Source organism: Scyliorhinus canicula, chromosome 7 (assembly GCF_902713615.1).
Source record: "Scyliorhinus canicula chromosome 7, sScyCan1.1, whole genome shotgun sequence".
NCBI classification, from domain to species: domain Eukaryota; kingdom Metazoa; phylum Chordata; class Chondrichthyes; order Carcharhiniformes; family Scyliorhinidae; genus Scyliorhinus; species Scyliorhinus canicula.
The window spans coordinates 10,403,190-10,521,976 of record NC_052152.1 but is presented as its reverse complement, the minus strand read 5'-3'; the positions used below and the strand labels follow the sequence as shown (position 1 = coordinate 10,521,976).

At 46.4% G+C, this 118,787-nt stretch overlaps 1 protein-coding gene across 2 annotated transcripts; it reads right to left on the bottom strand.

The window, feature by feature from the left end:
• Nucleotides 1-4,771: 4,771 nt before the first annotated feature.
• On the bottom strand, nt 4,772-107,431 carry cxadr (CXADR Ig-like cell adhesion molecule). 2 transcript variants are annotated; one of them, XM_038801381.1, is made up of 8 exons: nt 107,278-107,431; nt 40,901-41,067; nt 37,501-37,705; nt 35,840-35,986; nt 32,749-32,871; nt 30,830-30,968; nt 29,671-29,860; nt 4,772-6,137 (listed from the first exon to the last, which is right to left on the bottom strand). In XM_038801381.1, the coding sequence occupies exons 1-8, from the start codon at nt 107,330-107,332 to the stop codon at nt 6,078-6,080; spliced, it is 1,086 nt and encodes a 361-aa protein (XP_038657309.1). In that variant the 5' UTR covers nt 107,333-107,431; the 3' UTR covers nt 4,772-6,077. The 2 variants fall into 2 exon arrangements, with proteins under 2 accessions (XP_038657309.1, XP_038657307.1); XM_038801379.1 differs by lacking the exon at nt 4,772-6,137 and having other exon boundaries at nt 29,258-29,860.
• Between the last annotated feature and the right edge of the window lie 11,356 nt (nt 107,432-118,787).

Genomic DNA, 118,787 nt, shown 5'->3' with positions numbered 1-118,787 from the left:
TGATAGCATCGATGTGAGTGGACCAGGACATATTTTTGGTGATGTGCATCCCTAGGAATTTGAAACTGCTAACCAGCTCCACCTCGGCCCCGTTGATGCTGACAGGGGTGTGTACAGTACTTTGCTTCCTGAAGTCAATGACTAGCTCTTTAGTTTTGCTGGCATTGAGGGAGAGATTGTTGTCATTACACCACTCCACCAGGTTCTCTATCTCCCTCCTGTATTCTGACTCGTCGTTATTCGAGATCCGGCCCATTATGGTCATATCGTCAGCAAACCTGTAGATGGAGTTGGAACCACGTTTTGCCACGCAGTCGTGTGCGTACAGGGAGTAGAGTAGGGGGCTAAGTACGCAGCCTTGTGGGGCCCCGGTATTGAGGACTATTGTGGAGGAGGTGTTGGTGTTCATTCTTACTGATTGTGGTCTGTTGGTCAGAAAATCGAGGATCCAGGTGCAGAGTGGAGAGCCAAGTCCTAGATTTTGGAGCTTTGATATGAGTTTGGCTGGGATTATGGTGTTGAAGGCGGAGCTGTAGTCAATAAATAGGAGTCTAATGTAGGAGTCCTTGTTTTCGAAATGCTCTAGGGATGAGTGTAGGGCCATGGAAATGGCGTCTGATGTGGACCGGTTGCGACGGTATGCGAATTGAAGTGGTCAAGGTGTTCCAGGAGTGTGGAGGTGATGCGCTTCATGATCAGCCTCTTGAAGCACTTCATTACAACTGACGTCAGGGCCACTGGGCGGTAGTCATTGAGGCACGTTGCCTGGTTCTTCTTTGGTACCGGTATGATGGTGGTCTTCTTGAAGCAGGTGGGGACCTCGGAGTGGAGTAGGGACAGGTGATTGGGGCTTGGGGGCTCTATAATTAGCCTGGATGAAAATATCCTTTAGCTGCCTTGGGGAAAGTGGGGCAGCATAATCAAAGACCCCTACCACCCAGTTTACTCTCTCTTCTAACCTCTTCCATCGGGCAGGAGAAAAATAAGTCTGAGAACAGATTCAAAAACAGCTTCTTCCACGTTAGCAGACTCCTGAATGACCCCCTTATGGACTGATCTGATCTGTCCATCTCTGCTAAGTAGTACGACACTCCATATGCTTCACCCGATGTCTATGTTTATGTATTTACATTGTGTATTTATGCATGTCCTATGTTTTTCCATGCATGGAACAATCTGGACTGTACATAGAACAATACATTTCACTGTACCTCGGTATGTGACAATAAATCAAATTCAATTCAATAGCAGATCTTAGGAGAGCTTAATCAATGAGATAGAGTCATAGATGTTTACAGCATGAAAACCGCCCTCTCGGCCCAACATGTCCATGCCGCCCAGTTTTAACCACTAAGCTAGTCCCAATTGCCTGCATTTGGCCCATATCCCTCAATACCCAGCTTTCCCATATAACTGTCTAAATGCTTTTCAAAAGATAAAATTGTACCCGCCTCTACTACTGCCTCTGGCAGCTCGTTCGAGACACTCGCCACCCTCTGTGTGAAAAAATTGTTCCTCTGGACCCTTTTGTATCTCTCACTTTAAAACCTATGCCCTCTAATTTTAGACTCCCCTACCTTTGAGAAAAGATGTTGATTATTGACCTTATCTGTGCCCCTTATTATTTTATAGACCTCCATAAGATCACCCCTAAGCCTCCCACGCTCCAGGGAAAAAGTCCCAGTCTACCCAGCGTCTCCTTATAGCTCAGACAATCAAGTCCTGGTAGCATCCTCGTAAATCTCTTTTGCACTCTTTCTAGTTTCACAATATCCTTCCTATAATAGGGTGACCAGAACTGTACACAGTATTCCAAGTGTGGCCTTACTAATGTTTTGTATAACTTCAGCAAGATGTCCAATGTTCTGACCAATGAAACCAAGCACGTCGAATCCTTCTTCACCACCCTGTCCACCTGTGACGCCACCTTCAAGGAGCTGTGTACCTGTACCCCTTGTTCTGTAACTCTCCTGCCCCGATTCGATCAACCAAAATGCATCACCTCACATTTATCTAAATCAAACTCCAGATGTTGCGGATTGACTTAAAGGAAGAGAGAACGAGAGGTGGAGAGGTTTAGTGAGGGATTTTCAGAGTCTGGGTCCCAGGCAGCGTTGAGGACTGAAATCCGGGGGGGGGGGGGGGGGGGGGGGATGCAAGGGGCCAAAATTGGAGCCATGCGGAGACCTTGGCATACGTTGTGCGGCTGGAGGTTACAGAGGTAGGCAATGTAGGTGGGGGAGGCAAGGAAAGACTGGAAAACACGGCTTGAGAATTCTGACAGAATGAGATCAAATTTGCCACATTTCCTGTTCCTGGGTGCTCTCCAATACTCCCGGGTGTAAAACACTCAGGGCACTGGGCGAGAACAGAATCCGGATTGTCTAATCTGTTCTTCATGATCAAGCAAACAGCTGAATATACACAAACCTAGAGGGTGATAAAGAATGGTTATTCATGCTCAAACAGTGGAGGGTAACCCGCCCCACAACTTCAAAAACAAAACTTTTATCCTACTCTGCTGCTGCCCTCTGGTGGAACATCTGTAATCAGTTGTCGGTGTACAAACCTTTTCATAAAAATGCATTTTTATCAACTGATTTTTAAAAGTATATTTTACCTCTTATGATCCCAAATATAGAACCAGAAAATTTTCTACTGGATTTGCATAGACACCCTACCGTGCAGAAGGAGGTCATACACCCAATCGGGTCTACACCAACCCTTGGAAAGAGCATGCTATCTGGGCCCATTTCCCCACCCTATCCCAGGAACTCCACCTAACCTTTGGACACTAAAGGATAGTTTAGAATGGCCAATCCACCTAATCTGCATATCTTTGGACTGTGGGAAGAAAGCGGAGCAAACCCACGCAAACAGGGGGAGAAAGTGCAAACTTCACACAGTCACCCGGGGTGGGATTGAACCCGGATCCCTGGTGCTGTGAGGCAGCAGTGCTAACCCTAATTGTTCCCATTCTCTCTATTTGTTTTAATTCTCTCGCTGTTTTTCATGGGAAATGTTCTCTTACCTGCGTTCAATATCTTTAGATTTCCTTTTTAATCTTGGTTCTGCGGTGGTTCTAGGGCCGAGGGTCAGAAAATCACATTAGGGGCTGGTTTTGCACAGGGCTCAAGAGCTGGCTTTTAAAGCAGACCAAGGCAGGCCAGCAGCACGGTTCAATTCCCGTACCAGCCTCCCCGAACATGCGCCGGAATGTGGCAACTAGGGGCTTTTCACAGTAACTTCATTTGAAGCCTACTCGTGACACTAAGCGATTTTCATTTCATTTCATTTTTCATTTCCATTGCCTGGTGCATCCAGAAAGTGTGCCATCCTGTGGTAACGTTCAGTAATACACATTGATGTTGTATAAGAGTGCAATAACAGTGAATGAATGATGTGACTTTGTATATTGCCAGTAATATAAACATGTCCCAAGGTGCTTCACAGGAGTGTTATGAGACAAATATTGACACTCCAATGGGGGGAGATCGTAGTATGGTTGACTCAAATATTGGTCAAAGTAGATTTTTACGGAACATCTTTGAAGGGATGGAGATAATGCCAGCACTATGGCCCGAGACAGTTGTAAACCCTGCTTCTGATGATACGGTGAAGGAAATGGAACATGCATAAGGGCCTGTGCCTGAGAAATTCTGGAGTTCAAAGGGTTGAAGAGGTTGCAGTCATACCCAGCAGAGAGGAAGGTGGTTGTGTTTGCTGGAGGTCAATCATCTCAATTCCAGGTCATCACTGCAGGAGTTCCTTAGGGTAATGTTTTCAGCTGCTTCATCAATAACCTTCCTTCCATCATAATACCAGAATCGGATATGTTCGCTAATAATTGACACTGGGCTAGTACCGGCAGGGGTGGCGCAGTGGTTAGCACAGCTGCCTTACAGCACCGGGGACCAGGGTTCAATCCCGATCCCCGGTCACTGTCCGTGTGGAGTTTGCACATTCTCCCCTTGTCTGCGTGAGTGCAGAGTAGGTGGATGTGCAGGGTAGGTGGATTGGCCACGATAAATTGCCCCTTAATTGGAAAAGAAATAATTGGGTACTCTAAATTTATTTTTTAAATGATTGACACTGGGCCAACTGGGCAATGAGAGACGATAAAGATGGGGAGAGGTGAGGCGAGGGAGGTTTTGAAGACAAAGAGCAGAATTTCAGCCTTTAGGTGTTGCTGGACAAGGCGTTGACATCAGCGAACAAATGGGAGGTTGGTAAACAGGACTGGCTATAAAATAGTTTATCCATGGAGAAAGATATCAAGGCCACCCCATTGTCCTGGCATCCAATTATACACTCAAATATTTATTAAATGATGCACGTGTGTTTTGCCTTCAAGCTTTGGGCAGATTCTTCCAAACTAGCGAGAAGATTTGGACGATTGGTGGCTGGTTAATGTCGGTGTGAGGCTTGGCCAGATTTAAACAGAGTTTGTCAGCTACACTCTGGGTCTAGTTGATAGTTTCAGGCTACATAATATCTGGGCCAGAATAGCTACTGGGGTCAGAAGTTGGCGAGTGAAAGAAAGAGAGCCACTCCTTTTAGCCGGGAGAACCACCCTGATCTTCTCCCCTATTGTCTTGGGATCTGCTATGGCCAAGGGCAGCACTTCTAACAATGCAGCACTCCCTCAGGAACTGGACTGGGTATGTCGGCCTAGATCAAGTCTCCGCAACAAATTAAAAACTGGCCACTAATCTCACAGGGTGTACACTAGTTTTAAGTGTTTGTTTAACTCCATCACCAGCAGCCATTGTTCAATTTTAAAAAAACATTTATTTCAATAGAAATAATACAACTGAGCCAGAATTGGAACAGAAAACCTCACACCCTGCTGAAACTGTAAAATAAGACACACGAACTGTGACCAGCTGGTTTAGGGAAGGTTTCCTTCATTTGTTGTGGCAATCAGGAGTCTTGGCCTGGAACGTGTATCCCTCTCTCTTGGCTCTGTGCACGTCTAGGATGTTGTGCTTTCATCATCCAAGTCAGACAGTCCACGTTAAATTTCATTCCCTTTGCTCCTCTTTTGTCCACATTGCTTTGCACAATGGGGAAAAGCTGTTCACTTGATTGCACTCCCTCCTCAACTAGTGCACAGCGACCGGTGTGAACCATCTACAAGATGCACTGCAGTAACTCGCCAGGGCTCCTTCGACAGCACCTTCCAAACCCGTGACCTTGACCACCCTGGGAGGACAAGGGCAGAAGATGGGTGGAAACGGGACCATGATGCAGTCTGGATGGGCAGACGCTGTATGTCCCTGAGTTTAAGAAACTGATGGATGATCCACAATTCATTCGGGTACTTGATTGGTTAAGGTTACAAGAACTGTCACCCCTTCTGAGGGGAATCGAATGCAAAGGGGAGCACGATCTTAAAGTTCGAACCAAGCCATTCAAGAGCTCATTCAGGAAGCCCTTCTTCAGAGTGAGGTCGGGGAAATGTGGAACTCTCTCCTCCAAGTAACTGCGGATGCTGAAAGTTCATTGGAAGCAGCTGAGATGAAGAGATTTCTGTTGGGTGAAGGGATCAGGAAGCAAAGGTGGCTAATTGAGAGTTGGAAGAGTAGGTTGGCCGTGATTGAACTGAATGGTGGAGCAAGCTTGTGGGCTGGAGGGCCTCCTTTTCCCTCATGTTCCAGGGAGATGATGGGTCTGGCTACGGGGAGAGGCAGAGGACTCTGTTTGGTCTCAATGTCAGACTGCCTAGACGGTGAACGGTGAGGAGCAGGGCATTGGTTAATCTCCACAAGGATGACATCCCACAAGCTGTTAGTGGCACGCCCTGGCATGATCACCATGGTTGGTGAGTATATCACAGCAGCTGCTGGCACACACATTACATTCTTCTGAGTCACAGTTTTACAGGAAAATCAACATTTACAGATGAGTTACCATTCTACATTACAATTGTACAGTACTGATTGGCTAGTTCTTATCATCAAAAGACAAATATTTCCATTTCTCATGCATCCTCTGCACGATATATAAATCATGGGCCGAAGTGTTTGAACCATTCCTCCATAATGTGAGTGATCTTCCAGTCAGGGGCGACTTCCTCACACGATGGACATTGAGTTATAGCCCTGGGACTTCTCTTCTGACCATTTCCCCTTTTCCTAAAAAGAGAGGGAGACAGACACAGAGAGAGAGTGTTGTCACAGACAAGGCACACGACACAGAGAGACACACCAACAGGTCTGAAACTAAAATTCACCTGTGTGGGAACGTGTAACTTGTTAAAACATCGATAGAAGAGCTGTCAAGGTTGATAATCGAGCAAATTACTCCAACCATTCTACCAGTCACCAATGAGGTTTTGCTTCTTCCTCCATGTCTCTGTCCCATCAACAATTTAATGGCATCAGAAATTCCTTGGAATTGGTGAAACCTTAAAGGCAGCAATTGCTCAGATTTAGAATTCTCATCTTTGTTTTCAAATCCCTTCCAGGGCCTCACTCCTTCCCATCTAGGTAATCTCCTCCAGTCCCATAACCCTCTGGGATCTCTACGCCCACCTAATTCTCACCTCCACCATTGTTGGCCGTCCCTCAAGTTTCCTGGGCCTGAAACTCTGGCATTCCTTCCCTAAACTTCCCCATCTGCTTACATAAGAACTAGGAGCAGGAGTAGGCCATCTGGCCCCTCGAGCCTGCTCCGCCATTCAATGAGATCATGTCTGATCTTTTGTGGACTCAGCTCCACTTTCCGGCCCAAACACCATAACCCTTAATCCCTTTATTCTTCAAAAAACTATCTATCTTTAACTTAAAAACATTTAATGAAGGAGCCTCAACTGCTTCACTGGGCAAGGAATTCCATAGATTCACAACCCTTTAGGTGAAGAAGTTCCTCCTAAACTCAGTCCTAAATCTACTTCCCCTTATTTTGAGGCCATGTCCCCTAATTCTGCTTTCACCCGCCAGTGGAAACAACCTGCCCGTATCTATCCTATCTGTTCCCTTCATAATTTTAAATGTTTCTATAAGATCCCCCCTCATCCTTCTAAATTCCAACGAGTACAATCCCAGTCTTCTCAACCTCTCCTCGTAATCCAACCCCTTCAGCTCTGGGATTAACCTAGTGAATCTCCTCTGCACACCCTCCAGTGCCAGTATGTCCTTTCTCAAGTAAGGAGACCAAAACTGAACACAATTCTCCAGGTGTGGCCTCACTAACACCTTATACAATTGCAACATAACCTCCCTAGTCTTAAACTCCATCCCTCTAGCAATGAAGGACAAAATTCCATTTGCCTTCTTAATCACCTGTTGCACCTGTAAATCAACTTTCTGTGACTCATGCACTAGCACACCCAGGTCTCTCTGCACAGCGGCATGCTTTAATATTTTATCGTTTAAATAATAATCCCGTTTGCTGTTATTCCTACCAAAATGGATAACCTCACATTTGTCCTCTCTTCTCTATCTCCTCCTCGGAACACCTCCTTAAAACCTACCGATAGGGCCTCATATTCAGCCACCTAATCTGATATTTGCCCAAGTGGCTGGGTGTCAAATTTAGTTTGATATTTGGCTCCTGTGACGTGCCTCAGGATGTTTAATTTAACGTTAAAGATGATACATAAATGCAAAACTAATGTAAGCCAATATGATTGGCAGAACAGCTTCCGCCTCAGATTAATATTGGGCAGCTGCTGTCAAGATAGAGTGCGGAATATGGAAATATACCAGCGTCCAGGGATCCCATCCCTATTTGCCCCCTTGAGTCAATGACTCCATGGCTGGGTCATGTGAGGTGAACGGACGACGGTCATATCCCTAAAGACAGGATTTACGGCAAGTTTGCTATCGACACTCGACGGACAAGTTGGCCCACATCTATGACACAAGAATGTCTGCATGTGAGAGTTCAAGCAGACAGGGATCGGATGCATAGAGGGTGCTTGCGGCTGAGCGGAGTGCCAGGCCACAAGCAGCTCGGAAGGGGGTAGAAAAAGCAGGGGGTGGACAAGGCGGCCGACCCGACGGGAACTACGTCAGTTCACCGTTGGCTGCAGAAGGGACGTTTTTTATAATAATTTTTATTGTCATGAACACTGCAATGAAGTTACTGTGAAAAGCCCCTAGTCGCCACAATCTGGCGCCTGTTCGGGTACACTGAGGGAGAATTCAGAATGTCCAATTCACCTAACAGCACGTCTTCCGGGACTTGTGGGAGGAAACCAGAGCACCCAGAGGAAACCCACGCAGATACAGGGAGAACGTGCAGACTCCGCACAAACTGTGACCCAAGCCGGGAATCAAACCCAGGTCCCTGGCGCTGTGAAGCAACAGTGCTAACCACTGTGCCTCCATGCCGCCCACCAATATCAAAGTCAGCCACTCAATATCAGCCTTCACAGGCACAACAAACAATGTTTTTATTAATTCAGGATATGTGAACGTCACAGGTAAGGCCAGTATTTATTGTCCTTGATAAGGTGGTGGTAAGCTGCCTTCTTGAGCCACCACAGTTCAGGTGATGTAAGTACACCCACAGTGCCATTAGGGAGTGCGTTCCAGGATTTTGACCCAGCTACAGTGAAGGAACGACGATATAGTTATGTGACAATGGTGAGTGACTTGGACGAGAATCTCCAGGCGCTCATGTTCCCACGTACCAGCTTCCTTTGTCCTTCTAGGTGGCAGAGATCGTAGGTTTGGAAGGATTTGCCGATGGATCCTTGGTGAATTCCTGCAGTGCCTCTTGTAGATAGTACACACTGCCACCACTGTGCGCCAATGGTGGAGAGAATGACTGTTTGTGGATGGAGTGCCGATCGAATGGCTGCTTTGTCCTGGATGGTGTCAAGCTTCATGAGCATTAGAAACATAGAAAATAGGCGGAGATCTTTCAAGCCTGTTCCACCATTCATTATGATCATCCAACTCAATCGCCTAATCTCGCTTTCCACCCCCATCTCCTTTGATCCCCTTAACTCTAAGTGCTATATCCATCTACTGTGTTGTTGGAACTGCACACATTCTGGCAAGCAGGGAGTATTCCATCTCACTCCTGACTTTGTACTTTGTGGACAGGCTTGGGGGAGTCAGTCAATGGTAACCCCCAGGACATTGATAAGAGAGGGATTAGGTGTTGATAATGCCATTGAATATCATAGGGCGATGGTTATTGTCTGTCACTTGTGTGGCATGAATGTTATTGGATGTGAACAAGGACTGCTCAGTAACTGAGGAGTCACAAATGGTGCTGAATGTTACACAATCATCAGCAAACATGCCTACTTCTGACCTTACGATGGAGAAAAGATCATTGATAATGCAGTTGAAGATTTTTGGGCCTAGCACACTAACTTGAAGATCTTCTGCAGCGATACGCAGGCCTAAGGTGACTGACCTCCAACAACCATCTTCCTTTGTGCTCGGTATGTCTCCAACCAGCAAAGGTTTCCCCCAATTCCCCATGACTCGCTTGGCTACATGTGATGACACATTCAGTCAAATGCTGCCTTGATGTAAAGGGCAGTCACTCTCAGCTTACCTCCAGAGTTCAACTACTTGGTCCATGTTAGGACCAAGGCTGTAATCAGGTCAGGAGCTGAATAGCTCTGGCAGAACCCAAACTGAGCGCCAGTGAGCAGGATACTGCTGAGTAAGTGTCACTTGCCCTTCCATCCCTTTGGTGATGATCGAGTGTAGACAGATTGGCCGCGTTGGATTTATGCTGCATTTTTCGGATAGCGCACTTTTACAATGTTGTGGCTATGCTGGAAAAGCTTGGCACGGGGTGCAGCTAGTCATGGAGCACATGTCTTCAATGTGCTGGAATATTGTCAGGGCCCATAGCTTTGGCAGTAACTAGTGCCTTCAGCTGCTTTTTGATAGCGTGCCCCATTACTTCCCTCAATATTTCATCCATCCCACCTTGTGATTCAGGCCTGATGAAATCCACTCAAGTGAAGTGTGGCTCCTGGGCCCAGCATCCAAGTCCAGGACAGTTGATGTGAAGGTGGACATGCCCCTTTTTTACAACATTAAGCTGCTGGAATCCAGGGGGCGTGAAGGCTGGTATCTGTGAAGCTATGGATGGGTCATCCGCTCGAGAAGTGCAGCCGAAGATGGCTGCAATTTCTTTAGCCTCGTCTTTTGCACTGATATGTTGGGCTCCTCCCCCCCCCCCCCCCCCCCCCCCCATTACTGAGGATTAGGATAATCATGCATCTCCCCCCATTATTGAGGATGGGGTCGGTTTAGCTCAGTAGGCCGGACAGCTGGTTTGAGATGCAGAGCGAGGCCAGCAGCTTGGGTTCAATCCTGTACCGGCTGGAAGTTATCCAACCTTGCCGCCAGTCAGCTCTCCCCGCTTGTTGGACACACCAAGAAACTCAGCAATTTGATACCCAAGTCAGATATCAAAAGGAAAACTATCTGGCAGGTATTGTGCTATATGCACAGAATAAAATTTCAATTTGAGCCTGAACTTCCTCTGATCGCCCCTCAATATTTCTTCGATCCTATCTCGTCCAACCTCCTGGTTCAGGCCGAATGAAATCCAGTCAGATGTAGTGGGGCCGCAGGACCCAGCATCGAACTCCAGGAGAGTCCCTTTTATTACAGCGCTGGCTGCCATTATCCGAGTTAAGTTTCAAGGTCCAGTGAAATTTAAAAGCCCTCGACGAACTAAATCAGTGCCTGTAGTAAATAGATAGAATTTGGGGTTTCGGGGAATCGAAGGGGGGGTGGGTTAGGGGGGTCACAAACAGGTCATGCCCGGCCTGCAAAGGGGATGGTGGGTAAGGTGCCAGGCCAGAGGGAGAATGGAATGTTGGTTCTGGCCTCCAGTGTGGTGTGGGGGGAGGGGTGTAGGATGTGTTTCAGGCCTCTGGATGAGTGCATTGTGCCTGAGGGATGGGGGGGGGCGGGTTATGGTGTCGGACATCCTCGGAAGGGGGTGGATGAGAGCCAGGCATGCCGGGGATGGTTGGGGGAGAGTCCCATGTGAGTGGGGAGGGGGTCGTAGCAATGGTAGACCCGCGTGGTGTACTAAGAGTGGGGGGGGATGAGTCGTGGGGTGAGGGATACACCTGGGTAGTCAGAAGAAGGGTGGGGCGGGAAAGAATCTTCTGGTGTGTTGGTGGGTGAGGGAGTCCCACTGGTGGGATAGTCTGGGTCTGTAAAATAACTGCCCAGATCTTAGAAGCGGTTTTTATCTTTCTAACGTTCTCCGAGTAGAGCAGCATAGTGGCGCAGTGGTTAGCACCGCTGCCTCACGGCGCCGAGGACCCGGGTTCGATCCCAGCCCCAGGTCACTGTCCATGCGGAGTTTGAACATTCTCCCCGTGTTTGCGTGGGTTTCGCCCCCACTAGCCAAAGATGTGCAGGGTAGGTGGATTGGCCACGCTAAATTGCCCCTTTATTGGAAAAAAAAATTGGGTACTCCAATGTTTGTCAAACTTTTCGAAGGATCCAAGTGGGTTGCAGATGGGCATACACAGACATTTAAAATTCAATGCGCATTTCCACAAGGGCAAACTGAAACTCACTGACAATGGCTTCCCTGGAATTATAGAATTTACAGTGCAGAAAGAGGCCATTCAGTCCATCGAGTCTACACCAGCCCTTGGAAATAGCACCCCATTTAAGCCCACACTTCCACCCTATCCCCTAACCCAGTAACCCCACCTAATCTTTCGGACACTAAGGGACAATTTATCATGCCCACTCCACCTAACTTGCACATCTTTGGACTGTGGGAGGAAACCCACGCAGACATGGGGAGAAAGTGCAAACTCCACACAGACAGTGACCTGAGGCCGGAATTGAACCCCGGTCCCTGGAGCTGTGAGGCAGCAGTGCTTATCTGCTCTTTCCTATCTCACCAAACCTGGCACAATGGGAGCTATTCAAGTTAATGACTGAGACTTTTTAAAAGTTAATTACCTCGGCTCGACAGTGGATGGGACAATGCCCAGATGGGGGCTAACCCAATAATTGCTTTAATTACTTAGAAGGTGAAGACACCACCAAATTAGAAGTTATACTCAAAAAGTTTGATGAACACTATAAGAGTCAGTCTGGTGAGATGCTGGAAAGATGCAACTCTTGTCATAAATGCCAGAGAAACGGACGCATCACTGATTTTATTACAAATCTCAAGTTACTACCACAAGGCTGTGATTATGCTGATTTCAGAGACACTATGATAATGGATCAATTAATTTATGGACTATCTGACAAAAATTTGAAGGAAGAGTTTTCACAAGATAGGTACCTAACTCTAGAAACTGCTACACAAAAATGCCTTGCTTATGAACAAAAACAAATCAAATACTGTTGAGTCTTTACAAACACAGAATCAGTATCTAGAAAACAAAATCGGTAAAAATGGCACGAACACGCACGATGAGGCAGAGGCAGGATCTCACTCGATGCAACAGCACTTTTTGTTTGGCAGCCATCTTTAGCGAGACGTTCCGGCCAGTACGCACATGCGCACGACCCTAAAAAACGCAAGTGTTCTGCGCATGCGCAAGAAGCCACGCATGCGCAGTTGCGAAGAGAGCGCAACAGTAAAGGAAACTTGAATTGCACATGCGCAATCAATTCCTATGCATGATGTCATGAGCGTCATGATGTCAGAGGACCTGGACCACGCCCACTTAAAAGGGAAATGCATGGAAATGAACAAAAAGAAATGTAAAGCTGAAAAACCCAATTTTCTGACCTCAAAAGACAGAACAATACCTGAACCATGCAGATCGTCGATACATTAGATGACAGCAACCTGTCAGATACCCAAGAAGACGACGCCACAGAGAGCACAGATCGACTCCGTTGAGAGCACAGACTGACTCTACAGCGAGAACACTGCACGACTCCACAGAGAGAGCGATCACAGACTCCACTCAGAGAGAGCGATGAAAGACGCCACAGAGAGAGCGATGAAAGACTCCACAAAGAGCGACGCAAGCCTCCACAAAGAGAGCGACGCAAGCCTCCACAGACAGCTCGGTGACAGACTCAAAAATGAAAGCAAGCAAACACTCCATAGCGAATGCCATGCATGAACGAGACTATGAAAGTCTAAGCAATCAGCAGCAGACTATGAAAGTCTACCAAGCTCACGTGAACAACAAAAAGACTATGACAGTCTACCCAGCTTATTTGATCCACCAGAAGAAAACTATGAAAGTCCACCCAGCTCATTTAACCAACAAGACACTGAATGTCTACCCACTGTATGTGAGACAAGTGACAAAGAAATCACAATTTCCATAGAGGATATGCAGGATCACAGCGAGACGGACAGATCTCAGCTCGTCTGCTCAGAAGCACTCAACAATCAGAGTAGGGCTACTCATGAGTCCAGAGAGATCACGTCAATAGAAATCTTGAAGATTTTGACTCCAGAAGAGGAGCACCGCGACCCACAACAAAATGAAATCGTGAAGATTTTGACTCCAGAAGAAGAGCACCAAGAAACCAAAGGTGATTCAAATGAACCAGAAATAACTCCAGAAGAGGAGCACAAAGAAATCAATGATTATTCAAGTGAATCAGAAATGATTCTAGAAGAGGAGTACCAAGGAAGCAAAGAAATCCACCTCAAATGACTGATGTCTGGGTTCGAATCCTGGCTCTGGGTTACTGTCCATGTGGAGTTTGCACATTCTCCCCGTGTCTGCCTTGGTTTCACCCCCACAACCCAAAGATGTGCAGGTTAGGCGGATTGGCCACGCTAAATTGCCCCTTAATTGGAAAAAAATAATTGGGTACTCTAAATTTAAAAAAAAAATGACTGATGTCACCAACATCAATGCAACATCAGATCATTCTCACAATTCTGACGAAGAAACGTTCAATGTAACAGATACCATAACGGACACTGACACCAATAACTGTGACAACGACTCAAATCATCCACACGGAACACTCATTGAGCACAAGACGCACAGCAGAAACAAGAACAACAGCAACAACAAAAACAACATGCAGCGCAACAAGAACAACAAAGACAACGAGAAGCATAACAGAAACAGACGCCGCAAGACGCACAGCAGAAAGAAGAACAACAGCAACAACAAAAACAACATGCAGCACAACAAGAACAACAAAGACAACAAGAAGCATAACAGAAACAATGAGCACAACAAGAAAAACAACAAGCACAACAGCAAAAACAAAAACAGAAACAACAAGACCGACAAAAACAAAACAACAAGAACAACAACGAAAACAACAAACACAGAAACAACAATAATGAAACAATGACCTGTACAACATGATACAACTCTGCACATGAAGGACAATGCCACAGCACACTGAAAAACAATAACAAGGCTACAAATATGCCAAGGCATGACAAAGAATCTCACAAATTCACATCTTCTCCAGAACAAGCAAGCACGCTAGCTTTCAAGGCAGATGACACACTAGATCAATACCGCAAGCACAGGAAAAAGTCCAGGTCAGACAATGGTGGAACACAGAATCACTACCACATGTACAGAAAAAAAAGAAAGTCTAAATCAGGCAACAGAGATTCGACCATTTGAACACCTCATGATGACTTGATGGTCACTTAAACACAAGAACACTGACGACGTTCAAAGAAATAATGACACCAACATCACCACTTCAACAACAGAAGACGAAAGCAACTCAACCGAACAAATTCATAAAGTTTGGACTCACAAATTTTTTTATTAAGATTGGGCACAAATATTAATTGGCTTTGTATAATCATCAAGATCATCACAACTTGTACAGAACATCATTTGTCTACCTATTTCACGCAAGTGAAAAAAACCGTGAGAGACTAAATGTATTCACATTTGACGGACTCATTGATTTTATGTGATGAATTTGCAAACTGCATCCATTGTTTGTTCAATTTTCTTTACAGCATACGGAAAATATGTAACACGATAAAAAGGTGATGTAGTGATCTCTATATGTGCATGTACACAAGGGGTTAATGTGGCACCACATGATCACTAGAGGGCCGGACCAACAGGGGTATAAAAGGCAACCACATTGGGTCTCTGGCTGTCTCTTGGGGGCACTGTGACCAGGGCAATAGCAGACAAGTTCAGATGGCTAGTGAAGTTACGTACAGTTACCGTAGTTAGATCTTGTTTAACTTTGATACTAGTGATAAGGTTAAGTAAAGAACTCATGCAATTATTGTTATAGTTACTTAATAAACCTTTTGTTACTACTGGACGAGTTCGAGTTCTCTTCATCGAGATTCAGAAGACCTCACCACTAACCAAGGTTTGAGTAGCACATGTATGTTGCCTGGTATGGAGGGAAGATGTTACGAGGAAAGGCTGAGGAACTTGAGGCTGTTTTCGTTAGAGAGAAGAAGGTTAAGAGGTGACTTAATTGAGGCATACAAGATGATCAGAGGATTAGATAGGGTGGACATTGAGAGCCTTTTTCCTCGGATGGTGATGGCTAGCACGAGGGGAAATAGCTTTAAATTGAGAGGAGATAGATATAGGACAGATGGTCAGAGGTAGGTTCTTTACTCAGAGAGTAGCAAGGGCGTGGAATGCCCTGCCTGCAACAGTAGTGGACTCGCCAACACTAAGGGCATTCAAATGGTCATTGGATAGGCATATGGACGATAAGGGAATAGTGTAGATGGGCTTTAGAGGGGTTTCACAGGTCGGCGCAACATCGAGGGCCGAAGGGCCTGTACTGCGCTGTGATGTTCTATGTTCTATGTTCCCTACCAGACAGGTAACAAAACAGCCCAGATGGGGGCTTTATGGAAACACGATTCAACACTTTGGGACAGCAGCCATTTTGGGTTCTGAACCATTCTTGCTAAGAACAGCCATTTTGTTCAGAAGCCTAGGAAGAACTTGTACAGATATCATCAAGGGAGGGTTCTTGGCCAAGGGATGGTGAAGAGGAAGGTTTTCAGCAATGAACTGCTGTTTGTTTGCAAGAGTCCAGGCAATTCACAAGTTCCATAACCGCAGAACCAGCGAGGAACAAGACACCTTCCGTATCTCCCAAACATCTGCTGACCTGGTGAGTCCACATGCAAAAGCAACCTCCGACTATTGGACTACAGAACCCATCGCAGCTGCTGAACACTTCAACTTCTACCCTTAGCCACACGCAACCAATGCTTCAAATCCAAACTACAGACTAAAGGACTGAACAGAATTTCATCTTTGTAGGTATCTTTTATCCTTATTTGCATTTAATCTATGTATGTATCTAGAACATAGAACATACAGTGCAGAAGGAGTCCATTCAGCCCATCGTGTCTGCACCGACCCACTTAAGCCCTCACTTCCACCCTATTCCCGTAACCCAATAACCCCTCCAAACCTTTTTGGACACGGAGGGCAATTTATCATGGCCAATCCACCTAACCTGCACGTCTTTGGACTGTGGGAGGAAACCGGAGCAGCCGGAAGAAACCAACGCAGACCCGGGGAGAACGTGTTGACTCCATACAGGCAGTGACCCAGCGGGGAATCGAACCTGGGACCCTGGCGCTGTGAAGCCACAGTGCTAGCCACTTTGCTGCCCATTTAATTGGTAACTCTGATCATTTTACTTGTCAGCCGTGTTTTGTAATAAACTTTCGCTTGCTGTTAGATTAGTTGTAGTTGTTAATATCACCACCAGAGGGCAGCAAATTACAAAACTCAGACTGGGAGTTCAATATTCTCACAATGCCACTGGCGTGGCAGGGAGTTTTGAACCCAAGCAGAGTGATGAGGGAATGAGAAACGATAGGCGGGATAATCAAGGGCGAGAGGCAAATAGGGCCACAGCACAAAGAAAAGTTGGATGATTAAAAATAGCAAAAAAAAGGCAAGCCTAAAGGCTTTGCATCTTGTTGCACGAAGCATTCGGAATAAGATGAATCCTGAAGGTCGGTCGGTGAGAGTCCAAAAGGTCCACCAGTTGGAAAAAGTGGGTCCCCGGTAAAAAAGTTTGAAAAACACTGTCTTGTAACTTTTTTGTTCTTGTTATTTACAGCACAGAAGGAGGCCATTCAGCCTATCCTGTCCACACCGGCTCCCAAAAGAGCTACCCAGTTAGTCCCATTTCCCAGCCCCCATCTCCGTAGCCCTCTCAATTCATCACTTTCAAATATATACCCAGCTCTTTTTTTTTTTAACCTCCTATGGAATCCACCTCCACCACTCCCAGGCAGCGCATTCCAAACCCCAACAACTCTCTGAGTAAAACTGTTTCTCCGCACCTCACTCCCAGCTCTCTTGCTGACCATCTTGAATTTGCGACACCCTAGTTACTGAATTACCAACTAGTACAAGCACAATATCCTTCTGTACCCTGTCAAAATTGGTCAGAATTTTGAACACCTCAGTAACGTTGCCTCTTAATCTTCTCTGCTCCAAGGAGAAGTCCAGTTTCTCCAATCTTTTCTTGCATCTAAAATTCCTCATTCCTGGTATGATCCTGGTATCATTCCAGTAAATCTTCTCTGCGCTCTTTCCAGAGTTTTAACATCCATCCTTAAATAAGGTGCCCAAAACTGAGCACAATATTTCAAATGTGATCTGACCAATGATTTGTAGAGATGTAGCATCACCGTCTTGCTTTTATATGCTACATCTCTATTTATAAACCCAAGGATCTTTCTTCAAAACTGTTTCAACTTGCTTGGCCACCTCAGAGAATTATGCACTTGAACCCCGAGGTCCCTCTGCTCCTGTACTCCCCTCAAAGTTTACCATTGAGCCTATTTTGTCTTCCCATGTTTCTCCTACCAAAATGCATTACCTCACATTTTGCAGCATTGAAGTTCATCTGCCAGGTGTCCGCCCATTTGGCCAAATTGTCAATGTCCCCCTGAAGTCGCTCAGTCATCCTCACAATTCTCTATTCTCCCTTGTTTAGTATCATCTGCAAATTTAGAGATTTTGCCCTCGACACCCATTTCTAAATCATTTATATAAATCAGAAAAAGCAAGGGTCCCAACACTGCGCCCTCGGCAACATCATGTTAAACTCGTCTCCATTCTGAGAAATGCCCATCTATACCTACCCTCTGTGTCCTATCTCTGAACCAACTTCTAATCCATGCTGCCAAGGGCCCATCAATCCCAAACATTTCTAATTTGCTAACCAACCTGCCCTGTGACAGCGTATCAAATCTTTCTGAAAGTCCAAATATACAACATCAACAGCATTACCCTCATCTACTGCCTGTGTCACCTCATCAAAGAACTCAATTGAATTTGTCAGACGTGACCTACCCTTGACAAAACCATATTGACTGTCTGGTATTAACTTATTTTTCTCTCAGTGTATAATTATCTCATCCCGTCTTAAAGGAGAGAGAGAGACAGACAAAGAATTGGAGAGATTTGGGAGGTAGTTCCAGAGCCAAGGGCCTCTTAGCAGCTAACGCATGACCACCAATTGTGGAGCGATTAAAATCGGAGGGTGCACAGGATTGGATGAACGCAGAGATCTCCAAGTGTTGTCAGTTACAGGTATAGGGAAGGGTAAGGCCAACATTGTAATGTTAATAGAAGCAACACGGGGCTTTAAAGTTCAGAAAGGGTTTTGGATCAGTCAGACTATCCCAGGAAGTGGGTGCTACAATTGGCCTCAACATTGCTAAGGGGGGCAAGAAGGACAGAAAGAAAGCACGAGAGCTCCTGTGCTTGAGTGGCCCCTGGTGGAAAGTGAGCTGCACTGCAGTGGGATGGGGGCAGGGAACGAACTCTGCTGGGGACCATTCCAGGGTCCAATATCTTGCAAGCACTCACTGTGCAAGTGCACATATGAAGAACGGCTATTCGGATGGAGCGGAATTGCAAACTGATCATCTCTTTATTGTGTCCAACTCGCTGAAAATAAGATACCTTCACTTTTGCCTTGAGTGAAAATGTGTTTCCTTCTCGGGTATTGTCGGCAAAGCTGACCTTTATTACCCATTCCTGTTACCCTGTGAAGGTGGTGGACGGCTGCCTCCTTTGAACTGCTGGTAGCGGTTTGATGTGAAGCCCACTTGGAAATCAGCTACATTGATGAGAGAACTGATGTCCACCCATTGGATTGATGTAGATAAGGATTGCCTCCCTGTAGGGCCATGAGGGAACCAACTGGGGAGTGCTCAGGCATGGGGGTGGTGGGAGAAAAGAGTGTGTCCCCTCTGCAAGCAACTGTGCACTGGCCGCTAACACGAGCCACAAGAAAATAAATGAGGAAAAAAATCCCACAAATGACAATCCTCAAAAGCAAATTCACAATTTTTCCTTGTGGAAATACTGGGATTCCTCAAAACCGGAAAGAGAGCTGTGAAAATTAAAGAAAAGCCAATTGTTTTTTCCCAACAGCAGAGTTTCAGCGACATGAACTTGTCGTAGACACCACCCGGGAATGGCATTATCTTATAATCCCATTGCCTCCCACCCCCTTCCTGCCACATTACAATACCTTGGCCAACATTCTTTTCACTGCTTCCATGCGGCATCATTGACAAGGTCACTGCTAGTTACCCCCATCCCTAATTGCCCGTGAATGAAAGGGCTCTCTAGGTCAATACAGGGTGCACTGAAAAGGCCGCATTACTGTAGGTTTGGAGTCACGTGTAGGCCAGGTGGATTCTCTTCCCTAAAGGGCATTAGTGAACCAGATGGGTTTTCAACAACGATTGACGATAGTTGCCATGGTTACCATTACTGAGGCTAGCTTTAATTCCAGGTTTGTTAACTGAGTTTAAATTCCACCAGCTGGGATTTAAACCCACATCTCCAGAGAATTAGGCTGGAACATGGAAATAATCAAATGGAATTAAAGTTCCGGTTCAAACTGAACAGGTTGTTCCAGGTCATTTGCTGGCATCCTGCACCCGTGTGTCTTTGGCAGAATGCTTTGCAACCACGAGATTACCTCTCGAGGCGTCATCGCCGTTATAATTCAGATAATGGTCAGTCAGCTGGTGTGGTGATGCGGAGCGACACCAACAATCCCTGTGCCGGCTGAGGTTATCCACAAAGGACCCACCTTCTCAAACTTGCCCCTGGCCGAGGTGTGGCGACCCTCAGGTTAAATGGCCACCCAGTCAGCTCCCTCTCAAAAAGGGAAAGCAGCCTATGGTGCTCGGGGAATACGGCGGCATTTAATTTCATTCAATGTAGATGACGCAGCAGCCAAGTTGGGCACCGTAAGGGAAGAACAAGGCCATTGAGGGATTGGAAAACAATGATGAGAATTTTAAAATCAAGATATTGCTTGACCAGGGGCCAGTGTAGGTCAGCGAGCACAGGGGTGAGTTAAGACATGAGCGGCAGAGTTTTGGATGACCTGAAGCTTACGGAAGGTAAGATGTGGGAGGGCAGCCGGGAGAGGCGCCTGGAATAGGCAAATTATTCGAGGCAATGAAGACACGAATAAGGGTTTCCGGAAGCAAAAAGGAACTTGCATCTCCAGGGTGCCTTTCCAAATGTCACACAGTTGGATTTGGATTGGGTTTGGGTTTATTGTTAGGTGACAAGTTTGAATACACTGAGCAGAGACAGACAGTCAGGACAAGTTTGGGCCTGCCCTGTAAACAAGGGCATCAGGAGATAATCGGTCCCATTCAAATGGGTCACTTTTTGTGCAGTGCCCAGATGAAGCTAGATTTACCGGCGCCCAGATTTCCCACCACTGCTATATATGGAGTACGGTTAGGTGCAGATAATACACCTGGAGATGGACCACTGGGAGGGGGGCTGGAGACGGGTTCCTAGTATCCTGCAGAGTTGCAATCATTGGAATTTGCGACTCCCACCCAGAGTCCTCACTGGCTGAACGCCAGAGAACTTTCTGAAGAGATGCGAAGAGGGGAATAAGAGTTGACCACCAGGGCTTTCTGCAGTGAAGACCCGGTGCAGAGGCAACGGAGAAGATTCGAGGACAGAAGGGAGAGGCGAGCGAGACCCACCTTTGGGGACGGAGTCTGTGAGACAACCGAAACTCAGAGGTTTGAACCTGCAGCTCGATTGAGCTCATCAGCCCAGGTAGTATTAAGAATCTTGCTTGCTAGAAATAGTTCGGGAGGAAAAACATTGCTGCCAGTTTAAGCACATTTCACCATTGATATTAGACACTTTAACACAGAAGTAGATTGTTCAGCCCCTCAGATCTGTGCAGGTTCTAGCCCCACATGTAATTATCAACTTTTGCCCCATTTCCTATGAAAGTAATGGCAACAAAAGAGGGCAATTAGAATTTGTTTGAGAAACACAATTGTGTTATGATGATCTGCGGACTGCAATGCGCCGTCTGAAAGAATGGTGGGAGGAGCTTCAATGGCAACTTTCAAAAGGCAATTGGACAAATTCCTGAAAGGAAGAAGGTTTATAGGGCAACAGGGAGACAACTGAGGGATTGGACTTGGATAGGAGGGAATTGGATCATTCTCTGGGCAGCATGGCAGCACAGTGGGTAGCATTGTTGCTTCACAGCACCAGGGTCCCAGGTTCGATTCCCGGCTTGGGTCACTGTCTGTGCGGAGTCTGCACGTTCTCCCTGTGTCTGCGTGGGTTTCCTCCGGGTGCTCCGGATTCCTCACACAGTCCAAATATGTGTAGGTTAAGTGGATTGGCCATGATAAATTGCCCTTCGTGTCCAAAAAAGATCCGGGTGCTCCGGTTTCCTCCCACAAGTCCCGAAAGACGTGCTGTTAGGTAATTTCGACATTCTGAATTCTCCGTCGGTGTACCCGAACAGGTGTCGGTGTGTGGCGACTAGGGGCTTTTGACATTCACTTCATTGCAGTGTTAACGTAAGCCTACTTGTGACATAAAAATTATTACTATTACTTTCCAAGAGCTTACCCACGCAGACACTGGCACGATGGAGCAACTGACTTCCTACTGTGCAGCAAGGAACTGTCACTTATACTTCAAATTTCAAAACTGAGATTAATTACCTTAACAAAAATATTTTGACGGTTAAAGGAAACCAAGGCAGGAAATGGAGGTGAGATATTGATGAGCCGTGATCCAACTGAATGACAGAATAAGCAAGGCCACTGACTGGTCTCCTTCTGTCCCTATGTGGTGTTGAATTCTCAGGGAATCCACACATGTACAATTTCACTTTTCTCTCACAGAGTCCCGACAGTGTAAAAGGCGGACATTCAGCCCATCGAATCTGTACCAACCCGCCTGAAGGAGCACCACGCCCATATCCTATGCCCGTAACCCCCCCCCCCCCCCCCCCCCCCCCCCCAACCTTTTGGAGACTAAGGGAAAATTTCAGCATGGCCAATCCACCTGACCCGCACATCGTTGGGACTGTGGGAGGAAACCGGAGCACCCGGAGGAAACACACGCAGACACAGGGAGAACGTGCAGGCTGCACACTGGCAGTCACCCGAGGCTGGAATTGAACACAGGTCCCTGGTGCTGTCCTGACCACTATTCCCTGGAAAAAATGTGAGAAAGAAACACTTTCCCAAATTCAGGCTGCTCCTTGCCAGAATGGATTGCTTCGACCTTTACCCCCTTACAAAACACCAAGCAGCCATGGTTTCCATAGTCTCGAACCTTTATTTAAGCTGCATGTTATTTGTCCACAGAAGTAACAGGCATAATTACAAAGTGTACCTCTCCAAAACATGAAGATATAAATCAGTGCAAAGTACAACAGAAGTTAAGCGAATCAGTGCATGCGACCTTTGTTAATAGTTCACAATCTCATTGTTTGCATGTCAGTTTAATGCAGATATTCCTTCATATGTTCAGAAACCTTTCCTTGTCCAACAATTTCCCAAGTCCCCAACATTGCTGCCCCCTCCCCCCCCCCCCCCAAAACCCTTCCTCCACTTCAATCCAATCCAAGGCTCACATTCTTTCCCTGCAATGTTTTCCATGGGTGCTCACCAATCGAGTGGCCTCTCTTCACCGGCAAAGATGACGAGCGGCAGCCTCGACTATTCCACCACAGAAAGCATCAGAGTCAAGTCCCAAATCAGCCTCTCCTCACCCGAGATCCACCAGCTCCTCCCAATAGGGGTAAATCGACTGCCAATCAGGAGTCGGGAACTCGAGCTGATTCGACCCTCCCATCCCAATCATAACACCACGCCAATGGGGACCAGCTATCTTGGCACAAACCAGAGATGGAAACAATGCTGTCATTCTGGTCGTGGAGCGATGGTTCGGACTGGTGGAGGTGATCGGCAGCAAAGGATAATGACATCTGCTTTAAGACACTGTTGCTTAAAACTGCTTACGCCACAGAATCGCAAAATTATTACAGGACGGGAGGCCGCCGTTCAGCCCATCAAGCCTGCGGCGGCTTTGCCGAATAACCAATTCACTTTGTCCCATTCCCCAGCCTTCAACCCATAACCCTGCACATTCTTCCATTTCAGATAAAACTCCAATTCTCTTTCGATTGCTTCGATCGAACCTGCCTCTACCACACTCTCAGGCAAGAGCATTCCAGACCTTAACAACTCACTGTGTGAAAAATATGTTCCCCGTGTTGCATTTTATTTCAACCAATTACTTTGAAACAGCCCCCCCCCCCCCCCCCCCCCCCCCCCCAAAGAAAACAATTCTTACGTTTCCAAGCTGTCTTCACCGCAGCATTCCTTGGCCCTGGAACCATTCCTATGAATCCTTTCTCCATTATTGTTTTTTTCTTTTTAAATTTAGCGTACCCAATTCATTTTTTCCAATTAAGGAGCAATTTAGCTTGGCCAGTCCACCCATCCTGCATATCTTTGGGTTGTGGGGGTGAAACCCACACAAACACAGTGGAGGGGGGGGGGGGGGGGGGAGGGGGGGGGGGGAATGTGCAAACTCCACACGGACAGTGACCCAGAGCCAGGATTCTAACCCATGTCCCCAGCGTCGTAGGCAGCAGTGATAACCACTGCGCTGCCCCTTTTTCTCCATTATTTCTAATGCCTTCCCATCCTTCTGCGGCACCCAGAGCTGGGTGGAATACTCCAGCCGAGTGCCTTCTAAACATAAACTGCTCACTCTTGTGATCTATGCCCCTATTTATAAATCCGAGGACACTGTGTTTTATTAACTGCGCTCTCAACCTGTCCCGTCACCTGCTGTGCATGAGAAATCAAAGTTGAGCTATTTCTACAAATGGGTGACGATGCGGACATGCAGTTGTCCGAGACGACAAAGAACGCAAGATTTAAGCTGGATGTTTACCCAAGTTCATCACAACCCAAAAATATTAAATTGGAATAAGCGCAGCTTACAACAGAGGAGGCGGCCATTTAGCCATTGTGCCAATGTCAGCTCTTCCCCCATCATGCTTTCCAGTGTTGCATCCCAAATAGTATTTGGCCTTTATTGTAAGAGGCGTTAGGCACAGGAGCAGGGGCCCGGGGGGAAGGGGGGGGGGGGGGGGGGGGGGGGGGGGGGGAAAGAGAGAGAAAGAGAGAGAGAGAGAGAATAAGGGGTCACAGTCTCAGGAAACAGGATAAGCCAGTTAGCACTGACGTGAGGACAAATCTCTTCACTAAAGTGGGTGGTGACTGTGGAATTCCCCACCACAGAAGGCTGTGGAGGCCAAGTCACTGAATATATTTAAGGAAATAGATAGGTTTCTAGATTCTAAAGGCAGTAAGGGTACGGAGAGAGATCATGAGTATGAGTATAGTGTTGAGATAGAGGATCAGCCATGATCATACGCAACGGTGGAGCAGGCTAGGAGGGCCAATTGGCTTACTGCTGTTCACATTTTCTACATTTGTCATGCAAATCCCAACAACCCTCTGAAGGTTATCGATCATTATTTCACCTCTTCACCTTGTAGTATTTATTATACCGACCACGTTGCGAGACACAAAGTGGATTTTCCCTATTTGTTCCACTGGAATGTTTTCAGAGTTTCATGAGGTTTTCAGTTTGACTCCTGGCAGCTTAGAGAGAAGGCCCACTCTCCGTTTTTCTCGAGGAAGGCTGTGTTTCTGAGCGGGCAGAGAGCCTGCGTGAATCGATGTACCGGGAAAGTCCAGGGCCGACCGACTCTCTCTCCTGAAAGGCAAAGGCGTAACCGACCGACCCTCACTACCGAAAGGTAGAGGCCGGATTGCGAACCTCGAGCTGAAGGCCCAGTTTGATGAGAAACAGGTATCTCTCCAGAAAGCCTGGTGCCTGTGTGGATTGCCTTTATTGCACCACAGAGGCCTGAAGACCAACCAGAGACTAAAAGCAAGGTTTGAGGAAACAAAACCTCTGCCCCTCCAGGAAAGGAGAGAGTACGGGCTGCCAACCAAAGACTGCCATTTACAAGCTTACTGTGAAGAAAGCATGCAAGAAACCATCATCTGAAGCAAAGACTCTTTTTCTCTTTCACTTACTTTTTTCCCCGTTTCCACCCCTCTGCGTTTGTCTGTCTTGTTTGTGTGTGTATGAAGTGAGGAGGCAAGTTAAAGTAAGATTGAAATGAAAAATGAAATGAAAATCACTTGTCACGAGTAGGCTTCAAATGAAGTTACTGTGAAAAGCCCCTAGTCACCACATTCCGGCGCCTGTTCGGGAGGCTGGTACGGGAATTGAACCATGCTGCTGGCCTGTCTGGGTCTGCTTTAAAAGCCAGCTCTTTAGCCCTGTGCTAAACAGATTTAGATACTTCTTAATATTTAGCCAACTGTATCTTATATCATTATTCTTGTAAATAAACAAAAATTATATTCCAACTTACAAACCTGGTGACTGTAATTATTTGGCCGCTGAGGGCCAAAGACTTTGGGGTATTTTTTATCAGAATTATTGGTTAATTCACTTGTGTTGTGACTGCGAGACGAGTGGAGCTGGAATTGTCCGCGCATTTTCCCAGGGTGGCGTGACACTCTTTCACGGTCATCCCTTAATATTTCTGCTCCAGGGGCAGCATGGAGGCGTAGTGGGTTAGCCCTGTGCCTCACGGCACCGAGGTCCCAGGTTCGATCCCGGCTCTGGGTCACTGTCCGTGTGGAGTTTGCATATTCTCCCCGTGTTTGCGTGGGTTTCGCCCCCACACCCAAAGATGTGCAGGGTAGGTGGATTGGCCATGTTAAATTGCCCCTTAATTGGAAAAAAAATGAATTGGATACTCTAAGTTATAAAAAAAAAAAATATTTCTGCTCCAAGTGGGAAGAATTCCAACTTCTCCGACCTCTCCGGATGACCGAACACGCTCATCTCTGGTTAAGCCTAAACTGTACTTCTGTGGGTTCTCTCTCTTGGTGGGGAGACGTCAAGCTGCATGGGTTTCTGTATCTGAGGCGAGGGTTAAATGGAAGCAATGAGTTGCCCCATCGGGTCCTCCCAACAGCTTCCACAGAAGCAGGAATTGGACTTCAACCATCAAAAATTGGTACAAATCGATAGGCCTGACAAACATCTGCCAGAACGGGTAGCTGCTGTGATAATAGGGTACAGGGGAAAAAGGACAACTGCCTCCTCCTTTCTCACTTCCACCAGCATTCCTTCAGTCTGCTTTACATTTTCATTTGTCTATTTCTTTTTTCAATGCAGCGCTCGTTTTATATTCAGGAGACATTCAAAATCATTTTGAGAGCTGGGACCTTCTAACCGCGAAGGGTCAAGGCGCTCCTTCCATTTCCCCCTCCTCGCACGAAGCCTCACTCTCCAAATCATACAAGCATGAATCGCCTCAGTTCACCCTTTCCCCAAAGCTGCCAACCCCGGTCGAGATTTGGCTGCCCTCGGGTAAGTCAGCTGGGTGTCCGTTGTTCCCTAGCTGGGCGAGGTTTCAACAGGCCGCCTGACGGCTGCAGCAGGTCGGACTGTGTCTTCACCGGGTATGCACACATATTGCTGCTCTCGAGGAGAGACAGACCCAGCTCCACTCCACACCAGCCCCAGCTCCACTCCACACCAGCCCCTGCCACTTCTGTTGGCCCATGGACGAGGGAAGACGATTCCCAAAGCACCTACACTCACCGAGATCAGCAAACAAGAGATCAGGAATCAAACCCAGGAACGTTTGACACCAAATGAAAATACACTATCGCCATTATAATATAATTTGCCGCAGAACAAAAATCAGATGGGGGGGGGGGGGGGGGGGGGGGAAGAAAGCGTTTCTACATCCAAACCCGACACCAGGCAGAGAAAAATGTGCTGATTGATCTCGTCTCGGTTCCGCTGTCCGACAGTAGAAATAGACATCCCAAAATGGGCCTCAAAGTACCACCCAGGGCTACACCCTCGCTATTATTAAAAGTAGAAATCACATAACTTAAGTTCCACATTAGCATTTGCAACATTAGACATTTTCTCAGTTACTTCCCTTCCCAACAGTCACAATATTAAGTCCTTCATACAGCTTACCCCACACTGACATATGTAAAGTAACAGCTGATTGTAATACGTTTCAATTAAGACAGAGAATAACACCCACAAAACAGTTCAACGTTAAAATAAAATTTCCAATTTATTACAAAACATTTACACAACAAATTTCTCCTTCAGATTCGTACCAAGGCTTTGGGATAACAAATGCACTTGTTTGAATTTCCTTCAAAGAAAGGTGGGTAATAAAACTACTGCTAAGTTATCGCTACCTCCAAGCACCTCCTCAAAATGAACACCACCCTATAGGAAAGCTTAGAGTTGGAGCATTAATATAAATGGAATTGATTTCTTCAATTTAAAATTTTATTTCCTTGATCAGCTGCATTAGCACAGCCTGATCCTCGTCATATGTTTGATGACTAATGGCACAGAAAGGGACACAAGTTATTCCCTCCCCCCAACCCCAGATTTCTTCTCTTCCATCAGCATGCAGCTATGGGTGGGGAGCAATCCTTCAAGTACCTAATAATAATAATCTTTATTGTCACAAGTAGGCTTACCTAGCAATAAATTACTGTGTCGCCACATTCTGGTGCCTGTTCGGGTACACAGAGGGAGAATTCAGAATGTCCAATTCACCTAACAGCACGTCTTTCGGGACTTGTGGGAGGAAACCGGAGCACCCGGAGGAAACCCACGCAGTCGCAGGGAGAACGTGCAGACTCCGCACAGACAGTGACCCAAGCCGGGAATCGAACCTGGGACCCTGGAGCTGTGAAGCAACTGTGCTAACCCCAAAAGCTCCGTGAAGCCAGAAACACCACACTTGGCCGTTCCTCTTTGCTGCTTGTCCTTCAGCCACATCTAGGCTTCCACTGTTCTCTTTCAACAGTTTGCACGCTGCACACGCTTTCCGTTCTTTGAAAGTGTGATGGGTCACCAGTTAGCAGTCCAGAAGGCAGGTGCAGGTTTAACTTCCCTCCTCCAACATATCCTCCTGCTAGCCCACAATCATTGAGGCCACTGATTCCAGCAATCCAACACTAACTCACAATGCACCCTTCTGATCGGTCATGTCTCCTTCCTGGAATCATAAAATAATACAGCAAAGCCTGAGGCCGTTGGACCCATCAGGCCTGAGACAGTTCCTCATTGCGACTATTCTATTATTCTCACTCGACAGAGCCTCTCAGCCATTTAACCACAATGGAGCTGGTCAACCCCAAGGGAAATAAACATTTTAAGATATTGAACACTCGATCTTTTTGGTCACTTTCCCTTGGCAGGGTCTCAACCACCTTTCCCTACACAAAAAATAATTCACGGTGCAAAATCACAAACTTAAATAACCTGATTAACATTCTTTAAAAAGTGAGAAACTCTCCTACCACAACGATAAGTCACACCTTAATGAATCCTAAAAGCCACTTTTATTTAACAACTTTAAAAGGGGGCAGAAGGATGCGCAGAGACCATTGGTAGGCCTAGCAACAGAGTGAGTGATAAAAGAGCGATCCATCCAGCACAACTCAGAACTGTGAAAAACTTAAAAACCAACAAGCACAGACTCACACCACCCCCCGCCCCCACCCCCAGCCCCCCCCCCCCCCCCCCCCCCCCCCACAAAAGAAAACAACAGAAATTACCAAATTAACTTGTTGCTAAAGAAAGGGGTTTCAATGACGGCTCCTGGAGGGTCGACGTTAAGAGTGTAGTAAATGGTACGGTTCAGCGGAATTAAACGTTCGCCCCTGACTGCTGGGGTATGAATGCACTGTACCTGCCATCCATCGAACGCCTTGCAAACTGGGCGACCACCCTGACAGCACCTGCAAGGTACCTGGCCACCACCTAATCAGATGCTGCTTAGCACCAAGAAAGTGCAGCAACCAATGGTATTCATTAGATACTGATCAGGAGCAAGAACTCTAGCCTGTTCCGTGTTTCATCCTCTCCACCCCACCCCAACCCAATACCCCCTACCCCCACCCACCCCTCCCCTCTCCACTGCAAGCTCTTTATTATAGCCCCAACTGAAACCAACAAGTTCACTATGTACCAGGACAACCAAAGGATTTTCTGGAAAGTTTGCTTTGAGAATTTCCTAAAACAAAAAGGATATATCAAACTAAACCACACATACAAAGCTCTCGCCAAATACAGAAAATTCTTATTAACTTTAGGTAAGATTAAAACGAGGGCACTTTCTAGGTGTGCGTACATGTACAAAAGGTAAATCTCAGTAAGATTTATATTGATGAATTTTCAATCAGAAATATCCCTCAGTTCACGTAGTGTATCAAAATGCAAGGGACAAGTTTTTGAATTGTGTGCTACACAATGGAACCATCGCGGTGCTGTGCTGGAATCATGACAGGAACAGCCCCCATCCGATTCAGACTAGGGGCAGCTACCTTGAACGAATGGTTGATGGTCGGGCTGTGATCGGGCAGGCGTCCCAGGTCATCGGTGGCCAGTCGGTCATAGTGGGTCTTGTAGGGTTCCATGTTGGAGGGAGACATGGAGCCCAGGGAGGAACGCTGGGAATCCACCGTGTAGCTTCGGGCCGTCGAAACCCGACTTTTCGGCGGAGGAACGTCCTCTCTGTCAAGGCAGGGAGCAAGAAGACTTTTCAACACTATGTAAGCAAACATCATCTAGAACATTTTCAAACATTATAAAGCGCAGATGCTGATTCATCAGCAACTTTCAAAAACTAGATAAATAATTTTTAAAATGTAAAATATTACAGGGCCGTGGAGAACACACATCAATAGATTCAGAAACAGCTTCATCCACAGTTACCAGACTCCTGAATGGCCCTCTTATGGACTGAATAGATCTTTCTACGCCGCTTCACTACAGTTGTAGCACTCTATTCTGTGTGCTGCATCAGTATCTTATGTCTATGCATTTACATTAAGTATTTATAATAATGTTCCAAAATATTCATGTGTGGCGCGATCTGTCTGGACTTCGCAGAACAGTACTTTTCACTGCACCTCGGTACACGTGACAATATCAAATATAATCAATGTAGCAATTTTTGTCTTTAAAATAGTTATCCAAAGCTTTTCTCTCAGAAATGAAAATCGCTTATTGTCACAAGTCGGCTTCAAATTAAGTTACTGTCGAAAGCCCCTAGTCGCCACGTTCCGGCGCCTGTTCGGGGAGGCTGGTACGGGAATTGAACCCGTGCTGCTGGCCTGCCTTGGTCTGCTTTAAAAGCCAGCTATTTAGCCCAGTGTGCTAAACCAGCCCCATAGTGTGCTAAACCAGCCCCATCTCTGGAGATAATGAAACACACGTTCCTCGCACCCCATCCAAGCAAATTTAGACTTTTACAGCAGAAGCCATGCAGCTCACATGTCAGCTGTTATGGAAAGCTATTCAATCAGTCCAACCTACATCCATCCCTGCAACACTACCCCATCCGGCATTTTCAGCTACAGAAACTAAAAGGATACCTCCCTGACCCGCTTTGCAAGCTGCTCCTGTGGTAAGGGCAAAGGGCTAGCGGCATTTGGCAGATACCAATGACTGTTCATGATCGAGGGGAGGGGCTATTGTTACCTTATTTCATAAGACTGCTCTTTCTCATAGGTTTTCTTCTTCTTTCTCCAGAAGAGGCACCAGATGATGATGGCCAGTATGAGTAAAAACAGCAGAACTGCTATAACGATTCCCGCTGTCCTCCCAGCATTGTTTGATGCTTAAAATAAATAAATAGTGAGGTACTTCAATTCATATTTGGAAAGATCAATAATGCTTCCACAACAAACACAAATCTTCCACTTTCCTTCTGCACTGTGACGATTCTACAACTCACCTCCTGAAGGTACAAATTGATATTAAGAATTCCAGAGACTCCAACAAACTAGGGAAATACACTCCAATGGCTATTCTTCACATGAAGAATCACACAGAATGGGAGACCATTCTGCCCATCGTACTTGTCCTTTGAAGACCTATCCAACTAACCCGCTTTCCCCTATCCTTTCCCCATTCTCCTGCTAATGTGTTCCCAAACTATCTACCCAACTTCATATTGAAATTTACTGTTAATTAAAGCTGCTTCCACCATTCTTTCAGGTACCGCATTGCAGATTGCAACAGCTTACTACATTAAAAAAACATTACGATCCCAGACCGACCCCCAACTGCGGCTAGGATAATTGACCGAAACGCCAATATTTTAGTTTATTTGTAAAACTGTGTGGAAAGAATGATTTACTCCTCCAGGAGTGATCGCGTGAAAAAAAATAATGCTTTGGTATTTCTAAAACAAACCTTTTATTGCGACTGTAATATTAACCTTTTTCAATACACACCTGAAAAGAGCAATTTACAATTACCCCTCAACATTACTACTCAATTTCTAATTAAACCACAAGAAAAGAGACATACAGCTCTCAATCGATGTTAAAATTAGTATGGTCTAGAGTAATACCTGTTATATAACACGTATTTGGCTCCTGCTAGAACTCCTTCAGACTCTGGCTGAACATTTTCACCTGACGTGTTTCAGCTTCGACATTGTCCCCAGACAAGACTGCGCTGCTCTACAGATTATTACTCTTGAATTACTATCTTGCTGTGAGAGAATTGTGGACTCAGTGACCAACAGCGGCAGATCGATATTGACCTCTTCACTCTCCAAAAGTTTCTCCAAAACTAAACTGCCTCTCTGCATTCCTGAGCTCCACCCAGCAGTGGCCTCATCTCCCCCAAGCTGAAAAACAAATCATCTCCGCAGGTTGCGAAAGCACATCAACTCCCCAGGGACCTACCCAGTCAAACCACATCCCTCTGGTCAATTTCACCTGCTGTTCCTGATAGCAAAACAAAATCAGTTTTAAAACATGACCACGGCGGTCAAACACACCATAATCCCAGACTATTAACCTTTAAATTCTTCCAATATTTAGAAACCAATATTCCTAAAATCCTCCATTTATCACACTTCTTATCTCACCTTTTCTTTCAATATTGCTTAGATAGTGAGCAAGAGTTATCAACGCCTTGGTGGGTTTGTGGACAAGCATTGAAACAAAGACAACAATAAACTGCATACCGTCTAAAAAGCCCAACTGGTTTAAGAGTGTCCTTCAAAGAAGACAAACTTGCCTTAGTGAATTTTTAAAAATAACTTACAACATTCCTCTGGGGTGCTCCTCAACCCAATTTAAAATAAAACTTCAGATTATCTGGTCATTAACACTTTGTGAGAGGTTGACTCCTGTAAATTGGCTGCCATTATCTCCAACAGTAACTGCACTTGAAAAGTTCCATCGCCATTAAGCACTTTGGGACAACCTAAGATTGTGAAAGGTGTTGCTGAGATGCAAGCCTTTTTCTTTCTACTTCTCCAGACGTCTTTCCACAGGTAAACAAATCTGGAACCAAAAGCCCCTGGGAAGACTTCCAGAAATGGACAATAACAAAATATTGAACAAGCAAAAATGAAGATGCATGGGAAATGAAGTACTTACAGGAAGTGATCGCCAACTTGGCAAAACACTGTGAACTATCAATTTCATTGCTAGCCACACATTTATAGTTGCCAGAGTAAGCCTCTGTTGCGTTTTTCACTTTCAGAGTTCCCTGCGTAATATCTGTACAGAAAAATAAAACAATGATTTAAAATAGGAGAAACCCGAGTGAAGGTTAGAAACAGAGGCAGCTAGTTGACAGGTGACAGTCGCACATGGGTTTTGAAAGTCTGCAAAAGACGAAAAGCAGCCTGCAGGTGTGACCCTGAACTGCCAGTCGATTGATACTTTCCCAATGGAACTTGATGTTGACTTGAATAACAACAATTTATCGTTTGATTAGGCAGGTTGGAGTCTTCCAGATGCAATGTTTAGACAGTTTCAGTTCACAACATCTGCCCAGAATATATATATATATTTTTATTATAACTTTAGAGTGCCCAATTCATTTTTTCCAATTAAGGGGCAATTTAGCGTGGCCAATCCACCGACCCTGCACATCTTTGGGTTGTGGGGTTGAAACCCACACAAACACAGGGAGAACATGCAAACTCCACATGGACAGTAATCCAGAGCCGGGATCGAACCTGGGACCTCAGCGCCATGAGGCAGCAATGATAGCCACTCACCATGCTGCCTTTGCCCAGAATATATTTTGATAGTGGTTATAGTTTACACCTCCAGGTCCATCTTTTGTTTCTTTTACTTATCCCATTATTTTTGATTTTTTTTTGTTTTGATTTTTGATTTGATTTATTGTCGCATGTACCGAAGTAGTGTGAAAAGTATTTTTCTGTGGCTGAGGGAACGAACACAGTACGTACATGGTAGACAAAAATAATCAACAGGGAACATTGACAAATGGTACATCTACAAACAGTGATTGGTTGCAGTGCAGAACAAGCGGCCAAACAAAGCAAATACAGGAGCAAGAGCAGCATAGGGCATCGTGAATAGTATTCTTACAGGGAACAGATCAGTCCGAGTGGAGTCGTTGAGGAGTCTGGTATCTGTGGAGAAGAAGCTGTTCCTATGTCTGGATGTGCGGGTCTTCAGACTTCTGTACCTTCTGCCTGATGGAAGGGTCTGGAAGAAGGCGATTCCTGGGTGGGAGGGGTCTCTGATAATGCTGTCTGCCTTCCTGAGGCAGCGTGAGGGGTATACAGAATCATTGTGGGGGTGGAAAACTTGTGTGATGCGTTGGGCTGAGTTCACCATACTCTGCAGTTTCTTGTGATCTTGGACCGAGCAGTTGCCATACCAAACTGTGATGCAGCCGGATAGGATGCTCTCTTGGCACATCTGTAGAAGTTTAGGAGAGTTGATGCAGACATGCCAAATTTCTTTAGATTCCGTAGGAAGTAGAGAAGTTGTTGGGCTTTCTTGACTGTTGCATCAATGTGAGTGGACCAGGAGAGACTGTTGGTGATGATGACCCCCGAGAACTTAAAGCTATCGACCATCTCCACTTCGGAGCCATTGATACAAACGGGGGGTGGGGTGATGTCGTGCTGCGCTTCCTGAAGTCGATGATCAGTTCCTTGGTCTTTCCAACATTTAGAGAGAGGTTGTTTTCGGTACACCATGCAACCAGTGATTTATCTTCCTCCTGTAGTCTGATTTATCGTTGTTTGAGATATGACCATTGATTCATCGTTGTTTGAGATACGACCTTGGATTGTAGAGCCAGGGAGATAGCATCTGTTGTGGACCGGTTGCAGTGATCGGCAAACTACAGTGGATCAAGACCGTCTGGGAGGCGGCCGTTGATCCATCTCATTAACAGCCGCTCAAAGTATTTCATGATAACAGACGTCAGGGCCACTGGTCGGTAGTCGTATTATCTGCAAACTTATAGACTGAGTTGGAGTTAAATCTTGCCACACAGTCATGTGTGTATAGGGAGTACAGTAGAGGACTGAGCACACATCCTTGCGGGGCCCTGGTATTGAGGACTATTGCGGAGGAGGTGCTGTTGCCTATCCTGGCAGATTGCGGTCTGCCAGTGAGGAAGTCAAGGACCCAGCTGCACAGGGAAGGGTCAAGTCCAAGATTGCAGAGTTTGGTTATTAAACTTGTCGGGATAATGATGTTGAAGGCAGAGCTGTAGTCTCTGAACAGCAGTCTGACGTAGATTTCCTTGTTGTCGAGGTTTTCGAGTGTTGATTGTAGAGCCAGGGAGATAGCATCTGCTGTGGACGGGTTGCGGTGATCGGCAAACTGCAGTGGATCGAGACAGTCTGGGAGGCTGGCAGTGATCCATCTCATGAGTAGCCGCTCAAAGCATTTCATGATACCAGACATCAGGGCCACTGGTCGGTAGTCGTTCAGCAGGCTACCTTGTTCTTCTTTGGCTTCATTACCACTCCCTTTCATGTTACATCATCATACAGTTTGCCATTTAATCTCCCCTACCTGTCGCCCGGCCACGGACCTTGTCCTTCTGTCCTTCCTCCCCGTCCCCCACTTTCTCTGCATCTGAAACTTTCCTGAAACCGGTTGCACCTCTAACCTCCGCTGATCCGAATAAAAAAGGCGATCTCGGGACAACTGAACTTTGTTTTTCCTTGAAACAGATGTTGCCAGGTCTGCTGAATATTTCCAGCGTTTTCTACATTTTCTATTTTCATGAAATGAAATGAAATGAAAATCGCTTGTCACGGGTAGGCTTCAGTGAAGTTACTGTGAAAAACCATCTAGTCGCCACATTCCGGCGCCTGTTCGGGGAGGCTGGTACAGGAATTGAACCGTGCTGCTGGCCTGCTTGGTCTGCTTTAAAAGCCAGCGATTTAGCCCGGTGTGCTAAACCAGCCCCTTCATTTCCAGTTCCAGCATCCGCGCTGTTCAGCCAGCGGTGTTGAACGCTTTTGTGCCAAACAGGTGCCTTTTCGTCCCAAGGAGGTAACTTTGCCAGGCAGCAGGGTGGGCAATAACCCATCAACACCCCGACCAGAAAGAGACAATCTGGTTCTCTCCCAGCAAGTTTGACAATACAATGTAAATGTAGGATAGTGCCCTACAGAAACACATCTTACCTGTCACTGCATTCATACATACACTACCTAATGAGTTAATTTTAAAACATATTCACCTGCAACTGCGGTGGAAGGCAGTGAAGATCCCTCTCTGCTCCAAAAGTATGTAATTGGGGGAGTCCCTTCACTGAAACATTTCAGTATTACATCTTTTCCAATTTCCTGGCTTCCCTCCATGGAACACATTGGCTTGGATGGTCGCACTGTGGAACAAACACAGAGCACAAAAGCATTTAAGATTCTGCATGGGAGGGATAAGCTGAACTTCTGTCATGTCTTGGGGTGACCACAATCTCAGGAAGGAGGTGAGGGGGAGGAGAAAAGATGCATGGACAATTTAGATTTGATGAATTTCACTCCGAGGATGGTAACCTTACGCTAGATCTCAGACATCCATGTGGCAATTAGAGCGTGGTGGGAGCATTTGATGGTTTGGGGATGAAGGAGGTGCCTGGGGAGTGGTGTGCATTGTCTAGTTCAACGGTCAGACAAAGAACAAAGAAAAGTACAACACAGGAACAGGCCCTTCGGCCCTCCAAGCCTGCACCGACCATGCTGCCCATCTAAACTAACATCTTTTACACTTCCGGGGTCCGTATCTCTCTATTCCCATCCTATTCATCTATTTGTCAAGATGTCCCTTAAACGTCACTATCGTCCCACCACCTCCTCCGGTAGCGAGTTCCAGGCACCCACTACCCTCTTTGTAAAAAAACTTGCCTCATACATCTGCTCTAAACCTTGCCCCTCGCACCTTAAACCTATGCCCCCTAGTAATTGACCCCTCTACCCTGGGAAAAAATCTCTGGCTATCCACTCTGTCTATGCCCCTCATAATTTTGTAGACCTCTATCAGGTCACCCCTCTGTTAGCATTGTTGCTTCACAGCTCCAGGGTCCCAGGCTTGGATCACTGTCTGTGCAGAGTCTGCACATTCTCCCCGTGTCTGCATGGGTTTCCTCCGGGCACTCCGGTTTCCTCCCACAAGTCTTGAAAGACATGCTGTTAGGTAATTTGCACATTCTGAATTCTCCCTGTGCACCCCAACAGGCGTCGGAATGTGGCGACCAGGGGCTTTTCACAGGAACTTCATTGCAATGTTAATGTAAATTGCACCCCCTAGATAGGAGGGAGAACTGATTGAAGAGCTCATTGAGGAACGTGCCACCCAGGTTACTATTTTAATAGTGGTAGATATTGGGGCACCAGTGGGAGACATAACTGAAATATGGTATTGAAAGTAAGAGCCTACTGAAGATTCTCTGTCTTCTTCGCACGGTTTCTAGAGTTTAGAAACCCAACAATGAGAGGGAGGCAGGAGCTGCAGGTTCTATGAAACAATTGCCTTTTCTATCACGATCATGTGCCACAAGGAGCAGTCCCTTCAAGGAAACATATGGCCCTCAACACGCTCACCCCAATCCTCTGCGGCCTCGCACTGCAACCATTCTTCTACTTGCCAACATCCACAGCCCACATTAATCCTCTCACCCACCCACTATCATTATATTCTTACAATCACCACAATGCTTTCACCTGCTCACAACCTTCCCCATTTAGTTCATCGCCTGATCTTTCCTATCTTGGCGGGATCTTGCACCGGACATTTTCACTTTAAGTGTCATGCTAAATGAAGAGCCAATGAACATCCTCCAATCATCAGGACAAGGTTTTGTTGCCTATGACTGGCAAAGCATTCAACAGTCAACTCCCTTACCCATAACGTTCAGCTTGATCGATATGGTCTTTGAGCCGGGAGACTTCTTCACTTTGCAATGGTACCTTCCAGAGTCCATGCTTTTCAACCTGGTGATGTTGAGTGAAGCGTCGCCTGTTTTAGGATCCGAGGAGCTGAAGTGCACGCGACCTTTCATATCGTCAAGCTGTGTTTCGTAGACCCTGTCACCCGAATAGTCAATGATCTGTTTTATTGGAAAACACAGTCATTAAGCAGCCCAGTTGAATCAATTAGACAGAGACAAATTCACCAACATAGCTGGAACAGCGCTGAAGAAATTATATCTTCCTGTTGCCTTCAGAACACAAGAACAATGCTGCATTTTCTTTCACCATTAAGAGCTTGAATCGCTCCGGATGATGGAAGATGGAGAGCATGTGGGTTCCGTGGTGTTAAGAACACAAGAAATAAGAGTAGGTGAAATGGCCCCTCAGGCCTTTTCCACCATCCGTTAAAATATGGTTGATCTTCTTTATCAACTCCACTTATCCAGATTTCCTCAATTCCCTTCGGAGTCCAAAAATCTATCACTCCATCTTTAATATACTCAACCACTGAGCATCCATAGTTTCCTGCGACAGGAAGTTCCAAAGTAATTCACAACCGCGTGATGAAATGCCTCCTTATCTCAAAGTTAACCCCTTATCCAGAGATCATGACCCCATGTTGTGTGAAGGAAATACATTAATACATAAGTATTTGGGATATTGTAAAGTGGGCACACATTCATGTACGGCCAATTTTACCCAGAAGCCTTGAAGCATACTCTTTGTTTGTTTGTTATTTTTATAAATGACCTGGAGGAGGGCGTAGAAGGATGGGTGAGTAAATTTGGGGATGACACTAAAGTCGGTGGAGTTGTGGACAGTGCGGAAGGATGTTGCAGGTTACAGAGGGACATAGATAAGCTGCAGAGCTGGGCTGAGAGGTGGCAAATGGAGTTTGATGCAGAAAAGTGTGAGGTGATTAATTTTAGAAGGAGTAACAGGAATACAAAGTACTGGGCTAATGGTAAGATTCTTGGTAGTGTGGATGAGCAGAGATCTCGGTGTCCATGTACATAGATCCCTGAAAGTTGCCACCCAGGTTGATAGGGTTATTAAGCAGGCGCACGGTGTGTTACCTTTTATTGGTAGAGGGATTGCGTTTCGGACCCATGAGGTCATGTTGCAGCTGTACAAAACTCTGGTGCGGCTGCATTTGGAGTATTGCGTGCAGTTCTGGTCGCCACATTATAGGAAGGATGTGGAAGCATTAGAAAGGGTGCAGAGGAGATTTACCAGGATGTTGCCTGGTATGGAGGGAAGATCTTATGAGGAAAGGCTGAGGGACTTGAGGCTGTTTTCGTTAGAGAGAAGGTTAAGAGGTGACTTAATTGAGACATACAAGATGATCAGATGATTAGATAGGGTGGACAGTGAGAGCTTTCCTCGGATGGTCCAGCACGAGGGGACAGCTTTAAATTGAGGGGAGATAGATATAGGACAGATGTCAGAGGTAAGTTCTTTACTCAGAGAGTAGTAAGGGCATGGAATGCCCTGCCTGCAACAGTAGTGGACTTGCCAACATTAAGGGCATTTAAATGGTCATTGGATAAACATATGGATGATTAGGGAATAGTGTTGATGGGCTTTAGAGGGGTTTCACAGGTCGACACCTAATCGAGGGCCGAAGGGCCTGTACTGCGCTGCAATGTTCTATTGTTCTATGTTCTATACACATGGGCAGCACTGGCCAACAACATTGGTTTCAACAGCTGTTAAATAGACGTCTGTACGATGCATAAAGTAACACCGAAGCCTTTCAAGTTCTCTTTCCACGAAGGAACGATAAGAAAAAACTCTGAACTCATTTTCAAAGGAACATTGAAAGGTTTTAAGACGGTATTGCCTCTCCTTATCAATGCAGAAGGCAGCCTTAGAACGTACCTCAGCAAATTAGGAAATCAGACTTTTAAAAGATCTATTACACTATTTTTCTTCTAATAAATTTAGAGTACCCAATTCATTTTTCCCAATTAAGGGGCAATTTAGCGTGGCCAATCCACCTAGCCTGCACATCTTTGGCTGTGGGGGCGAAACCCCCCACGCAAACACAGGGAGAACGTGCAAACTCCACATGGACAGTGACCCAGAGCTGGGATCGAACCTGGAACCTCAGCGCCGTATGGCAGCAGTGCTAACCACTGCACCACCATGCTGCCCCATCTATTCCACTATTAAAAGTTTAAAATCATTTCTATAAAAAATAGAAACAATTAGATGCAAACAGGACATATTTAAGAACGTGGTGCCCATGCATAATTAAAACATTTTGACAAGTAAATAATAGTGGATTAAAAGGACACATCCAAGAGGAGGAGTTAATCAAAGCGGCAACAGCAATTGCTGCTAAAGAGTGATGTCATCTCGTTTAGAAAGGTACAACTATTCCCATTCCCTGTCAGAAAATCAGAATTATTGTAGAAGGGCACTGGGAGCGCCGGCTCAACATTTCTCCTGTTGTCGAGGGCTTGGATGTCATGAAACAGGCAGCTTTTGTATTGAACTGCCCCAATAACTGATTCATTAGGGGATCCAGGTAAAAAAAAAAAATGACTGTTGAGTACTGATGAGTATTCTTAAAAAGCTGTGGCATTGTATTATTACATTTTTCATAGATTCTAAAGTGCCGAAGGAGGACATTCGGCCCATCGAATCTGCACTGGCCCTTCGAAAGAGCACCCCACTTAAGTTCTATTGAACTCTGCAGTAGAACTATGGTTTTTAAGTGGGGGTTCTAGCACTTAATGCTCAGTGTTAATTAGCTCTCTAATAGACTTGGTAAAGTATAATGTCTCTTGTAGTCTTCTGCATGCATTATAAGAACTAACCTCTCTTGTATCTTCCCGCTTTCAGAAAATACAGTGTTTGAAGAGAGACTCCTGGACCCTTATAATAGTTCAAACTCGGGCTACAATTATAATCCACTTCAGTGGACTCTTCAGCATCAGCCCCATCACTCCCCTCAGAATCCAACCTTTCAATGTAATCATCTTCTATATGCAGAGAACATTCTGCCTGACAAGAGAGAAGGGTGAACTAACCATGAGGAAGGAAGAGACAGAAAGAGCACAGGACAGACACAAAGTGCCTGCACAGAAAGAAAGCAATGGTGTGCAAAACACAAACACCAGGACAAGAGTACAGAAGCAAGCAAAGAGAAAGAAACGAGCGCGCACAGACGCAATCCTGACACTCAAGTAGTATTCTCAGAATGATCTAAACTCAGGTCTTCTGGGCGAGTTGGCAGGTTGACAACGCCGGTTTTAAAATACCAACCAATTACCCCACCTCAATTCATAACTTTTGGATGGTCAAATCTCAGGTTTGGTACCCACAATTATTGGTGAATCTACTAGATTGGAGGGAGTGCGTGACCACTCAATATCCAACGGCCCGATGTCGGCGCTGGTCACCCTGAACCGGCATGGCAACATCACGCTGTCTCCGTCGCCTGCCTTCACGGTTTCTGGCGCCGGGAGGATTTCCAAACCCTGCGACCAACCTGCAACACAAAATAAAGTGACATCAACTATCCGCTGTGAAGCTGGGATTATCACGGGGCACGTCGCTGGCTTTCGCTCTTCAACGTCTCCCCACACCGGATTGTGAGCTGGCAGCAGGAACACACTGGCACATAGCCATTCTACACAAGAGCTCAGAGTACCAGGCACACTCTTTGGCACCCTTACACACACACACACATCTGTCTTCCAAGCCCTTAGAGGAAATTCTAAGGTATCGCTGTAATCACAAGAGTCTACACTCATGTTTACAGCTCAGCTTCTAATAGCTCAGTGCTGGTCGCATGCAGACCATCTGGGTTCCGAGTGTGGCCCACATCATATTTTGCTGCCTGCTGCCCACAGACTGGGTTGCCACATTCTGCTGATTTTCATCCTCATAGTCTTTTTTCCCTCCCTCTATGATTGAAGTGATACGTGCGTAAAGCAAGGCAGTAAGTACTGAATGCACACAACATTGACCAACCGTACGTCCAAAGTTTGATTTTATTTTTGTTTTTACCATTTGGAGATGATGATTCTATTAATGTATAAACGTTTAAACATTTTCTGTAACTTATGAAGAATTTGCCATGTATTTAATCTTTTTCCTGGGATCCTGGTGAGCGAGCAATCCCCATTTCAATCTCGTGGCCCAATGAGATGAAGGAGGGCCACTCACATGGCCCACTCACTAGCCCAGGTTGCCCGACGCTGCGGCGACGTCTGCTTCCTTTTCCAGAGTCCACAACCAGGTTCAACCAATCAAGCACAGTGAGCATAGATCAGTTTTCAGACTGTAGAATACGAGAGCAGGGATGTACTGCTGAGGCCATACAAGTCTCTGGTTGGACACCATTTGGAATACTGTGAGCTGTTTTGGGCCCTATGTCTCAGGAAGGATGTGCTGGCCTTGGAAGCGGTCCAGTCTGAGGGACAGAAGGATCTGGGTCCCTGGAATGAAGGGCTTGTCGTATGAGGAGCGGTTGGGGACTCTGGGTCTGTACTCAATGGAATTTAGAAGGATGAGAGGGGATCTTATCTTGCAGAATACTGAAAGGCCTGGATAGAGTGGGCGTGGAGAGGATGTTTCCACTTGTAGGATCTTTTAAAACAGAGGTGAGGAGGAATTTCTTCAGCCAGAGGGTGGTGAATCTGTGGAACTCATTGCCACAGAAGGCTGTGGAAGCCAAGTCACTGAGTGTCTTTAAGACAGAGATAGATTGTTTCTTTATTAATAAGGGGATCAGGATCATGGGTTATGGCGGGAGGCAGGAGAATGGGGGTGAGAAGAATATCAGCCATGATCGAATGGCGGAGCAGACTCGATGGGCCGAATTCTGCTCGTGTATCTTATTGTCTTATGAACAATTTTACATTCTCCCTGCCACACTTTCTTACAACGCCATTTTGACCAAGTATGCTTTCACACCCACCTCCTCGTGACTGGCACGCTTCTGCCCTCAGCGTTTTACACAAATCCACTCTCTGTTGTGAAGGCAAGGGGATGTGACTACACAAATAATGTGTTGTGCTATGCACTGCGTCCTAATGGTGGTACATATACATCTCAATGTAAAGAAACCCCAGATTTCAAAAGTTATCACAAGGTAAAAAGGCAACAGGCTTCACTTTACAATGATACTTCCCGAGCACCACCGTAAACAACTTACATTTTTAGAAACTTGAACATAGAAAAATGTCACTTCACAGGAGTGTTTGCAAATAGAATTGATCTGTTATGCTGTTATGTTCTTGTCATCTCCAGCCCAACACAGTGGGGTACGGGCGGGAGAAACATAAGTTATAGAGGGGAGTGGAGGGAAGAAATCCACAGACTCATGAAAATATTCTCTTCATCTCCACCTTAAATGGAATACCCCTGATTTTTAAATTGCCCCCACCCCCCACAGTGCCAGCCCCTGCCACAAGGGGAAACCGGCATCCACCCATCAAGTTCTCAAAGATCCTGCATATTTCAATAAGATTACATCTCATTCTTCCAAATTCCACTGAATACAGGCCTAACCAGTCCAACATTCCTCGCGAGATAACACACCCATCCTGGGAATCAGTCGAGTGATCCTTCTCTGAACCCCTTCTAATGCAATTCTGTCCTTTCTGAAATCTGGAGACAAAATCTGCACAGATATGATCTCACCAATTTAAAATATCCCCACTTTCATATTTCATTCCTATTCATTGTCATAAATTCCATTTGCCTTCCTAATCGCGCACTGCACCAGCAAATTACTTTTTTGTGATTCATGTACCAGGAACCCAGATCCTTCTGTCCCTCAGACTTCTGCGATCCCTCTCCATTCAGATAATATGCTACAATGGCGGCTTGGTGGTGCAGTGGTTAACACAGCTGCCTCATGGCACTGAGGACCTGGGTTTGATCCTGGCCCCCTGTCCATATGGAGTTTGCACATTCTCCCCGTGTCTGCGTGGGTCTCACCCCATAACCCAAAGATGTGCAGGGTAGGTGGACTGACCACGCTAAATTGCCCCTTAAATTGGAAAAAAAAAATGTGTACTCCAAATTAATTGTTTTTTTTAAATGAGAAAGCAGACTATTATCTGCATGGCTATAAATTAGGAGAGGGGAACGTGCAGCGAGACCTGGGTGTCCTCATACACCAGTCACTGAAGGTAAGCGTGCAGGTGCAGCAGGCGGCAAATGGTATGCTTGCCTTCATAGCAAGAGTACAGGAGCAGGAATGCCTTGCTGCAATTATACAGGGCCTTGGTGAGGCCACACCTGGAGTAGCATGTCCCAGTTTGGTCTCCTTAACTGAGGAAGGATGTTCTTGCTATGGGGAGAGTGCAGCAAAGGTTTATCAGACTGATGCCTGAGATGGAGTTCAGAAGAATGAGGATCTCATAGAAATCTATTTTTAAAAATTAATTTTTTTTTAAATAGAAATTTAGAGTACCCAATTATATTTTTCCAATTAAGGAGCAATTTAGCATGGCCAATCCACCTACCATGCACATCTTTTTGGGTTGTAGGGGTGAAACCCACGCAGTCACGGGGAGTGTGCGCAAACTCCACACAGACAGTGACCTGGGGCCGGGATCGAACTTGGGTCCTCAGTGTGATGGGCAGCAGTGCTAACCACTCCGCCGCCCTGCTGCCCGAAACCCATAAAATTCTAACAGGACTAGACGAGGTAGATGCAGGAAGGATGTTCTTGATGGTGGGTGTCTTCAGAACCAGCGTTCACAGTCTGAGGACAGGCTAGACCTAGGACAGAAATGAGGAGAAATTTCTTCACCCAGAGAGAGTTCAGCCTGTGGAATAGTTGAGGCCAAAATGTTGTATGTTTTCAAGAAGCAGTTATATTTATCACTTGGGGCAAAGGGGGGTCAAAGGATATGGGGGGAAAGCGGGATTAGGCTACTGAGTTGGATGATCAGCCATGATCATAATGAATGGCTCGAAGGGCCGAAAGGCCTTCTCCTGCTCTAATTTTCTATGTTTCTAAGTTAATAATAGGTTCTACCATTCGCACATTCTCCCAGTGTCTGCGTGGAGCTCACCCTCACTACCTAAAGATGTGCAGGGCATGTGCATTGGCCACGCTAAATTGCCCCTTAATTGGGAAAAAAAAGAATTGGGCACTCTAAAAAAAAATTTCTTCGCTATTAGATATTAGACTAAGTGAGCTGTAGTTTCCTCTTTCCTGTCTCCTTCCTTTCTTTGATGGAGGAGTTACATCACTATTTTCCAATCTGATGGGTCCTCTCCGAATTGAAGAAATTTTGGAAAATTAAAACCAATCTATCTAATATTTCAGCAGCCACTTATTCTAAGACATTAGGATGAAGTCTATCAGGAGCTGTCTAGTGATCAATTGATGAACTTTTAGTTCTAATATTTTTTTCTTTTTCTGGGGATGTAACTGCTTTAAATTCCCTTTCACCGATTGATTCACAATTATTTCAGGGACGCCGTTCGCAACCTTTACAAGTGAAGACAGATGCTAAATATCTGTTCAAATCAACCAGCATTTCCTTATTTTCCATTAGTAATTCCCTTGACGGTCTCTCTGGAGGGCCAACATTCACTTGATTTACTTTTTTCCTTTTTATGTGCTTGTAGGAACTTTTAGTATTTGTTATTTTTTCTTTCCAGCTAGCATTCTATCACTCCGATTTCTCCCTAATGATTCCATTAGTTGTGCTTCGCATTTTAAAAAAATATTCGGTCCAACCTTCTAACTTGCTACTAATCTAGGGGCCTCACGGTAGCATGGTGGTTAGCATCAATGCTTCACAGCTCCAGGGTCCCAGGTTCGATTCCCGGCTGGGTCACTGTCTGTGTGGAGTCTGCACGTCCTCCCCGTGTGTGCGTGGGTTTCCTCCGGGTGCTCCGTTTTCCTCCCACAGTCCAAAGATGTGCAGGTTAGGTGGATTGGCCAGGCTAAATTGCCCTTAGTGTCCTAAAAAATAAGGTTAATGGGGGTTGTTGGGTTACTGGTATAGGGTGGATGCGTGGGCTTGAGTGGGGTGATCATTGCTCGGCACAACATCGAGGGCCGAAGGGCCTGTTCTGTGCTGTACTGTTCTAAAAAAAAAAAAAAAAAAAATTTGCAGATTGAGCGGAGGTGAAGGCAAATGATTCGACCATGTTGGGAGCTGAGGGGAAAAAAGGAAATCAGTGTGTTTTGTTTTTGTTAACGGATATGGGCCAAAGGCAGATATCTGGAGTTGGGATCCTAGAATTTACAGTGCAGAAGGAGGCCATTCGGCCCATCATGTCTACACCGGCTCTTGGAAAGAGCACACCACTTAAGCTCACTGCTCCACCCTATCCCCGTAACCCAGCAACCCCACCTAACCCAAGGGCAATTTATCATGGCCAATCCACCTACCCCTGCACATCTTTGGACTGTGGGAGGAAACCGGAGCGCCCGGAGGAAACCCACGCAGACACGGGGAGAACGTGCAGACTCTGCACAGACAGTGACCCAAGCCGGGAATCAAACCTGGGACCCTGGAGCTGTGAAGCAACTGTGCTAACCACTATGCTACCGGGCTGCCTTAGGCCACAGATCTGCCATGGTCTCATGAAATGGCAGGACAAGCTCGAAGGGCTGAATGGCCTGTCATAACCTAGGCCCTGCTGAAGCCTATGGCGTCGGGGATCTGGTCTCCCCAGGATCCCTAGGTGAGTACACACTCTCTCGTGAAAAGGACGGAGCTACCTGAGGCTTCTGGTATAAAACCGATTCACTCGGTTGCCTAGCACTCGCTTGGGCTCTGCTGTACATGGAAATAAACCTCCTGTCTAACCTTGCAACGTGGTGTGGACTCCTTCCTTTTGACAGACATAACATGGCCCACTCTTGTTCCTAGTGTGTGCGCAGCATCAGCCAAACACCAACTGCTGAACCAACACACAGGAGGGCAGAATTTAAAATGCAGCACGGAAACAATGGAAGGATTCAAATAAATCCCAATGTATTTCTGATATTATTACAGAAATATCTTCTGTTGCTTGTATAATGTGGGTGGCATAGTAGCACAGTCGTTCGCACGGTTGCTTCACCGCGCCAGGATCCCAGGTTCGATTCCCGGCTTGGGTCACTGTCTGTGCGGAGTCTGCATGCTCTCCCTGTGTCTGCGTGGGTTTCCTCCGGGTGCTCCGGTTTCCTCCCACAAGTCCCATAAGACATGCTTGTTACATGAATTAGACATTCTGACTTCTCCTTTAGTGTACCCGAACCATCGCCGGAGTGTTGCGCCTAGGGGATTTTCACAGTAACTTCATTGCAGTGTTGATGTAAGCCTACTTGTGACACTAATAAAGATTATGATTATTATGATAATGCAATTGCAATTTAGAGTAAGCATTGTCCTGTATTTTTTGCAATGCCGTTCACAACCTCAGGTCATTGCAAAGCATCTTACAGCCACTTTTGCTCTGTAGTCACTGTTGCAATGCTAAAAAAACATATTCAGTTTGCACACAGCAAACTCCTACAGACAGCACAGCAATACTGGACAGATAATCTGTTTCAGTGATGTTGGTCGAAGAATATGAGTTAGTCAAGAAATGGAGGAGAGCTCTTCTTGCACTGAGTACGCAGACCCAAGTTTGGAGGCAGGGCCTCAGCTTAACCTCTCTTCCTCAAGATGATGCATCCCATGAAATTTCACCTGGGTCAACCGATTCAGCCCCTGCAGTGGGACGTAAATCTTCTGCCTTAGAAACGTGACTGCTACCCACTGAGCAACAGCTGACGCCTTACTCAGGTCAGGTAATTGCTCAATTCTAATAATTGTGTGTATGTAGGAAGTATGATTCAGAGAACTGGGATGACAAAATTGCAGCCCCACCTCTGCCCCACACTCCCTATCAGTATAGCTCACCGTTCAGAGGAGGAATTGCAGCCCAGGAACATGGTGGACAATTTTGGGTAGCAACTTGACAGAAACTTCATAAGAAAAGCATCAGCCATGATTGGATGGCGGAGAAGACTTGATGGGCCAAGTGGCCTAATTCTGCTCCTATGTCTTATGGTCTAAGATGTAGAGGATACTGTAGAGGATGTAGAGGATTCCCGTTCCAGCCTCCCCGGACAGGCACCGGAATGTGGCGACTAGGGGCTTTTCACAGTAACTTCTTTGAAGCCTACTCGTGACAATAAGCGATTTTCATTTTCATATAAATGGTCAACAGATGGGATATGTTGATGTACGATGTGAATGATGTACTACTGATATCAGATAGTCATGTGTCAGTAATAGAAAACAAAGAACTGCAGATAGATCATTCAGATCCAAAATGTTAACTGTTCCTCTCCACAGATGCTGCCAGACCTGCGAGTTTATTCAGCATTTTCTGTTTGTATTTCAAATTTCCAACACCTGCAGAATTCTATCTCTCTCTAAAAAGATGGGGTGGTGGGAGGGGGGTTGGCGGGACCATGCCCAAGAACAACATGCCTACCCTGTAACTTGTTTAGATGCTGTTCCGATCAACAAATGTGAAGCAAACACTAGAATATTTCCACATCTAAGAACCAAGCCTCACGCCGAGAATCGGGGATGCCTAAGCTAGTATCGTTCTCCTCGGAACAGAAAAGGTTAAAATATGACCCCAACTGAAGGCTTTCACGTTGATACAAAGGCAAAGAAAGACGATTTCTCTCTGGTCAGTGGACCAATAATCTACGTCATGGATTTAAAATAATTGGTGAAAGAAGTAGAAGGGAGAGGAGGATAGTTTTCACCAAGTTGTCAGGATTGGAGATCCTCTACCTGCAAAGATGGTAGAAGAGGGTTCGATTAGCAATTTTTAAAAAAAGAGTTGGGCAGGAATGAGGAACTTGAAGGGTTACAGACATAAAATTGCGTGTGACTCCAAGTACAGGTGAGCTTTCAAAGACCAAGCACAATGGGAAGAATGGCCTCCTTCTGTTTCTATGATTCAAACACCTCGGGTAAAGTGCTACTTTTTATGTTGCTTCGAGACAGGTGCAGGCAGTGAAAAAGTCCGCAACGAGGAAGACTGAAACGGGTAAGCTCCACGTAAGGCAGTCAGAAGAACCGTTTCTACAAGATTTCCCGTGGTGCCAAGCTTGGCACTTCCTGACAACTTCACTTGCAGGTAGGGCAGCACGGTGGCACAGGGGTTAGCATTGCTGCCTAAGGCGCTGAGGACCCAGGTTCGAATCCCGGCCCTGGGTCACTGTCCGTATGGTGTTTGCACATTCTCCCCGTGTCTGCCTGGGTTTTGCCCCCACAACCCAGAGATGTGCAGGTTAGGCGGAATGGCCATGCTAAATTGCCCCTTAATTGGGGAAAAAAAATAAAAATAATTGGGTACTCTAAATTTAAAAAAAAACTTCACTTGCAGGTTCCTGGAGCTGCCAAGTGACCCACACATCAGAAGCCGACGCGAGTGCAGCTAAATAATGGTACTTCTTTTCTTCCACCTTTCAAGAACGGAAAAAGAATCTTGAGGGAGAAGCAAAGTGGAGCTGCCAACTACTTTCTCACTGGTTTTGCCCATATAAAGCATTGCAGCCCAAGGCAACATGTGCTTTACTTGCAGGCAGTTCCAGATTACTTAGTGTCAGAAACACTTCAAAGCTTGGAGGAGGATAAACGCAGAGGGGTAAAACAAAAAAAAAACACAATGTAGTCAAGCACCAAATTTCAGCAAAGGTGAGACATTTTCAGAGAAATGAAACAGCCGGGGCGACAACTGGGGAAATGGGTGAAGTTGATTCATGCCGACCCCAATAAGGCCTTTAAATGCCAAGGATGCCGAGATGTAACAGAAATAAAGAACCTGGAACAGCTCCATCTTGTACAAACACACAGAGGATAAGCTCCTGCCAAAAAAAACGAGAATAGGGCAGTAGGAGCACCATCGTCAGGTAATCAGGCAGGGGAGTTCCTGGCAAGAATCAGACGCGTGAGGAATGTTCTCCAAATTCAGCCTCAGGGTGTGGATGGGGGGGGGGAGGGGGTAGTGGTATTGTCACTGAACTAATAATCCAGAGACCCAGGTTAGGGTCTGGGGTACCCGGTTCAAATCCCCCCCATGGCAGCTGGTGAAATTTGAATTCAATTTAAAAAAAAGTTGGGATTAAAATTCTAATGATGACCATGAAAGAGCATTGCCGATTGTCACAAAAACCCATCTGGTTCATCAATGTCCTGCAAGGAAGGAAATCTGCCACCCTTACCTGGTCTGGCCTACATGTGACTCCCAACCCACACAGCGACGTGGTTGACTCTTTAACTGCCCCCCCCCCACTGAAATGGCTGAGCAATGGACATCCAGTTCAAGGGCAATTAAGGACAGACAACAAACGCTGGCACATCCCAAGAGCAGATTTTAAAAATGCTTCTGGCAGGGCCAGCATTTTTGTTCAACACGAGTTGCTCCGTGAGGTGGTGGTGCCAGGAAACTTTCTTGAATGTCCGCGTTCTGTCTGGTGAAGGTACCCCTGTGGTGCTGTCAGATCATTCCAGGATTTTGACCCAGACAATGTTAGCGTTAGGACGTCACTTTGGGCCTTTCTATCCACAGATCTTTTTTTTAAATGAAAATGAAGATTTGATGACGATCAGTCTCCAGCCAGACAGCGCACCATGACTAGCGTTATGAAATGTTATCCCAACGGAATTAGAGACCTACAAACAAAGCAGCACGGTAGCCCAGTGTTTAGCACAGTTCCAGAGTCCCAGGTTCGGTCCCGGCTTGGGTCACTGTCTGTGCGGAGTCTGCATGTTCTCCCGGTGTCTGCGTGGGTTTCCTCCGGGTACTCCGGTTTCCTCCCACAGTCCAAAGGTGTGCAGGTTAGGTGGATTGGCCATGAAAAATTGCCCTTAGTATCCAAAAAGGTGGGGGGTGGGAGTTACTGGGTTACGGGGATGGGATCGTGGCGTGGGCTTTCCAAGGGCCGGTGCAAACACGATGGGCCGAGTGGCCTCCTTCTGCACTGTAAATTCTATAAAGCGATTTTACCAACATAAGCATAGGGGAGCAAGTGAGCCAATGAACTACCCCACAATCCAAATTAAACACATGATAATGGAGCAAATTTAGAGGAGGGGACATCAGAACAAACAACCTCATGGTTTGGAATAAAACGGCAGGCTTTAAGTTTAATCTCTGCAGTAGTTTGCTTCAATTTTTATCCTCATCTTAGAATTCATCCAATATCTCACTCCTTCATTATCTTAATCAAGTTCCTTCTTCCACTACATGCAGTCAGTCAATCAGAAACATACAGCACAAAGGGAAGCTATTTGGCCATTATATCTGTGCCTGCTCTTTGCTGTCCAATTAGTGTCATTATTGCTATTGTTTGACAAAATGTTCTTCAACAGACTGTTGTTGCAATTTCTTTTAAAAGGTTATTGTTTCCAGGATCCACTCATTTTACATGCTTTCCCCAACCCACTGCATCAGTCTGGGTATTATGATAATCTTTATTATTGTCACAAGTAGGCTTACATTAACACTGCAATGAAGTTACTGTGAAAATTCCCAAGTTGCCACATTCCGGCGCCTGTTCGGGTATACCGAGGGAGAATTCAGAATGTCCAATTCACCTAACAAGCACGTCTTTCGGGACTTGTGGGAGGAAACTGGAGCACCCGGAGGAAACCCACGCAGACACAGGGAGAACGTGCAGACTCCGCACAGACAGAGATCCAAGCCGGGAATCGAACCCAGGTATCTGCCGCTGTGCAGTAACAGTGCTAACCATTGTGTTACCGTGCCATCTTTCCCTTGCAATTTGCAGTTCAGTTCATTTAGAATCGTCTGCGTGGGTTTCCTCCAGGTGCTCCGGTTTCCTTCCACAAATCCCGTAAGACGTGCTTGTTCGGTGAATTGGACATTGAATTCTCGCTCAATGTACCCGAACATGCGCCAGAATGTGGCGACTAAGGGATTTTCACAGTAATTTCATTGCAATGTTAATGTAAGCCTGATTGTGACACAAATAATGATTATTATTATTATTACTTTAGGCACTATGAAGAAATAGATGCTTTCCGAAAGTCATTGAAACTTTGGCAAGTGCGAGTACAAAGCCAAAAGTATTATACGTTCCACACACTGCTACGCCACATCAAAGAAAAGATGTTAGTACGGGAACTGTCCATAGACTGGCAAGCCTTATTCAGCCACATCTAGCTGTGCTGATCAACAATTTTTGTTGCTACTTTCCAGAGGAGACATTTCAGATTTAGTAAGAGAAGAGGTGGATGAGATGAGTTTGAGACCCCAGTGCCAATTCTTAATTTGCAGCTGACTCCCAATGAAGAGAAAGAACTTCTGCGTCCCACCTGTAACAGCACAATGAGAACACGTCACAAGTCCATAAGGTTGTCAGCATTCAGGAGTAACGTCTGCGAGCAGTAACCAGAGCTGGGTAAAACAAGCATTTTGTTGCTTTTGCCCTTCACAATGATCTACATTTACGAGGATGGATTTTCCATCCTCACGAAGATGAAGACTTCACAAAGGAACTGGCCGAACTCTGCAACTGATGTTAGCATTGCCCTCTCCTCCTGTGAACCTGATTGGAGTGGGATCATGAGGACCAAGCAAGTTCACCTGTTACATAAAGGTAAGTGAAAATGCAGTGTCGCAAAGGTCGGCTGGCGTGGGTCGCGATGATCGGCTGGTTGGTAAAAGTGAGTCCCAGGGGTAAATATTCGAAAAAACACTGCCTTAATATATAAAAGATTTTGCAACCTGAAGACCTTTACTGATTTATAGATTCTTGCTCATCAGACTGACCTACTATGCACTTCAGATTAAAAGATAGTTCCACCTGTACACTTCCAGCAGCTAATTCATGTGGGAACATGGATTCCTCTTTACATATAGGGGAGGCAGATAGAGGTGCCCATTGTCTTAAGGTTAATGTGCAGGTTCAGTCGGCAGTTAAGAAGGCAAATGCAACGTTAGCATTCATGTCAAGAGGGCTAGAATACAAGACCAGGGATGTACTTCCGAGGCTGTACAAGGCTCTGGTCAGACCCTATTTGGAGTATTGTGAGAATTTATGGGCCCCATATCTAAGGAAGGATGTGCTGGCCTTGGAAAGGGTCCAGAGGAGGTTCACAAGAACGATCCCTGGAATGAAGAACTTGTCGTATGAGGAATGTTTGAGGACACTGGGTCTGTACTCATTCGAGTTTAGAAGGATGAGAGGGGGTCTTATTGAAACGTACAAGATACTGCAAGGCCTGAATAGAGTGGACGTGGAGAGGATGTTTCCACTTGTAGGAAAAACTAGAACCAGGAGGACACCATCTCAGACTAAAGGGATAATCCTTTAAAACAGAGATGAGGAGGATTTTCTTCAGCCAAAGGGTGGTGAATCTGTGGAACTCTTTGCCGCAGAAGGCTATGGAGGCCAATTCACTGAGTGTCTTTAAGACAGAGTTAGGTAGGTTATTGATTAATAAGGGGATCAGGGGTTATGGGGAGAAGGCAGGAGAATGGGGATGAGAAAATATCAGCCATGATTGAATGGCGGAGCAGTCTCGATGGGCCAAGTGGCCTAATTCTGCTCCTATGTCTTATGGTCTTTCTGATGAGAGTTTACTTGCCTGGAAGAGTGTAGATCAACCCGGTGTATACAATGACCCAATTACTTTGGCACCCCCAAAACCTTGATTTTGCATATATTTGGAATACAAGTCAACCATAACCTCCCCCAATCCATCAACCACAACATGCTACACTTGGCATTAATAGTCGGCCACGATTTTTCACTCAACAAGTGGATATTTTACTTATAACTGGGTTCAAAGAATCAATCAGACATTGATGAGAGGAATATGTAACATTCCCTCACTGAAGCAGACCCCATGTGGTGAATGACAAAGATGGTACCCACTCACATCCATAATCAACAATGCACTTTGATACTTGGGGTCACGTCCACCACCCATTTTGGATGGGCTTTGAGGCTAGAATGGTCAACTTAAATGCTGACCTCCGCAGTAAACTAGGGTCCTGTCTGCTGCCTCGACTGGATGTAAAAGATACCATGACACTACTTGGAAGTGTGGGTGAACTTCCCTCGATTCCACTGGCCAATATTTATCCCGCAACCATCACCACTTTATTGTTTTTCAATCTGGTCACTATCAAATACCGTGGGCAGCACGGTAGCATTGTGGATAGCGCAATTGCTTCACAGCTCCAGGGTCCCAGGTTCGATTCCGGCTTGGGTCACTGTCTGCGCGGAGTCTGCACATCCTCCCCGTGTGTGTGTGGGTTTCCTCCGGGTGCTCCGGTTTCCTTCCACAGTCCAAAGATGTGCAGGTTAGGGGGATTGGCCATGATAAATTGCCCTTAGTGTCCAAAATTGCCCTTCGTGTTGGGTGGGGTTACTGGGTTAATGGGGATAGGGTGGAGGTGTTGACCTTGAGTAGGGTGCTCTTTCAAAGAGCCGGTGCAGACTCGATGGGCTGAATAGCCTCCTTCTGCACTGTAAATTCTATGAAAATTGTTGTTTGTGGGAGCTGTTAGGTCTAAAATGGCTGCCAGGATTCCCACTTTATAGCAATGACTACACTTCAAATCCATGCAATACGGCATTTCCAGCTATCATAATATGCGCCACACGAAGTTCTTTATTTTCCATGCATAGAACTCCCTTCAGCACATTAACAAAGTGATCTAACACTGGAGGGGTGAAGGCTGCGACCTCCAGATTGTGTGTGGATGTTTCATTTCCACATTTGGAGAACCAGGAATAGCTGACCTGATGAGGTGCCAAGAAAATGAGCTGAAGAGTTCTGTAACATTCATTAAATATTTTCCCCCTTCATCTTGCAACCTTGCATGTAAAAGTACTTGCAGTTCAAACTCAAGTTGTTGATCTGACTCAAGAGTCAGATCAACCATGCAACCAACCGCATGACACTTAATTACTCTGGAATGGCATTTTCACCTGTGCAGAGGAGGAACACCTCAGCGGAATACCATGAACTTCAGTCATTCACAAACATTTTCCGGGTATGACTCCATTTTAATGACTCAGACTTGGGAAAGAGAGGTGGGGGGGGGGGGGTGGCTTTAGCAGGACCAGAATCTTCCAATCAGAATTCCTATTGGGCGGCACGGTGGCACAGTGGTTAGCACTGCTGCCTCATGGAGCCGAGGACCCGGGTTCGATCCCGGCCCATTCTCTAAATTTAAAAAAAAATTCCTATTGGTTGATGTGATCCTGGCACAAGTGAGGTCACTTGAAGGTTCATTCCCCTTCCCTCCCAGGGAACTGAAGACCGGGAACAATCAGGCACACTCATGACAGACACTAAGGGTATCTGTGTGAATCGTGTTCGGTCCCCTCTCCTCTCAGCAAACCAAGGATCAGGTATATAAATTAGAATCAGGCCTTGGAGCCATTCCTGGGACTTTCCCGACGGTCCCATTGTGGCCTTGGAGCTTGTGAGCAAAATCTCACCTCATTCCCAGTGGGGTGGGAAATTTTGTGTCACATTAACGGGATAAATGGAGGAGGAAGGGAATGACATCGGAACAGGAGGGGGCTGTTTGTCCCTCAAGCCTGTTTCCCCACACAGAGAGATTGTGGCTGATCTGGATCCTAACTATATCGACCTGCTTTTTTCCCATAATTTCTTAGTAACTTTGACGAACAGAAGTCCATCAATTTCCAAATTAAATTTAACAATTGACCTATTGACTGATGCTCAAAGAGACTTCCAAATTACTTACCATGAAGAAGTGTTGTCAAACTTTACTCCCGAAAGTCTCAAGACTGGACTTACCCAACGAGCAGAAATAGTCTCTCTCTCTATTTCCCTTGATATTGTGAAACATTTAATCAAAGAGAAAGAAATAGAAAGAAAACTACTTTCACACAGGACTAAGTGAGTCAGTTCCTTCCTTTTTTTAAAATAAATTTAGAGTACCCAACTATTATATTTTGCCAATTAAGGGGCAATTTGGCACGACCAATCCACCTAACCTGCACATCTTTGGGTTTTGGGGGTGAAACCCACACCGACACGGGGAGAACGTGCAAGCTCCACACAGACCCTGGTTCGATCCCGGCCCAGGGTCACTGTCCGTGTGGAGTTTGCACATTCTCCCCGGTCTCACCCCTCAACACCAAGAGGTGCAGGTTAGGCGGATTGGCCACGCTAAATTGCCCCTTAATTGGGGGGGGGATAAAAGAATTGGGGAACTTTAAAATAATTTTTTTTAAAGTTCTCAACAGGTGTAAAAACTTAGCTCTGAAATGCTCCCAGGTTATAGCACACGCACACTGGATGTTGCTGATGTGTGAGGAGCAACTCAACTTGTCCACCAAAAGGTCTGCACACATGACGACAACTTACATACAGAGTAGCACCTTTATTGTCAAAGAACACCACAAGAAATTCACAGGAGCTTAATCAGACAAAATCTAACACTGCCACAGAGAGGTATTAAGAAAAGTGACCAAGCGTTTTGGTCAAGAGGTTAAGGAGATTTTATTAGCAGGGGCATAGCGTACATTACAATCTCCACACACACTCATCCCAGTCAACAAGGTTGCACTGTTTGTGCTGGAGCACGCCCATACAGCTGATGGGTTGACTGGGGCCAGAGGAGTGACCTACACAACCTGTGGCTATTAGCGGTGTGCGCAGCTGCATGACTGCCTTACTGGCTGTGACAGTGGTGTTTCCTGCCCGTCCACCCTGACCCCACAGTTCACCTCCCATTAGTCCCCCCCCCGGCCCTGGTGTAGCCATCTGGGATGGCCACTTTCAGTATACAAAATGGACACTGGCAGAACCTACAGGGAAAAATGGACAATACTAAGCAACAAGCAGGCATGGAGCCTGAATGTATATTTGGAAGGCAGTCTGCAGACGGAACCGAAACTCTGGGTCGATTACATATTGATGGCCCATCTCCGAGGAACAAAGAACTAGCGCTCAGGTAGCAGATACTGTCTCAGACATTCCGGTGCCACTACCCCAGCAAGAAGACACAAACAAAGCAAGGCCATCGGCCATTAGGTCACGCCCAGCCATCAAGGTACCCACCCCTTTATTGGTTTAGATCGATGACAATGATCAAGAAGCTGCCCAATTAATTGGGACCAAGTTTAAGGCCGGCCTAAAAGCGCGCGAAGCCCCTCCAAGTATAAGAAGGAACCCCCCCGACAAAGATTCAGTCTCTTGGATTCGGCTCTCAAGGGGAGAGACCCTTCCACCAACACCACCAGAAGCAGTAAGTTCAAGGTCAATGCTCGCTACCAGACGGACAACCTTAGCTGTTCTCCTGCTACTTCTTCGAACCCAACAGCCTCAGACCCGAACAACGGCCATTGTTCCTCTGACCTAAGTGGGCACCCGAAGTTAAGTATAGGTGTTAGAGATAGAGATAGTTGACCGACTTCCGGTGGCGGCGATGTCCGAGTGAGCCGCACATTCGGTGGGCTCTCACTCCGGCCGGCTGGAACAGCTGTTTCCCCGCGATAGCGGGACTACGGAGGCGGCAGAAAGGCTGCCTGGAACAGAGGAGGAGAGCGGGCTGCAGAGGATGTAAGTGTGGAGGCCAGCAGGTGAGGAAGAAGGAGAGAGAGAGAGAAGGAGGAAGCTGACCTGCAGGTTAAGATGGCGGACCCACGGACCTTCCTTCCTCCAGGACAAAGGGAAAAAGAAAAAGTTTGGAGTTGCTGAGGAGGGACAGCTTGGACCCACTTCAGATGCCCAAGAGGTCAAATTGAAGGAGCTGGGCGAAGGAAAGCGGCAGCGGAGGCGCTGAGGAGCGGGCTGCGGCATATGGAACAGCGGGATTCCAGAAAGCAGAAGAAGAAGGAGAAAAAGGGACAGAGACAAGGACCGGAAGAAAATTACCTGGGACCTAAGATGGCGGACACACGGAACCCGGACTCAGCAATCCAGCTGGCGCTGGATAACATGCTCCAGGTAATGAAGTCCAGTTTTGAAGCGCTGAAGCGGGACAGCTTGGACCCAATCCAGAAAGCGGTGGATCAGCTGAACCAGAGGATGGACGCCCAGGATGTTAAAGTTAAGGAGCTGGGAGAAGCGGTGGAGGAGCAGGCGGATGCGCAAACGGTTGCAGCGCTAGAAGTGGACGGCCTGAAAGAGCGGCAGAGAAGACTGCTGGACAGAGTAGAGGAGCTGGAGAATAGAGTCCGCAGGAACAATCTGAGGATGGTCGGCCTCCCGGAGGGGGCGGAGGGAGCTGATGCTGCAGCGTTTGTAGCAGACCTGCTGAAGCAGCTGATGGGGGCTGAAGCCTTTCCGCGACCGCTGGAGCTGGAGGGGGCACACAGGGTGCAGGCAAGGCAGGGGCGGCTGGGCGGACCCCCCCGCCCGAAGGTGATTAGGTTCCACAGGTTCGTGGACAAGGAGCGGGTGCTGCAGTGGGCAAAGAGCGCCAGGAGCAGCACGTGGAATAACAGTGTGCTCCGCATCTATCAGGACCTAAGCCAGGAGGTGGCTCGGCGGTGAGCAGCCTTTAAGAATGTCAAGGAGGTGCTGTTCAAGAAGCACGTGAAGTTTGGTCTGCTGTTCCCAGCTCGGCTATGGGTCACGCACCAGGGTCAACACCACTACTTTTCCGAGCCCGAAGAAGCGATGGATTTTGTGAGGGACCTGGGGATGGTCCCGAAAGGAGGCCCTAAGGACACGAGTTAGGGCCCGAGGATTTCTGTGGGGAGGAACGCCGAATGTGCCTGGACTGCTGCTCAACGGTTTGCTGGGCCAATGGGGCCAAACGGAACATTTGAGACTCTTTCCTTTGTTCATGGACATTTATGTGCTTTTTCTCTTTTTTCTATGTTTTTTCCCTTTTTTTTTTCCTGTTTGGGCTTTTTGTGCAGCTCGCGGAAGACACTGGAGCCGGCTTGCCCCAGTGGGTGGGGAGGAGGGCGGGGAAACAAGGGGAATGGGACAGGAAGGCGCCGGAGTGTTGAGTCACCGGGCTAGCAGATTGGCTAGTCAAGGAAGTCAGATGGGGGGGAAAGCTATAGCCAGTAGATGGCAGGGGTGGGGGTATCGGGGGATGGGGTTAGGGGAGGGGGGGGTTGTTCTGCTGACGGGAGAGGGACTTGAAATAGGCACTGGAAAGGAGGTCGAGGGTGGAGGCAGCTATAGGGCGGGCCAGGAAGGGCGCGACGCACGGGTCAGGGGCCGGCCCGAGAAAGGCTATGGCTGACCGGCGGGGTGGGGGGGGTGGGATGTGCCCCCCGACCAGGCTGATCACCTGGAACGTCAAGGGACTGAATGGGCCGGTTAAGAGGGCGCGGGTGTTCGCGCACTTGCGGGCCCTGAGGGCGGACGTAATTATGTTGCAGGAGACACATCTGAAAGTGTCAGACCAGACCAGGCTAAGGAAGGGCTGGATTAGCCAGGTCTTCCACTCGGACTTGGACTCGAAGTCCAGAGGGGTGGCAATCATGATCAACAAGCGTGTGCAATTTGAGGCAGAGGGCATATCCGCAGACAGGGGGGGCAGATACCTGATGGTACGGGGCAGGCTGGAGGGGAGAAGAGTGGTGCTGGTGAATATATATGCCCCGAACTGGGATGACGTGGACTTCATTAAAAGAGTGCTGGGGAAGATCCCGGACTTGGATTCTCGCAGGCTAATAATGGGAGGGGACTTTAACATGGTCCTTGACCCGACTTTGGATCGGTCGTGTCCCAGAACGGGTAGGCTCTCAGCAATGGCAAGGGAGCTGAAAGGGTTTATGGAGCAAATGGGGGCAGTGGACCCCTGGAGGGAGGGACAGCCAACAGGAAGGGGCTACTCGTTCTACTCGCACGTCCACAAAGTATATTCCAGGATAGATTTCTTTGTGCTAAGCAGGGACTGTAGGGGGGAGGTAAAGAACACGGAATACTCAGCAATTACCATTTCAGACCATGCCCCACATTGGGTGGACCTGCAGTTCGGGGGAGCGAGGTATCAACGCCCGCAATGGAGGCTAGATGTGGGACTGCTGTCGGAGGAGGGGATCTGCGAGAGGCTTCGGAAATGTATAAAAAATTACCTGCAGGTGAATGACACTGGGGAGGTCTCAGCGGCGACCGTGTGGGAGGCGCTAAAGGCAGTAGTGCGGGGGGAGCTGATTTCAATTGGGGCCCATAGAGCCAAGGCAGACCGGGCAGAGATGGATAGATTGGTCAGGGAAATGGGCCGGATAGATGAAGAGCACGCGGAGTCCCCGGGGGAGGTTTTACTCAGGGAAAGGCAGAGGCTACAGGCGGAACTGGGGGCACTATCCACGAGCAGGGCCGTGGAACAGCTTAGGAAGGCGAGGGGAGTGGTGTACGAGTATGGGGAAAAGGCTAGCAGACTGTTAGCGCAGCAACTTAGGAGGAGGGAGGCGGCCAGGGAAATAGGTAGAGTGAGGGACGAGGGGGGGCACAAAGTGGAGGATCCGGCAGAATTGAATAGGGTATTCCGGGACTTCTATCGTAAGCTGTATACTTCGGAGCCGCCAGAAGAACCGGAGGGGATGAAAAGGTTTCTGGATGGGTTAACATTCCCAACAGTTGGGGGGGGGCGAGTGGAAGAGCTGGGGGCCCCGATTAGAGTAGAGGAGGTATTGGGGGGCCTAAAGGCCATGCAGTCGGGGAAGTCCCCGGGGCCGGATGGATACCCAGTAGAGTTTTATAGGAAGTTCTCTGAGCTGGTGGGCCCGGTCTTGGCGAGGGTTTTCAATGAGGCAAGGGACAGAGGGACCCTGCCGCCGACGATGTCACAAGCCACCATATCTCTGATATTAAAGCGGGGTAAAGACCCGAAGGTGTGCGGGTCCTACAGGCCAATCTCCCTGATTAATGTAGATGCCAAGCTCCTGGCAAAGGTACTGGCGGGTAGAATGGAGGACTGTGTACCGGAGGTGATTGGGGAGGATCAAACGGGGTTCGTGAAAGGTAGGCAGCTGGCGGCCAATCTGAGGAGATTGCTCAATGTGATAATGATGCCCCCGGCGGGTAGAGAGGTGGAGGTAGTGGTGGCTATGGACGCCGAGAAGGCCTTTGACCGGGTGGAGTGGGAATATCTATGGGAGGTGCTCGGACGGTTTGGGTTCGGGGAGGGATTGGTGGATTGGATCAAATTATTATATCAGGCCCCGAGGGCCAGCGTCAGGACCAACAGAGAAGTGTCGGAGTACTTTAGGTTGTACCGAGGGACCAGGCAGGGCTGCCCGCTCTCCCCGCTGCTGTTTGCGCTGGCCATAGAGCCGCTGGCGATTGCGCTGAGAGCCGCAGAGGGTTGGAAGGGGATGGTGAGGGGCGGGGTTGAACATAGGGTTTCTCTTTATGCAGACGACCTGCTCCTGTACGTGTCGGACCCAGTGGCCGGGATGGGAACTATACTGGGAATGCTGAGGGAGTTCGGCCAGTTCTCAGGATACAAATTAAATACGGTCAAGAGTGAAATGTTTGTGGTACAGGCAAGGGGCCAGGAGAACAGATTGAGAGGGCTACCGTTTAGGTTAGTTGAGGAAAATTTCCGGTATTTGGGAATCCAGGTGGCGCGAGACTGGGGCAGGCTGCACAAGTTAAATTTGGCCAGGGTGGTGGAGCAAATGAAGGGAGAGTTTCGGAGATGGGATGCACTCCCGCTGTCGCTGGCAGGGAGGGTGCAGACTGTAAAGATGACAATCCTCCCTCGATTTTTGTTTATTTTTCAGTGCCTCCCGATCTTTATCCCACAGTCCTTCTTCAAAAGAGTTAACGGGCTGATCATGAGCTTTGTCTGGGCGGGAAAGTCTCCGCGGGTGAAGAAGGCGATGTTGGAGAGGAACCGCAGCGAGGGAGGGCTGGCGTTGCCGAGTCTGGTCAATTATTACTGGGCAGCCAACATCGCTATGATAAGGAAGTGGATGGTGGGTACGGGGTCTATTTGGGAGCGAGTGGAGGCGGCTTCGTGCAGGGGCTCCAGTTTGGAAGCCCTGGTCACGGCTCCTCTACCGCTGCCGCCGGCCAAGTACACCACCAGCCCGGTAGTGGTGGCGACCCTGCGGATATGGGGCCAGTGGAGGAGGCATGTGGGGGAGATGGGGGCGTCTGTCTGGGCGCCAATCTGCGACAACCATCGGTTTGCCCCCGGCAGTATGGATGGGGGGTTCCGAGTATGGCGGCGAGCAGGGGCGGGAAGGGTGGGTGATATGTTCCTGGAAGGGAGCTTCGCGAGTTTGAGGAGCTTGGAGGAGAAATTTGGGTTGGTAGGGGGAAATGATTTTAGATACCTACAGCTGCGGGACTTTGTTCGTAGACAGGTCCCATCTTTCCCGCGCCTCCCGCCAATGGGGATCCTAGACAGAATAGTCTCTGGGAGGGACGAAGGGGAGGGTAGAGTCTCAGGTATTTATAAGGTGCTCATGAGGGAGGAAGGGTCCCAGACAGAGGAACTGAAACTTAAATGGGAGGAGGAGCTAGGCGGGGAAATGGAGGATGGGCTGTGGGCAGAGGCCCTGAGTAGGGTAAACTCGACCGCGACATGTGCAAGGCTCGGGCTGATCCAATTTAAGGTCGTTCACCGGGCCCATATGACGGTGGCTCGGATGAGCAAATTTTTCGGGATAGAGGACAAATGCGCTAGGTGCGCGGGAGGACCAGCGAACCATGTGCACATGTTTTGGGCATGCCCTGAGCTGAGGGGGTACTGGGAGGGATTTGCGGGGGTCATGGCCCAGGTGCTAAAAACAAGGGTGGTGATGAGTCCAGGGGTGGCAATTTTTGGGGTTTCGGAAGACCCGGGCGTCCAGGGGGAGAAAGCGGCCGATGTGCTGGCCTTTGCTTCCCTGATAGCCCGGCGACGAATATTATTGGCGTGGAGGGACTCAAAGCCCCCGAAGACTGAGTGGTGGCTTGCGGACATGTCAAGTTTCCTGGGGATGGAAAAAATTAAGTTCGCCTTGAGGGGATCTGTGCAGGGGTTCACCCGGAGGTGGCAACCATTTATTGACTTCTTTGCGGGAGAGTGAGCGTCAGCAGGGGGGTGGGGGGAGGGGGTAGAGTAGAGTAGGAGGGAAAATATGGCGGGTAGTACGGGTGGGAGGGGAGCGGGCTTGTGCAATACGGTATGATGGAAGTATTGAAAGTACGTGGATGTTTGCACATTTTTGCCTTTTTTGCTTCCTTTCTGATGATGTCTGTAACTGTTTATAAAGCCAAAAACTACCTCAATAAAATTGTTTATTAAAAAAAAAGAGATAGAGATAGTTTAGCCTGTAGTGTTATTGTGCATGAGTAAACCAAACTGTGTGTAAATAAATTAGTATTGACTTTGAACTAACTAACTGGTGTATTGGCTCTTTGGTCGGCATTCGGTTGAACCTTGTGGCGGTATCGAGAGACACCTGGCGACTCTGAAAGCATACTCATAATTAGGATTAAGAAAGGCGACCTTATTAACCGCCATATTTATAGCAAGTAAACAGAGCAACACTGGTCAGCGGCACAACTGGCAGCAAACTGTGGTGATATTGGATACTTTCTGTCCCCACTCACTCTCCCTCAGCAGCAGCAATGCCGGTTTCATGATTTTTAAAAGCACAAGTGGACCACGCCGTCAGGAACTCAGCCCATCGGAGGTGGAGAATCGCAGAGGCTCCGGAAAATACCAGGTGGGGCCCGCTGATGATATGCAGACAGTGTCTACTGTACGTGCGTTCCAGAATGCATTGAAACTGTTGTCGAGGTGACGGAGAATTGCGATTTGGTGACAAATCGGCTCCTACCGTGATTTTGGCATTGAAACTGATTCTCCGCCCAATCGCGTTTCCCGAATTTGGCGTCGGCTAACGGAGAATCCCACCCCAGGGCTGGTGCAGCTGCCTATGGAGATGTGAATAAAATTGAGCGTGCACAATAGGCTACAATCTGAGGAGCGTAGGTAAGTCAGCAGATAGCAGGGCCTGAGGAGATTACAGAGATAGGGATTTGAACGGACAGATGGGTACTTTAAATGTGAACAAACTTATGGATGGAGCATTGAAGGCAACCAACCCAGGGATTATTTATGAAATACCCAAATGGTGAGTGAGCCGACCCTGATGGCATCGCTACACGGTTGCTGGGGAAACTCTGCTGCCGCAACGTCAGCCACACGTGAAGCTACAAATGTCAACTGGGATGTGGTGTGGCTCAGAGAATATGAACTGGGAACCCAATCTCTTCCTCCAATCAGGCTTACTTCAGCCAAGGGAGTTTTGTCTGTGGTTGCATACGTTACATTGGGGAAATGTGGAGGGATAGGCGGTGTCGCAACAACAAAGGCAGGGAGTTGCCTTGTTACACTGGGGTGGAATCATCACCACAGAAGGTGGCCGTTTGCCTCCTGACCTGCAACAGTGCTTTGAAAAAGCATCAATTAGTCCAGGTAGAATGCAATTGGAATGATAGCATGCATTAATCCACCTGCAGTCTGCACCTCACTGCAGTACGCAAATACTTTGTATGGGTGAAGATGTGTTTTTCTTTGTCCATCCATCAAATCTAGGAGTTAACAGAATTTGCTTGTCCAAGCACTCAGCCTCTTCCGAGACAGAGCACTGTGCATGTGGCCTCCCGTGTCATTGGCAGCAAGGCAATTGTTTAGCAGTCCTTTTGGATTCCCCAGAAGGATTGGAAAGTGCTCTCACTGGGATATCCAGTTGCTTGGTTACTGCCCTCAGCTCCCGCACAGAGTGCAACGCCTGCCAACAAACATCGGGGGAAACGCCTTGATCATTGATCATAAACACACACTTCAAAACGAGCACAAATTTTCCTTTTGTCTTCGATGATCCTAGGTGGGGGGGGGGGCAATGTAGGGGAGGTGGTTGAGGGGGGTTCCTCAGCATCCCGTGTCGCCCCTTCCCCATGCCATGAACCAGTACATTGTTTTTACAACCGTCTGCTAATGTTTCTGAGCAGGGTAGGACGCAGATGATGCACCTTTACTCTCATGGGTCCGGAAACAGAATCTATTCACCTTTCGTCAAATGCACAAGAACTCCTCTTTCCTTCTCAGGTATCGAGCTCCAAGTATTTTGGTTCACACACGTGTTCCTTTGTGGCAGCTGGAAAAAATTTAATCCACTAAAGCAAGTATCTTTCTTTCAGGATCAAGTACGCAAGTTCACTCTCCCCCCACCCCTCCCCCTCCCCCCACCCCACCCCTCCCTCTCACTCTGTTCCCCCCAACTTACCTTTTTTTTTTAAGACAGTAAATCAAATCCTTCCCAATATTGTCCCAAATTTTCAATGAACTCTTTTCTGGGGTGTGCATGCACTTCAACAACTTGCATGGTGTCTTTAATGTGGCTCAGCATCCCAGGGTGCTTCACAGGAGTGTTACCAGGCAAGGCCAGAGGAGGCGATATTTCTGCATGTTAATGGTAAAGTTCATGGGGGGGGGGGGAATTTGAGAGCTGAGGGTTGGACAGCAGAAATCTTTGCCACTAATGGCGGGAGGGAGGAAGACGGGATTGTGCCAAAAGCCAGAGCTGAAGGAGCGAGGAGTGGAACCAGAAACCTTGACCGGGTTCTGGAAGGAACTAGACAAGTCAAAATTTGTTCCCTTTGACTCTATTAACTCTGTAAAGGTTATGACATTAGCAAACAATGCTGACATGTTTCCACTGCTGTTCTTTATTTACACAACACTTAAATGGCCTCGATAAGTTTGGAACACTAGTTTAAAGGTACAGCATCATTTCTCTATATACCAGCCGATTATTGGCATATAGCTGCAGCCTGGATGCCAACTGGGGAGGGTCCTGAACTTTATCAATTGCCCCACTTCCGGAAACCATATGCACCCACATCCACGGGTGGAACACACAGGGGAAAAACAGTCTCTGACTCAGCTGTGAAGCCTGCTGCAGTCAAATAGGCTGCCCATAAACATAGTTTCAAGGTCACCCATGAAGGATGTGCTGCCATTCGGAGGACAGGGGGCAGATTCACCAGCTGTTCTGATCGATAATCAATTCCTGGACACAGGCCGCTGAAAGCACACTAACCTATAAATCATCTTACTGCTGTTTGCAGAATCGTGCAGTGCAGAAATCAGCTGCCATGTTTACTTGGCATGGTAGTTATACCGAGAGCAGCAATCTCTCGGCTGCAAAGCACTTTGGAGATGTCTTGGGTGTGTGAATGTGTCAATTTTAATTCAGCGGAACAGCTGAGTTGGGAGGCCACAAGCTCAAGCCTCGCTCAGAGATTAGAGTGAAGCATTTGGGCTGATTCCCACAGTGCAGTACGTAGAACATACAGTGCATTAGGAGGCCATTCGGCCCATCGAGTCTGCACCGACCCACTTAAGCCCTCACTTTCACCCTATCCCCGTAACCCAATAACCCCTCCTAACCTTTTTGATCACTAAGGACAATTTATCATGGCTAATCCACCCAACCTGCACGTCTTTGGACTGTGGGAGGAAACCGGAGCACCCGGAGGAAACCCACGCAGACACAGGGAGAACGTGCAGATTCCGCACAGACAGTGACCCAGCGGGGAATCGAACCTGGGACTCTGGCGCTATGAAGCCACAGTGCTATCCACTCGTGCTACCGTGCCGCCCATACTGCTATCCACTTGTGCTACCGTGCCACAGTACAGTGGCATCGCTGCCTCGCTGACCAGGTGTAAACCTGACGCTCAGAATATCCCACAGCAGTTACCTGATCCACGAGTGCCAGCAATTACCCCTCAACCAACATTGTCATTCAGATTATCTGACCCATTATTGCGTTGCTACCTGTGGGTGCGCGCTGGCAGTGCACGAAGCGACTGCCCCATTTCCCACATTAGAACAATGGCCATTCCTCAAGTGGGGCTGGCTTATTTTCGTCCCGGGGTTATCGGAAACTATTTCAAGGTTCTGCAGTCAGCTACACATCGAGAAAGTACTTGTTGTCGGAGGAATGCAGCCTCCATCGGGGATCTGAGGATGCAGGGACAAAAAAAAAGATTCCTTCTGCCAGAAAGAATCTATGCCAGCAATACTGCACGGTTAAACAACATTAATGAGACATTAATGAGTTAAAAAACACAGCATAACATATTACCAACACTCTGAAGCATGCCCTGTTAGCTCACAACAAACAGTGGGGGCTAGTCATGAACCAACATGCTCTCACACGGGTCAAATATCATCCTGCAAACTTTGTCCCAAAACCCGAGCGAGCAAAACTGTTTATTTGTTAGTTAATATTCATACTTAAACATAAACTATAGGCGTTATCATAAGTGCACACATTACAGGGCCCCTGCTCACTATAGCTTCTGGGAAGAGATAATGTTATCAGCCTCCAGTCATCTATCTCCCTAGAAACCTGCTACTTGATTGATCTGCTCGTCAGTTTCAGTTAGAACATGTTGAACAGTCTGGTTTGCTGCTTAAACAAGGGGAATTCTCGCTTTGTTTTCCAGTCCTGTGAATGTTAGTCTAGACCGTTTGTGTCCTTTCGCTAGCCGCCAGTCAGGTTGAACCAGAATGTTCGCACCCTACGCATCCCCTACGCAGGCTTTCGACTGAATATCCTCTCCATCGCCCACTCGCACCTCCGTAACGTCATCTGCTTCTGCCCCCCGCCGTGGCAAATCCAAGCATCCTCACCCCAACGTCTAAACCTGCTTCTTTCCCAACTCTCCTCTGGCCCGCCCCCACTGGGTTTAAACTTCGCCACATTGAAAACTCTGCTTGCTGCCCCCCCCCCCCCCCCCCTCACTCACACCCCACCCTGCCCTTGCCCATCCACACTACTGTGTGCTCTTGATGATATAAAGGCACCAAATCACTCAAAAGGGATTGGCAAATACGTGGTAGGTTCAGTAATTTAGGTTGGTGAGATTGGATCATATGATACGCTTTCATTCTTGAGCTGCGATGCAGATCTCTTAAAATGCTTGTGGCAAGTTAGCACTGCTGCCTCACAACGCCAGACACCCGGGTTCAATTCCGGCCTTGGGTGACAAGTCTGTGTGGAGTTTGTACATTCTGTCCCTCCAACACCCTCCCCTCCCGCTTCTCTTCCCCCCCCCCCCCCTCCCCACCACCGTTTCTGCGTAAACTTCCTCCGGGCGCTCCGTTTTCCTCCCACAGTCTAAAGATGTGCAGGTTAGATGGGGTTGCGGGGATAAGGTGGGGGATTGGGCCTAGGTAGGGTGCTCTTTCGGAGGGTTGGAGCAGACTCGATGGGCCGAATGGCCTCCTTCTGTACAATAGGGATTCTATGACAGAAAAGCGCGTTGCAACACACACAGGCTCTGGAAGACTTTCTTTATTTCAATCATGGCACATGTGCAGGCACTTCCCTGTGTGGTGGCCCGGGATAGATAACCATCTATCGGTGCAAGCTGTGCCGGATTTTACCCTCCCTGAACCAGGGTCACCGATTAACCACACCAGTGTTGCTTGAGGAAGGAAAAAGCAAATTGTGACCTGCGATTTTGAAGTTTGGGGGTGGCTTTGGGACCTCGACACCCAGCCCAAAACTGGAATTTTTAAAGAGACGCCAGAGAATAGCAACTCCAGTTTCGGTACCGAGAAAAATGAAAGCAAACATTTGGAGCAGACGAGGCAGAAAGTCCAAGGGGTGAAGTACAGCTTTGCTAACAATTTCATTAGTCACATATTAACAGACTTTTAAAAAATGGAATGTTCAGTCTCATTAATAGCTGCTGTTATCAGTAAGCCAAAAGAGGCCGTCAAGATTTTTAATTGATCTTAAAATAAACAGAACTCCTAATTAGATGGGGGAATAAAAAAAGCATTAAAAGCCAGCCTTTTTTTAAAATGAAGAAAATGTGAGTTTTGGGGGTTTTTTGGAATAGCAAAGAATTTTGATAACATTTGCTTGTTCAAAATATTTCTGCTCATTTAAAATGGTTACAGCCCGAGAGGACTGGGGAAAAATTCAATTAAAGAGATTTGCCTGAATGTGGAACAGTTCATTGTGCTTTTTGCCACCGGCCCCTAATGTCACCTTGGGTAGCTCTTCTAACCTGCTTGGCCCTCTAATGAATGAAATGAAAATGGCTTATTGTCACAACTGGGCTTCAAATGAAGTTACTGTGAAAAGTCCCTAGTCGCCACATTCCGGCGCCTGTTCGGGGAGGCTGGTACGGGAATTGAACTGTGCTGCTGGCCTGCGTTAAGAGCCAGTGATTTAGCCCTGTGCTGAACCAGCCCCTAATGAAAACAGATACATGTAATGCTAGGTAACCGTTGAAATTCTTTTAATTAACAAGAGGTTATTACTGCCATTCCAAGCTTAAATTGATAAGCAATAGGAAATCTGACACTATCCACTGAAATGCCCTGGAACTCCCCAGGTACGGTCCAGGAAATCGGTCCCATTAAATTAGACCAGAGGAAAGTAAAAGCAAAAAGCCCATGAATGATACTTATCGTTGCAAACAATTAAGAATCTGTTTCTGTGGCAGGATAGAGAGAAGGGAGAAAAAGGGCTGGTGGTCGAGAACTTTACGGTATTCAGCACATCGGTGCATTCTGCAGACTTAAAACATTCTTTAATTCCTCCACCACACACAGACACACACAAACCTTGGTGAGTATTTAACAGGTCGAGCATTGTGAAGTTGGGAGAACAGGGAGTGTTTGTTCTGCAATCAGCAATAGGTCGCATAGGGCTGCTATTAATTTCAGTCAATTTGTGCTCCTCGCTTACTCATGGCGTATCTAGAAAATTCGGTAGAAGGGCCGTTAAGCTCAGATGATTGATAGAGATAGGAGGGTGTTGGGATGGTGAAACTGGGACTGTCGTGTTAACAGAAGGTGAAGAGGAGATTTGAAGAAGGCTTCACTCGATGTCTATGTCTATGTATTTACATTGTGTATCATGCCCTGTTTTTCATGGGCGACAAGGGGCTTTTCACAGTAATTTAATTGCAATGTAAGCCCACTTGTGACAATAAAATACAATTATCTGCCTGGACTGTACGCCGAACAATACTTTTCACTGTATCTCAGTACATGGAACAGTGAACATAAATATAAATCTTTGGCAGAATAAACCGCAGAAACCATGATCTAGTAGCTGATGGGCCAATAGCCCAAGGGACACTGATTTAAAGTACAAAATTAATGCTCCATTTGTCTGGTGTAATTGTTAATCTCCACTTTGCTCTGACCCATCCCTAGATGTTCTATTCTGCCCCGGGATAGCTCTACCAAAGAACCAGCATAGGAACAATGGGCCAAATGGTCTCCCTGTGTGCTCTATCATTCAGTGATTCTCTGCATCAGCCGAGGCCTCTCTCTCCACCCCTCAGGATGTGCAGTCACTTATCAATCAGACCACCAGTGAGTTACAGTTCAATTGCCAACAAATTATGCCCCTGGGACAACTTGATTTTTAATTGTTAAGGGGATGTGTGTTCCGAATTGACCCGAGTGGTTTGCTGGGCCATTTCAAAGGGCATTTAAGAGCTGTGGATTTGGAGTGACATGTAGGTCAGACCAGGTACGAATGGCAGATTTCCTTTCCTAAAGTCCATTAGTGAACCAGGTGGGTTTTGAACGACAATCCACAATGATTTCATGGTCGTTTGACTTTAATTGTTGAATTCAAATATGACCGTCTGCCACGATGGGATTCAACCCCAGGTCCCCAGAACATTACTCTGGGTCTCTGGATTACTAGTTCAGCGACAATATCACAACACCACCACCTCTCCTGAATGAGGAATACTTTCAATGTGAGCAAGGTTCCTTTTTGATTAAAAAAAGGAGCTTCACTGAATTCCACAGCCACATGCACAAGGTACTGCAACCTCAAGTCCCCCCTTAAACTACTAAAACTGCTCTGATCTAAACAGCAGTGTGGCATTTCTCCTGTTTATGTTCTCTAGTCCAGTGGCAGACACTGTTGGGGGTCTCTGTTTTGCCGGATGGTCAATGGGGTTTCCCATTGTGGGGCAGTCCCTCACCCTCGGGGAAACTCCCAGGCTGCCGGCAAAATGGAGAATCCCGACAATGGAGAATCCAGCCCCTTGTGATCGACTGGATAAACTGCATAATGCCATCCGGTTGTATTTATTATCAACATGAAGGAGCATTGAGGAAATGAGACACACACAGGCTGACTGCCGTCGGCAGCACATTTGTAATGCATACCAATTTTTATTTTAATCAGTAGTCTTGAAGCATTCAGAGGACAGATAACAGCAATCCTGATAAAATAAACTGGTTTCAACATCCATACCTGACCATCATGGTCGCCGTGCATTCTGTCTCCAAGGTGGCAAGGCTCCTCCAACAGTATCTCGAAAGCCCATGACCTCAACCACCGAGAAGAAAAAGTGCAGCAGAGGCATGGGGACACCAGCACCTCCGCAATATGTGTTGCCGTTCCTTCATTGTCACTCGGTCAAACTCATATAACTCCCTCCCTACCAGTACTGTGTGTGCACCTACTCCACATGGACTGAAAGGGTTCAAGAAGGAGTCTGCACGTTCTCCCAATGTCTATGTGGGTTTCCGCCGGATGCTCTGGTTTGCCCACCCACCCACCCAGTCCAAAGATGTGCAGTCCAAAGATGTGCAGATGCGCCCTAGGTAGGTGCCCTTTCAGAGGTTCTATGCGGACTCTATCATTCTAACGTGGCTCAGCACCATCTCCTGAAAGGCAACCAGGACTAGGCAATGAAGGCCAGAAATGCCCACATCCAGAGAGTGAATTTTCAAAATTAGAACAATTAGCGAAGATTTACACAGAGTTTACGAACCCTATGATTGAGGGATAAATTTTGGCCAGGACTTTGGGGAAAGTTTCCCTGCTCTTCAAAATAGTGCCAAAGGATAATATGCATCCTTTGAAGCATGCAAACTTCAGTTAATTTCACACCCGAAAGATGAACTCATGGATAATTCTGGAGTGCCAAGCCTGGATTTGTGCTCTCAAGCACAAAACTGGGACTTGAACCCTAGATCTTGAGACTCAAGAGATGAGCATCCTACCAACTGGCCAAGACAGAAGGGAGAGATGTCCCACTCTCCCCACGATTGGCGCTATGGGGTCTTTTACATCCTCCTGAAAGGGCCGATGGGGCCTAGATTTACCGCCTCATCTGAAAGTACAGCATCAATATGGTGTTGGAAGAGTCAGCCTAGAGTTGGTGTCATTGGGAGAGATCTTCTCCAACAATTGAGAAAGCCTAATCCCAGGATATGGTTCAACAGCAATTGTTTCTGAGGCACATACATACAAAGTGCGGCACAGTAGCACAGTGGTTAGCGCTCTTGCTTCACAATGCCAGGGTCCCCAGGTTCAACTCCCAGCTTGGGTCACTGTCTGTGCGCAGTCTGCATGTTCTCCCTGTGTCTGCATGGGTTTGCTCTGGGTGCTCCGGTTTCCTCCCACAAGTCCAAAGATGTGCAGGTACGGCGGAGTCCCTTTAGTATTCAAAAAAGGTTAGGTGGCGTTACGGGGATAGGGTAGAGGTGTGGGGTTAAGTGACGCGCTCTTTCCAAGGGCCGGTGCAGACTCGATGGGCCAAATGGGCTTCTTCTGTACTGTAATTTCTATGATTCTTTGACTTCTGAATTCTGGACATGCCAAAAATATATTGAGTTGAAGGGGGGAAAAAAAATCCAAAAAAAGGAGCAAAAAGTAGATAATAGTGGAGTTGAACCCAAAATAGATCGGCCAAGAACTCAGTTGCGCCTACAGGGAGATTATTGTAAACCATATGATTGTGTTAAAACTGCGCACACAATTTGCAAATCTCTGCCGCGCAACCCATTCATAAAAATCATTCAAATTGGATCTTTCTCCCTGCACCAACCCCACCCCCTGCTCCCCACAACCCAAAACCGTGTACCGTGAAACTGTTCCCTTGCCAAAGGTGGCCCTATCCACCGGCCACATTTCAGCCAAGGTGCCAGTGATTCTGTAATGCAGCATCCTGCCAACAATTTGCATTTATTTCGCAAGGTTATCCCAAGCTGCAGCACCATGACCATCAAACACAACTCGACCGCAAGTCACGTATGAAGAGAAATGGGCAGATGGCCACACGCCTAATCAAGGAGGCAAATTTCGAGAAACATCTTAAAAAGGAGAGAGAGAAGCAGGGGAATTCCAGAGTTGGAAGGCTGCCAATGGAGGCGGCCGTTATCAAGTCGGGGGTCACTATAGGAAATTGAGAGATTTGGTTTCTTGTTTGAAGTAAAGGCAGCCGAATTGTGCACAGCAAGATCCCACAATGGCACCCTCGAGATCCTGGGGGTTTTGTTTCAATGCCGGTTGAGGGATGTTGGTCAGGCGCTTCAGCACAAACTCCCCTGTTCTTCTTTGAATAGCACCATGGGGTCCATACATCACAGAAAGGGCAGAAAAAGCCTCAGCGTCAATATCTTATCTGAAAGTCAGCCAGCGAATGGCAGAAAGGTTACTCAAGTTAACTTTTAGAACTTTCCTCTTGTGTCTGCTTGGCCATACAACTTTCTTGCTCGCCTTTCTTTCTGGGCAGATGGGAGTTGTACGAGAATCAGCCTCAAAAGAAAGTGACTACATTGTGAGGCACGCTCCATGTACACCATAGGTAACATTGGAGGGGGATATCACTAACGTTAAGCACCAGTTATGGGTTTCACTTGTGAAGAATATATTCAAGGTATTGTCTGTGCAGTAGGAGCTTCAGCTTATGTAGGTCAGATTTCCAAGGCACATTCTCATTTCCTGACACAGAGCTCTCAGATATTCTGCGGAATGGAGGGGGTAAGAAGCTATTGCAGTTTCACAGGACGGGTAAAATAGGGCAGCTGGATTGGTCAATTTAAGTTGCACAGTTAAATTAGCTGTACATTTATCAGCAGGGAGTGGACTAAATTGACAAAAGAAGTGCAAGAGAATCCAGGCAAAGAAGGATGGAGTATCGACAAGGGATTCACAGAGGCATTATAAATTGCAACATAAGAAGCGCTCATTCAGAGAGCCGGTACAGGCACGATAGGCAGAATGGCCTTCTTCTGTGCTGTACAACAGAACCACTACAGTGCAGGAGGTCATTTGGCCCGCGTCTATACTGACACTCCGAAAGAGCACCCAGCCTAGGACCACACCCCCACCCTGGCCCCGTAACCCAGTAACCCCACCTAATGGGCAATTTATCATGGCCAATCCACTAACCTGCGCATCTCTGCACCACAAGAGGAAACTGGACAACCCGGAGGAAGCCCACGCAGGCAAAGGGAGAGTCACCCAAGGTCAGAATCGAACCCGGGTCCCTGTCCCTGTGAGGCAGCGATGCTAACCACTGTGCCACCATGCCACCCAAACATTGCGTGATTCCATGATTTGACTTTTCAATTTCTTCTCTCTCACAGGGCAGTGAGTTTACGGCAACCTCTTCCTCAAAAGGCACTCGAGGCCTTCAAATTTAAAGCAGGGGTAGATGGATTCTTGATTAACAAGCAGAAGGAAAGGCTTTCGGGAGTAGGCGAGGAATGTGCAGTAGATGTTACGATCAGATCAGTCAGGATCTTACTGAATGGCAGAGCAGGCTTGATGCGCCGAATGGCCTCCTCCAGCTCCTATTTGCTATGTTTCTATGTATGGTGGATAGAGCTCGAGGATCTTACCCCTGCTCCTAATTTGAATTGTAAGAAGTCTTACAACACCAGGTTAAAGTCCAACAGGGTTGTTTTGAATCACCAGGTTCACCTGAGGAAGGAGCAGTGCTCCGAAAGCTAGTGATTCAAAACAACCCTGTTGGACTTTAACCTGGTGTTGTAAGACATCTTACTGTGCTCACCCCAGTCCAACACCTCCATCTCCACATCATGCCTAATTTGTATGTTCGCAGGGCAGCACGGTGGAGCAGTGGTAGCACTGCAATCTCACGGCGCCGAGGTCCCAGGTTCGATCCTGGCTCTGGGTCACTGTCCGTGTGGAGTTTGCACATTCTCCCCGTGTTTGCGTGGGTTTCGCCCCCACAACCCAAAGATGTGCAGGGTAGGTGGATTGAACACGCTAAATTGCCCCTTAATTGGAAAAAATGAATTGGGTACTCTAAATTTAAAAAAATAAATTTAAAAAAAAATAAAAAATAAAAATTGTATGTTCGCCCCCTCATCAAATCGTCCGAATGGAAGCCAGCCAGATTTTCTACTAATAAGACGACGACCTTGAAGAGTGAGCACGGTGTGCTGAACAGCCACTGATAATACACTCAACACCCCCCCTGGCATCTCAAGTACTGTTCCATGGAAAATATAAAAGCAATGCCAAGCAGGAATTCCTTTGAGCCGGTCTGCTAGAACCAGACACTAATTAAAATTTTCAAAAGCAATCACTGGGTATTTCCTTCAATTGGAAGATTAGCATTAAAAACTGGGCCCCCAACAGATGCAGAGTGGAGATCAAAGTTGAGACCAACATGACCCCGTGAATGAATTCATTTGCAGACGGATTACTTACAGATGGCACCTTCCAACGTGGAAAAAAAATGCATTCCTCCTTTTTTTTCTCATTTGAAGATAAAGTCTTAAAACAAAGACCAGATGCTCCAACAATGTCCTTCAGCAAGGTTACATTATTCCCTGGCAGCTTTTTGTGCTAATAGCAATGATCAAAGTACCGGATTTAAACCAGGTACCAGATGAAATCCAAACGCCACCACGCCATTCACGCTAGTTTCCACACCAAAGATGGTTTAAGCGGTGAGGTTTTCCAAATTCACTTGTATTTAATTATGCTTTGTTTTGCCCCACGGAACCTATCTCAAATTTCTACGGTAAGCAACAAAGCCCAGCAATTCTGTTCTGGGTTCAAAGGTAAGGATTTGGGGCAGCATAGTGGTTAGCACAGTTGCTTCACTGCTCCAGGGTCAAAGGTTCGATTCCCAGCTTGGGTCACTGTCTGCGCGGAGTCTGCACGTTCTCCCCGTGTCTGCGCGGGTTTCCTCCGGGTGCTCCGGTTTCCTCCCACAGTCCAAAGATGTGCGGGTTCGGTGGATTGGCCATGCTAAATTGCCCTTAGTGTCCAAAAAGGTTAAGTGGGGGTTACTGGGATGGGGTAGATACGTGGGCTTGAGTAGGTGCTCTTTGTAAGGGTCGATGCAGACTTGATGGGCCGAATGGCCTCTTTCTGCACTGTAAATTCTACAATTCTATGATTTGAATCTATCTATATGTACTTTGTGGTCGGTTGAAATGTAGGAACTACAGCAGCCATTCTGCACAAAGCAAGATTCTACAATGTGATAACGGGCAGCACGGTGGCACAGTGGTTAGCATTGTTGGGTTACGGATATAGGGTGGATACGTGGGTTTGAGTAGGGTGATCATTGCTCGGCACAACATTGAGGGCCGAAGGGCCTGTTCTGTGCTGTACTGTTCTATACTATATATAGATAATCAGTTTGTCCCTGTGTTGGTTGAACACTGGGAGAGGCTTCACAAAATAGGTACAGGGGCATTTCCCAAGCAGCCCAGAGTAGACGCCGTTGGGAGGTCTCCTCCGAAAGTGACAGCACCTCGTGGCAAAGTGACACTCCCTCAGTGCTGCACTGGGAGTTTTAGCCTAGATTTCGTGTTTGATTGCAAAAGCAAAGTGCTGGAAATCCGAAATAAAAACAGGAAATGCTGGAAAACCTCAGCAGGTGTGGCGGATGCATCTGCGTAGAGGGGAACATTCATTCAGTCAAACGTGACTCTTCCTCGGAACTGAGACTATAGTGTTCAATTCCTCGGAGTCAGACTTGAACTTACAATCGGGGCAGTTTGGGGAAAATGATCAAATTAAGTTCACAGGTGCATGTAATTGACAAATCAACTTCAATATAGATAAGTCCAAGGTGGCAATGAAAGAGGGGCTACATCTTGGAAATCAGTGTCTAAATGGCGAAGATGGGGATCTGGGGGTACCAATCAAGATAGCGGCACAGGTTAATTCCATCATAGTGATGTCAAACCACGCGCCGGGACTCAATTCCAGAGGAACAGAATTGAAAAGAAGGAACGCTATGTTAAATGTGTGGAAAATGTTAGTTTAGACCACACTTGGGAGAACAGTAAACTGTTGAAGTTTATTTATTATAATAATAATCTCTATCGGTGTCACAAGTAGGCTTACATTAACACTGCAATGAGGTTACAGTGAAAATCCCCTAGTCGCCACACTCCGGCGCCTGTTCGGGTACACTGATGGAGAATTCAGAATGTCCAATTCACCACAGACACAGGGAGAATGTGAAGACTCCGTATAGTCATGACCCAAGCCGGGAATTGAACCCGGGTCCCTGGCGTTGTGAAGATATTTAAAAAAAGGTAGAGAAGAATCTGTAAAGCCCCTATGGTGCAAAAGGAGGCCATTCGCCCCATCAAGCCTGCAGCGAGCCTCCTACAACTGGAGAATATGCTTAAAATGCTACTACGGTGATACCAGGACGGCAGACAGCAACAAAGAGGAAAGATCGAACGGACTGCGGTTCTCCTCTCCAGAAAGAAAACTAGAGGGGTGACCAAGTAGAAGTCTAAGCAAAGCAAGATGTTTTCACTTGTGGGGAGAGTGCAAGTGGTCATAAATAACTTGCATTTTTAGAACGAACTCAACGAGACAGTCAATACAGTGACATCAATAAAACCATTTCTGACAATTGAAGTGGGGGGGGGGGGGGGGATTCAGGAAAAGGTGATTAAATGTTTGATCAGAGGGAGAGATGGAAAGTGGAGAGACTGAGGGAGGGAATGCCAGAGCTTAGCACCAAGGCAGCTAAAAGCGTGACTGCTGATGGTGAAGCAAACTAAATTAGGGCTGCACATCAAAGGAGTGCGAAGGTTTCAAAGGCTTGCGGGCCAGGGGAAGACTGCGCAGGAAGGCAGGGACAAAGAATGGCAGCATTTGAAAATAAAGGACGAGGATTTGAATACCGAGATGCTGTTGGTGGGGAAGTCAGTGAAGGTCACCAAGTCCGGGGCGGACGGGTGAATGAGACTTGGGGCCAGTTACGGGAGGGGCAGCGTAGTTTCGAATGACAGTATATTTGTGGCAGCAGGAAGATGGAAGGTTGGCCAGGAGAGCATTGGAATAGTCCAGTCTACTGGTTACGGGCATGGTTAAGAACTTCAAGTTCCAGAGCAACGGAGGGAAGGGCACCACTGAAAAATATTACGGAGGTAGAAACAGTAGACTTGATGATGATGCAGTTAAGTGGTCAGAAAATCAATTTTGGGTCAAACAGAACACGGTGGTTGCAAACATCCTTGCTTAGCTTCAAACAGGGTGTAAACCTAAACTAGTGAGTTGCCCACATGAGTGGACATCCTTGATCTCAGTGGGCCACAAGATTGAGATAGGCATGTTCATTAACCATGGCCCTCGAATAAGATTAAATATATCTAATGCACACCGAATATTTCATAAAGAGTTGTAGGAAATGTTTAATCATTCATATATTAATAGAACAGTCATCAGCTTCAAGTGGTTAAAAAAAATATTTACGCTCGTCTGGACGCATAGGCTCTCACAGTCAATATTATGTACAATCAGCACGCATCTCGCTTTACGTGCATATCGCTTCATCCATACCAGTTGTCAAAAAAAGCCACGCGGATGGAAACCCACGGGACGTGGCAACGCTGCGTGTGGGCTGCACTCGGAATCCAGATGGTCCGCACGTAGCAGGTGGGCTGCTGTTGCCCACCGCTGGCGTAAACAGTGCACAGAGAATGGAGTTTGTGGTGGGGACGGCCAAATTAGTTTCCCGCCTGTGTAAACATGGTTGCCAATTTTCAGCTCCCGTCATTTCATGTTGGGTCGGTTCATGCAACGAGGGGAACCTAATTTTGATTAATTTGAATATTACAAATACACTTTAGAAAGGTAGCTCACTGGAATTTGAACCGTGGGCAGCACGGTAGCACAAGTGGACAGCACTGTGGCTTCACAGCACAGGCGTCTCACAAGACCAGGGGTGTACAGAAGATGAAATGAAAATGAAATGAAAATCGCTTATGGTCACAAGTAGGCTTCAATGAAGCTACTGTGAAAAGCCCCTCGTCGCCACATTCCGGCGCCTGTTCGGGGAGGCTGGTAGGGGAATTGAACCGTGCTGCTGGCCTGCCTTTAGCCCTGTGCTAAACCAGCCACATAACCAGATGCGTCTCAAACCTCCAGATTTCCCTCAAAGTGAGTGGGAAGCACTGCCATAGATGTCTTCGTAAGTCTGGCAATATTGTAGCTCACATCCTCCAGGAGGACTAGACACCACAGAGACTGGGAAGCCACCCATTGCCAGTGGCTCGAAGTTTCATCAGGAAGTAATTAGATTGCGGCAATCTCTACCACGAGACAAGTGGAGACATAGGTGTATTTTTTTTTAAAAGGATAGATACGTAAAGGAGGAAGAAAGGAATGGAAGAATATGTTGAAGAGGAGATTCACGTGGAGCATATACATCAGCAGGGACCAGTTGGACCGAATGGCCGATTTCTTTGCTGCAAATACTTTGTCACCAAACCCCAATATGTGAAAGGAAGTTCATGCACTTTCAGACGAGTCTGAATGAAGACAATGCTGTCACAAAATAATTGCACGATAATAGTCACGCATCTGAAAATGTGCTGGAATCAGATTGCAAAGGAACTTTCCAAAAGGTAACTAGGCATGCACTTGGAAGAGGATTTGTTTCCAGGGATGAACTGGTATGCGCACTAGCTTTTCAAAGAGCCAGTACAGACATGATAGGGCAAATGCCCTCCAACATATGTGCACATCAAAGAGCTTTGTGGCATGTGCGGCTTGCTGCCATTTCTGATGATACTTTCAAAAATTTCTCAGAAGTGACCTAGAAAAGTGAGACCGCATCCACCAAGAGGACGGGCAGGGCCTCGGTTTAACATCCCATCCAAAGTGCAGTGTTCCGTTGAGGGCCACACTGGGAGGGGCAACTTAGGGCGGCATGGTAGCACAGTGGTTAGCATTGTTGCTTCACAGCACCAGGGTCCAGGGTTCAATTCCCGGCTTGGGTCACTGCCTGTGCGGAGTCTGCACGTGTCTGCGTGGGTTTCCTCCCACAAGTCCCGAATGACGTGTTATTAGATGAATTGGACATTCTGATTTCTACCTCCGTGTACCCGAACAGGCACCGGAGTATGGCGACTGGGGGATTTTCACTGTAACCTCATTGCAGAGTTAATATAAGCCTACTTGTGACACTACTAAAGATTATTAAATGTTTTGATTACTTCTGGAATGAGTCTTCAAGCCACATCCTTCTAATCACAGGACAGTGAGCTACCGTGACAATCCTGCAAACCACCCCCTGAAAGAAGGGGAAGGTACAGTAAACAATGTAATGAGAGAAGAATGGCAACAATGCTGTCCCATTGTCATCGTTCAAACTAGAGCAACCAGTTCCACAGAAACCAAAGGAAGAATCAGAATACGGTTTCAATTCAACATTCTCCGACCAAAGTATTGAATGTACAAAAAAAAATCTCCGGAATATATATCTGCATGTATCAGAACAAATTAGTGCCCATACACTCCCTCACACCACATCATCATTTCCTCCTTCCTGTAATCCAGTTCCAATTAAATTTACAAAAGCTTGGAAATCTAAAATAAAACTCTCTCTCCTGCCCTCTCTTTTGCTCTTTGCTGCCTTTACATGCCTCCGTCCAGATTTAAAAGTGATCATATCTCCCAACTTTTTATAGTTCTGAAAAAAGGGAATTGACCCAAAACGTCACCTGTTTCTCTCTTCAAAGATGCTGTCTGACATAATAATAATCTTTGAGTGTCACAAGTAGGCTTGCATTAACATTGCAATGAAGTTACTGAGAAAATCCCCTAGTCGCCACATTCCGGCGCCTGTTCGGGTACAGAGGGAGAATTCAGAGTCCAATTCACCTAACAGCACGTCGTTCGGGACTTGTGGGAGGAAACCGGAGCACCTGGATGTTGAGCATTCCAATCAAATTTATATGCAGAATCAGCTAATTTGCCAAATATGAGATCAGAGATTCTTGTATTCCCATGTGCCTCCCCTCCAAATTTTGCTTCCGGCAGTTTTTTCCAGACTTTCCACTCCCATTTCTGCAACACACTCTCTCTTGCAATACTCCTAAATGTTGCCCCCATGATTGTACTACAAGAGTCATAGAGTTTTACAGCATGGAAAGAGGCCTTCGGCCCATCACTGACAATCAGCACCTAACTATTCTAATCCCATTTTCCAGCACTTTGGCCGTAGCCTTGCGTGCTATATTTCAAATGCTCATCCAAATACTTCATAGAATTATAGAATTTACAGTGCAGAAGGAGGCCATTCGGCCCATCAAGTCGGCACCAGCTCTTGTCCACCCCTCCACTAAGGGGAAAAGCACCTTCCTATAACCCATCTATGCTCCTCATAATTTTATACACCTCAATCAGGTCCCCCCTCAGCCTTTTAGCTCCAGAGAAAACAACCCCAGCCTACGGAGTCTCTCGCGAGACAGGTGAAACGATTCAGCCCAGGCAACATCCTGGTGAATCTCCTCTGCACCCTCTCCAGTGAAATAACTTCCTTTCTGTAGTGTGGTGACCAGAACTGCACACAATGCTCCAGCTGGGGCCCAACCAGTGTTTTATACAGCTCCAGCATAACCTCCCTGCTCTTATATTCAATGATTCGGTTGATGAAGGCAAGAATCCTATAGGCCTTCTTAACCACCTCATCGGGCGTCTTCAGAGATCTGTGGACATGCACACCAAGTCCCTTTGGTCCTCTGTATTTCCTTGGGTCTGACCATTCATTGTATATTGCCTTTGTTATGGGCCAGGGGATTAGAGAACCCCAAAGGGTATCATGGAGTTCACCTGACCTACAACTTTTAATAGATTGTGGTATGGGGAGCACACGGCCCACTCTACAGGTGTGATACAGCAGAAATCGAAAAGTATTTTTTAAAGCAAAACAATGTTTACTCTAAGAACTCAAGTTAACCTTTTTAAAACATAGTGAGCATCTTAGCAACCATCAATTCAAATGTAACCCCAATAATACAACACTAAGCAATCCTTAATAACTTCCCAAACAACATCCAGAAGACAAAAGAAACAACTTTTAATAGAAGCACATTAGGTTTACATTCACTACTGAGAACATAGGGGCTAGTTTAGCACAAGGCTAAATCACTGGCTTTGAAAGCAGATCAAGGCAGGCCAGCAGCACGGTTCAATTCCCGTACCAGCCTCCCCAAACAGTCGCCGGAATATGGCGACGAGGGGCTTTTCACAGTAACTTCATTTGAAGCCTACTTGTGACAATAAGCGATTTTCATTTCATTTCATTTATAATTCTGAATTCACCAAATGATCAAGAGATAGTCTTTTGATGGCAGAGAGATCAACAGTACACTTGCTCTGTCTGGCTTCAGCTCCAACACTGAAAACAAAACTAAAACACACCCTGCAGCAAACAGCCTAAAATGAAAGTAAAAAAGCTGGCTGACAGCCCAGCTCCACCCACACTCTGACATCACTGATAAACACCCATATCTTAAAAGGTACATTTCCTTCACATTTTTCATTGTTAAATTCTATTTGCCACCCTTCTACCCATCTACCCAGCCCGTCTAGATCATTCTGTAATCTAAGAATTTAGCCCTTACTATCCCCACCAATTTTTGTGTCATCTGCGAACTTACTTATCATACCTCCTACATTCACATCCAGATCATTAATTTACACTACAAACAACAAGGGATCCAGCTCCGGTCCCTGCAGAACATTAATCTATCTTCTTCAAGATAGTGGCAATGGATCTTTTCCGTTCATCTGAGAGAGCAGGCGTACTTTCTGTTTCATTTCTCATCGGAAGGTGGCTCCCTCAGCACTGCCATAACAACAAGCATGGGCAGTGTCTCATTCAACAGGAGAGATCACCCAATCAAACTAAAATGCAAAATCATAAGCATGTTTTCCTCACCTTTGCGCTGATCTCCAGTGGTGGCCACCGATTCATGCGTACTGATGGTCATCACATGACTTTCCCCAGGGCCATTCAGGTGTGGACAAAACATTTTGAAAGAGATACAAACATCTGTGAACAGCTGGGATCTCGTGGAACATAACCAGATAGCATAGGAGGTGGACACACAGCCCCTCATGCCCACTGCTGAATCGTTTGAAAGCTCTGCCTAGTTTAGTTCTGCATCCCAGCTTTTCCCTACAGCAGTTCAATTAATGTTCTGCAAATACCTGTCCTTTGAAAGTCCGCATGGAAGCTTATTCCGTCCAAACTTTCAGGAAGTGCATTCCAGGGGCGGGATTCTCCCCTACCCGGCGGGGCAGGGGGTCCCGGCGTAGCGGAGTGGCACCAACCACTCCGGCGTCGGGCCTCCCCAAAGGTGACGCTTGCCGCCGGGGCTGTCCGAAAGGCCTTCGTCGGTTCGCGCATGCGCCGGTGCGTCAGCTGCTGTTGACATCACCACCGACGCATGCACGCTGGGGGATTCTCTTCCGTCTCCGCCATGGTGAAGGCCGTGTCGGCGGCGGAAGAAAAAGAGTGCCCCCACGGCACTGGCCCACCTGCCGATCGGTGGGCCCCGATCGCGGGCCTGGCCACCGTGGGGACACCCCCCGGGGCCCAATCGCCCGCGCGCCCCCCCCCCCCCCCCGCCCCCAGGACCCCGGGGGCCCGCTCACGCCTCTGATCCCGCCGCCACCAGAGGTGGTTCAAACCACAGCAGCGGGAGAGGCCTCTCAGTGGCGGGACTTCGGCCCATCGCGGGTCGGAGAATCGCCGCAGGGGGCTCGCCAATCGGCGCGGCGTGATTCCCGTCCCTGCCAATTCCCGGGTGGCAGGGGCAGGATTTTCGCCGGTCCCGGGCGATTCTCCGACCCTGCGGGGGTTCGGAGAATTTCGCCCCAGATCTGAACATCTACCTGCACAAATAGATTTCCCCCTTCAGTTAGAACATAGAATACAGCACAAAACAGGCCCACAATGTTGTGCCAAACTTTTGTCCTAGATTAAGAACAAATTAATCTACACCCCATCATTCTACCGTAATCCATGTACCTATCCAATAACCGCTTGAAGGTCCCTAATGTTTCCGACTCAATTACTTCCACAGGCAGTGCATTTTCCACTACTCTCTGGGTAAAGAACCTACCTCTGACATCCCCCCCTTTATCTTCCACCATTCACCTTAAATCTATGTCCCCTTGTAATAGTTTGTTCCACCCGGGGAAAAAGTCTCTGACTGTCTACTCTATCTATACCCCTGATCATTTTAGAAACTCTATCAAGTAGCCCCACATCCTTCTCCGTTCTAATGAGAAAAGGCCCAGCACCCTCAACCTTTCCTCGTAAGAACTACTCTCCATTCCAGGCAACATCCTGGTAAATCTCCTTTGCACCTTTCCCAAAGCTTCCACATCCTTCCTAAAATGAGACGACCAGAATGGCACACAGTACTCCAAAGGTGGCCTTACCAAGGTTCTTATACCAATTACTTAATAATCTATAATCTCTGGTTACCAATCCACTTTACAGAGGAAATAGTTTGTCCCAGTTTGCTTCAGCAAAACCTCAATTTTGAACACATCTATACAATCCCCCTCCACCACCCCGGTTAGGAGAACAAGCACTACTTCTCCAATCCCTGCATACAAAACTAAACTCTTCCCCCCCCCCCCCCCGCCCCCCCCCCCCCCCCCACATTCTAGTAAACATTCTTTGCCCCCTTGACATTCCTCCTAGAGTGTAGAATTCAGAAATGCACACTGTACTTCAGGTTGAGGATTAATAAGGGTTGAACATGGCTTTAACCCAGACCAGTCCCCATCCCACCCACACTTTTAGTCACTTATTGAAACTTCCTAATAACTAGGTACATATAAAAAGCAACCTATGGGCAATACTGAAAGTGGAAACAAGAACCATGGGCCAGTGATTTACAGATATTGACTCACCCAATGGAACTCCTAGCGCTGTTCAAAGGAAAATAACAATTTTGCCAATAACCACCAGTTTTAGCTATGTGTTCCATGGGTAGATTGTGGGGATGGCCAAGGAAGTGAAGGATAATATTAAACTGAAATTTAAACAAACATATTCTTTGGAAAAGATTGGTGGTATGCCAGAGGATTGTTACAGAACAATAAAAAAACCAAAGAGGAAGAAATTAGCCAACTATGAGGGTGAATTAGCAAGTAGGGCTTCTTTCATTTTATAAATAGGAAGAGAGAGGCCAACGTGAACATAGGCCTATTGGAGAATGAAACTGGGAAAATAATAATGGGGAGCCAGGAAATGGCAGGAGCTAAACAGGTATTTTGCATCAGTCTTCACGGTGGAGACACTATTAACAATACAAAAATATTAAATAATCAAGAGACAGAAGGTTGGATAAATACAACAACAATCGCTAGAAAAAAGTACCAGGGACACTAATGGGACTAAAGGCCGATAAGTCCCCTGGACCAGATGGTTTGAATCCCAGGGTATTAAAGGAAGTAACTACAGAGATAGTGGAGGCACTGGTAGTAATCTTCCAAGAATCCTTAAATTCTGGAAAAGTCCCACCGGATTGGAAAACTGCCAACGTAACACCTTTATTCAAAATAGGAGGAAGACAAAAAACAACTAACTATAGGCCAGTTATCATAACTTCTGTCATTGGGAAAATCTCAGAATCCATTATAATGGATGTAATAGCAGAGCATTTAGAAATACATAATTTAATCAAGTTGAATCAGCATGGCTTCATGAAGGGGAAATCAGGCCTGACAAGTTTGATAGAATTCTTTGATGGAAGCAGGATAGATGATGGGGAACCAGTAGATGTAATATACTTGGATTTCCAAAAAACATTTGATAAATGTACCACACAAAAGAATACTTAATAAAATAAGAGCCCACTGTGTTGGGGGTAGTATATTAGCATGGATAAAGAATTTGGTTACTGAAAGAAGACAAGAGTTGGGATAAGAGGGGCATTTTCATGATGGTAACCTACAACTAGTGGAGAGCTGTACAGGCTGGGTCATGAAGTATGTTCAAGGCAATGGGCAATACGGTGACACAGTGGTTAACACTGCTGCCTCACAGCACCATGGATATGGGTTCGATCCCACCCCCGGGTTACTGCCCGTGTGAAGTTTGCACATTCTCCCCGTATCTGCGTGGATCTCACCCTCAAAACCCAAAGATGTGCAGGGTAGGTAGATCGGCCACTCTAAATTACCCCTTAATTGGGAATTTGTGTTTTTAATATGTTCATGGCTGAGATAGACAGATTTTTCATCAGAAAGGAAATCAAATCTATGGGGGGGTAATGTGAGAAAGGAATTCAGGATATCAGATTCGACGTGATCTCACTGAATGGCAGAGCAGACTCAATGGGCTGAATGGCCTACTTCTGCTCATACATCTTATGGCCATTCCTAGTTGGTAAGTGTTAGTTATATTGATGTCATGTTGATGACATGTTATATTCTTACATTCTTTTGTGATGTTGGTTCTCTTTGCCTCAATCATATAGCAGTATTAAATAGTGTTTGACAAATTCATTTTGATTTGATTTATTGTCAACCTACAGGTTGTGGCTCGTGGTGTGCTACAAGGGTCAGTGCTGGAGCTTCAGCCATTTATCATCCATCCAGAAGTGCTCTGGTTGAAACATACAAGATTCTAGAAACTCACCTGGACAGGATAGACAGGCACAGAGCTTGCTTCAAGTGGCTGAGGAATCTAATACAGGGCAGAGTCTCGGGGCAAATGAAGAGCGCACTCAGTGGAGCGCACACCTCAATGTTATTACAATCAAGTAATTCCTCCTAGAGGCTTTCTAACCACAAAGCGGGGGAAAATATATTTTTCAATTAAGAGCTTTCACTTCACCGAGGACACTTTAGGCCAATGCATATCTCAACCTGCTCCGAAAACTCTGCGCACGTTTTGACAGCTGTGACAAAAGAGCTCCAGAACAGCAGAAACAATCCATAGCATTCCAAAATAATCAACAACCTTCCAGATAAAATAATGCATAACATTCTAAAAATAAGTCAATTCACCCCATGCCCCATTGTTAATCCTTTAGAATCCTTTAGAAATTTCAAGGATCCGCACCTTTGCCAAATTAAATCAGTTTGTCCTTGGGTTAACATCAGTGTATCATGTTTCAATGACATCCAGCCATTAGTTTTTGAGATATATTGTTTACAGATAAATTGACTGATGGATCAACAGAGACAAAAACATTACCTCTGCCTTTCTTCGCTCAAAAGGTTAAGAATCTTTATGAAGTCCTGGACTCCATCGGGTTGGGGCTGCTCAATCATTTAAGAGTATATTTAGACAGGATTTTATGTCTCACAGAATCAAGGGACATGGGTAGCAGGCAAGAAAGTAGAGCTGAAGCTCAAGATCACCCTCACCATTCAATACCATCACGGGAGCCTCAATGGGCCATATGGCTCAATCTTTTAGAAGAAATGTAATTCTTCTGCCTTGAAGCAGCATGTAGCACAGTGGTTAGTACTGTTGTTTCACAGCTCCAGGGTCCCAGGTTCAATTCCCGGCTTGGACCACTGTCTGTACGGAGTCTGCGTTGGTCCCCCCCCCCCCCCCCCCCAGTCAAAAATGTGCTTGTTAGGTGGCTTGGCCATGCTAAATTGCTCTGAAGTGTCCAAAAAAGGTTACCTGGGGTTACTGGGCTGAGGGGATAGGGTGAAGGTGTGGGCTTGCGTAGGATGTTGTTTCTAAGGGCCAGTGCAGACTCAATGGGCCAAATGGCCTTTTTCTGCACTGTAAATTCTATGATTCTATGAAAGTCCTCTCAAAATTGTGGAGCTCGAGATTTCCCAATGAAATCTACGTCATCTATTGTGTAAATCCACAATCCAATAGGCTATTATTACACCATCGTAAATATTTCACAACTGGGACTGCTTACAGGTTAACAACGTCCTCCAAAAATGTACCAAAAACAAAAGTTGCATTGATGAAGACCTTTTACTGTGTCACCAATACCTTTAAAATTCTCTTGGCATTGCCAATCTCCCAGAACCAAATTTCCTGATCATGTCACAATCACTCCTACATTCTTCACCATGTTACTCAGCATGAAAGTCTGGACCTACTCCACTATTCCTTCATCATTGTGAAGGCGCGGGGCCTTCTATGGAGGCCAATTCTACGGAATTCCTTGCCCGGTGAGGCTCCTTCATTACATGTTTTTAAGATAAAGATAGATAGCTTTTTGAAGAATAAAGGGATTAAGGGTTATGGTGTTCGGGCCGGAAGTGGTCCACGAAAGATCAGCCATGATCTCACTGAATGGCGGAGCAGGCTCGAGGGACCAGATGGCCTACTCTAGTTCTTATGTTCTGATGAAATATCTGAGAATTTATTATCCGAAGCCAATTTTGGAAATTCACCACCACAAAGATTGCAGTGGTTTAAGGCGGAAACAAATCATTGCCTTCCCACGCCGGCTAACATTGGTGAAGTAATCACCTTGGAACACCCACTTCCAGGTAATAAATGATGTATTCTCTTGGGCAAACTACTGAGCAAGCTATGACCGAGTTTCACCGAAAGTTATTAATCAAATCTCATTATCTCATTGTTATCCAGGTTTTGCTCTGTTCAAACTCATCTGCAATTGAAATTATGCAAAGTATCAGGAGCAGTTTCTCTAGCTCAGGAAACTCAGTTGAAACTACTTGCCACATTGCCGGGGTGGAAGAGTGCCAGGTGACATGATTATGGGGGTATTGCCAGCATGAAGATGAGACTTGGGTCTCCACACAGACTGTATAGCGAACTCTCCTATCTATGCCAGTTTGGGAAAGTTTGACACTCCATTTACTTCATAGAGAATTACACATTTTTCATCTTTGTGGGTCTTCTGACTGCCTCATTGCATTTGTTTGTGGCTTTTTTTTAAAATGACCCCTATCTATCCGATCAAAATCTCTCAAAGACCTCTCTTTGGGCAACCCCCAAAACTTCACCTTAACAGAAAATGGCACACCAACCAGTCTTGCCCGTTCCTTATAACCTCAGCTTGGGTATCACGCATGGTCTTTCTCTTTTGTGCTCCCTCTGCATTGTGTTTGCATTATGGAGACAGGAACAGTGCATAGTATTTTACGTGTGGTCACTCGAACCGCAAACAGTTCAACCTTAAAGGCAGGACCGACGTTTTATTTTAAAACTGCCAATAAAAGATGGGCGAAGACAGGGAATCTGTTGTAACGAGGGATCAGTCATTGGCCCTTCCCGGATGAGTGGGCCAAGTTGGGCTAGTGTTGTCATGTTATCTTGCGAGAGTAAATCCTGACCCATATGAATTCCCATGAGAGTGAGCGAGCGTAAATAAACTAGAGGCCGAACAACATCTTTCCTTTTAAAAAAAAGAAGTCTGTTTTCTATCACACTCCTTCTGGCTCCAATAATGCAGAGGAGGCAGAGGTTTTGCTTTTTACTGCAACATTTAAAAAAAACATGACTCAAGTGTTTGAAGGATAAAGATAAAGGGGAAGGATAGAGATAAAGGGAGGCAGAAGCAAATGTTTTTTAAAAAAGTAAGATCCTTTAATGATTGGAGGAGAAAGTTTAATTTCACTCTGCAGACCGTTACTGACCAGCCACAGAATCATCAAAAAACCATTCAAATGTAATGAGCATTTGATCTTGGTAACTTGAGCTCAGATCAACTCCCCCTCCCCCTTTTGCATCCTCAGATTCACCCTGTCAGAACGGTAACCTATAACCCAGCAACCAAAGAATAAGCGTCTTTATTGCCACAGACAACTCGACAACAGGCAAAGCTGCGGGTTAGAGCCTGGACTGTGGAAAGAATACTTATTATTTTGAGAAGAAAGTAAAGTGTTGAGTTATGCATAGTTCACCAACTTAGGAGTTGCCAATTAAACACTGAAACCAAAAGCATCAATTATGCAGTTAAGCCTTTGCCCTAAACAAAAACATTGGCTGTTCACAGCAACTGCACAAGTCCTGCCCCAGTCATCGAAACTAGCTAAAGTCATGAACCAGAACTCTTTTGAAAATCAATGGGCCAAATTCGGCTACCGCAGATGCCATTAGAGACCTCCTATTATTAATTACACCAGGGGCTCTCAAAATTAGGAACCCTTTGCAGATGGATTATTAATCACGGACTCCCCGTGTAAATTAATATACTAAAATCTCCTTGCATATTACACTTCAGAATGCAAAGTTCCTGCCTGAGCTGTTAAAAGGACTTGTGTGAAATTTAGCCAGGGCTCTCTGATAGAATGAACCTTGTGATCAGTGATGTGAAAACCCAAAGACTCAGCAACAAACATGCCTGTTGAATACTTAGCTGCATGACATCTCCCTCTGTTCTGAAAAGGAGTGGGATTAGGCTCCAGTTGGTAACCCTCCACTAACGCCCACCAATGCACAGCTGCTGAGTATTCAGCTTCATTTTGCTCCCTTGCCACTGCTTCATGACCCGTCTATGCAGCAATATCACTGACCCACTGCCCGATTTCTGCTGTGAGGCACCAGTAACCAGGACCTCGCCTTTAATCCTGGACCCAGGAGCCCAACTGCTCAGCCCCATTCCAGACACACGGGCGAGATAGACATCTTAGCCCTGTCAATCCACTCCCACCATCTCTGGAAGCTGCGGCTCCCAGCCCAAGGCTCATCCGCTTATTTCTCCCCATTTCCGGAGCTGCTTCAGCACCAGGGCCTGCCAGGGGCTCACTGCAGGTACCTGCACCAGGTCCACAGAGCTGGCATCGAACTTGCAGGTGTGCAAGTTCTCGGCTTCGCTCCCACAAAGGGAAAAAAAAATGGCCAACGATGCAGATCTGACTTGCAAAACTATTTCCGTTCACATTATTTCACAGAGGCCCTGGAAAGTCTTCACAGAGCAGGGGTCAAAGTATTTCCTCCAAGGGCCTTTCTTGAGGTTGTTCCATGGGCTACTTTTCGATTTTTGGGAGGTTCTTTTTGACGATCACATGGAGGAGTTCAGGGTACCATTTGCCGTTAGTTTTGAGAGATTTTCTCTCAAATTTGGATTCTTAACACCAAATTTACAGTAATAAATCATCGCAAATTCCAGCTATTTGACAGAATGAAATAGAAATTGAAATGCTGCGGGGAAAGTGCATGGGAAATAGCAATCGACAAAAACAATGATGAACATAAAGAAGGTGATTCAATATTGTAATCTAATGAAGAATTTCAATTGTAAACCAAGTGACCTTCACTGACAATTTAGGCCAGCGTTTCCTCCTACAGAGGATAAATAATGGCTGAATTCTCTGTGAGCAGGATCCTCCGTTTTGCTGGCAGCGCACTCATGCCCGCAGATTTCCACTACGGCATGGGGGTGCCCATAATGGGAAACCCCATTGGCTGGCTGGTGGGACAGAGGATCCCTTTGCAGGCAGGGGTGCACTGCACCAGAAAACGGGTGCCAATATTTCTCCAACTCAATTGTGATGGAGGACATCTTGTTAGAAATGTCAGCTAAGTGCCACAATCTGGATGGGTTGTCCACCATTGCCAACGTCTCCCAAGGTGCAAACCTGCTGTGGTTGAAGCCTGATCTGGACCCAGTTATAGACAGACCCTCCCCCAGATTCAGAAGCCTAGCAAACCTCCACCTGCAGTGGAACAGGCGTAGGACAGAGAGTGTACAGAGCCCACATTGGCTCCTCCCCAAGAGACAGCAGCCCCAGCAACAGCTCAGGCCAATGGCAAAACCCACTCTTCCAAAGCCGGTCTCCTGTTCCCCTTCGGTCGCATCCACTGGCTACTCTTCAGTGTGCAAGGGTCACCAGAGCGGTTGTATCAAGAGCGGAGCACCCACATAGCTGACCACCTTCAAGTCCCAGAAGCTCTCTCAAAGTGACCCTGGAGAACTAGACAATCTGCAACAAACCCCCATCACCTACCGTAGCACAGTGATTAGCATTGTAGCTTTACAGCGCCAGGATCCCAGGTTCGATTCCTGGCTTGGGTCACTGTCTGTGCAGAGTGTGCACATTCTCCCAGCATCTGCGTGGGTTTCCTCCGGGTGCTCCCGTTTCCTCCCACGAGTCCCGAAAGACATGCTGTTAGGTGAATTGTGCATTCTGAATTCTCGCTGTGTACCCAAACAGGTGCCGGAATGTGGCAACTAGGGGCTTTTCACAGTAACTTCATTGCAGTGTTAATGCAAGCGTACTTGTGACAATAAAGATTGTTATATTATTATACCTCCAGCACACCATGCACAATGGCGAGGAGCTCAACAAGCTGCTGTGTGAACTCAACACAGCTCAGGGCAGCGCCCTTCCCAACAACCAGGCCCTGCCACTGCCCCCCAGAAAACTGCACACCCCAGCAAGGTAAAGGACAAGATCAGAAAGAAGAACACAGGACCTGTGATTGGAGAGGCTGGTGCCACCATTCTTGAGTTTTTTGCCCCTCTCATTAAGGTTTCGGAGGCTTTGAGGAAGGGTTCCGCAGCGAATTCTCACGCCACCCATGTGCATTTTAGACCCAACTCAGACACTAGTTTGAGAAGCACAGAGTTACGTTTGCCTTGGTGCTTTGGAACATTTTTGACACAAGTTGCTGAAAAAGCAAGCTGTCATGCCATAACGAGCATACTGGAACCTCCATGAACAATGACTGGATATCTCCTTCCATAATCAAACTGACGTATTGTGAAATTAGCTACACAGGGACTGAAACGGAAGTGTAAATTAGATTGAGGAGTTCAAAGTCAAATCAGGTACCCAAAGACAAAAGGAATGAAGGACTGGATAGAGAAATATACGAGACAGAAACTTAAAACATTTGAAATTTACATTTAAAAAATCTCCGACAACAATTAAAAGCTGAAGGAATGAGCCTGCACAACTGCAAGTTATTTTCGGTGCCAGTGAAGTTGACTGGCAGCAATTGTCATCACATTGCCAGAAGGAATGGATATGACAACCTTTGTGAGCGTCCTTCAAATCAACTATGTCTACATCAACTTCACGACATTCAATAGATTTCGATGGTGAACCAGGACTGTGAAAAAACTGACCATAGCTCATGTTTTTAGGTAGTGGTCTTGAGGGAGAAGCATTGGCCAGGACAATGTGGAGCACTGCCGTGCTCTTTGGAAAGGCCTGTGCAATGGTTTCAGACCCACCTAAAAGAGCAGACAGGAAGTCAACGTTCCCTCCGTATCACAGTGGGGTGTCAGTGCATTTTAAGTTCTCGAGTCTGTGGATTTGAACGTGGAACTCATGCCATTCTTTTTCTCTTATTTCTCCAATTAAGGGGCAATTTAGCGTGGCCAATCTACCTACCCTGCACATCCTTTTGGGTTGTGGGGGTGAGAACAACGCAGAGAGAATGTGCAAACTCCACACTTGGGGCAGCACGGTGGCACAGTGGTTAGCACTGCTGCCTCATAGCGCCGAGGTCCCAGGTTCGATCCCGGCTCTGTGCAAACTCCACACGGACAGTGACCCATTCTCCCCGTGTTTGCGTGGGTTTCACCCCCACAACCCAAAGATGTGCAGGGTAGGTGGATTGAACACACTAAATTGCCCCTTAATTGGAAAAAAATATTGGGTAATCTTAATTTTTTTTAAACTCCACACTTGGATTGGATTTGTTTATTGTCACGTGCACCGAGGTACAGTGAAAAGTATTTTTCTGCGAGCAGCTCAACAGATCATTAAGTACATGGGAAGAAAGGGGAATAAAAGAAAATGCATAATAGGGCAACACAAGGTGTACAATGTATAAAAGAGAGAGGTTAGTAATAATGTTAGTCTTGGAATTAAATTTTAAAAGATTTAGAATGAGTATAAGTTAAGTAAAAAGTGGATCTGTTGGGGAGAGTTCGCAGAGAGTCGCCCCGCTCCGGCGCCATCTTCTGTCTCTCTCGGACACGGGCAGTAACCTGGGGCTGGATCGAACCCGGGTCCTTCGCACCGTGAGACAGCAGTGCTAACCACTGTGCCATCCCCACAATCTGAGTCATTTAAAGAGTTTTTGAAGACAACTTTGCCATATTAGCAATATTTTTTTTTAAATGAGAGGACGATGGCAAGTCTGGCATTTATTGCCAATCCCTATTTGCCCATGACAAGGAGATGGTGAGCCACTACCTTGGAACTGGGAGCACGCTATGTCCACTGGCACCCATGTGACCCTCCATGCCTGTTGGACACCACAGGGGCTGGGCTGCCTTATCAGTTCCATTCATCACATTTTAGTTTGATGTTTGAAGTCTCATTTGTGATTCACTTTTTGTTGAAAGCAGTTTCCCTTTAAGGGACTGTCTCTTTAATTTGTCCCTTGGTGGTTCGTTTGATTTTGTTTACTTGGTTACTTATGTTAATCGAAATAGCAGGAACTGCTGCAGTCCATGTGGTGAAGGTACATCCATAACGCTATTACAGAGTTACAGGATTTCGACCCAATGAAATCACAGAGCCACATGATTGTTACAGTACAGATGGCCTATCGTGTTAGCGCTGGCTCTCCAAACAAACATCGTGACATGGTGCCACCCTTTGCCCTGTACCCCGGAACATGGTTTCTGTTCAAATAATCGTCTAATGCCCTCGCGAATGTCTCGACTGAATCTCCCTCCACCACACTTCCAGATATTGCATTCCAGACTCAAGGCACTCACTTGTATGAAAATGTTTTTCTCACATCACAGTTGCTTCTTTTGCAAATCATTTTAAATCCATGCCCTCTCATTCCTGATCCTTTTGAGTGGGAATTGTTTCTCCCCGTCTACTCTGGTCGAGCCCCCTTATGATTTTGAATATCTCTATTAAATCTCCTTGAGGGGAGAACAGTCCCAACCTCATCTGAAGATTCTCGTTCCTGGAACCATTCCTGTAAACCTCTTCTGCACTCTCTCCAATGTGGTGCCCCGAACTGTGCACAATATTCCAGCTGAAGTCTAAGGAATGTGTCTTGCGCAAGGTCAGCGTCACCTCCCACGCAGACACGGGGAGAATGTGCAAACTCCATCCGGACAGTGACCCGGGGCCAGGATCGAACCCGGGTCTCGGCGCCGTGAAGCGACAGTGCTAGTCATTGCGCCTCCATGCCCCCCCCACTATAGATATGTTTCAAAGAATCTGGGCCGGGATTCTCTGCTTGCCAAAGCCGAAATTGCATTCGCCGGCCGGAGAATCCATATTTACTCTGAAACCGGGGGGGGGGGGGGGGGGGGGGGGGGGGGCACTATTTGGCAGGCCGGGTCTCCCGACCGCCCCTTGTTATACTGTGCTGCGGCCGCCGTGCTCATGCGCTTACTGACCCGGGCATTCTGCGTCTGTATCTGCAGTTAAAGCTGGGGGCCTGTCCAGCGCCTGTTGAGGTACACCGAGAGAATTCAGAACGTCCAATTCATCTAACAGCACGTCTTTCGGGTCTTGTGGGAGGAAACCGGAGCACCCAGAGGAAACGGGGAGAACGTGCAGACTCCGCACAGACAGTGACCCAAGCGGGAGCAATACCTCCGGTTTCTGAGCTGCCCGAGGGGGTGGTAAAACCATTTGCCTGCTGACTTCTCACTGCCAACCCTCTCCCAACCTGGAGCATACTAAGCCCAGTGACCAGAGCAGCAAGCCCGCCAAAGAACAGAAAACCTTGGGGTTAACAGCACCCAAATATCTGGGTCTGCCAAATATCTTCTCAGAACACAAAATGTACAGAGACTATACAGTACCCCCTAAAGCAGCTCCGCACCATGAAAGATAAATGATTAAAAGATAATCCTTCACGATAATCCCCTTTAATGAGACCTCATTTGTGCTTCAAGCTGCTTAAAGCTGCATTCCACAGTGTCACAATAATCAATCAACTACGCTAAGCGTTTATTTTGATCTTTCCCGATCCAACAGGGATCTTTGCCTTCAAATCAGTCACCTTCCTGGGCCTTTCCATGTTTCAGTATTGTACTCGAGCCTCCTTTTACATCACTGTGCACCGACCGACCCCCCCCACCCCCCAATCCGCTCGTAACCATGACAAAGCACAGTACTGAGGCAGGCAAGGCCCACGATTACCTCATCGTAAGCACCCCTGGGACGACAAAGAACGCAACTGCATATGTGTGGGAGACACGGTGGTGGGGGGCAGAATAAAGGTAATAATAACCCGAGTTATTTAACGCTTTAGCTTATCATTGTTTGCGATTAAAGGTGTGGTTCCACCAGTAGCAGTGGGAGGAACAAAGTGTATTGCGCGAGCATGTTGACAATGCGTGGCAATAGTGACTGCGACTCAGAAGTACTTCATTGGAAGTAATGAAAGTTCTTCAAAGTTATCCCCACTCTAGTGTGCCCAACAATCATTTGGACTGAAATGTAGTATCACTTACAGGTCAAAATACTTTCACCATTTAAAAACGTACAGAATAATAATAATATTTCATTGTCACAAGTATGAAGTTACTGTGAAAAGCCCCTGGTCGCCACATTCCGGCGTCTATTCAGGTAAGCTGATACGGGAATTGAACACGCGCTGCTGGCCTTGTTCTGCATTACAAACCAGTTGTCTAGCCCACTGAGCTAAACCATCCCTCGATAAAATATATCATTGAGTTTGAATTGGCATAGAATGAAAATTTTGTAATACAGCTGCATTGTTCAACTAAAAGACACACCTACAGTGAAAATCTGACTGAATTCCTGTTCATTATTCCTTTAGGGCACTGGAGACCTGATGGTCTCCCAATCAGGAGGCAACGATGTGGAACTAAAAGACAAAATTCAGAGCATGCCTTTGCAACTTAATAGCTTAAAAAACTATTGCTCCTTCCACAACCTCAGGACATCTCAAATCTCTGAACAACTAATAAAAGAGTCACTGGAGTAATTTAGGAAACATGGCAGCCAATTTACACACAGCATAATCCCACAAACAGCAATGTGATGGCAATTAGATAATAGGTGCTTTCAGAAATGATGTAGATTGAGGGAGAAATATTGGCCAGAACCTCACCCGAACAGGGTTGAAACTCCATTACTCACGTGGAGGGCAGGCAGAGCCTGGGATTCACATTGCATCTGAAAGACAGTGCCTCCAACATTACCATACTCCCCCAGTACTGTACTGGATATCAGCCTACATTTGTGTTCCAGTCTCTGCAGTGGGGCTTGAACCTATAACCTGCTGCTCAGAGGCAAGATTGCTGCCATGAAGCTTGATGGACCAAATGCTCTTCCGTTATCCATTGTCAGTGTGCGTATTACCGCAATCTCAGTGACTATCTAATCGCTTTAAAGAAAAGGAACCAATTTTCACAGAAGCAGGTTACTCAGTCCAACTAACCCACGCTAACGTTCACCTGTTGGGTGCAAGTTCATCATTAATAAGTCAAACCCGAGAGATCACCAGAACATGCATATAGCTCAAGTATCACTTTTCCCCCTTGAAACACACACACAAATTAAGTGTTAAAGTACAAGTTTGTTCTAAAGCTCAAACTCCTCAGCACAGTTTAAACAACAGTGTGGTAGGTACTTTAAAATTTTGGTTAATAAAAGGCTTCTACTACCAAGACTCAAACCATTATCACACACGGGGTTCACTGAGAGACCCAGGGCAAGAGATACACGGTGGAGGAAAGCGCAGTGTCCCAGCACTTTGTGTAACTCCATCTTCACAAGTGGGGGGGTCAACTTTTGTATTAGTTCATGATGACAACCCCAGACATTTCTCTTCCGAAGGGAGATCAGCCAACTCTCTCACTTTCTCCCCCACCCATGTTGCAAAGTGTTGCTACAGTACTGGTTGACCACCCCCACTCCCCCACACCCACTCCCCTCCCCCCCACCCCCGAGATCACATGGTTGCATGGCGTACCGAAAAAAACTCTCTTTAAATGTTGGAAAGACCAAGGAAGGGCGGCACGGTGGCTGGAGCCGCTGCCTCGTGGCACCGGGGTCATGGCCCTGGGTCGCTGTCCATGTGGAGTTTGCGTGGATTTCGCCCCCACGGCCCGGGGATGGGCGGGGTGGGTGTATTGGCCACACTAGGTTGTCTCTTCATTGGAGGGGGCGAGTTGGGTGCTCTGAATTTATAAAACAATAAAAAAAACAAAAAAAAAACTTCATCAGGAAGAGTAGCACGACACCTCCCCTCAACCGCCCCCCCCCCCCTCCCCCCCCACCCCCATCTACATCAATGGCTCCGAAGTAGAGATAGCTATAAGTTCCTGGGGGTCACCATCACCATCAGTCCGTCCTGGTCCACATACATTGATGCAACAGTCAAGAAAGCCCAACAACGTCTCTACTTCCTCCGGAAGCTAAAGAAATTCGGCATATCTGCATTGACTCACACAAACTTCTACAGATGTGCCATGGAGAGCGTCCTATCCGGCTGCATCACAGCCTGGTATGGCAACTGCTCGGCCCAAGGTCACAAGAAACTGCAGAGTGTGGTGAACTCAGCCGAACGCATCACACAGCTCGTCATCCCCCCATTGATTCTGTATACACCTCCCGCTGCCTCAGAAAGGGAGACAGCATTGTCAGAGTCTCCTCACACCCAGGACAACATAGAACATACAGTGCAGAAGGAGGCCATTCGGCCCATCGTGTCTGCACCAACCCACTTAAGCCCTCACTTCCATCCTATTCCTGTAATCCAATAACCCTTCCTAACCTTTTTGAACACCAAGGGCAATTTAGTACAGCCAATCCACCTAACCTGCACGTCTTTGGACTATGGGTGCAAACCGGAGCACCCGGAGGAAACCCACGCAGACACAGGGAGAACGTGCAGACTCCACACAGACAGTGATCCAGCAGGGAATCGAACCTGGGTCCTTGGTGCTTTGAAGCCACAGTGCTAGCCACCTGTGCTGCCTTGCTGCCCAGGCTTTGGCCCTCTTCCAGACCCTTCCATCAGGCAGAAGATACAGAAGTTTAAAGACACACACATCTAGACATAGGAACAGCTTCTTCCCCACAGCTACCAGACTCCTCAACGACTCTCCCTCGGACTGATCTGTTCCCTGTAAGAACACTATTCACAACGCCCTATGCTGCTCTTGTTTGGCCCTTGTTTCACACTGTAACTAATCACTATTTCTTGATGTACCATTGTCAATGTACTCTGTCGATTATTCTATAAAAGCACATAATTGCGGATGCTGGAATCTAAGAGAAAATGCTGGAAAATCTCAGCAGGTCTGGCAGCGTCTGGAGGGTAAGAAAAGAGCTAACGTTTTGAGTCCAGATGAAAGGGTCATTTGTACTCGAAACGTTCGCTATTTTCTCTCCCTACAGATTCTGCCAGACCGGCTGAGATTTTCCAGCATTTTCTCTTTGGTTTCTGTCGATTATTCCTTTGTCTACTATGTATGTACTGTGTATGTTCCCCAGGCCGCCGAAAAATACTTTTCACTGTACTTTGGTACATGTCACAATAAATATCAATCAATCACCATTCATACAAATCATTATCTTTTTCGATCTAGCAGATGACTTCACATCCAAATGCCCTTCCTACTGCTAAACCCTCCCCATTTATCCAAGCTGGGAGGTAGCACCATACAGATGGTCTGTCTGCACCAATGATTAGCTTCTTAGGTGGCAACCATCCTGGACCGGGAATGAAAGCCAGAGGTGATCAGCCAACTTAGCTGGCAACTGAACGTGGGACCTTCCTGACCTGTCCGGCATCATGCCGAACCATTGCAAGGAATCTGCAGGGACATGCGCATGCTACGGTCTGCACTGTTTCTCGGTGTTCCAAATTGAAATAAATGAGAGCTGAAAATGACCCGTTATGGAGAACATCCAGCGGGATTCTCCGCCGATGTGATTCTCCGTTTTGCCGGTGCCCGGAGGATTCCCGACGGCGTGGGGCTGCCCTACAATGGGTAACCCCATTGACCGGTCAGTCTAACGGAGAATCCCGCCGGCGGATCGAGGCTGAAAAGTGGCGTGGCGGAGAATCCAGCCCTTCATTTCCAAGCCTTTGGAGAAATTGAAATTCTACGTTTTCACCAAATTCTGTTTTATAATCTAAGGACACACAGGAAGAAAGGCATAGCAAAGCAAGGGCGGGGTGAGGGAGAGGGATGATAGGGAATTTTGTTTTTTCTCTCAAACAAAATTAGAAATTGGAACATCAGTTTAAATTAAGGGAGACCAAATGGCAAGTTCACACAGTGCCCTCCCAATTGAGGGTTTAGAGTGTGGAGTTTAATTACACAGTGGGTGTTTTCTTTCTCCACAGATGATTGGGGAATGTGCACTGCAAGAAATTTTTTATACAGGCCATCAAAATCACACTGATCACACTAACAACGCTTGATGTAACTTCGCAAAACCCAGACTCATCAAGATTGTTGTATCATGCTTGTCGAGAATGCTGTCTCTGCATTGCAAGCATCATTGAATGAACAAGAAAGAGAGGGTTCTAGGAACTACAAGTGAGCATGTGCGGGCATGGCACGATTATTCTGTTTACTGTTGGCAAACAGAATTAGTTGCTAAGTAACTGTTTCACCATTAGCGAGAACCTTTCAAATAGTTGACTATGTGAACAGAAACTAAACACTCAAAACCAAAATAAAAGCACACCAATTAAGAAGAATTACATTAGCAGCAATGCACTATCATTTTACTCGCTCTGAAACCCAAACATTGTAAGCATATCCCAATTCTCATCATTGGGCAAGTCATTCCGAAAGAATGAATTGCTGCGCCTTCATAAAATCATAGAATTTACAGTGCAGAAGGAGGCCATTCAGCCCATCGAGTCTTCACCAGCCCCTGGAAAGAGCACCCCAAGCCCCACCTCCACCCTATCCCCGTAACCCAGAAATTTCTCTCAAACTCGGAAGCAAAATGGGCATTATCAAATCGTGCGATCAGCTATAAAAGTGTTCAAATTGTGATAGGATGCCACTGAGTAGATAGGATGCACGCTGTTTCCAGTCATAGAGGAGTCACAGAGACACTTCATGATCAGTAAATCTCTTGCACTTAATCAAGAGAAACTCATTTACACAAGAGTTGGAATGTTATGGAATTCATTACCGGCTGGGTGGTTTGAAGCAGGAACTAGGCTATTGTTCAAGATTAAACTGGAGAGGTGGACAAGGAAATGGGGGAATATTATGGGTAAACCTGATTAAGCGTATTGTGTTTGTGTGAAGGATAAACTCTGAAGCAACCTCTGTGGATATTTGCCAGGACTACTGTATCGACTGGGATAGTTTTCTTCTCATTCTTAGACGTTTATAGATCCAAGCCCCCTCACCAGCCTTTGTCATTGTAATATTGGTGATGCTAAATGATGATACATATAATGATTTTTTTTTCCTTTTCCATTCGTTCTGGCTATGGGCCAAGCACTGGCAAGTGGGATTAGGCAGACAGGTCGGGTGTTTTTCATACATCGGTGCAGACTCGATGGGCCGAAGGGTCTCTTCTGCAGTGCATTATTCTATGATTCTGCTCTTGTCCGTCAAGTGCCGCTAGCTGCATTTATTGTCCTTCAATAATTACCCTGAAAATCTGGTGGTGAGTTTTGCCCTTGAATAGCTCCGAAGCATCTCAATGACTTCCTCGGCCACTTTGAAGCGTTAGCCATGTTCTCCAAAAGATGAAACAAAAGCTTGATTTTAAAAGTTTCAGCTTTGTCTTCTGATCCCCCGTGGCCCCTCTTCCCCCGTGGCCCCTCTTTCCCCCCCCCCCCCCCCCCACCCCCCCACCTCCCAACTCTGATTTCCACAAGCCCTGAGATTTATGGCCTCTTGCTCATCTCAAAGTTTGCATTGCTCTACTACCGTTGTCATTCTTCCTCCACCAACACCATCAGAGGCTGCATCTTCAGCTTCACCCTCCAAAGCTCTTGGATTCTCTCCACAAGCCTCCTTTCTGTTTTAAGATGCTCATTAAAACCCAACGTGTGGCAAGCATTTGGTCATCATCTCCTTATGGTATCATAATAGTTTTATAACATTCCTGTGACGCATTTTAGGTTTTATGCGAAAGGCATGGTAGAAATACAAATTTAGATCAGTAGCATAATCACCACACTAATATTAGGTCAGCACGGTAGCACAGTGGGTAGCACTGTCGCTTCACAGCTTCAGGGTCCCAGGTTCGATTCCCGGCTTGGGTTACTGACGGTCTGCACGTTCTCCCCGTGTCTATGTGGGTTTCCTCCAGGTGCTCCGGTTTTCTCCGACAAGACCCAAAAGATATGCTGTTTTGAATGTTTTGGACATTCTGAATTCTGAATTCTCCCTCAGTGTACCCAAACAGGTGCCGGGGTGTGACGACTAGGGGCTTTTCACAATATCTGCATTGTTAATGTAAGCGTAGTTGCGACAATAAAGATTATTAAATTAATAGATTACAGGGAACTTATTAAAGAGGAGCAAGAGGGTTGCTTACATATTCTTTCAGCGCATTGGTGTTTTCAATGTTGCTGTATAATGTCGTGGCAATACAGATAGTAATTTGTTGCCTGAAGCAGAAGCAGTGAGGAGATCTGGCATAATAAGGCACAATGTAATTGACATCATAAGAAAACCTGCCCTGCCAGTTTGCCATGTTTACAGTCACGATCACTGCTTGCAGAACTTCAACAGAAGACAACCTGTAATCGGACACCGTGAGCAAGGTGGTTGCGATCACACGAGAGTAAAGCAGAAGTGGCAGACCATTCAAATACATTTAACCCTTGAGGGCATGCGGGAGGGTGAAACTATCAAAATAAATCTACCGTCTTCCACAGAGATAGGGCACCTTTAAAAATTCCAGAATGCAATGCAAAACTGTTTTACTGTCGAATAGAAAAATCATTTAACATCAGTTTACTGAAGGTGAAAATGGTTCTTTATGTTCTGTAAATATGTGCCAATCTCGATTAACCATTAACCATAAAATTATTTTTATAATCTGATTTTAATCAATCAGGTAACAAGGAGCCCTCGCTAACATTCCTCAGTCTGGAGGTTCCATCGACCCCGCACATGTGCCACATTCATTTGAAATGGTTTGAGTATATTAAAGATATGTATTTTTTTTAAACTCATCTTTGTACTTTTCATGAATATGCTTTAGCCAGTGACCTGGAAATGAAGAGTGCGGCATCTAAAATAGTCGTGGCTACAGAGAAAGCGCCCACGTCACACAACAATATGGGAGGAAAATTAGAGCAACTTTACAACTGAGATTAATTACTTCTGACTTGACACAAGTCCAACAGTCTAACACTTGTGAAGCTATGCTTAAATTTTAGTCGAATTAAGTACGTTCAGAGTTTTAGCAGTCACTGTTGTGAGGAAGGGCATGTATGAAATGCAACACGCAAATACACACACACACAGGCTGCGACAAGACCAAGACTTTTAACAGACGGATTTTTAAAAAGATTGAAGCAATGTTAGTTGATGGATTTCTATTAACCAGAGAACAGTCCTGCTTCTCTTACAAATGTGCCTTACATGATTTTACATACAATCCGGCAAGGTGAGGGGGGGCACTTGGGTTGCAAGGCCTCTGTCTAATGTTTCATCTGAAAGATGGCACCTCTGACGGTACAACACTCCCTCAGAGCTACGCTCAGAACAAGAGAAACCGCTTTGTCAATGGGGGAGTTGCAATTGATGAGCCTTTGTTAGGTCTTTGCAGGGCTCCACACAACACAGGCAATGAGCCGACATATCTGGAGGGCACGGCATGGTAGCACAGTGGTTAACAACGCTGCTTCACAGCTCCAGGGTCCCAGGTTCAATTCCCGGCTTGGGTCACCATCTGTGCGGAGTCGGCACGTTCTCCCCGTGCCTGTGTGGGTTTCCTCCGGGTGCTCCAGTTTCCTCCCACAGTCCAAAGATGTGCAGGTTGGATGGATTGGCCGCGCTAAATTGCCCCTTCGTGGCCAAAAAGGTTAGGTGGGGTTACGAGGATAGGGTGGAGTTGTGGGCTTAAGTAGGGTGCTCTTTCCAAGGGCCAGTGCAGACTCGATGGGCTGAATGGCCTCCTTCTGCACTGTAAATTCTATGATGATTCTATGATAGTTCAGGGAACATACTGACAATGCTCATTGGAAACCGAGTCCAGTATCGGGGGGTGAAGGCCAGTGTGGCTTTACTTAATGTGGCATTGTGCACTGTGATCTAATTTCTTGCGCATCAGCTCTTTTTAGTCATTTACTTCGGTCATGATTCATTTGAATGTTTGCTTAGCGTCAGCATGTTAGTTGAATGTGCAACTCATTCTCTGGTAGGATCAGCGAGGAGGAAGTAACAACATACCCCACCGAACAATGAAATGCATTAATAGAAAAAATGCCACGACCCCCAAGTACCCATTGTGGATTTAAATTAATCTCAGTCTGCTTTTGTCTGCGGCTTTCACAGCGAGACAATTAACTTCAGCCCATCCCTCCATTGATAACATGCAAATTGTGCAGCTTTCGAACTCGCTCTGGCCAACCTTCAACCACTTATCAGACACCATTAAAGCAATAAGAAATACTCAGAATCTGCAGAGAGAAACGGCAGGAGAGTGGTTCAGTTTGATGACCCATTTTTTTAAGAATTGAAAAACATGAAGGGATGCAACAGATTTTAGTATCAATAGAGGTAGGAGTGAGGGGAAGGTGAAAAAAAAGGGTGCGTCATAGGGCGGAAGGCAGGAGAGATTAAATGCCAAAATGGATTGTGGTGAAAGGTCAAAGTAGGCGGTGGTAATGGGATAAATAGAATCCCTTCAGTGCAGAAGGAGGCCATTTTAGCCCATTGCGGCCGCATGGAGCCTCTGAAAGAGCACTCTCCCTAGGCCCACTCCCCTGCCCTATCCCCATAACCCCAATTAACCTGCACATCCATGGACACTGAGATGCAACAGCTTTAGCATGGCCGATCCACCTAACCTATACATCTTTGGACTGTGGGAGGAAACACACGCAGAAACGGGGAGAACGTACAAACTCAACACAGACAATCACCCTCGGTCGGAATTGAACCCGGGTCCCTGGTGTTTTGAGGCAGCAGTGCTAACCACTGTGCCAACCCAACAACTATCAGAAAAAGAAATGCACATTGTGGTTATGCTCTGAAGTCACTGAAATCAATGCTGATGGTTGTAAATTTCCTAATCGAGAGAGTTGTTTTTTTTAGCTTCACGGGAACAATGTCAGATGTAGAGGATAGCGATGTCAAGAGTGAGAGAGGGTGGCGGCATGTGGTACAGTGGTTAATACTGGGACTGCGGTGCTGAGGACCCGGGTTCGAATCCCGGCTTCGGGTCACTATCCGTGTGGAGTTTGCACATACTTCCCATGTCTGCGTGGGTTTCACCCCCACAACCCAAAGATATGGAGGTTAGGTGGATTGGCCATGCTAAATTGCCCCTCAGTGTACTTAGATGGGCAGGTTAGGTAGGGTGACAGGAATAGGACGGGGGAGCGGGCCAAGGTAGGGTGCTCGCTCTGAGGGTCAGTACTGACTCGATTGGGCCAAATGGTCTCAATCTGCCCTGTAGGGATTCTTTTCAACAAAGCACTTTTGGGACTATCTAAGGTTGTAAAAGATGCTATTTAAATGCAAATCTTTCTCCATCCCCAAAAAAGTGGTGTAAAACTACACACAACGCCACAAGTAATACATATGCACCCCGCCCCAATCCACCACTCCCAAGCAATGTCAGAATCTCACTCAAGTGGAGAGGGAAGGGAAATGTTCCATATGCACAGGTTGAGAACTTTACTAGCATCTAATGGCCATACATAAACGCCTCAGGGCTTCCAGTGTAGATTACTCCACTTCAGCTCAAATAGGAGGGCTTTTAACTATCAGTTTTCAGTCTGCTGAACTAATTTCAACTGGCTCTCAATGTCCATAACCTTCTTCTCTCCCATCCCCCCATAAAATCAAGTGTGCAGTTCTCAGTGTTAACAACTCTGATGTACTGTGGAGGGGCTGGTTTATGATGCTGAACAAGGCCAACAGCGTATGTTCAATTCCCGTCTGGCTGAGGTTATTCATGAAGGCTCCACCTTGTCAACCGTGTCCCTTGCCCGAGGTGTGGTGATCCTCAGGTTAAAATCACCACCAGTCAGCTCTCCCCCCTCAAAGGGGAAAGCAGCCAATGGTCACCTGGGACTATGGCGACATTACTTGCTGTACTGTGGGTGTGCAGAAGTTTAAGAGGCAGCGTGGTTAGCACTGTTGTTTCACAGTACCAGGAACCCAGGTTCAATTCCCGGCTTGGGTCACTGTCTGTGCGGAGTCTGCACGTTCTCCCCATGTCTGCGTGGGTTTCCTCTGGGTGCTCCAGTTTCCTCCCACAAGTCCCGAGAGGATGTGCTTGTTAGGGGAATTGGACATTCTGAATTCTCCCTCAGTGTACCCAAACAGGTGCCGGAATGTGGCGACTAGGGGATTTTCACATAACTTCATTGCTGTGTAAATGGAAGCCTAATGGACACTAATAAAGATTATTTTAAACTCACAAAGACACCTCAGAGCACAACGTTTTTTTGTTTAAAAAAAGATACATTTTGTCAAGATTCAAAAACACCGGTGTAAAAGGCACCTAACCACTCTGGTAAAGACACACTGTAAATGCAAACTGCAATTCTGCTACAATGCCTTTCAGACTTTGAACCCGCTTAATGATGGAAGCAATTCTGCCCACTAGCACAAAATGAGTTTCTGCTTCATTGCAAGTTCACAATCTGAGTATGTGGTGATTGAGAGCTGGTTATTGTCTGGCTGAGGGTGGTGGGAGGGGGTGGGAGGCAGGGACAATAAATCCCATTAGCTGGCCAGTCTGCTTACCATCCATATTCACCGCTGGCAGACAACACAATCAGCACTGATGGGACAACGAAAGGTTGCCATCAACTCACAACCAACCAACGAGTCAACGATCCCCTCAATCCCCAACATTTAATTTTTTAAAAACACACACACACACACACACTAATACCATGATTCGATGCACAAACATTGAACTGCTGTGAAACAAAAACAGAAAGTGCTGGACAATCTCAGCAGCTCTGACAGCATCTGTGGAGAGAAAAGGGAGCGACAAAAAGGGAGACTCTTTTTTGTCAAAGCCTCGGAACTGTTATCCTTTTGAAACGCTTGTGTCAATGCAGAAAGGGCTTTTAGATATTCCTCCCTCCCTGTCAGAACAGATGTCCCCCTTCACCCAAATCGGTTAGCACACCATCAAGATTCGAATAAATGTAAACATTGAGTAAGGTTGGGCTGATACAGAAGTGACAGGAGTTTGGGGGGTGGAAGAATCACTCTGAGCTTTCCACAAGAGAACGCTTCAAAATCGAACCAGCGAACAACCCAACTCAATAAAGGCGCTAAAGCGGCCAGCGCTCCCCCCCCCCCCCCTGGGGTGAGGGACACAACTGGACAGAAAGCGGGGAAGGGAGGGGGTACATAGAGCCCTCAAAACTAACTCAAAACACTCAAGAGGGAATAAGTGAGGGGGGGGATCTTAATTTCACCCTCCAAATAAAAAGTTGCCATCATTTAAAAAGCCCCCGAGAAAAGTTTGAGGCGCTTTTTGTCGAACAAAAACACAAAGCAGCCAGTATGGAAGGAGCGAGAGAGAGAAATGATAACGGGGATACAAAGAGAGGAGGAACGAGAGAGAGCTGATCGCTCCCGGAGGATTGTCTTATTCTTCGTGAAGCTGACTTCGGGGGTTTTATTTGAACTCTCTTACCGGCTACCAGGCTGAGGAGGATGAGTGTAGCCAGTCCGCTGCGCCCTGTATCCATTGCTGCCACTGTATCCACTTCTCAGGTTGTTCTGCAACACTCCAATCCACCTGCACCCGTCACTTCCGGCCTGATAACCCCACCAACAACTCCAACAGCACCACCCTCCCCATCTCCCTTCCTCTCTCCCTCCTCCCTTCCCTCTCTCCCTTTGACTGAATTGCCAGCGGTGGCTACAACAGGAAAAACCTGCTTCTCCCTGCTTATTTCTATGATCTGCAATGCACTTGCCTGGAGTGTGAGACTGGAGGCAGATTCAGTGGAGGCACCCAAGAGGGAATTACATAGAACATACAGTGCAGAAGGAGGCCATTCGGCCCATCGAGTCCACACCGACCCACTTAACCCCTCACTTCCACCCTATCCCCACAACCCAATCACCCCACCTAACCTTTTTGGTCACTTAGGGCAATTTAACCTAACCTGTACGCCTTTGGACTGTGGGCAGAAACCGGAGCACCCGGAGGAAATCCACACAGACACGGGGAGAACGTGCAGACTCCGCACAGACAGTGACCCAGCAGGGAATCAAACCTGGGACCCTGGCACTGTGAAGCCACAGTGCTATCCACTTGTGCTACCATGCTGCACTGATTGGCTTATTAGGGCGACACGGTGATTCAGTGGTTAGCACTGCTGCCTCAAGGCGCCGAGGACCCAGGTTTGATCCTGGCCCTGGGACACGGTCCGTGTGGCGTTTGCACATTCTCCCCGTGTCTGCTTGGGTCTCACCCCCACAACCCAAAGATGTTCAGGTTAGGTGGATTGGCCACGCTAAATTGCCCCTAAAATTGAAAAACATTACTGGGTACTCTAAATTTTATTTTTAAGAATTGGCTTATTGACTTGGAAAAGTCGGGGAGGGGGGGGGGGTGAGATGTGCAGTGATGGCAGGGAGAAGGCAGGGGGATGGCCACAATAGAAATAGAAAATGCTGCTCAATCTCAGCAGGTCTGGACAGCATCTGTGGTGAGAAGACGGGAGCCAATGTTTCGCCATTGCGTCTTCACAAATCTCCTTCTCAGGTTAAGGCCATCACAGAGCCACCTGTACCTCAGAATATAAGCCAGTTGCATTACTTCCTAGGATCGTTGAATTATTATTGAAGATTTATTCCAAACTTGGCAACAATACTGAAATCGTTACATAACCTCTAGTGCCAGAACAAGACGTGGAAGTGGTCATTCAGGCCAAAGAAGCGTTAGTTAAGTCTGAAGCTCACGCACCTTGATCTTACTTCATCCTTACAATTAGCTTAGAAGGTGGTCCCCCACATCATACTATCGAGTAAAGAATGACCCATTGCTTTTCCTTCTCGAACCTTGAAGAATATAAAGCAAGTGGGAAGGAACTTAAGGTAGGAAATAGAAAGGCTAAAAGGCGTCATAAAATGTCATTGGCAAACAGGATTCAGGAAAATCCTAATGCATTTTATAGATATGTAATAAGCAAGAGGGTAGCCAGAGAAAGGATTGGTCCAATCAAGGATATTGGAAGGAATCTCAGAGTAAATGGGAGATACTAAATGAATACTTTGCCTCAGTATTCACCAAAGAGAAGGACTTGGTGGATGAGGAGTACAAGATAGAGTGTGTAGGTATTCTGAGCGATGTTGATATTAATAAAAAGGAAGTGTTGGGCATCTTAAAAAGCATTAAAGTAGGTAAGTCTCCGACCTGATGGGATCTAGCCCAGGATACTGAGGGAGGCAAGCGAGAAAATTGCTGGGGCCTTGACAGTAATCTTTGTATCCTCATTGGCTACACGTCAAGTTCCAGAGCACTGGAGAGTAACCAATTAGCGGCTGGTTTAGCACACTGGGCTAAATCGCTGGCTTTTAAAGCAGACCAAGGCAGGCCAGCAGCACGGTTCAATTCCCGTGCCAGCCTCCCCAAACAGGCGGCGGAATGTGGTGACTAGGTGCTTTTCACAGTAACTTCATTTGAAGCCTACTTGTGACAATAAGCGATTTTCATTTTCATTTTCATGTTGTTCCATTGGTTAAGAAGGGCAGCAGGGATAATCCAGGAAATTATAGGCCGGTGAGCCTTATGTCAGTGATAGAGAAATTATTGGAAAAGATTCTTAGAGATAGGATTTACTCACATTTGGAAACAAATGGATTTATTAGTGATGGACAGCATGGTTTTGTGAAGGGAAGGTCGTGCCTCACTAATTTAATCAAATTTTTCAAGGAAATGACTAAGATGATAGATGAGGGAATGACAGTAGATTTTGTATACATGGACTTCAGTAAAGTCTTTGACAAGGTACCTCATGATACACTGGTACAAAAGGTGAAGTCACATGGAATCAGAGGCGAGCTGTCAAGTTGGATACAGAACTGGTTTGGGCACAGAAGAAAGAGGGCAGCAGTAGAACATAGAACAGTACAGCACAGAACAGGCCCTTCGGCCCTCGATGTTGTGCCGAGCAATGATCACCCTACTTAAACCCACGTATCCACCCTATACCCGTTACCCAACAATCCCCCCATTAACCTTACACTACGGGCAATTTAGCATGGCCAATCCACCTAACCCGCACATCTTTGGACTATGGGAGGAAACCGGAGCCCCCGGAGGAAACCCACGCACACACGGGGAGGATGTGCAGACTCCACACAGACAGTGACCCAGCCGGGAATCGAACCTGGGACCCTAGAGCTGTGAAGCATTGATGCTAACCACCATGCTACCGTGAGGGTGTTTTTCTGAATGGAAGGCTGTGACTAGTGCCGTGCCACAGGGATCAGTTCTGGGGCCTTTGTTGTTCGTGGTGCATACAAATGATTTGGAAGAAAATGTAGCTGGTCTGATTAGTGAGTTCACAGGCGACACAAACATTGGTGGAGTTGCGGATTGTCATGTGAGAGTACCTTTAAGAAATGGATGTTTAAGCAATGTACCTTTAAGAAGTGAAGCAGCTCATATTACTGAAGTGATGTCAGAGGGTGGGGAGGGGGGAGCTGAGCTCACTTCTGCTTTTAGTTTCAGTTTGAGAGAGAGCAGCTGAAAAGTGCCTGGCTGGTTTGCTGTGAGCTGTTTGAAAGGAGAAAACCGGTTTCAGTTTTGAGGAAAAGAGCTTGGGTGTGTCTGTGATCTCTGCCATGAAAGACTATCTCTAAATTATTTGGGTGATTTAAACTCATAATAGTAATGTATTTAACCTGATGTGTTTCTGTTGTTAAAGGTGAAGTCTTTTGGAGGTTTGAAGGAACATTTTGAGGGATTATTTAGTTTTGTATTATTTTTGGGGTTATCTTTGAAGTAAGAGGTGTTAAGTGATCCAATGTTTATTTAAAAGGTTAAGTTGAATTCATGCAATAAACATTGTTTTGTGGTTAAAAACCCACGTGTCCATAATTGTAATACCACACCTGGAGAGCAAGCTGTGTGCTTCAAAAGCAACAATACATTAAAGGGCGATGTTTGGTTGAACTCCATGATACATTTTGGGGTTCTGAAAACACCTCTCCCATATCAATTGGGGGCTCGTCCGGGATAAAAGTCTATCTATTGGATTGGCTGTTGTGAACTTAAAGACAGTGAAGGTTTGTTGCTTTTCCGGTGTGGTATTTGAGGTTAAGTGTGTTGTGGACAGTAGCTCCTTCAGAGGTTCAGATGTTTTTGGGGGTGGAGAATATCACACGCAGTGCCTTACGGACAGAGACGAAAAGCAGACTGTTAGATTTGGCAAAAACATTGCAGTTAACATTACCTGACAAAATGCGAAAAGATGAAGTCATTATGAAGTCGGTGGTTAAGCATTTAAAGTTGCCTGAGATAGAGTCTCAGTCATTGGAAATGGCAAAAATTCAGTTGCAAATTAAACAAATGGAACATGATAAAGAATTAAAGCGGCTTGAATACGTAAGCGAGAGAGAGGAAAAAGAAAGAGAGAGAGAAGATAAAGATAAAGAGAGGGAGTTTGAACTTCGGAAAATGCCCATGAAATATCACAGTCAATTAAAATTGGTAGACGTAAAGGGAAACGTACAGTTGGAAGATAGTGATGAGGATAGTAAGAAAGAGAGTCATAGTCAAAGACTTAGTGGGAATCTATTTAAATATGTCCAAGCATTGCCAAGGTTTGACGAGAAGAAAGTGGAAGCAATTTTCATTTCATTTGAGAAGGTAGCTAAACAAATGAAATGGCCACAGGACATGTGGGTATTACTGATTCAAACAAAGCTGGTAGGTAGAGCTACTGAAGTGTTTGCATCACTACCGGAGGAGGTATCTGCAACGTATGAGGAGGTGAAGAAATCCATCTTAAGTGCATATGAGCTAGTGCCTGAAGCTTACAGACAAAGGTTTAGAAATTTAAGGAAAGAATTTGGTCAAACATACATGAAGTTTGAAAGGCTCAGAGTAATTTTAATAGGTGGATAAGGGTTTTGAAAATAGACCAAACGTATGAAGCTCTCAGAGAAATTATACTTTTGGAGGAGTTTAAAAATTTAATTCCTGATGTAGTGAGAACTCCTGTGGAAGAACAGAGGGTGAAAACTGTGAGATTAGCAGCAGAAATGGCAGATGATTATGAATTAGTTCATAAATCAAAGATTGGTTTCCGACATCAGTTTCAGCCGGTGAGGGATATAAACTGGAGACATGAGAAATACTCAAGTGGTAAAGGTAAAGGTGATCTGATGGGAGACAATAAAGAGAGTGTACCTCAGATTAAAAAGAAAATCTAGGAGGATGGAAAAGAAATGAAAAGTTTCAAATGATTTCACTGTAACAAACTAGGCCATGTAAAGTCACAGTGTTGATGGTTGAAGAAAAGCACTGGGAAGGCTGATGTGGTAAAACAGGATAAGACAGTGGGATTTGTTAGAGTGGTAAAGGAAAGCCCGAGGGAAGAAAAGGAGATGCAAACAATTGTACAGCCTGTTCAAGAAGTAATTGTTAAGAAGGTGCCAGATGTCTTTGAAGAATTTACTTGCGTGTGTAAAGTTTACTCATGTGTATCAGGAGGAGCAGGTAAAGAAGTCGACATTTTAAGAGCTTAAGGGGCTAGTCAATCTTTAACGGATAAGAGATGAGGAATTATGTAGTTTGGGAAGAATGTTGCCCGTAAAGGTGGTGATATGTGGAATTCAGGGTGAGAGGAGTAGTGTTCCATTATATAAGGTAAGGTTGGAAAGTCCAGTGAAGAGTGGTGAAGTGGTAGTAGGAGTAATAGATAAACTATCTTGTCCAGGAATACAGTTTATCTTGAGTAATGATATAGCTGGATCGCAGGTGGGAGTGATGCCTACTATGGTGGATAAGCCAGTGGAAAATCAGACAACTGAAAGGTTGAAGGACGAATATCCTGGGATTTTTCCGGATTGTGTAGTAACCCGGTTGCAAAGTCACAGGTTAAGACAAGAGGAGAAATCAAAGAGTGAAGATGAAGTTGAAGTGCAATTATCAGAAACGACTTTTGATCAGATGGTTGAAAAAGAACAAGAACAGGTGGAGGATGAGGCGGATATTTTTAGTTCAGGAAAATTGGCGGAGTTACAACAGAAATATGTAGAAATAAAACGGGGAAAGCAGAAAGCATATACGGAAGAGGAATCTGAGAGTATACCAGAGTGTTATTACTGTAAAAGTGATGTCTTGATGAGAAAATGGAGACCTGCACATATGCAGGCGGATGGAAAATGGGCAGAAGTTCATCAAGTAGTATTGCCGGTAGGGTATAGAAAGGAGGTGTTGCGAGTTGCACATGAGGTACCAGTGGAAGGTCATTTGGGAATAAGGAAAACTCAAGCTAAAATCCAGAAACATTTTTATGGGCCTGGACTACATGAAGATGTAGTTACATTTTGTCAATCATGTCACACATGTCAAGTGAGAGGGAAACCTCAAGCAGTGATAAAACCAGCGCCCTTAATACCCATTCCAGCATTTGAGGAACCTTATACAAGGGTCCTAATCGATTGTGTAGGACCGCTTCCTAAAACACAAAGTGGGAATCAAAATCTTTTGACTATAATGGATGTGTCTACTAGGTTTCCAGAGGCCATTCCAGTACGTAATATTACAGCTAAACGGATTGTGGAGGAGTTACTTCAATTCTTTACTCCATATGGACTACCCACAGAAATTCAATTGGATCAAGGATTGAATTTTACTTCAAAGTTATTCAAAGAAGTTATGGACAGCTTAGGAGTAAAACAATTTGAATAAACTGCGTACCATCCAGAATCGCAGTGAGCATTAGAAAGGTGGCATCAAACATTAAAGACAATGTTGAGGGCGTATTGTCAAGATTATCCAGAGGATTGGGATCAAGGAATTCCATTCGAATTGTTTGCAATAGGGGTGCACCTAATGAGTCTACCAAATTTAGTCCTTTTGAACTAATTTTCGGTCATGAGGTAACAGGACCACTTAAATTGATTGAGGAAAAATTAGTGGGTGAGAAATCTGAAATTACACTATGGGATTACGTGTCAAATTTTAGGGAACGATTAAATAGAGCAGGTGAATTGGCTGGACATCATTTGAAAGTTGCACAAAATGTGATGAAACGGGTAGCAGGCAAGAAATCCACAGTTTGTAGTTTTGTCAGTGGGGATAAAGTTTTAGTGTTGTTACCAGTGGTAGGTGAGCCTTTAAAAGCGAGGTTTTGTGGACCGTATCAGATTGAAAAGAAATTAAGTGAGGTGGATTATGTGATAAAAACACCAGATAGAAGGAAGACTCACCGAGTGTGTCATGTGACTATGCTTAAAAGGTACTTTGAAAGGGAAGGAGAGAAAAAGGAAGTTTTAATGATTCTAACTCAAAGTGACGAACCAAATCCAGATGACTGTGAATTTGACATACTTCAAGTTAAATTGGAAAATGAGGATGTTCTTAAAAATTGGGATGAATTGTTAAGTTACCTTCCAGAGGAAAAACAAACTGACCTGAAAGAGTTATAGATATCACATGGGCAAGTTTGTAGAGATAAATTAGGAAGTACTAAAATGACTATACATGATGTAAATGTGGGAAATGCTGTTCCTATCAAACAACATACATATAGACTTAATCCTTTAAAATTGGCACAGGTTAACAGAGAGATTGAGCGTATGCTGAAACATGGCATAATTGAAGTGGGTTGCAGCCAATGGAGCTCACCCATAGTGATGGTACCTAAACCAGACGGTACCCAACAGTTATGTATGGACTATCGAAAGGTGAATGTAGTTACAAGAACGGACTCTTGCCCTATCCCACGTTTGGAGGATTGCATTGAGAAAGTGGGACAATCTGCTTTTATTTCCAAATTGGATTTACCGAAAGGTTACTGGCAAGTACCTTTATCTGAAAGGGCAAAGGAAATTTCAGCTTTTGCGACTCCAGATGGCATATACCAGTTCAAAGTTATGCCATTTGGCATAAAAAACGCCCCAGCAACATTTCAATGGTTAACTAATACAGTCGTTTCAGGATTACCCAATTGTGCGTTATACATCGACGATCTGGTAGTGTTTAGCCAGACATGGAAAGAACATTTAAAACATCTGTGGGAGTTATTTGATCGACGGGTTTGGTGATAAACCTCGCCAAAAGTGAATTTGGAAAAGCCCAAGTCACTTTCCTTGGCCATACAATCGGACAGGGTCGAATGGTCCCACGGGATGTGAAAACAAAAGTTATTGGGGAATTTCCAATACCCTCGACACGACAGGAAATAATGTGGTTTCTTGGGTGGATTTGCACCAAATTTTAGCAGTGCGGTCGCTCCACTGACGGACTTGCTCAAGAAGCGTAACAAATTCCAGTGGACAGCGGAGTGCCAACAGGCATTTGACGGCCTGAAGGCTGTGTTAACCACTGCTTCTGTGTTAGTCATCCTAAATTATACCAAACCATTCAAAGTGGCTGTTGATGCGAGTGATGTGGGCATAGGTGCAGTGCTTCTACAAGACGAAGACGAAGGGCTAGAGCGGCCTGTTGGTTATTTTTCAAAGAAATTGGATTCTCACCAGATAACGTATTCGACGATTGAGAAGGAAACTTTGAGTTTGGTGCTGGCTTTGCAACATTTTCACATTTATGTGACCAGCAATCCATCTGACGGCATTATATATACTGATCATAATCCTTTGACGTTTTTGCAGGAATAACAATGCAAGGCTGTTTCGCTGGAGTTTATTGTTACAGCCATTTCATTAAAAAATAGTACATGTGGCAGGGCGGGAAAATGTTTTGTCACAAATGTGATGAATGAAAGGATTTTCGTTTGGAGGAAGAAGAACAGGAAAGATGGACTTTAATATTATGCCTGTTTGCGTGTGTTGTTTTTTTTTGTGAAACAAAAAAGTTTATTTACTGTGTACATTTGTTCGTGGATGGTTCAAAAGTGAAAAATGAAACCATCTTGAAGTTGATGGCTTTTTTTTCTTGGGGGTGGTGTCATGTGAGAGTACCTTTAAGAAATGAATGTTTAAGCAATGTACGTTTAAGAAATGGAGCAGCTCATATTACTGAAGTGATGTCAGAGGGTGGGGGGGGGGGGCGGAGCTGAGCTCACTTCTGCTTTTAGTTTCAGTTTGAGAGAGAGCAGCTGAAAAGTCCCTGGCTGGTTTGCTGTGAGCTGTTTGAAAGGAGAAAGCCAGTTTGGAGGAAAAGAGCTTGGGTGTGTCTGTGCTTTTGCAGTGAGCTGTATCTTCTGTGATCTCTACCATGAAAGACTATCTCTGAATCATTTGGGTGATTTAAACTCATAATAGTAATGTATTTCACCTGATGTGTTTCTGTTGTTAAAGGTGAAGTCTTTTGGCGGCTTGAAGGAACATTTTGAGGGATTATTTAGTGTTGTATTATTTTCGGGGTTATCTTTGAAGAAAGGGGTGTTAAGTGATCCAATGTTTATTTAAAAGGTTAAGTTAAATTCATGGAATAAACATTGTTTTGTGTTTAAAAACCCACGTGTCCATAACTGCAATACCACACCTGGAGACCAAGCCGTGTGCTTCAAAAGCTAACAATACATTAAAGTGGAGGTTAGTGTCTGCGTGGGTTTCGCCCCCACAACCCAAAAATGTGCAGAGTAGGTGGATTGGCCACGCTAAATTGCCCCTTAATTGGAAAAAATAATTGGGTAATCTAAATTTATAAAAAAAAAAAAAAAAAAGTGGAGGTTAGTTGAACTCCATGATACATTTTGGGTTCTGAAAACGCCGCTCCCATAACAGGATCCCCAGGTAGCAGAATCTGTTCTGGGCTGTTTTGAACAGGAGCCCCTCCAGCTCTCTCCCGCCCCCGTTTGGGTTCATTGGGAATGCCTCGCTTTTTCCCAGGTTAAGTTTGTAGCCCGAGAAGGTTCCAAACTCTTTCAGTATTTTCAGTATTGCCTTCAGTCCCTCCTGTGGCTTCGAGACATAAAGGAGCAGGTCATCTGCATAGAGGAGACTCTGTGCTCTCTGTCTCCTCTCCGGATTCCCTTCCAGCTTTTCACATCCTGCAGGGCTATCGCCAGGGGTTCGATCGCTAGCGCGAATAAGAGTGGGGACAGTGGGCAGCCCTGTCTTGTTTCTCTCTGTAGCTGGAAGAATTCAGAGCTGGTGGTGTTAGTTCTGACACTCGCTTTGGGAGTGTTGTACAGGAGCCTCACCCAGGCGGTGAATCCCGCTCCGAGCCCAAACCGTTCCAGTACCTCGAGGAGGTAGCTCCATTTGACTCTGTCGAAGGCCTCTTTTGCGACCAGGGAGACAATCACCTCTGGTGTTCTCTCCTCAGAGGGGGTCATTATTATGTTCAGCAGCCGCCTGATGTTCGCTGTGAGCTGCCTACCCTTGACAAAGCTCGTTTGGTTCTCTGCAACCACCTCTGGTCCACACCTCTCCAGCCTTTTGGCCAGGACCTTTGCGAGTATTTTCACATCCACGTTCAGCAGTGAAATGGGTCTGTATGATCCACATTCCGTCAGGTCTTTATCTTTTTGGGTATCAGTGAAATTGTGGCCTGCGCTAGCATGGGGTGGCAGGGTGCCCCTTGCCAGTGAATCTGCGAACATGTCCCTTAAGTGTGGGGCCAGGACTGGTGCAAATTATTTGTAGAAGTCTGCCGTGAACCCGTCGGGTCTCGGTGCCTTCCCCGCCTGCATGGAGCTGATGCTTTCCATGATTTCTCCCAGGTCTATTGGTGCTTCAAGCTCCCCCGTCTGTCTTGCCTCAAAACTGGTAGTTCCAGTCCATCGAGGAACTGTTTCATCCCTGCGCACAGTCCCCAGTAGAAGGTCTCAAATGCCCGATTGACTTCCTTTGGTACTGTTACCAGTCTGCCAGTGCTATCCTTTACCTATGCTATTTCCCCTGTGGCTGCCTGCTTTCTCAGCTGGTGAGCCAATAGGCAGCCTTGTCTCCGTGTTCGTAGAAGGTCCCCCGTGTCCGGCGGAGTTGATACACTTTTTTTAAAAAAATTTGTAATACCCAATTCATTTTTTCCAATTAAGGGGCATGTGGTGAATGTAATATATGAATGTGTATATACTAATTCACACTGTTATTGTAAGCGCAGTAGCACCATCCTACCACTAGGGGGAGTAGCGCTGGGAGCACGTAGGAACTTGTACTGGGCTCCACCCTTGGTTCCGCCCATGACTCTTCCCCCTAGTGCAGCTGTATAAATATCTGTGTCCAGAGTCAGCCTGGGTCACTTCGAGTTCATCAACGGGTAACAGGCTGGCTCTGAAGTAAGTCGATTAAAGCCTAGATTCATATTGGAAACACGTGTCTGGTGAATTGATGGTTCCATCAATTTAATCGACTTAAGAACGGTAAGATCGATTATGGAGTCGGCCCTCAAGCCTGGACGCCTGGAACTCAACCCGCAGGATGCAGAGGCTAAAGAAATCTTCTATCATTGGATCCGGTGCTTCAAGGTCTACCTGGCCGAAGCAAGCACAGCCGAAACTACAGAAGATCAGAAGCTGATTCTACTGCACGTGAGGGTGAGCCATAGAATCTCAACGCAACTAAACTCGGCCAGTTCATATACTGCGGCGCTAGCAGTTCTCGAAAAAATGTATGTAAGGCCAATTAATGAAGTTTACGCTCGCCATGTGTTTACAACTCGCCATCAGCGGCCTACGGAATCACTCGCCGAATTCCTAAGAGAACTTAACAATTTGACCAATGATTGTAATTACGAAGCGGTTACCGCGGCTGAACGCAGGGATTTGGCGGTACGCGATGTTTTTGTAGCGGGCCTCAGATCTAACTGTGCGCCAACGACTGCTGGAAAAGGGGGCCCAGGACTTAGAAACGACTGTGGAAGCTGCGACCACGATGGAGGTCTCCTTCCGCAGCCTTAACTCGTTCCCCGCGGACCTCGCAACCCCATCATGGGACCCCGACCAGCGACTCCCCCAGGCCTGTGCTACGCGGCCGCCAAGCCACCATGCTGCCCCAGCAAGCCACTATGCTGCCCCAGCAAGCCACTATGCTGCCCCAGCAAGCCAC

What these genes read in the sequence shown, in the direction of transcription:
- cxadr (XM_038801379.1), bottom strand. Translation starts at nt 107,332, where the DNA reads ATGGATACAGGGCGCAGCGGACTGGCTACACTCATCCTCCTCAGCCTG. An exon ending in CCTCCTCAGCCTGGTAGCCG is followed by an intron (nt 41,068 to 107,277) that starts GTAAGAGAGTTC and finishes TTTGTGTTGCAG; the next exon opens with GTTGGTCGCAGGGTTTGGAA. An exon ending in CAAGTTGGCGATCACTTCCT is followed by an intron (nt 30,969 to 32,748) that starts GTAAGTACTTCA and finishes ATTTATTTTAAG; the next exon opens with CATCAAACAATGCTGGGAGG.